The sequence below is a fragment of the Hyla sarda genome, chromosome 3, assembly GCF_029499605.1.
Source record: "Hyla sarda isolate aHylSar1 chromosome 3, aHylSar1.hap1, whole genome shotgun sequence".
Classification (NCBI taxonomy): domain Eukaryota; kingdom Metazoa; phylum Chordata; class Amphibia; order Anura; family Hylidae; genus Hyla; species Hyla sarda.
This window is the reverse complement of record NC_079191.1, coordinates 352156308-352300486: the sequence shown is the minus strand read 5'-3', so window position 1 is coordinate 352300486 and position 144179 is coordinate 352156308. Positions and strand designations below refer to the sequence as shown.

General features: G+C 43.0%; 2 protein-coding genes and 1 long non-coding RNA gene across 6 annotated transcripts; 2 read left to right on the top strand and 1 right to left on the bottom strand.

The window, feature by feature from the left end:
* The first annotated feature begins 46202 nt into the window (after positions 1-46202).
* Positions 46203-79053, top strand: ENTPD6 (ectonucleoside triphosphate diphosphohydrolase 6). Its single transcript, XM_056567579.1, has 14 exons — positions 46203-46403; positions 49282-49532; positions 55648-55724; positions 58413-58556; positions 62069-62144; positions 62273-62308; positions 63278-63366; positions 64569-64648; positions 67887-67951; positions 69885-69986; positions 71406-71546; positions 71659-71715; positions 73863-73975; positions 76314-79053. The coding sequence occupies exons 1-14, from the start codon at positions 46396-46398 to the stop codon at positions 76398-76400; spliced, it is 1326 nt and encodes a 441-aa protein (XP_056423554.1). The 5' UTR covers positions 46203-46395; the 3' UTR covers positions 76401-79053.
* Positions 79054-87562: 8509 nt separating this feature from the next.
* Positions 87563-99416, bottom strand: BANF2 (BANF family member 2). Of its 2 annotated transcripts, none has more exons than XM_056567577.1 (3): positions 99279-99416; positions 93083-93213; positions 87563-88475 (listed from the first exon to the last, which is right to left on the bottom strand). In XM_056567577.1, the coding sequence occupies exons 2-3, from the start codon at positions 93206-93208 to the stop codon at positions 88326-88328; spliced, it is 276 nt and encodes a 91-aa protein (XP_056423552.1). In that variant the 5' UTR covers positions 93209-93213; positions 99279-99416; the 3' UTR covers positions 87563-88325. The 2 variants fall into 2 exon arrangements, with proteins under 2 accessions (XP_056423552.1, XP_056423551.1); XM_056567576.1 differs by lacking the exon at positions 99279-99416 and adding an exon at positions 98806-98954.
* Positions 88396-123577, top strand: LOC130362684 (uncharacterized). 3 transcript variants are annotated; one of them, XR_008891524.1, is made up of 5 exons: positions 99358-99495; positions 117656-117788; positions 122196-122443; positions 122787-122961; positions 123042-123576. It is a non-coding gene; the product is annotated as an uncharacterized LOC130362684 (long non-coding RNA). The 3 variants fall into 3 exon arrangements; XR_008891523.1 differs by lacking the exon at positions 99358-99495 and adding an exon at positions 88396-88520 and having other exon boundaries at positions 122787-123577; XR_008891522.1 differs by having other exon boundaries at positions 122787-123576.
* The last annotated feature ends 20602 nt before the right edge of the window (positions 123578-144179 follow it).

Sequence of the window (144179 nt, the reverse complement as noted above, 5' to 3'; positions counted from 1 at the left end):
TGGACCCTGTATGGGTCAAAGCACAACAGTAGTGTAAACCTAGTCTAACCAAGATAGCGGGGGACCCCAGCGGGAGAACCCCCTCAATCAGACATCTTATCCCCTATCCTTTGGATAGGGGATAAGATGTCTGAGGGCTGGACTACCCCTTTAATCCTTTAATATTCCAAATGAAGGATAGAATAGCGGCACACTGGAGTGCTGCTATTCTGTCCTTCATTTGGGATGTTTGCAGGTTTGGTGGGGTCATGGTCAGACCCTTGGACGAGGCTGAGCACCCAGACTTTTGGACCTGGGGTCCTTCACAGTGCCGCTTACACTGTATTTTCTTATGAGATTTTATTAAAGGGGTCATCCACTGGAAAAAAAATAATTTAAATCGACTGGTGCCAGAAAGTTAAACAGATTTGTAAATTACTTCTAATAAAAAAAATGGAATCCTTACAGTACTTATCAGCTGCTGTATGCTCCACATGAAGTTCTTTTCTTTTTGAATTTCCTTTCTGCCTGATCACAGTGCTCTCTGCTGACACCTCTGTCCATTTTATTCACTGTCCAGAGCGGGATAAGCTTTCTATGGGGATTTGCTCCTACTCTGGACAGTTCATAAAATGGACAGAGGTGTCAGCAGAGAGCACTGTGGTCAGACAGAAAGGATATTCATAAAGAAAAGAACTTCCTGTGGATTATAAGAGCAGCTGATAAGTACTGGAAGGATTCAGATTTTTTAATAGAAGTAATATACAAATTTGTTTAACTTTCTGGCACCAGTTGATTTACAAAATTTTTTTTTCCAGTGGAGTACCCCTTTAATGTACTGTTGTCCATCCACACCCAGAACCATTAAGATGGTTGATGATTTCTGAAGACAGGTATAATTTCTGAATTATTCTTTACTTTTCAAAGTAATGTGGACGACATAGACCCAGTTATTAAAGAATATTTTGCATCTCAAAGAAGAAACTTCCTTTCAAATCAAAGCTTGGTTACATTATAAAGCCTTAGACTACAGATAAAAGGTGATACCAGAGGATTACTTTGTATATCCTTCTTCCCAGAATTCCCAGTGAAGCACCAATGGCCTATAAATCTCCACACACTTTTTCTGTGTTCTCCTTGTATGGCAACCCCCTTTATGATATCATAATGTGGTGTCCCGGTACCGTATTGCATACCGTACCTAGAGTAGAGGTCCCCAAAGTCAGAGTAACTATGTTCAGGTAGGGTTCCTCAGGTGGGACAGCCCCTAGTCGCCTCTCCTCAAGTCTATCTCTAATGATAATATATATGTATATATTTAATAATTATATATATTTTATAGTAATGTATAGTACTTACCTTTTTCGGCATCGCAGGACCTTCGGTCATGTGACCCTGCTAGTCACCTTTATGGTATGTTGGAGGACCTTAGGAAGTCCTTGGGTCACGTGTTACCCACAAATCTTTGTAATGGTGATTGACATCAGTACGGACCAATTAGTGCTAGTCCAGCCCCTGCCCATATAAGGGAGCTGCGTCCAATTATCGCTCTCTAGGGTTGCTGCTCTCGTGGATGCCGGACTAACAGGACGGTTCTGCACAACTTTCAAAGACACGCTAGGCCTCAAAAACTTGCCGGCCTTAGCTGAACCAAAACCGTGAGTTCAAATCTAAATCCCCGCTAATGCTAGCATGACTACTGGACCGCAACTAACCCCTAAATCCAGTGGAGCAACGCACAGTACTAAGAGACTCTAATTGCTAAAGTCCCAACCTTTGTCAATCTCCAAGGAAAGCTGTTGTTATGCTTAAAGACTTGCAGAAAACCTTCAGTAAAAGTTAATACCGTTTAAGAAAACTCTCCAGTTGTGGACAATCTATTCTTCTCCACTTGTCGCTCTTGGGAAGGGTGACGGTAGGACAAGCGTTAATGAGGAGCCCTCACCCTGGCGTCACGAATAGCAAGGGTTAACAAGCACCCTTTAATTACTGCACAGCTACACTCCCCATACCCTACATCCCCCAGACTATCACAATACCCTATTAGGAAATGCCATGATGTAACAGCCCCTTGAGATTTTCAATTGAACAATGCCATAATGATACCCGTCCTGTCTGTAGAAAGTGTTCCAAGAAGCTGGGAAGGGCGATCTACACACGGATAGAATGACAGCGAGCACTGTCCAGTGAATTAGAAAGCTTTGCAGATAAATGGTTTTGAGTGTTTGGATAATTAAAATGGATTTAAGCACTTTCTACTTCTTATCCCAAGCACATAAATTGTGAGTAGTTGTGGAATTAATGTTTCATTCTGCAACGTGTTGCACTTTGGCTCACGTTGAAAGGATGGGTAATGAAATTTAGTGCAGACATTTCAGTTAAGAAGTGGAGAAAATGCACTTTATGCCGAATGCTTAAGGACAGACTCGTGCTTGATTTTTAATTATCTTTGACTTTTGAAGGTTGGCAGCTGCTGAGCAGCTGCAGAGAATTCTGGGTCAAACTGGTAGATCCACTCCTACAGTGTACAGCAAGTACTGATAATCCTGCCATACCCTTTAATGGGCAGCTATTAGTGGGGTCTATAAAGTTATTTATGAGCTTATGAGGTGACATTATTAGGAGCTACAAACCTGATGCATACAGCTCCTCTTCTATTTTGTCCCCAAGATGATACTTTCTGTCCTATGCTTTGGCCATTTAAATGCAGAGAGCGCTCGCTTATCTAGATAAGGCTTGAAAAAGAGAGCGGGCTCTCTCGAAATGCGTCATCTGTTTTTACAACAAAAATATCCTTTTAAAATATTCCCCGGTGCTCGTGGTGGATTGTACTATAAGCGGTGTGCGTCTTCCAACTAACTGGGCTTTTTTCTCCGTTTCTCCAGCGGTAATCCATGTCTGCGGACACCTCTGTCTCAGGAACTGTCCAGAGTAGCAGCAAATGCCCACAGCAAACCTCTCCTGCTCTGGACAGTTCCTGAAACAGACAGAGATGTCAGCAGAGAGCACTGTTGTCAGACAGAAAAGAACAACTCAACTTCAGCAGCTGATAAGTACTGATAAGATTGAGATTTTTTTAATAGGAGTAATTTACAAATCTGTTACATTTTTTTGGAGCCAGTTGATATGAAAAAAAAAATAGTTTTTCCCCAGAATACCCCTTTAACCCTTCCAGTACTTATCAGTTGCTGAAGTTGAGTTGCCACCTCTGTCTGTGTCAGGGACTTTCCAGAGCAGGAGCAAATCCCCATAGCAAACCTCTCCTGCTCCGCATACATCTTTAATTGCCTGCATTAGGCTAAGTTTCTACTTATTTTATTTTATTTTTATTTTTTTTTTAAACGCCAAGAAAAACGCCAATTCTGCCACATGGTGTTTTTTTGGCCAAAAAACGCTGCAGCCAGATGTTAGCTGTAAATCAATGAGAAATCACAAAATTCTTTTTCCACTTGGCGCTTTTCAGTTTGGCGTTTTTGAAATCCTTTTGGCGTTTTTTCACTCTTTTTTGGCGTTTTTCAGCTCCTTGTCGGTTTTGCTAAATCGCTGCATGTTTAGCCAATGGCAAATTTTTCCCTGAAATCGTGGCATTTTTCTCCAATAGAAGTCTATGGGAGTAAAAAAATGGCAAGAAAAACGCCATGTGGGTTTTAACTTTGGCGTTTTTGCAGGCGGTTTTTATTCTCTTTTGGACTTTTGCGATCCAAAAAAGTGATGGAGATACCTTTTTTAATAAAATTTCATAGGGTACCATTAAAAAAATAATAATAAAAAAGATACAGTAGTGATGGAAAAAATTGTATCTGACGAAATTTATCTTTTTTATTACAACATTTTTATTAATTTTTAAACAGGGATCAATTTATGTGGGCGGGCAGAGCACTAAAAATATAGCCGACAATAATAAAAATGTAGTGTGTGTGTGTGTGTTTCACTTTTTATTCAATATTTTTTAGGTGGTACTACTACTCCCAGCATGGAACACACTGTTCCATGATGGGAGTAGTAGATCCTGTACTAATTGACAGATCCCCCCGAGTTCCGTTGCGATCCATCTGTATAATTTTTAGATGCGGCCGCTCTTCTGTGGTCCCCTGCACTGCCGTATATATACACCTATTCGTATTACCCCCAGAGTTGTGATTGGTCAAATGGTTCCAGCCAATCACAACTCTCTGCGGGAAATATGAGTAGGTGTATATATACGGCAGTGCAGGGGACCATAGAAGAACGCCGGCCCTATCTATACATTGTACAGGAGGATCACAGCGAGTGTCAGGAGTGACATCCACTGTGATCTTTCCTTAACTGCAGGTACTACAGCTCCCAACATGGAACAGAGCGCTGGAGGGTCTGGGTCGCGACCACGGGAATGGAAGTCCATGACGTCATGACTCCTCCCCCGTGTGACGTCACGCCCCATCCCCTCAATGCAAGTCTATGGGAGGGGGCGTGACGGCCGTCACGCCCCCTCCCATAGACTTGCATTGAGGGGATGGGGCGTGACATCACACGGGGGCAGAGTCATGAAGTCACGGACTTCCGTTCCCGTGGTAGCGACGCAGACCCTCCAGCGCTTCCGGACAAGAAACAGGTGGGTGCCGCATGCTATATTGCAGGGGTCCCCAGCAGCAGGACCCCCGCGATCAGACATCTTATCCCCTATCCTTTGGATAGGGGATAAGATGTCTAGGGATGGAGTACCCCTTTAAAGAGGTGGGCCATTGCTGGGTGCTTGACGCTCAAGCCCCTGGCCAAAATACTGGTAGTTCTAGTGCAGGCAGAAGCAAGATGGTGCGGACCATATATGATTAGGGGAAACAGCCAAACAAAGTAGCCCAACAACACAAATGAGATAAGCTAGTATGAAATATATAACTATTATTAGGGAGAGAAAAAAACAGGCTTCCTTGTCTGCAGTGGGGTATTATTTAGGAAGATATACTGCCTGTACATGCTATGTCATTCACTGTTCCTGGATCAGCAATCCATGTACAGATCCCTAAGGACAGAGATGAGCATAGCAAAATGTTATCTACAACAGCTGCTAATAGAATGCTCTCATGTAACATTCTGGATACTGAGAAAGTAGGAGCCAGCAATTAAGGGACATGGAAAAGTTGACAGGTATAGTTATACATATGCATATCGCACTTAATAGACACAATCAGTACCCTTGTTATAAATATTTTAAAAAAACACATTACTTTATACTGTAGGTAGACTATGCTGCCATGCAGTACATTTACTTACTAATTTGAAACTGTTCAAATTAACACTGTCACAAATTAGTACCTAAATAACTTATACATCGGAGGGAGCTAGCATCAACATCACAAATGTTTACTTCTGTCAAACGCATTGTAAAACGGATGGCTTATAATCGTATTAAATTGTGTGCTAAAAAAATAACATGGTATATATGTCTGAAAAGTGTATCTCTAAGATAGATGGTAGTACATTTTCACACATTTTTGTCCATTTAAAAAAACAAAATAAAAAAACATTTGTTTTAATGTTTCCCGATCTTTCACAGTCTTTCTAGGCAATTCTGAAGCTATTGTGCATGTGCAGGGGTAAAACCGTGTCCATTTAAATGGATGAAAATGTACAATGATACAATTCAATCCGAAAGCCAGTAACGGACGCTACAGTGTGCTTCCAGATGTGTCTGCCTGCTCGTAGCAGCAGTCCACCGCTATGAGAAGACACACAGCGATCTGCGAGTTGCCACACACATGTGCAGTGTTCTTGCAGAGTGTACTCCCTGAGGTAGGCCAAGAGCAGCCATGATGTGTGCGAGTACACTGCGCATGCACGCATACGGTGTCCATTTTTGGACGTCAGTTGTCAGCCGTAACTCCGACCCGCACCAGGCGCACCAATTTCCGTCAGGCGTCAGCTGCAACTCCCTTATCAAAAACTCCATCATCTCTCAGACTAAAAACCTTCCCACTGTGTAGCAGAGCCAAGTCAGTGTCGGCTGTGCTTATACAGGTTCTGCTGTACATGCTATTTAGTGTTGACTCTGCTATACAGACTCTGTAGAACGTAGTGTCTGTAGTACACGTGCAAGTTTCACAATTTTGACTCTGCTATACATGCTGTGCAGTGTCGGCTCTGCTATGCAGGAAGTTTCGTCTGAGGGAGAATCGTCTGAGGGATGACGGAGTTTTGGATGAGGGAGTTTCGGATGAGGGAGGAGGGAGTTGTGGCTGATGACTGACGGAGGATTGTGTGAGGGAGGAGGCGAGACGCTGTTTCGCCTGATGGGGGACGGAGTTGCGGCTGACGACTGACGGTGGTTGGCCCGAGGGAGGAGGCGGGACGATGTTTTGCCTGACGGGGGACAGAGTTACAGTTGATGACTGATGGTGATTGGTTCGAGGGAGGAGGCGGGATGCTGTTTTACCTGACGGGGGAAGGAATTATGGGTGAATACTGACAGCGATTGGTCCGAGGGAGGAGGTGGGAAGCGGTTTTGACTGACGCGGGAAGGAGTTACGACTGACGATGTCCTTAAATGGATGCTGTATGCTCGGGAACTCGCAGAACACTGTGCAATCCGCCGCTACAAGCAGGCACAGCTGGTGGCATACTGTAGGGTCTGTCATCACCCATTCCATGTGACCCTAATCTGTTTCTGAATCAGGACAAAAAAATCTGACAAAAATGTAAATGGAACAAACCAGGTGATCAGTGAAAAGAAGTCAATGGATATGTCTAGATATATGATCTATACAATTTTCTAGCAGAAAATCATATGAACTAGATGGATGTAACAATTATGATGTGAATGCTTCATAACAACAGGCAGAGTATAACTATTAATAGCACTATCATCAACATTATGATTATATTCATTTATGACTCTATTACTAAAGAAATAATGCTTTTAATCTGTGCAATAACATACTGCCACAATCCGGGACATATTTAAAACACTCATCTAGCAACAGCCAGGGTGCACTCATTGATAGTGTCATTATTATTATTAATATTATAATAAGGATTACATCTGTTTATAGCACCAACACATTCCACAGACATGTACAGAGCTTGTCATCACAGCGGTGCCTATCCCCATTGAGGCTCACATTCTAAATTCCAAATTAACTTATCTAATGCTTTTGGAGTGTGGGAGAACCCAGAGAAACCCACACAAACATGGGGAGAACCCAAGTCCCCTGTGCTGCCACAGCACTGCCACTGAACCAGCAGAAAGTATCCCCTAAACATAAGGCCACCAGAATCGGCTATATACATTACAGTGCCAGCCCCATCTTGTATACATCCCTGAAATACATTTATATTGACATCACCATTGGAGCAGCAACCAGTGGCCGCAGTTATGTGTCGTGTACTGAGGATGGGAACAGGACCCAGCAGTGTTTTTTTGGTAATGGAGCACCCCCTGAACTACTGCTAAGCAATAGATGGGCCTGACTGTTGGAAACCCCTCGATTACAGGAAAGGGGCTATTGTTTGGCAACTTGTAGGTAAGCAACTGCTGGCATACTGAAGTCAGATACCTTCATTTGCCACAGATGAAATATCATTTTAAAGAGGGTTTAAGAGACACCTTTTATTGTTGCAAAGGAGATGTACTGGTTCTCAAGGACATTAAGTGATAAAATAAATTATGATAAAATAAATACAACATGGGTGTAACCGTGTGTTATAATGTAAGACTATATAATATGAAATGTAAAATGTAAAAATGGATGTGAGAATGTATGAATATATGTATCAATAAATATAAGTGGAGCCTAAAACTCCCAAAAGTATGAAGATGGTCGTGACTGTGGGTTTTACAACAATATTTATTAACAATTAAAAAATACAATGTAACCAGAGTGGATGCCGGCAGTCCACCCTGGTAAGAGACTTATTATGGTAAAAAAAAACAAGTAAAAATAACTGTTTATACTAAAAAAAAAGTTATTATTTTTACTTGTTTTTTACCATAATAAGTCTCTTACCAGGGTGGTACTGCCGGCATCCACTCTGGTTACATTGTATTTTTTAATTGTTAATAAATATTGTTGTAAAACCCACAGTCACGACCATCTTCATACTTTTGGGAGTTTTAGGCTCCACTTATATTTATTGATACATATATTCATACATTCTCACATCCATTTTTACATTTTACATTTCATATTATATAGTCTTACATTATAACACACGGTTACACCCATGTTGTATTTATTTTATCATAATTTATTTTATCACTTAATGTCCTTGAGAACCAGTACATCTCCTTTGCATTCATTACTTTTGTCAATCACTGTGCTTGCCAAAACCCTGGTGTAGTCATCAGGGGTCTACACTGCACTGGATTTTCGGACACTTAGATTGAGCACACCCAATACCACTTTGTTCCTACCTTTTTATTATTATGTTATAAATAATTATGCATCTTTCTAATATATTTTATCCCTTGAGCCTTTTTTCTTCTCCTAAAAGTGTCAATGTTGCCCTTAGCATTCAATCATATTTCAGCTTTCTTTTTGAGGGATGATGAGATCCAGGAGAGGGTTAACCTGTGACACGGAAGGATAAGAGAGTTTGTAGAAGAAGAAAATGGTCCTCTGCTTTTACATAAGGCGGTAGTGGTGAGTGAGTTATATAAAAGGTAGGAGGGCAGTTCAAGGTAGACATTGTGTTGCATACTCTTCAAAGCAAAGGGGAGAAGTGAAATGGCTCATAGCTGGGCAAAGAGGATGGATCAAGGGAGTAGTCCAGTGGTGACCGAGTGGTGAACAACTTATCCCCTATCCTAAGGCGTGTGGACCTCCGCACAAAGCAGCAGCCAACACGCCCCCTCAATACAACTCTATGGCAGAGCCGAAGCTCTGCTTTCGGCAATCTCCGGCTCTGCCATAGAGATGTGTTGAGGGGGCGTGTCGGCCGCCGCTTCGTGCGGAGGTCGACACCCGCTATCTGGCCGGAGAGCCTGGCCCCCGTACAGAGAGATCGCAGGGGGCCCCAGCGGTCGGACCCCCCGCGATCTCAAACTTATCCCCTATCCTTGGTATAGGGGATACGTTTTTCACCACTGGACTACCCCTTTAAATATTGGTGCTATGGTTGCATGTTTATAATAAAGAAGGAAAAACTGCCATTGATTGAGATGATGGGGCTAAGATAAAAACAGTGGTAAGGATGGGGATAAGGTGGAAATGGAATGGGTCAAGTGAACAGGTGGTGAGGTGCATGGTGGTAAGTAGCTTTGAAAGCTTGTCTTCGGTAATGGTAAAAAAATGGGTTATGCGGTCTTAGGTACTGCAAGTTAAAGCTTTCTCTGATGTTGTCGATCTTGTGTTTAAAGGGGTACTCCGGTGGTTAACATTTTTGGCTATATTGCATCTTCTTTTAATGTTCATGTTTTTTGCAATTGACATGTATTATATGTTTGTGTAGCATGTGTCTTTTTTTCTTACCTGTTTGTGGGCCAGGAAGTTCTGTAGTTCTGTGTTGGATCTCTGACTGTTGTCCACCTGTTAGGATTAGGCTGTGGACAAGATGCCCTGGCTTTATTTTTCTCTGTTCTTTCAGAACTGCATGAGAGAGATAAGCCACGCCCCCTCACCTCCCCCTCCTGGAGGACGCAGGTGTGCATGAGAGAGAAGCCACGCCGCCTCATCTCCCCCTCCCGGAGAACGCAGGTGTGCATGAGAGAGAAGCCACGCCCCCTCATCTCCCCCTCCAGGAGGACGCAGGTGTGCATGAGAGAGAAGCCACGCCCCCTCATCTCCCCCTCCAGGAGGACGCAGGTGTGCATGAGAGAGAAGCCACGCCCCCTCATCTCCCCCTCCAGGAGGACGCAGGTGTGCATGAGAGAAAGAAGCCAGAGCTTGGGGAGATGAGAAGATGTACACAGCTCCTCATCTCCCCTCCCCCTGCTCTGTCTTCTGAGGACGCAGGTCTTCACTGAAAGAAGACAGAGAAGATAAGTGTTATGTGAAGGGGAGGATAACAAGGTGCACGGGCTGGGGATGTATAGACTGCAGGGGAAGAAATCTCAGACTGGGGATGATTTCTATGTGTGAAGGAGGGGGGGGGACTCCTCAATGACACATGCTGGGAGTTGTAGTCCCTTTTGTGTGTGTATGCCAGTGTATCACAACCAGGGCTGATTATAGCCGCCCCAAACCAGCAAGGCATGCTGGGATTTGTAGTTTTCAGCACAGCAATAAACAGGAAATGGAAGCAAAGATAGGAAAATAAAGTGGGGGATAAAAGACAACAAAGAACGGAAATAGAGTAGCCTAAACAACAAGAATAGAAATGAAACAAAACAAATAGGATAAGTCACAAACGGAAAAACACGTTGACCACCGGAGTACCCCTTTAAAGTATGTAACAAAGTCTTCAGCTGAGATGAGAGATGTGGGGTGGTAGCAGGTGACATAAAACGGAGTTAAAAGTGTTAAATAGTTGCCTAAGGTTGTGGGACAAGTAGTTAAAGGGGTACTCCGGTGGAAAAACATCTAAAAAATCAGCTGGTGCCAGAAAGTTAAACGGATTTGTAAATTACTTATATTCAAAAATCTTTATCCTTCCAGTATTTATCAGCTGCTTTATGCTCCAGAGGATGCAGAGGATGTTGAATTTTCTTTTCTGTCTGACCCCAGTGCTCTCTGCTGACACCTCTGTCCGTGTCAGCAGAGAGCACTGTGGTCAGACAGAAAACTCAACTTCCTGTGGAGCATACAGCAGCTGATAAGTAATGGAAGGATACATATTTTTTAATATAAGTAATTTATAAATCTAGTAAAGAACGGAGAGGCTCCTGCGGAAAGTTTCACAACAATGACCCGGGCAAACTCAAACTGACACCTGTACCTAAGGTGTCTGATAAAGAAGTACTAAACAATAAAGATATTTGAGGCTCAAGGTCTTTGGATAAGGAACACACTTGTTGGTTAAGATATATCAGATATTTATTAGTTTATATCAAAACTGATAATCCGGGATCACAGGGCCCTTGTAAATCCACGGAGTCAGATAGATTTAAATAAAAATATAAAATCATAAAATTCATAAATATAGAAATGAAAATATATATCTATAGATGTATAAGACCACTGGAAATGATAGCAGCTAATTCAAATCGGCACTCTGGATAATATTTGTATGTAGATAATGTCCATAAAAGTGCCAATGCAGTCCTAAAAGTATATCCCATTCTTTCACACTTATAATGTCCTTTTATAACAGTTGAGTGGCAGTTGAGTAATACTCAGGTGTCTGTGACCTCAGACTTAGATACTGCTCTGTATGTCATATAGAGCAATTCTAGGATACTGTATTCCGCAGCACTGGTTATTCGAATGCCGGCAGTAAATTCAAACTATGCTCATAGTATTAAAGTATTAAAATAAACTTTTGCTATATTTTAGATTAATGAATGTTGAATAACTTTCCATTAGCATGTTAATGAAAAATATGCTTCTTTCTATTGTATTTTTCCCGATCAGTCCTGTCAGCAAGCATTTCTGACTCATGCTGGAGTCCTAAACACTCAGAGCTGCCAGCCTGCTTTGTTCACAGCCAAACAGGCTGTGAATAAAGCAGGCTGGCAGCTCTGAGTGTTCTCCTTTGTGACTGGCAGCTCGTAGTGTTTAGGACTCCAGCATGAGTCTGAAATGCTTGCTGCCAGGACTGGTAGGGAGACCCCTAGTGGTCATTTCTTCAAAGTGGAAAATTAAATAGAAAGAAGCATATTTTTTAATAACATGCAATTGTAAAGTTATTCTGCATACATTAATCTATAATATATCAAAAGTTTTTTTGATGAGAGGTACCCTTTAAAGTAGGTTTAGCTCACCGGTCCGGATGCAATTTTTCGGAGGTATAGTGACCGCTCCCTGCTTGTCCTCAGCGATGTCAAGCAGCCGTCTGTCCCCGCTCTCTGGCCTGAGAGCGCACCGCTGGAGTCTCTGCCGACTCCTATTAGCGCGGTGTTAGCGGATGGTGGGCGATGTATACAGGGGCTGCAGCGCTTGCAAGGCAGGTATTCCAGGTGGCGTCCTCGTGCAAGTAGCGCGCGCTTCCGGTCTCTGACCGCGCGCTCAAGAAAAGTCCGTGTGATAGCTGGTAGTTACTGTGGACTGCAAATGGTAATAGTTCAGTGGTCTCATACGTCTCTTGGGGGGGTCGCCGGACGCGTTTCAGCACCCACTAGGTGCTTTCTTCAGCGGCTTAAATATAGAGACCGGGAGCGCGCGCTACCTGCACGAGGACGCCACCTGGAATACCTGCCTTGCAAGCGCTGCAGCCCCTGTATACATCGCCCACCATCCGCTAACACCGCGCTAATAGGAGTCGGCAGAGACTCCAGCGGTGCTCTCTCAGGCCAGAGAGCGGGGACAGATGGCTGCTTGACATCGCTGAGGACAAGCAAGGAGCGGTAACTATACCTCCGAAAAATTGCATCCGGACCGGTGAGCTAAACCTATTTTAATACTATGAGCATAGTTTGAATTTACTGCCGGCATTCGAATAACCAGTGCTGCGGAATACAGTATCCTAGAATTGCTCTATATGACATACAGAGCAGTATCTAAGTCTGAGGTCACAGACACCTGAGTATTACTCAACTGCCACTCAACTGTTATAAAAGGACATTATAAGTGTGAAAGAATGGGATATACTTTTAGGACTGCATTGGCACTTTTATGGACATTATCTACATACAAATATTATCCAGAGTGCCGATTTGAATTAGCTGCTATCATTTCCAGTGGTCTTATACATCTATAGATATATATTTTCATTTCTATATTTATGAATTTTATGATTTTATATTTTTATTTAAATCTATCTGACTCCGTGGATTTACAAGGGCCCTGTGATCCCGGATTATCAGTTTTGATATAAACTAATTAATAAATATCTGATATATCTTAACCAACAAGTGTGTTCCTTATCCAAAGACCTTGAGCCTCAAATATCTTTATTGTTTAGTACTAATTTACAAATCTGTTTAACTTTCTGGCACCAGTTGATTTGAAAAAAAATAAAAATAAATAGTTTTCCACCACTTTAAGTGGTCCATAAAGGTGATTAGAGGGCCTGCTAGTCGGTAGATGGCCATGTGGAGGTTGGAGGGGGAGAATACATCACATAGCACCTCTAGAAGTGTCCATAATGCAAATAGTAGAGATAAGGATGAGCAGCTGCAAGACTAGAGAACTGCGTGCAGGTAGGAGGGGAGCTCTCAACAGGTGCAGTCCGAGTATGTGAGCGCTTTGGGCGGAGCTAAGCCTGTACAGTCATGATAACAGGCAAATGTAGAGAAGAAAGATAGCAGACTGCACTCACCATGCGTGAGAAGGCTTTATTGTGGCACATACAACGTAACCGTTTTCAGCAGGCAGGTGAACAGAGGACAGGGGCGCAGGACAGATCCGTTTTGCGCGGCTGGGCGTGCTTCTACAAGCTGGAGTGTCAGTGTATGGTCCATGACTGTTCCTCTAGACACATTCCATCCTACAGGCATACACAGTTTTTATTTGCATTTTGTATGAATCCAACAGACATAAATTTAGCCATGTTGGCCCAGTTTCTGTAATGCTGAGCTATTCTCCATGAGAAGTATAACTTCTAGAACAAAATATCTTGATAAAAGTGTGTGCTCGCACAGGGCAAATACATGCAGTGGATTCACATGCTGAAAATCAGTAGTGTTGAGCGCGAATATTTGCAATTCAAATATTTATTGCGAATTTCGCATATTCACGATTATAGCACTATATAGTCGCAATTACGAATATTCTGAATTTTTTTCCCCCCACAAAACACATGACAGTGATCTCATCCCTCCCTGCTTCCAGCTTGTGGTCTAAAGGAAGCTCCTATACTATTTACTGTATTAGACTGGAGGGCGAATTTTTGCAAATATGAGAATATGCGAATATTCGCGAATATCCTCACATTCGCAAATATCGTCAATAAAGAATATTAGGAGATAGATAGATGGATAGATAGATAATATATATATATAGACTAGCTGAATACCCGGCGTTGCCCGGTTTTTCCTTTCTAATCCTTGTTGGGGAGGAAAATAAATCCTCATATATTATTGTCATATCCCAACCCCATATCCCGACCTCCTATCCTGACCTCCTATCCCGACCTCCTATCTCGACCTCCTGTCCCAATCTCCTATACCGTCCTCCTATCCCGACCTCCTATTCTGACCTTCTATCTCGACCTCCTATCCTGACCTCCTATGCCGACCTCCTATCCTGTCCTCCTATCCCGTCCTCCTATCCGGACCTCCTATCCCGAACTCCTATCCCGTCCTCCTATACTGTCGTCCTATCCAGTCCTCCTATCTCGACCTCCTATCCTGACCTCCTACCCCGTCCTCCTATCTCGAGCTCCTATCCCGACCTCCTTTCCCGTCCTCCTTTCCCATCCTCCTATCTCGACCTCCTATCTCGACCTCCTATCCCAACCTCCTATCCCGTCCTCCTATACCGTCCTCCTATCCCATCCTCCTATCCCGACCTCCTATCCAGTCCTCCTATCTTGACCTCCTATCCCGTCCTTCTATCCCGACCTCCTTTCCCGTCCTCATATCTCGACCTCCTATCTTGACCTCCTATCTTGACCTCCTATCCCGTCCTCCTATCTCGACCTCCTATCCCGTCCTCCTATCTCGACCTCCTATCCCAACCTCCTATCCTGTCCTCCTATCCCGTCCTCCTATCCCGACCTCCTACCCGACCTCATACCTCATCCTCCTATCCTGTCCTCCCATCCCGACCTCCTATCCCGACCTCCGATCCCGTCCTCATATCCCGACCTGTAATATGTGTACCAGTTATTGAAATATCTCCAGCCGTACTGAAGTTATGTGGGAACATACATTTCCCATTGATTTGCATGGGACTTTAAACAAAACCCCCGACCCTCACAAATGGGGTAGTTAAGGGTTACATTAATTATTCTATATTTTAAGTGGACATATAAGTAACATGTGACCAAGTATTATGGAAATATCTCCAGCCGTTTGGAAGTTATGCAGTAACATATATTTCCCATAGACTTGTATAGGACTTTAAACATAAACCCCGACCCTTGCAAATGGGGGTTGAGTAAGGGTTAAATTACCTATCCTATGTTTGTTGCTGACATATAAGTAACATGTGGCCAAGTTTCATGTTCATATCTTTAGCCGTTTGGACGTGATGCTGGAACATACATACATACACACACATACACACATACACATACACACATACACACACACATACACACATACACATACACACATACACACACACATACATACATACATACACACACACGTTGAGTTTTATATATATAGATAATATAGATAGATAGGTAGATAGTTATCCGCATGCGCATAACTATCTACCTATCTATCTATATTATCTATATATATTATCTATCTATCTATCTATCCATCTATCTCCTAATATTCTTTAGTGACGATATTTGCGAATATAAGGATATATATAACTGTGGATATATCGAATATAGGACGAATATTCGTCCATATATTCGCAAAATATTGCAAATTCGAATATGGCTTATGCCGCTCATCACTAAAAATCAGTAGCATTACAGTAGCAGAAAATTTATGCTGTGGAAACACTATGGATTTAGTGCGGATTTCCCCCTTTGACTTATATAGGGAAATCGTTTCAGATTTTGCACATGTGGAAAGGCAGATAATATTCTACTGCAGAAAACCTGCAGCAAATCAGCCCTGTGTGAACATCTGTTAATACAGTACACACCTAAGCATCATAAATCACCTATGGCATGATAGTACAGGACCGTAATGACTCCATGTGTTGTGTGTACACAAGCCCTTAGTATGAAATCATTCTTCAAAATGATCCCTTTGTTTTTACCTGTGGTATTAAATGATATATAGAGACATCAAACTGCATGAGGTATTTAGTATTACATAAAATTGTAGTTACATATTAGCTATAACATTTTAACAATTGTTATTTGGTTACGCTGACATCTATTACTCTACATCGACTTAATGTAACAAGCAAATAAATCATATAATGATGTGCTGTAAAACAATATTTCCTGTTTAGTTCTATGGAAGGATTAGATCTGATAAACTTGCAGACAGTGCCCCCTCCTGGACAGAGAAGGTTAATGCAACAGATTGGATTATGATTGCTATTGAAGATCTTACACCAGAGTTTACCAAACAGTGTGTCTCCAGCTGTTGCAAAACTACTACTCCCAGCATGCCCGGGCAGCCGAAGGCTGCCCGGGTGTGCTGGGAGTTGTAGTTTTGCAACAGCTGTAGACACACTGTTTGGAAACACTGTCTCACACCCTAGGTATCAGCCACAGGGCTGCATCATCATCTTCAGCATGGAACAATTTGTGATCATGATCATTAGAGATGAGCGAACTTACAGTAAATTCGATTTGTCACGAACTTCTCAGCAGTTGATGACTTATCCTGCATAAATTAGTTCAGCCTTCAGGTGCTCCGGTGGGCTGGAAAAGGTGGATACATTCCTAGGAAAGAGTCTCCTAGGACTGTATCCACCTTTTCCAGCCCACCCGAGCACCGGAAAGCTGAACTAATTTATGCAGGAAAAGTCATCAACTGCAGAGCCGAGAGGTTTGTGACGAATTGAATTTACTGCCTTGAAGAGTACCTGTCATATTCTACAAAAAAAAAAAAAAATGTTATGTGTTACTCAGGACCTTATCCTGATCACATATACAGTTGCAAGAAAAAGTATGTGAACCCTTTGGAATTATATGGATTTCTACACAAATTGGTCATAAAATGTGATCTGATCTTCATCTAAGTCACAACAATAGACAATCACAGTCTGCTTAAACTAATAACACACAAAGAATTAAATGATACCATGTTTTTATTGAACACACCATGTAAACATTCACAGTGCAGGTGGAAAAAGTATGTGAACCCCTAGACTAATGACATCTCCAAGAGCTAATTGGATTGAGGTGTCATCCAACTGGAGTCCAATCAATGAGATGAGATTGGAGGTGTTGGTTACAGCTGCCCTGCCCCATAAAAAAAAACTCCCACCAGTTCTGGGTTTGCTTTTCACAAGAAGCATTGAGTGATTTGAGTGATGCCTCGCACAAAAGAGTTCTCAGAAGACCTACGATTAAGAATTGTTGACTTGTATAAAGCTGGAAAGGGTTATAAAAGTATCTCCAAAAGCCTTGTTGTTCATCAGTCCATGGTAAGAAAAATTGTCTATAAATGGAGAAAGTTCAGCACTGCTGCTACTCTCCCTAGGAGTGGCCGTCCTGTAAAGATGACTGAAAAGCACAGTGCAGACTGCTCAATGAGGTGAAGAAGAATCCTAGAGTGTCTGCTAAAGACAAAGTCTCCAAAAGTCTCTGGCATATGCTAACATCCTTGTTAGTGAATCTACGATACATAAAACACTAAACAAGAATCGATTTAATGGGAGGAAACCACAGAGGAAGCCACTGCTGTCCAAAAAAAACATTGCTGCAAGTTTACAGTTTCACAAGAGCACCTGGATTTTCCACAGGAGTACTGGCAAAATATTCTGTGGACAGATTAAACCAGAATTGAGTTGTTTGGAAGAAACACACAACACTATGTGTGGTGAAAAAGAGGCACAGCACACCAACATCAAAACCTCATCCCAACTGTGACATATCATGGTTTGGGGCTGCTTTGCTGTGTCGGATTACTATCATCGAAGGAAAAATAAATTGAAGTTTATCAAGACATTTTGCAGGAGAACTTAAGGCCATCTGTCCACCAGCTGAATCTCAACAAAAGATGGGTGTTGCAACAGGATAATAACCCAAACATAGAAGTAAATCAACAACAGAATGGCTTACACAGAAGAAAATACGCCTTCTGGATTGGCCAAGTCAGAGTGCTGACCTCAACCCAATTGAGATGCTGTGGCATGACCTCAAGAAAGCAATTCACACCAGACATTTCAAGAATATTGCTGAACTGAAACTGTTCTGTAAAGAGGAATGGTCAAGAATTACTCCTGACCGTTGTGCCCATCTGATCTGTAACTACAGGAAATGTTTGGTTGAAGTTATTGCTGCCAAAAGGAGGTTCAACCAGTTATTAAATCCAAGGGTTCACATACTTTTTCCACCTGCACTGTGAATGTTTACATGGTGTGTTCAATAAAAACATGGTAACATTTAATTTTGTGTGTTATTAGTTTAAGCAGACTGTGATTGTCTATTGTGACTTAGATGAAGAGCTGATCACATTTTATGACCAATTTGTGCAGAAATCCATATAATTCCAAAGGGTTCACATACTTTTTCTTGCAACTGAATATATATAATTTGTATGTGTAGGAGAGGCATGAGCTGGCTACTACCTGCCGGGGTAGGAATGGAGTGGAGGATATTTGAACCAGGCAGCAGTGAGGGGAGTAAATCGGAGGTGCTCTGCTTGATAGTAGAGAACATAGAACTAAATCCACTTCACAAGTACAATAATAGGAATTGTTAGAAAGCGGCACTCACCAGATCGGAGGGGTAACATCTTTAATGCTTTATTAAAATCTTTAAAACATCGTGCAGTCTCGGCATGTCAGCAGGACGGAAGGTGAGGTTAAGAATAGCGGTAGCTACTTCGTGCCGTCTTGCGCTTCGTGAGGCTTATCCTGGAATGCCAGACTAGCGGATAGATATCCGCCTACCCGGCTTACGTCATACACATGAAGTAAGGTATGGATAAAAGAGGGAATGGAGCAAAGAGATAATGTTACTTAGGAAAAGAAAAATAATGATTAGAGGGGGGTGAAAAAGCAAAAAAACTAAAGGAAAAAGCAAACAAAACACTAAGGTAGTTTCTGTCATTCATTCCATGTGCGCCCATGGCACGGGTTCTCATGATCCATCTTGTTTCTTATCTGCGCAGGCTAGTGATCTTGTCGATTCCTGCTGGAGTACGATCGACCCTTTGAATGCCGAACACTCTTAGGCAGTCTGTGTTACCATTATGCATAGTCTGAACGTGCTCTATAAGACGCGGAGATCCGATATTTGTTTTGATGGAATGCAGGTGTTCTCTTGTAATTGCCGGATAGTAGAACCGATGTAGTACCTTTTACAGATACACATGATGCAATATACTACAAGTTTAGTTCTGCAATTAATAAAGTCTTTTATTATAACAGTCTCGCCTCCTATATTGAACTTATTCCCTACTTGTAGGTATGTGCAGTAGTTGCAAGTTCCACATTTGTGGTTTCCCTTTGGGGTGCAGCTGTTTAACCAGTTGGTTTGTTCATTGTTTTTAGGTAAGGCACTTCTGACCGGTATATTTTGCAGGTTCTTACTCCTTCTAAAGGAGAACAGTGGTTGGTTGCTTACTGCCTCTTTAAGAATAGGGTCACTGGATAGAATATGACAATATTCTTAATCGTAGACCTTACTACATGTGATTGATTATTGTATGTAAAAGAGAATACAAATCTTTTGGTGGTGTTTTTGTGCTTTTTGTGGTTTACCTCTTGTGAAAATGAAGAGTATGGGGCAACACCAGCATGTTAGTTGAAAAGATTTTATTTTTTTTACACTAACATGCAAGTGTAGACCCCAGCTTGACCATTTCATAAAAGGAGTAAAAGGAGAAAAAGGGTAAAAGGAGAAAAAGCCATCAAAATTTGTAACACAATTTCTCCCGAGTACGGAAATGCCCCTTATGTGGCACTATTGCCTTGAAATACGACAGGGCTCCGGAGTGAGAGCACCATGTGCATTTGAGGCCTAAATTAGGGAATACTGTACGGCAGTGTTTCCCAAACAGGGTGCCACCAGCTGTTGCAAAACTCCCAGCATGCCTGGACAGACAATATCTGTCCAACAATACTGGGAGTTGTTGTTTTGCTATTTTTTTTTGGGGGGGGGGGGGGGGGCAGTGTAAGGGTGCATGTATATGTAGTGTTTTATTTTTTATTTTGTGTTAGTGTAGTGTTTTTAGGGTACAGTCATACTGGCGCTGGGAGTTAGAACTGCAGCGGAAAATTTTCCGCAGCTCAAACTTGAAGCTGGAAACTCGCTGTAAACCCCCACCCGTATGAATGTACCCTGTATATTCACATGGGAGGGTGCACAGACCTCCAGCTGTTGTAAAACTACAACTCCCAGCATGCATTGACAGACCGTGGATGCTGGGAGTTGTAGTTTTGCAACCGCTGAAGGCACACAGGTTATGAAACACTGAGAGTTTGTTACTTAACCCCTTAAGGACCAGGCCATTTTACATCTTAGGACCAGAGGATTTTTTGAGCATCTGACCACTGTCACTTTAAACATTAATAACTCTGGGATGCTTTTACTTATCATTCTGATTCCGAGATTGTTTTTTCGTGACATATTCTACTTTATGTTATTGGTAAAATGTTGTTGATACTTGCATAGTTTCTTAGTGGAAAAATTCCAAAATTTGATGAAAAAATTGAAAATTTTGCATTTTTCTAACTTTGAAGCTCTCTGCTTGTAAGGAAAATGGATATTCCAAATAAAAAAAAAATGTATTCACATATACAATATATCTACTTTATGTTTGCATCATAAAATTGACATGTTTTTACATGGCTTCAAAGTTCAGCAGCAATTTTCCAATTTTTCACAACATTTTCAAACTCACAATTTTTCAGGGACCAGTTCAGGTTTGAAGTGGATTTGAAGGATCTTCATATTAGAAATACCCCACAAATGACCCCATTAGAAAAACTGCACCCTCCAAAGTATTCAAAATGACATTCAGTAAGTGTTTTAACCCTTTAGGTGTTTCACAGGAATAGCAGCAAAGTGAAGGAGAAAATTCACAATCTTCATTTTTTACACTTGCATGTTCTTGTAGACCCAATTTTTTTATTTTTACAAGGGGTAAAAGGATAAAATGTATACTTATATTTGTAGCCCAATTTCTCTCGAGTAAGCACATACCTCATATGTCTATGTAAAGTGTTCGGCGGGCGCAGTAGAGGGCTCAGAAGCGAAGGAGCGACAAGGGGATTTTGGAGAGTACGTTTTTCTGAAATGGTTTTTGGGGGGCATGTTGCATTTAGGAAGTCCCTATGGTGCCAGAACAGCACAAAATCCCCACATGGCATACCATTTTGGAAACTAGACCCCTTGGGGAAAGTAACAAGGGGTAAAGTGAACCTTAATACCCCACGGGTGTTTCACGACTTTTGCATATGTAAAACAAAATGTATTTTTTTTCACTAAAATGTGTGTTTCCCTGCAAATTTCACATTTTTGCAAGGGTTAATAGCAGAAAATACACCCAAAATTTGTAACCACATCTCTTCTGAGTATGGAGGTACCCCATAAGTGGACCTGAAGTGCACTACTGGCGAACTACAATGCTCAGAAGAGAAGGAGTCATATTTGGCTTTTGGAGAGCAAATTTTGGGGGGGGGGGCATGTCGCATTTAGGAAGCCCCTATGGTGCCAGGACAGCAAAATAACCCCCACATGGCATACCATTTTGGAAACTAGACCCCTTGAGGAACGTAACAAGGGGTACAGTGAGCATTTACCCCCCACTGGTGTCTGTCAGATCTTTGGAACAGTGGGCTGTACAAGATTTTTAATTTGCACAGCCCACTGTTCCAAAGATCTGTCAGACACCAGTGGGGTGTAAATTCTCACTGCACCCCTCATTACATTCCGAGTACCTCTTGATAAAGGGAAACCGAAACGATCGTAGGGGTCAGGGCTCTGCAGCTCAATATGGGTAAGGTCACTACATGCCCTTTATTTGATTAGTTTCTGTGTCTCTCTGCAGTCTGCATGTATCCATAGATAGTGCTTGAGTTACTATTATGTTGTCATATTATTATTGCGCAATACTATTATCTTTATACATTGTATGAATGTGCACACTTGTGTTGAAACATACTCTGGCACTTTTTTGCACAAATTTATATTTAGTAATACCCACAATTGTGGTCAGTGTATACTATAAATACCGTGTATAGAGCACTTTAGCAGTAATAATTTATGTGTAGTGCAGTTCTCTTAGAGACTGAGAAACCATACTGATTACTTTTTATACCATATTATATGCAAGCCTATTGTAGCTGGCAGTAGCCCTATTTTTTTGTACTGGATTCTAACCTTAATCCCATCTCCAATCATTGGCGTCTGTTTACATTGTTTTTTTAAATTGTTTCAATAAAATCATGATTTTAATTAAGGAGTTGTTTGAACTCGATTTTCTTTTTGTATACATGGTATTATGAGTTCTCTTGTATCTATGCAGGAATTAGTGTACCCCCGAGTATATGCCACAAAGGCAAGGGGTGATTACACACGATATATGCTAGAACCTGTATTAATATTCCGTGAGGCGTGTAGTTTCCAAAATGGGGTCACATGTGTTTTTTTTTTGGTTTTTTTTTGCGTTTGACAAAACCGCTGTAACAATTAGCCACTCCTGTGCAAATCACCTCAAATGTACAAGGTGCACTCTCCCTTCTGGGCCTTGTTGTGCACCGCCAGAGCACTTTGCGCCCACATATGGGGTATCTCCGTAGTCGGGAGAAATTGCATTAAAAATTTTGGGGGGCTTTTTTCCCTTTTACCTCTTGTCAAAATGAAAAGTATAGGGCAACACCAGCGTGTTAGTGTAAAAAATTTATTTTTTTACACTAACATGCTGTTGTAGACCCCAACTTTTCCTTTTCATAAGGGGTTAAAAGAGAAAAAGCCCCACAAAATTTGTAACACAATTTCTCCCGAGTACGGTGATACCCCATATGTGACCCTAAACTGTTGCTTTGAAATACGACAGGGCTCCGAAGTGAGAGCGCCATGTGCATTTGAGGCCTAAATTAGGGATTTGCATAGGGGTGGACATAGGGGTATTCTACGCCAGTGATTCCCAAACAGGGTGCCTCCAGCTGTTGCAAAACTCCCAGCATGCTTGGACAGTCAACGGCTGTCCGGCAATACTGGGAGTTGTTGTTTTGCAACAGCTGGAGGCTCCATTTTGTAAACAGTGGCGTACCAGACGTTTTTCATTTTTATTGGGGAGGGGAGGGGGGCTGTGTAGGGGTATGTGTATATGTAGTGTTTTTTACTTTTTATTTTATTTTGTTAGTGTAGTGTAGTGTTTTTAGGGTACAGTTACACAGGCGGGGGATTACAGCGAGTTTCCCGCTGCAAGTTTGAGCTGCCGCGCAAAATTTGCTGCATCGCAAACTTGCAGCCTGATACTTACTGTAAGCCCCTGCCCATGTGAATGTACCCTGTAAATTCACAGGGGGGGGGGGGAACCTCCAGCTGTTGCAAAACTACAACTCCCAGCATGCTTGGAGTTGTAGTTTTGCAACAGCTGGAGGCACACGGGTTGGGAAACACTGAGTTAGGAAACAGACAATGTTTCCCAACCAGTGTGCCTCCAGTTGTTGCAAAACCACTACTCCCAAACATTCTCAGGCATGCTGGAAGTAGTAGTTCGGTAACATCTTTAGAGCCAGATGTTGCCGAACTACAACTCCCAGCATGCTTGGAGTTGTAGTTTTGCAACATCTGGAGGACTACAGTTTGCAGACCACTAATACAGTGGTTCCCAATCTGTGCCCTTCCAGATGTTGCAAAACTACAACTCCCAGTATGCCAAAACTGTCCAGGCATGCTGGGAGTTGTAGTTCTGCAACATCTGAAGGGCCAGATGTTACAGAACTACAACTCCCAGCATGCCTGGACAGTAAGGGCATGCTGAGGATGTGTAGTTTTGCAACATCTGAAAGGGCACAGTGGTCTCCAAACTGTGGACCCCCAGATGTTGCAAAACTGCAACACCCAGCATGCCCAGACGCCAAGGGCTGGCTGGGCATGGTGGGAGTTGTAATATACAGGGTCCCATTACAGCAATGCATGTTGCTTTACGGCGACGTGCATTGCTGTAAAGGGCCCGACCGCGGCTGAAGATCCACTCACCTGTCGCCGCCGCCGTCTTCATCGCCAGGATCCGGGTCTTCAGGGACAAGGTAAGTACCGGGGCCGGGCCCCAGCACTCCCCCGTCCCCCGCCGCGTCCTCCGGTCTTCCTCCTGTCCTCTCCGGACTTCCAGGGACCGGGCAGGGCGGGAGAAAGTAACCGCCCCCCCTGCGATTGGTCGGTTAGCTAACCGACGGAACGCAGGGGATAGGAGGAGGTGGCAGGCTTGCCACCTCGCTCCTATACTTCAACATGGTCCTGGCTGTCTGTGACAGCCGGGATCATGCGAAATTACCCGGTGTTCGGGTCCCAGAGACCCGATCAGCCCAGTATCGCCGCAGATCGCAGGGGCGATTTCCTTCGTAATTTGCGAGGCGTTTGCCCTGGATGCCCGCTGAAGCATTTCAGCAGGCATCCGCTTCCGATCTCTGCCCGGCGAGCGGCAGGGACCGGAAATACAACAGGACGTTCTCTAACGTCCTTGGGCATTAAAGCCCAGGTAGCGGGGACGTTAGAGAACGTCCTATGTCCTAAAGAGGTTAAAGGACAACTGTAGTGCAAGACTTTTATATATTACTGTGCCTGTGCTGCAAAAATAAACAAAATAAACTTTAACATACCTTCCTTCGTGCCCCTGTCGGTCCGGTACCGGCCTCACGGTTCATCGGTGCGAACCTCATTCAACTTCCTGGGGACGGAGACGTCACAGAGCTGTTGGCGTATCACCGGCCGCCGCGATGTCCCGCCCCGGCCGGTGATAAGCAGCCGCAGCGATGTCCCGCCCCGGCCGGTGATAAGCTGAGCGCATTGTCATGTAAGAAGCTGGCCAGAGCTCCTGGCAAGGGTGATTGGTGCCAATAACCCTTTTTTCCAATTCTGACCCGATTGACCCAATATCGCCGCAAATCGATGGCATCGCCGGCAACCCGGTCCGGTCTGAGCCCGGCGAGCAGCGGGGACCGGAAGTCCCACAGGCCCTTGGTCCTTAAATGGTTAAAATAGGACGGTATACAGGCAAGGGTAGGACGTAGTTTCCAGTCAAGAAATTAAAAAAGCGGTTCAGCTGCAGAACCGATGCTCGCCACGATGGGGCATTCAGGTGCATCTTAGGTAGAAAATACCATGTAGGTTTTGTGGGATTTTTGGGTAGTAGCCATGCGACAGCTTAACATCAAAACCACATACACACACCTCAAATTCAACCCTACAACCAAAATCCTTTCAAAAATTCAAACATTCCTGAGAAGGAGTCTAGAAAGTGGCACCATCAGACAAAAGGAGGCAGAAAAGCTGCTACCCAAAAATCCCACAAAACCTACATGATATTTTCTACCTAAGACGCACAAAGATATGGTGCACCCACCGGGACACCCCATTGTGGCGGGCATCGGTTCTGCTACTGAACCGCTTTCTAAATTCCTCGACTGGAAACTACATCCTACGCTTGCCTGTATCCCATCTTATGTTAAGGACACCGATAAATTCTTGAATATATTGGAAACTCTCCCTTGGCAGAAAAACTACTCTCTGGCATCTGTCAATGTCGAGAGTTTGTGTACTAGATACCTCACGATAAATGTATGCAAGCCATGCGTACTTTCCTATCCTCCATTGAAATGTATGAATCCATGATAGAATTGATATGTGAAGCTCTTCTTCTGATTCTAAAAAACAATGCATTCCTCTTTGATGGTCAGTGGTTTAATCAAAGCACGGGGATGGCTATGGGTACAGCAGTGGCATGCACTTTCGCAAATATCTACTTGGTAGAACTTGAAACAGAAATTATTTTTCTGAGAAAAACCCTTAAATTATTCCTAAAAACATATGTACGCTATGTAGATGACATCCTCATAGTATGGTTGGGGGGGGGCACGAAAAACAACTTTGATCACTTCATCTCAGACCTTAACAACAATACTTTTAATATGTTTTTTACTAGTGTGTTCAGCTAAACAAAACTTGAGTTCCTTGACATTTTAGTCGAGATAAAAAATAACACTTTCACTACGCATCTAATTCTATTCTACACTATAAAAGCTCCCACCTTGAGCATATTAAAAAAGCTATTCCATATAGCCAATTTTTGAGGCTATGAAAAATCTATAGCAAAGTAGATAGCTTCGAATAGTTCAGACTATCCATAATGGTAACACAGACTGCCTTAGAGTGTTCGGCATTCAAAGGGTCGATCGTACTCCGGCAGGAATCGACAAGATCACTAGCCTGTGCAGATAAGAAGCAAGATGGATCATGAGAACCCGTGTCATGGGCGCACTTGGAATGAATGACAGAAACTACTTTAGTGTTTTTATTTGATCCAGACTTCTTTGTTTGCTTTTTCCTTTAGTTTTTTTTTTTTTTTTGCTTTTTCACCCCCCTCTAATCATTATTTTTCTTTTCCTAAGTAACATTATCTCTTTGCTCCATTCCATCTTTTATCCATACCTTACTTCATGTGTATGATGTAAGCCAGGTAGGCGGATATCTATCCCCTAGTCTGGCATTCCAGGAAGAGCCTCACTAAGCGCAAGACGGCACGAAGTAGCTACCGCTATTCTTAACATCACCTTCCTCCCTGCTGACATACCGAGACTGCACAATGTTTTAAAGATGTTAAAGGGGTACTCCTGTGGAAAACTATTTTTTTTTAAATCAACTGGTGCCAGAGTGTTAAACAGATTTGTAAATTACTTCTATTAAAAAAATCTTAATCCTTTCAGTACTTATGAGCTTCTGAAGTTAAGGTTGTTCTTTCTGTGTAAGTGCTCCCTGATGACACGTGTCTCGCGAACCACCCAGTTTAGAAGAAGTTTGCTATGGGGATTTGCTTCTAAACTGGGCAGTTCCCGAGACAGGTGTCATCAGAGAGCTCTTAGACAGAAAAGAACAACCTTAACTTCAGAAGCTCATAAGTACTGATAGGATTAAGATTTTTTAATAGAAGTAATTGTCACGATGCCGGCTGGCAGGTAGTGGACCCTCTGTGCCAGAGAGGGATTGGCGTGGACCGTGCTAGTGGACCGGTTCTAAGCCACTACTGGTTTTCACCAGAGCCCGCCGCAAAGCGGGATGGTCTTGCTGCGGCGGTAGTGACCAGGTCGTATCCACTAGCAACGGCTCACCTCTCTGGCTGCTGAAGATAGGCGCGGTACAAGGGAGTAGGCAGAAGCAAGGTCGGACGTAGCAGAAGGTCGGGGCAGGCAGCAAGGATCGTAGTCAGGGGCAACGGCAGAAGGTCTGGAAACACAGGCAAGGAACACACAAGGAACGCTTTCACTGGCACTAAGGCAACAAGATCCGGCAAGGGAGTGCAAGGGAAGTGAGGTAATATAGGGAAGTGCACAGGTGATTACCCTAATTGGAACCACTGCGCCAATCAGCGGCGCAGTGGCCCTTTAAATCGCAGAGACCCGGCGCGCGCGCGCCCTAGGGAGCGGGGCCGCGCGTGCCGGGACAGAACAGACGGGGAGCGAGTCAGGTAGGGGAGCCGGGGTGCGCATCGCGAGCGGGCGCTACCCGCATCGCGAATCGCATCCCGGCTGGCAGCGGGATCGCAGCGCCCCGGGTCAGAGGACGTGACCGGAGCGCTGCAGCGGAGAGAGTGAAGCGAGCGCTCCGGGGAGGAGCGGGGACCCGGAGCGCTCGGCGTAACAGTACCCCCCCCCTTGGGTCTCCCCCTCTTCTTGGAGCCTGAGAACCTGAGGAGCAGACTTTTGTCAAGGATGTTGTCCTCAGGTTCCCAGGATCTCTCTTCAGGACCACAACCCTCCCAGTCTACTAAAAAAAATTTTTTTCCTCTGACCTTTTTGGCAGCCAAAATTTCCTTGACCGAGAAGACGTCCGAGGAGCCGGAAACAGGAGTGGGAGGAACAGATTTGGGAGAAAAACGGTTGAGGATGAGTGGTTTGAGAAGAGAGACGTGAAAGGCATTAGGGATACGAAGAGAAGGAGGAAGAAGAAGTTTATAAGAGACAGGATTAATTTGACACAAAATTTTGAAAGGACCAAGATAGCGTGGTCCCAACTTGTAGCTAGGGACACGGAAGCAGACATATTTAGCGGAGAGCCATACCTTGTCTCCAGGGGAAAAAACGGGGGGAGCTCTTCTTTTCTTATCCGCGAACCTCTTCATGCGTGAAGAAGCCTGTAAGAGAGAATTTTGGGTCTCTCTCCATATAATGGAAAGGTCACGAGAAATTTCATCCACAGCGGGCAGACCAGAGGGCAAAGGGGTAGGGAGGGGGGGAAGAGGGTGACGGCCGTACACCACGAAAAATGGGGATTTGGAGGAAGATTCAGAGACCCTGAAGTTATACGAGAATTCGGCCCATGGAAGGAGATCTGCCCAGTCATCCTGGCGGGAGGAAACAAAATGTCGCAAATAATCACCCAAGATCTGGTTAATTCTTTCTACTTGTCCATTGGACTGGGGATGATATGCAGAGGAAAAATTTAATTTAATCTTGAGTTGTTTACAGAGAGCCCTCCAGAATTTAGACACGAATTGGACACCTCTATCCGAGACAATCTGCGTAGGCAACCCGTGAAGACGAAAAATGTGTACAAAAAATTGTTTAGCCAACTGAGGCGCAGAAGGAAGACCAGGAAGAGGGATGAAATGTGCCATTTTGGAGAATCGATCAACGACCACCCAAATAACAGTGTTGCCACGGGAAGGGGGTAAATCAGTAATAAAATCCATACCAATCAGAGACCAAGGCTGTTCGGGGACAGGCAGAGGATGAAGAAAACCAGCGGGCTTCTGGCGAGGAGTCTTATCCCGGGCACAGATAGTGCAGGCTCGCACAAAGTCCCCAACATCCGTCTCCAGAGTCGGCCACCAATAGAAGCGGGAGATGAGTTGCACAGATTTCTTGATGCCCGCATGACCTGCGAGATGGGAGGAGTGACCCCATTTGAGGATTCCGAGGCGTTGGCGTGGAGAAACAAAGGTCTTTCCTGGAGGAGTCTGCCTGATGGAGGCAGGAGAAGTGGAGATCAGGCAGTCAGGTGGAATGATGTGTTGCGGAGGGAGATCAACTTCTGAGGCATCCGAGGAACGAGAGAGAGCATCGGCCCTAATGTTCTTATCGGCAGGACGAAAGTGAATCTCAAAATTAAATCGGGCAAAGAACAGAGACCACCGGGCCTGGCGAGGATTCAGCCGTTGGGCAGACTGGAGGTAGGAGAGGTTCTTGTGGTCGGTGTAGATAATAACAGGAAATCTTGATCCCTCCAGCAGATGCCTCCATTCCTCAAGTGCTAATTTAATGGCTAGAAGCTCTCGATCCCCGATGGAGTAGTTCCTCTCCGCTGGAGAGAAGGTCCTAGAGAAAAAACCACAAGTGACAGCATGCCCGGAAGAATTTTTTTGTAGAAGAACAGCTCCAGCTCCCACTGAGGAGGCATCAACCTCCAATAGGAAGGGTTTGGAAGGGTCAGGTCTGGAGAGCACGGGAGCCGAAGAAAAGGCAGACTTGAGTCGTTTAAAGGAGTCTTCTGCTTGAGGAGGCCAGGACTTGGGATCAGCACTTTTTTTGGTTAAAGCCACGATAGGAGCCACAATGGTAGAAAAATGTGGAATAAATTGCCTGTAATAATTGGCGAACCCCAAAAAGCGTTGGATAGCACGGAGTCCGGAGGGGCGTGGCCAATCTAAGACGGCAGAGAGTTTGTCTGGATCCATCTGTAGTCCCTGGCCAGAGACCAAATATCCTAGAAAAGGAAGAGATTGGCATTCAAACAGACATTTCTCAATTTTGGCATAGAGTTGGTTGTCACGAAGTCTCTGAAGAACCATACGGACATGCTGGCGGTGTTCTTCTGGATTGGCAGAAAAAATTAGGATATCGTCCAGATATACAACAACACAGGAGTATAACAGATCACGAAAAATTTCATTGACAAAGTCTTGGAAGACGGCAGGGGCATTGCACAGTCCAAAGGGCATGACCAGATACTCAAAGTGTCCATCTCTGGTGTTAAATGCCGTTTTCCACTCGTCCCCCTCTCTGATGCGGATGAGGTTATAGGCGCCTCTTAAGTCCAATTTAGTGAAGATGTGGGCACCTTGGAGGCGATCAAAGAGTTCAGAGATGAGGGGTAAGGGGTAGCGGTTCTTAACCGTGATTTTATTAAGACCGCGGTAGTCAATGCAAGGACGTAGGGAGCCATCTTTTTTGGACACAAAGAAAAATCCGGCTCCGGCAGGAGAGGAGGATTTACGGATAAAGCCCTTTTTTAGATTCTCCTGGACGTATTCGGACATGGCAAGAGTCTCTGGGGCAGAGAGAGGATAAATTCTGCCCCGGGGTGGAGTAGTGCCCGGGAGGAGGTCGATAGGGCAATCATAAGGCCTGTGAGGAGGTAGAGTCTCAGCTTGTTTTTTGCAGAAAACATCCGCGAAGTCCATATAGGCCTTAGGGAGACCGGTTACTGGAGGAACCACAGAGTTACGGCAAGGGTTACTGGGAACCGGTTTTAGACAGTTCTTGGAACAAGAGGACCCCCAACTCTTGATCTCCCCAGTGGACCAATCCAGGGTTGGGGAATGAAGTTGAAGCCAGGGAAGTCCAAGGAGAATTTCTGAGGTGCAATTGGGGAGGACCAAAAGTTCAATCCTCTCATGATGAGATCCGATGCTCATAAGAAGGGGCTCCGTGCGGAAACGTATGGTACAGTCCAATCTTTCATTATTTACACAATTGATGTAGAGGGGTCTGGCGAGACTGGTCACCGGGATGTTGAACCTGTTGACGAGAGAGGCCAAAATAAAATTTCCTGCAGATCCAGAGTCCAAGAAGGCCACAGCAGGGAAGGAGAAGGCAGAGGCAGACATCCGCACAGGCACTGTAAGACGTGGAGAAGCAGAGTAGACATCAAGGACTGTCTCACCTTTGTGCGGAGTCAGCGTACGTCTTTCCAGGCGGGGAGGACGGATAGGACAATCCCTCAGGAAGTGTTCGGTACTAGCACAGTACAGGCAGAGGTTCTCCATACGGCGTCGTGTCCTCTCTTGAGGTGTCAGGCGAGACCGGTCGACCTGCATAGCCTCCACGGCGGAAGGCACAAGAACAGATTGCAGGGGACCAGAGGAGAGAGGAGCCGAGGAGGAGAAACGCCTCGTGCGAACAGAGTCCATATCTTGGCGGAGTTCCTGACGCCTTTCGGAAAAACGCATGTCAATGCGAGTGGCTAGGTGAATAAGTTCATGTAGATTAGCAGGAATTTCTCGTGCGGCCAGAACATCTTTAATGTTGCTGGATAGGCCTTTTTTGAAGGTCGCGCAGAGGGCCTCATTATTCCAGGACAATTCTGAAGCAAGTGTACGGAACTGTACGGCATAGTCGCCAACGGAAGAATTACCCTGGACCAGGTTCAACAGGGCAGTCTCAGCAGAAGAGGCTCGGGCAGGTTCCTCAAAGACACTTCGGATTTCCGAGAAGAAGGAGTGTACAGAGGCAGTGACGGGGTCATTGCGGTCCCAGAGCGGTGTGGCCCATGACAGGGCTTTTCCGGACAGAAGACTGACTACGAAAGCCACCTTAGACCTTTCAGTGGGAAACAGGTCCGACATCATCTCCAGATGCAGGGAACATTGGGAAAGAAAGCCACGGCAAAACTTAGAGTCCCCATCAAATTTATCCGGCAAGGATAAGCGTATCCCAGGAGCGGCCACTCGCTGCGGAGGAGGTGCAGGAGCTGGCGGAGGAGATGACTGCTGAAGCTGTGGTAGTAACTGTTGTAGCATAACGGTCAGTTGAGACAGCTGTTGGCCTTGTTGCGCTATCTGTTGTGACTGCTGGGCGACCACCGTGGTGAGGTCAGCGACAACTGGCAGAGGAACTTCAGCGGGATCCATGGCCGGATCTACTGTCACGATGCCGGCTGGCAGGTAGTGGACCCTCTGTGCCAGAGAGGGATTGGCGTGGACCGTGCTAGTGGACCGGTTCTAAGCCACTACTGGTTTTCACCAGAGCCCGCCGCAAAGCGGGATGGTCTTGCTGCGGCGGTAGTGACCAGGTCGTATCCACTAGCAACGGCTCACCTCTCTGGCTGCTGAAGATAGGCGCGGTACAAGGGAGTAGGCAGAAGCAAGGTCGGACGTAGCAGAAGGTCGGGGCAGGCAGCAAGGATCGTAGTCAGGGGCAACGGCAGAAGGTCTGGAAACACAGGCAAGGAACACACAAGGAACGCTTTCACTGGCACTAAGGCAACAAGATCCGGCAAGGGAGTGCAAGGGAAGTGAGGTAATATAGGGAAGTGCACAGGTGATTACCCTAATTGGAACCACTGCGCCAATCAGCGGCGCAGTGGCCCTTTAAATCGCAGAGACCCGGCGCGCGCGCGCCCTAGGGAGCGGGGCCGCGCGCGCCGGGACAGAACAGACGGGGAGCGAGTCAGGTAGGGGAGCCGGGGTGCGCATCGCGAGCGGGCGCTACCCGCATCGCGAATCGCATCCCGGCTGGCAGCGGGATCGCAGCGCCCCGGGTCAGAGGACGTGACCGGAGCGCTGCAGCGGAGAGAGTGAAGCGAGCGCTCCGGGGAGGAGCGGGGACCCGGAGCGCTCGGCGTAACAGTAATTTACAAATCTGTTTAACTTTCTGGAGCCAGTTGATATATAAAAAAAAGTTTTTTTCCTGGATAACCCCTTTAAATAATTGCCATTAAAACCTGAAAGTGTGAACACACTCTAAGGCTGCTACATTCTGTTACGCTGTTCATAAATCTCACAGTGCTGTACAGAGAACAAACTATGTAGTTGAATATAAGTGAACAGGTGCATTGGCGAATATTAAAATTCAGTTCAATCTAGCATATTGTTAAAGGGTACTCCGCCAAAAAACATTATCATAACATAAGATGTCTGATCCCATGGGGTCCCCACGATCTCAGGGCCGGCAGCTGCGGCGTCCGGAACATGGTGACGCCTCCTCCCTTAGACATAAAGGGAGGGGGCATGGCGGCTGTAGTCTCCAGTCATCCGGTGGGAGGTGGATTTTTCAAACCCATGCAAAAGTTGGACCGCTCCTCCCCTCCGCTCCCCGAAGGGAGCGGAGGGGAGGAGCGGTCCGACTTTTGCATGGGTTTGAAAAATCCACCTCCCACCGGCACGGAGCGGAGTTCGCTCCGTGCACGGAAGACTGAGGTGCCGCGACAGAGATCGCGGGGGTCCCCAGCGACGGGACCCCCGCAATCGGACATCTTGTCCCCTATCCTTTGTTTAGGCGATAAGATGTTTTTCCCCCTTTAAAGGCTAAGGATGCCTTTTTGGTACTGCATCATGTGGATACATACTGTATATTATTTGGATCCATCATTTCTGTAATTGTTTTTTATTATAAAAGTTAGTGTTAAATATACTTCAGTACACCGCAAAAGCTGCTCCATTCCATTCAGTCTCAACCGCAGTCTCCAGTCTTCTCATGACTTAGACATGAGTCTTCAAATGTGCCAGATTTATCACAGTGGCTCATAAATTGGGCGCATCTATTTACTATCTATTCTAAGCCTGCAATTCTCCTTTAGACTACAGTGTGGCATTATTTTGGTGCATTAGTGGCACATGGCATTGTCATTTAAACCACACCTTTATCCAGACAAGCCACACCCTCTATGTCATTTAAGGGGTACTTCGTTGCTTCAGCGTTCTGAAGATTTTGTTCAGAACGCTCGGAGCCAGACGCGGTGATCATGACATCACGACCACGCCCCCTCCATTCACGTCTATGTGAACATGAAATGGGGGGGCGTGGCCATGACGTCACAACCACTGCTGCCTAAACCCTGCAGCAGGACCCCCGCGATCAGACATCTTATTCCCTATCCTTTGGATAGGGAATAAGATGTCTTGCAGCGGAGTACCCCTTTAAAGGTGCACTTGCTTAGTTAATATGTCCCAGAAAATCCCTTTAATAATTTTCTGTGTGCAGCAGCATGTTGTCATATTCTTCCCTAAAGGCAAATTAATTTAAAAGAAAACACATGCCTTTATATGAGCTCGGAAACATAGCCATTGACTTCTACTGATTCTGTATTACAGTAGTGTGCATGAGGCCTTAATGTTGGAAAACCTATAGAAAATGTACCTTTTTATTAGAGTTAACAGCATTTTACATACAAAGAAAGTTTCATGTACTTCTATTAGACCGTAGGTGAATATGTTGATGGCCATAACATCATGCCAACCATGAAGAGCTGTCACAAACCACTTGAAAAGCAAATACTATTAGCATAGAGCATAAAGTTGTCAGGCTGCTAAATTGTTATGGCCAACATGAGCCTTAGCTTGTAATGCTTAAAGGGGTACTCTGCCCCTAGGCATCTTATCCCCTATTCAAAGGATAGGGGATAAGATGTCTGATTACGGGGGTCCCGCCACTGGGAAACCTGGCTATCTCCCTCCTGCACCCAGCGCTCGTTTAGAGCGTCGAGTGCAGCACAGTAGGCTCGAGACATCACGGTCACAGCCCGCTTGTGATGTCACGGCCACACCCCCTCAATGCAAGTCTATGGGAGGGGGCATGACAGCCATCACACCCCCTCCCATAGACTTGCATTGAGGGGGCAGGGCGTGACATCCCACAGGAGGCGGGGTCATGACATTACGATCCTCCGGCCCCGTGGTCATGAGGCTTCAGACTCGGAACCTCCAGCGCTGCATGCAGCTCACACAGGTGGGTGCTGCATAAGAGATTGCGGGGGGGGGGGGGCAGCAGTGGGACCCCTGCGATCAGACATCTTATGTCTTAGGGCCGGAGTAAGATGTCTTAGGGCCGGAGTACCCCTTTAATACACTGTATTGTAGGGATATCCTCCCTGGCAATAGAGGGGGGGATTTGTCAAAACCTGTCCCAAGGAAAAGTTACTGAGTTGCCCATAGCAACCACAATCAAGCTCAAACAAAATACCAATGAGGCCCAATAGGATAAAACGTAACTTTTACTACTACATTAAAAAATACATTTATATTACAAAAATACGTGATAATATTTACAGTAGATGAGGATGCAAGTGCATACAATATATAAGGATACAGAGTATATTCACTATGGATGAACATTTTTTACTCCATAGACACAAAAAGGGTAGGGAGCAGGGGTACAGGTGACCATCCCTACCAGTCTCCACCCATTGATAACAATCCCTACCTACACTATACTTACCCTACCTAGTTAAAAGTGTGGAGAGGTGTAGGAAAATTGGTAATATATAGTTGAATGGTCTACAAAATAATTCATATGGTTCAAAAGAACCGTTTTGCTAGACCTCTGACTCCTTCTTCCAACGCGTTTCTCTCATAATAGTATCTGAGTTCTTCAGGGATGGAGGAGATACACAAAAAGATACATATAGTACAATTAAGTGGAGTGGACAAATGAAAATGTGAACAAAGATATTGTACATTCGTAATTCAGATTTACGGTGAGTGATAGGTGAAGAATAACCAACAGATTAATACATTTACTGTAATGGGGTAAAGATGAATCCTTAGGATAAGTAGTAAATAGGTAGATGATGAAAAATCCATCCAATATTCATAACATGATCCAACATATAGGGTAGGCTGTATAATCAATTCACAGGTCCTTTTATTAATACCTTAATATATAGAAAATCAGGGAGGAGGCCTGATAAAATTATCATATATTTCACAATGAAAGCATAGAATTATCCACAGTCAGGAGGCTTCACTTCAACAGAATGTGTTCCTAGGCGGCTTTAACCCCTTAAGGACCGGGGGTTTTTCCGTTTTTGCATTTTCGTTTTTTGCTCCTTGCCTTTAAAAAATCATAACTCTTTCAATTTTGCACCTAAAAATCCATATGATTGCTTATTTTTTTGCGCCACCAATTCTAATTTGTAATGACGTCAGTCATTTTGCCCAAAAATCTACGGTGAAATGGAAAAAAAATCATTGTGCGACAAAATTGAAAAAAAAAAAACGCTGCTTGGTAAATTTTCGGGGCTTCCGTTTCTACGTAGTACATTTTTCGGTAAAAATGACACTTTATCTTTATTCTGTAGGTCCATACGATTAAAATGATACCCTACTTATATAGGTTTGATTTTGTCGCACTTCTGGAAAAAATCATAACTACATGCAGGAAAATTAATACGTTTAAAATTGTCATCTTCTGACCCCTATAACTTTTTTATTTTTCCGTGTATGGGGCGGTATGAGGACTCATTTTTTACGCCGTGATCTGAAGTTTTTAACGGTACCATTTTTGCATTGATAGGACTTATTGATCGCTTTTTATTCATTTTTAAATTATATAAAAAGTGACCAAAAATGCACTATTTTGGACTTTGGAATTTTTTTGCGCGCACGCCATTGACCGAACGGTTTAATTAATCATATATGGCTGTCCGGGCATGCTGGGAGTTGTAGTTTTGCAACAGCTGGAGGCACCCTGCTTTGGAAACACTGGTCTATGTAGAGGACAGGAGCTTCTTCAGGGTCCTGTACAGTACACAGTGTCCTTAAAATGTAATGGAGTCGCCCTCTGGTACAGGTAAAGTGTACAGAACATGTAATACTTCCCTGTACTGTAGGGGGCGTTACCAGACACCAGTCAGTGCATGCACTTCAGTAATACAGGGGTTTTACCAGTGAATGCCCATTCTGATTGGTCGGTTCTTCCAACCATTGACATATTTCACAGATCTGGTCTGTCTGTACATTGTATGTTGAATCTGGTTTCAACTTACGATGGTCCAGAAAAGACCATTGTATGTTGAAACTATTGTATGTTGAGGCCATTGTAAGTTGAGGGATCACTGTATGGCCATGTAGAATTGTATGGGTGACATTCCAGATCCATGAAAACTTAGATAATGGTGCCGAACATTTTCACCATGAACTGAAATTTCACATGTGTAATCCATATACATTTTATTGCCATGCACAATCTATATGGCACTGCTGCTCGCTCCAAAGGGGGCTTACGGTATATACTCCAACTGCGGGCCTCACTGTTGTTGTCTTTAGTCATGCCCTGTGAACCAGAAATGCAGCGCATAACTCTCTAAAGTCTTGGATGCCGCAGCACTAACTGCAATCTTATATTTATTAAAATAGTGGTCACAGATACAACTGGAAATGTCTGTTTCCAATGCCCTTGCATAACCCTTACCCCTCCCATCAAAAACAAAGCAATTAACTTTAATTATACACCATGAAATAAAAACAATACATATTAAAATCAAATGGACAAAGCCATAAATCGAGGGTGAAGTTCACACAATACTCACAGGAGTGAATTAAAGGAGTACTCCAGAATAGGAAAATTGTCCTCCATACTGCCAGCAGGAAAAAAATTAAGAGGTACATACCTTCCTTCGCTCCCCCGGTGCCTCCGGTAAACCACTCCGGTCTCCACCGCGATCCTCTTCTTGGTTGCCGGTGGTCGGCGAGTCATACAGCACTCAGCCAATCACCGGCCGCAGCGAAGTCCCAACTCGGCCGGCGATAGGCTGAGCGGCAGTGTGACGTTTTCCTCCCCGGCACCTGCTATGATAGTTTTACTCCTATAAGTATTATAAGTACTATAAGTGGGGATCAATAGTATTTTTCAAGGATCACTTTAAGGCAATTGTAGGGTCTCTGTTTACTTGGTGTACCAAACAATGGTGGAAAAGCAGGATTAAAGTTTTAGACCCATTTTAAACAGATTTGTGCCTTGCTCAACAAAAGGGCATGACTTAGCAGGGGGGGTATAGAAGCGGCATGCTACTTTAAAGTGAAGAAAGCCAACTAATAGTATACACATTGACTTAACAGTCTAAATATGTGCCAGATTTATGAAGCAGTTTGAGGCACTGTGATAAATGTGGCACATTTTAGACTGTCTAGTTTAAGTTTACAAAGTCTAACTTTTAGATAAAAATCTGTTTTAGATAAATCTGTGCATCCTACAAAAGGAACCCCAACTACTTTACAGGGAACCATGCACTAGATTTTACTGCTTGGCAACACGCTATATATGGTATAATCTTTATCCACACCATACCCGGGGGACGTGTTTGCCCCCCAAGGATTGTGAGGATATGAGCAGACAGAGCAGAACGGTGATGTGGCGCGTCAATCACGTTGAGGGGGCATCACTAAGGCTGGAGCGGACCTGTTAAGTATAGCCCAGCCCAGGGGACTACTTTCAGGGTGGCGGGGGTAACTTGCCAAACGTTGCCAAGCAATATATATGGTCAAATCTAGTACTTGGTTCCCTTTAAATGGGCACTGTCATTAAAACAAATTATAGCTATTGCACTCCTTATGGTAAATAAAAAAATCTTTCTAGTGGACTTTGTTTAAAAAAATGAAGTTTTCTATATTTTATTTGTGTTTAAAAAAAAAAAAAAAAAGCTGCCACTAGGTGTCTCCCTACTTGTCCAGATCACATTTTCCCCCATCTTTTGCACAGACTTTGAACTCCTGCTGGCCTGGCAGAAGTCCAAAAGACGGAAATGCTGAGGGGGAGGGGGGAGGGGGGGCAGCCTTATCCAATCATAGCTCGTCTCACATACTGAACTGCTATAAGCTGTATGTAGCTTATAGTGGGGGAGGAAGTTCTCCCCTGTATGGCTTCAAATTATGTCATGACTGCTGGGGAACGTCTCTTCCCAGTCTGTGAGACGGAGCAGAAAATACAGAGCAATGTCAAGGTAGAAAACTAACAAATAATAAAAATAGAGGCAGGGGGTGGTTTATCATGATGGGTACAGTGATCTGGAAGGATTACAAAATTTAACAAGATCATGAGAGGTACTCTTTAATATTTAACATAAGAAAAATGAATCATACAATGACAAATAACACATGTATACTAAGATCAATATTACCAATAGTACCAGTATACTAGGAGAAAATGTTATCCCCAAACAAATCATTATCATACTGTTAGTGACCACATCCATTATACAAAGACCAATGTTACCAATGATACCAGTATACTGATAAATACTACCACACTACAACCGCATATTACCACCACAATGCTAATTAGTAAAATCCATATTTCCGCCATACAGTGACCATATAGTGGTAGATATCAGCTGTCCACACGCTCTGAAGACCATATTAGTGATTACAGTTACATCTAGTGACTCACAGGTGACATCTTCTTTGTTTAACATTAACGTTTTCACTTCTTTCCCATCCGGCCATGGGCATCTTGAAGAAATTACTGCAAGACAAACATTTTGGGCTCCTTTTTCCAGCACAATCCTCCTCTCAATACAAACTCCCCATCTGTGTTTCTCACAATTCTTCTGTGATTATCGCCCCAATATTTATTTTTAACAGCGTACAAAATTACTCAGGTCAAGGGTTTTCCCAGGTTGCAGTGCAGCCAAGACATGACATCACTAGTCAAGTGTGCAAAGGGAGCCTGTCCTGCTTCAATGGGTGGAGCGACCGCTGAGTGGGAGAGAGCTCATTCTGCAACTAACTGTATTTTTGCAACAGCTGGAGGCACAGGTCTTTTGAATGGATGCAGCTCATTTGTGTTTCAATGGGTGGGGTGGCTGATGTGTGGAAGGGAGGGAAGTGACCTCACACTTACAAACAACTGGAAATACAGCAGGAAATTCCAGTTCACTAAATATAGCCACAGTGTTCTGGTAATCTCACAACATAACCATTTAGCCCCAAGACAAGCGCAGATCCTTCCTAAGCATGTCCATTACTGTCTGCCAGGTACATACTAAAATCACCTTATGGTGGAGAACCTCTTTAACCTGTTAACCCCTTAAGGCCTCAGGGTTTTTCCGTTTTTGCCCTTTCGTTTTTTTCCTCCTTACCTTTTAAAAATCATAACCCTTTCAATTTTCCACCTAAAAATCCATATTATGGCTTATTTTTTGCGTCGCCAATTCTACTTTGCAGTGACATTAGTCATTTTACCCAAAAATGCACGGCGAAACGGGAAAAAAAATCATTGTGCGACAAAATCGAAGAAAAAATGCCATTTTGTAACTTTTGGGGGCTTCCGTTTCTACGCAGTGCATATTTCTGTAAAAATTACACCTTATCATTATTCTGTAGGTCCATACGGTTAAAATGATACCCTACTTATATAGGTTTGACTTTGTCGCACTTCTGGAAAAAATCATAACTACATACAGGAAAATTTATACTTTTAAAAATGTCATCTTCTGACCCCTATAACTTTTTTATTTTTCCACGTACAGGGCGGTATGAGGACTCATTTTTTGCGCCGTGATCTGAAGTTTTTATCGGTATGATTTTTGTTTTGATCGGACTTTTTGATCACTTTTTATTCATTTTTTAATGGTATAAAAAGTGACCAAAAATGCGCTTTTTTTTACTTTGGAATTTTTTTTGCGCGTACGTCATTGACCGTACGGTTTAATTAATGATATATTTTTATAGTTCGGACATTTACGCACGCGGCGATACCACATGTTTATTTTTTTTTACACGGTTTTATTTTTTTTATGGGAAGGGGTTAAATTACCTTTATTAACACTTTTTTTTTACATTTTTTTTGCAGTGTTATAGGTCCCATAGGGACCTATAACACTGCACACACTGATCTCCTATGCTGATCACTGGCGTGTATTAACACGCCTGTGATCAGTGTTATCGGCGCTTGACTGCTCCTGCCTGGATCTCAGGCACGGAGCAGTCATTCGTCGATCGGACACCGAGGAGGCAGGTAAGGGCCCTCCCGGTGTCCTGTCAGCTGTTCGGGATGCCGCGATTTCACTGCGGCGGTCCCGAACAGCCTGACTGAGCAGCCGGGTCACTTTCGCTTTCACTTTAGAAGCGGCGGTCAGCTTTGACCGCCGCTTCTAAAGGGTTAATACCGCACATCGCCGCGATCGGCGATGTGTGGTATTAGCCGCGGGTCCCGGCCGTTGATGAGCGCCGGGACCGACGCGATATGATGCAGGATCGCGGCGCGATCCCGCTTCATATCGCGGGAGCGGGCGCAGGACGTAAATATACGTCCTGCGTCGTTAAGGGGTTAAGGACCAAGGATGTTCCGGTACGTCCTGAGTCCTTTCCGTTTCTATAATGCGGGGCCACGAAGTGGTGCCGCGCGCTATTAACCCTTTAGACACATCCAAAGTGAAAGTAAAACATTGCCAGTTAGCTCATGGGGCGGTTCGGGATGTCCGCGGCCAAATCGCGGCATCCCGAACAGCTGTTGGACACGAGGAGGGTCACCTACCTTGCCTCCTGGTGTCCGATCGCCGAATGACTGCTCAGTGTCTGAGATCCAGGCATGAGCAGTCAAGCGGCAGAATCATTGATCACTGGTTTCCTATGAGAAACCAGTGATCAATGATAAAGATCAGTGTGTGCAGTGTTATAGGTCCCTATGGGAGCTATAACACTGCAAAAAAAAGTGAAAAAAAAAAAGTGAATAAAGATCATTTAACACCTCCCCTAATAAAAGTTTGAATCACCCCCCCCTTTTCCCATTTTAAAAAAAAACTGTGTAAATAAAAATAAAAATAAACATATGTGGTATCGCCACGTGCGGAAATGTCCGAATTATAAAAAGTCCAAAATAGTGTATTTTTGGTCACTTTTTATATCATGAAAAAATGTATAAAAAGCCATCAACAAGTCCGATCAATACAAAAATGGTACCGCTAAAAACTTCAGATCACAGCGCAAAAATTGAGCCCTCATACCGCCCCATACACGGTAAAATAAAAAAGTTATAGGGGTCAGAAGATAACAATTTTAAACTTATTAATTTTCCTGCATGAAGTTATGATTTTTTTCAGAAGTACGACAAAATCAAACCTATATAAGTAGGGTATCATTTTAATCGTATGGACCTACAGAATAAATATCAGGTGTCATTTTTACTGAAAAATGTACTACGTAGAAACGGAAGCCCCCAAAAGTTACAAAATGGCGTTTGTTTTTTTCAATTTTGCCTCACAATTATTTTTTTTTCCGTTTCACTGTAGATTTTTGGGTAAAATGACTGCCGTCATTACAAAGTAGAATTGGTGTCGCAAAAAATAAGCCCTCATATGGATTTTTAGGTGCAAAATTGAAAGGGTTATGATTTTTTACTACTCCTTTAACTGCAAAGTTAAACGGGTACTCCAGTCCTAATACATCTTATCCCCTATCCAAAGGATAGGGGATAAGATGTCTGATCGCGGGGGTCCCGCCGATGGGGACCCCCACAATCTGTCATTGACTTGCATTGAGGGGACGGGGGCATGACGTCACACGGGGGCGGAGTTGTGACGTCACGATACTCCGACCCTGTGGTCGTCACGCTGCACACTCGGAGCCTCCAGCACTGCGGAGAGCTCACAAAGGTGGCTGCTGAATGACAGATTGTGGGGGTCCCCAGCTGCGGGACCCCCACGATCAGACGTCTTATCCTTTGAGTACTCATTTAAAATAAAAACAGGGGGAAAACAAACAAAATAAAACAAAAGAAACTTTTAGGGTGCGTTCACACGCACAGGGTCCTGCGCAGATTTGATGCGCAGGATTTGTAAATGCAGATTAGAAGCTGTGCTCAGTCATTTAGTTTACATTGAAATCTGCAGCAGAAAATGCTGTGCATCAAATCTGCGTACGTGTGAACGAACCCTTAGGGCGCATTCACATCACGATTTTACCATCCTACTTCTCACGATTTTTGACTTTGAAATCGTACAAATCTGCACGCCAAGTCGTATGCATTCATTAATGATAGACAACAAATGCCTCAGTTTTGATCTGCATCCGATTTTGCACAATTTAAGATTGGAGGTAAAATCGTGGTTGACCAGGATTTTTCGTCCAGATTCTAAATCTGATCAAAATCGTGTCCGATTTTTTTTATTATTGATGTCTATGTAAATCGCATGGAATCGTGTGACTGTGCGATTCTATCAGATTAATCGCACACGTTTTTTTTATTACACATGCACAGTAGACTTCAAAACACATACACAACTTTATTGCCATTGGCAATATTCATTTTAAAAACAGGATCAGATTTTTATTGAAAATCGGATGGAATTTTCATCTGTACGATTTTTGGATACGATTTTAAAATCGGATAGCAAGACATTTTTCCACAAGATTGTATACGATTTTTTGCAATCCGATCTCATCCGATTTTACGGTCAGATAATCGGATGGTTAAATTGTGATGTGAACCTAGCCTTAATGGGATGAAAAAAGGAAGAAATAAATACAATAAAATGTGATAGCCTGGGGGATGTAGGGTATGGGGAGTGTAGCTGTGCAGTGATTAAAGGGTGCTTGTTAACCCTTGCTATTCGTGACGCCAGGGTGAGGGCTCCTCAATAATGCTTGTCCTACCGCCACCCTTCCCAAGAGCGATAGGGAGGTAGATAATAATAGAATGTCCACAACCGGAGAGTTTTCTGAACCTGGTATAACTTTTACTGAAGATTTTCTGCGAGCTTCATAAACAACAGAACAATCTCTATGCATACAACTGCTTTCTTTGGAGATTGACAAAGGTTGGGACTTTAGCAATTTAGAGTCTTTAACCCCTTAAGGACTCAGCCCATTTTGGCCTTAAGGACTCAGACAATTTAATTTTTACGTTTTCATTTTTTCCTCCTCGCCTTCTAAAAATCATAACTCTTTTATATTTTCATCCACAGACTAGTATGAGGGCTTGTTTTTTGCGCGACCAGTTGTCCTTTGTAATGACATCACTCATTATATCATAAAATGTATGGCGCAACCAAAAAACACTATTTTTGTGGGGAAATTAAAACGAAAAACGCAATTTTGCTAATTTTGGAAGGTTTTGTTTTCACGCCGTACAATTTCTGGTAAAAATGACATGTGTTCTTTATACTGAGGGTCAATACGATTAAAATGATACCCATTATTATATACTTTTATATTATTGTTGCGCTTAAAAAAAATCACAAACTTTTTAACCAAATTAGTACGTTTATAATCCCTTTATTTTGATGACCTATAACTTTTTTATTTTTCCGTATAAGCGGCGGTATGGGGGCTCATTTTTTGCGCCATGATCTGTACTTTTTTTTGATACCACATTTGCATATAAAAAACCTTTAATACATTTTTTATAATTTTTTTTTTAATAAAATGTATTAAAAAAGTAGGAATTTTGGACTTTTTAAATTTTTTTTCGTTCACGCCATTCACCGTACGGGATCATTAACATTTTATTTTAATAGTTCGGACATTTACGCACGCGGCGATACCAAATATGTCTATAAAAAATGTTTTTTACGCTTTTTGGGGGTAAAATAGGAAAAAACGGACGTTTTACTTTTTTATTGGGGGAGGGGATTTTTCACTTTTTTTTTACTTTTACTTTTACATTTTTTTACATTTTTTTTTACACTTGAATAGTCCCCATAGGGGACTATTCATAGCAATACCATGATTGCTAATACTGATCTGTTCTATGTATAGGACATAGAACAGATCAGTATTATCGGTCATCTCCTGCTCTGGTCTGCTCGATCACAGACCAGAGCAGGAGACGCCGGGAGCCGCACGGAGGAAGGTGAGGGGACCTCCGTGCGGCGTCACGAATGATCGGATCCCCGCAGCAGCGCTGCGGGCGATCCGATCGTTCATTTTAATCGCGAACTGCCGCAGATGCCGGGATCTGTATTGATCCCGGCATCTGAGGGGTTAATGGCGGACGCCCGCGAGATCGCGGGCGTCGGCCATTGCCGGCGGGTCCCTGGCTGCGATCAGCAGCCGGGATCAGCCGCGCATGACACGGGCATCGCTCCGATGCCCGCGGTTATGCTTAGGACGTAAATGTACGTCCTGGTGCGTTAAGTACCACCTCACCAGGACGTACATTTACGTCCTGCGTCCTTAAGGGGTTAAAGGGGTAGTCCAGTGGTGAAAAACTTATCCCCTATCCTAAGGATAGGGGATAAGTTTGAGATCGCGGGGGGTCCGACCGCTGGGGCCCCCTGCGATCTCTCTGTACGGGGCCCCGGCTCTCCGCCGAGATAGCGGGTGTCGACCCCCGCACGAGGCGGCGGCCGACACGCCCCCTCAATACATCTCTATGGCAGAGCCGGAGATTGCCGAAGACAGCGCTTCGGCTCTGCCATAGAGTTGTATTGAGGGGGCGTGTCGGCCGCCGCCTCGTGCGGAGGTCAACACGCCCCCTTCCCGCGGGCTATCGGGGCTCCGTACAGGAGATCGCAGGGGGCCCCAGCGGTCGGACCCCCCGCGATCTGCAACTTATCCCCTATCCTTAGGATAGGGGATAAGTTGCTCACCACTGAATCACCACTGGACTACTCCTTTAAGTATTGTGTGCTGTTCCACTGGATTTAGGGGATTAGTTGCGGTCCAGTAGTCACGCTAGCTTTAGCGGGGGTAGTTTAGAACTCACGGTTTTAGTTCAGCTGAGGCCGGTAGGTTTTTTACGCCTAGCGTGTCTTTGCAAGTTGCGCAGATCCGTCCTGCTAGTCCGGCATCCACGAGAGCAGCAACCCAAGAGAGCGATAATTGGCTACAGCTCCCTTATATGGGCAGGGGCTGGACTAGTGCTAATTGGTCCATACTTGTGTCAATCACCATTACAAAGATTTGTGGGTAACACGTGACCCAAGGACCTCCAAAGGTCCTCCAACATACCATAGAGGATATTAACCTGGTCACATGACCGAAGGTCCTGCGACGCTAAACAAGGTAAGTACTTTACATTATATTAGATATACATTATTTGTTAAATATATATATATATATATATATATATATGTATCAACATTAGAGATTTAGAATTAAGGAGAGGCGACTAGGGGCTGTCCCAACTGAGGGATCCTACCTGAACGTAGTTACTCTGACTTTGGGGACCTCTACACTAGGTACGGTATGTAATACGGTACCGGGACACCACAAAAAGCTGGTTAATGAGACTGTCACTGTACAATCTGCCAGATGCCTCTGTCCATATCTAATGTGAACATACTTGGACACCCCCTGTAAAAATGAAAGTTCCCGTACAGTGTTGTTCAACTGCAACTACTGCAAAACTACAACTCCCATCATGCCCGGACAGCCTAAGGCTGTCCGGGCATGATGGGAATTGTAGTTTTTAAACAGCTGGAGCGCCACTGGTTGGGGAACACTGCTCTACGTCATATGTTGGCTCGATATTAATAATTCTTATAATAACAGTGAGCTCATTTCTAAAGAACACATCACTCCCCTCTGACAGAACTGCCTCTCTGTATCACAGTCTAGGAACGCACACAGTACACGTCACCGCTGACAGCAAGCCCCGCCCAGCTCCCCGAGTCTGATCAAGTGACCGACCTCCGCTATAACGTGTCAGCGCATGCGTTCTGGTCTCAATCCCACCTCTAGACGCGTCGGGATGACGTACAGCAGTGCCGGGCAGTGATGTGGAGCAGTGACAGGAGTAGTGCCGGCACTGAGCTTTCCTATGGCTGCTGACTATGTACAGGTGAGTGCGGACAGGAGAACTCTACCATAAACACTTGTTGTGACCTTTGTAAAGCTGACATTGTGGGAGTGTTTACCTACTGCTCCCTACCTCCCCCCACTGGTTGCTCCTGGCATTGTTGTATTTAGAGCGGTATGTAATTATTCTGCACCATGTCATTGTAGTTTGGTCACAGCTTTGGTGTAACCCTATAGATCAGGCATAGGCAACCTTCGGCACTGCAGATGTTTTGGACTACATCTCCCATGATGCTCTTACAGACAAAATACTGCCAAAGCATCATGGGAGATGTAGTCCAGAACATCTGCAGTGCCGAAGGTTGCCTATGCCTGCTATAGATAATTGCTGCGGTATGTCCATAGAGGTGTACAGTATTTGGTGTTCATCTGTATGGGCGCGCCATGGGAATACGTGTGTTTTATAGTGGGTACAGGTTGTACACAGGTTAAAGTGAAACGTTTTACAACTTTGGGGGTGGCAAAAAACAAAACGCTACATTTTCAAGTTTACACCAAAAAAAAATGCACAATGTACTCCAGTTTTAGATTTGTGAGCATTTGGTCGGATTTAGGGTGCATGCACACCATGTTTTTGTTATACTGTTCCCCTATACGATTTCAAGTTAAGAACTGTTTGGAACCGTATAGAAAACTGTATGCATTGTCTTTTAAAGGGGTTATCCAGAAAAAAACTTTTTAATATATATATATATATATATATATATATATATATATATATATAATCTCAACACGCTCCAGAAAGTTAAACAGATTTGTAAATTACTTCTATTAAAAAATCTTAATCCTTTCAATAATTATCAGTTGCTGAAGTTGAGTTGTTGTTGTTTTCTGTCTGGCAATAGTGCTCTCTGCTTGTCTCGGGAACTGAACAGAGTAGAAGAGGTTTGCTATGGGGATTTGCTTCTAAACTCAGCGGTTCCCGAGACAAGTGTCATCAGAGAGCACTTAGACAGAAAAGAACAACTCAACTTCAGAAGCTCATAAGTACTGAAAGGATAAAGACTTTTTAATAGAAGTCATTTACAAATCTGTTTAACTTTCTGGAGCCAGTTGAGAGAGAGAGAGAGATATATATATCTATCTCTAAGTTTTTCCCTGGATAACCCCTTTAGCATTGTAAACCATATGTCAAACGCATCATCCGGTTTAGTCCGTTTTGCATCTTATTCGTTTTTTTTTTTTTTTTTTTTTTTTTTTTTTTTTTTAACCCATACCCAAAACTGTAGTCTGCCACGTTTTTTTTGGTCCGGGTGAAAAACAGTTTTAAACCGTATGTGTTTTTTTTTTTGTTTTGTTATGTTTTTTACATGCGAGTCAATGGGAACCGTATGTGCGTACGGTTCCATACGGTTTTTGACTTTATTTTTATTTTTTTCCTTGGAATTTCAATCAAACAAGTGAAACTTTATTCAAAATGAAGTGAAAAGTTAAAAACCTATGTTTTTTTCTTAAAAAAACAGATGCAACCGGACATCATTTTTCAAACCGTATTCGGGTTGAAATTTGTACACATGTTTTGAGGAATCCGTTTTTCATCAAAAACCTGATACGAGAACTGTATTGCAAAAACGTGGTGTGCATGCACCCGAAGTCTGTATGACAGGATGTTCAGCTTTATGGTATTGGCGATACAGCGAATCTTGTATCGGGTTAGGATAATAATCACTACTTTTTGGCAACAAAAGAAAATTCCAAATATACAGGAAGCTGGCGAATTCTATTGTTGAGTAAACCTGAGTAATGTATATGCGCAAAAAAAACAACCCTCATAGCTACCTATAGGTTTGGGTCTTTATCGCAATTTGAACGTGTAATTCTGACTGAAATGTAAGAAAACAGATAGGTCTAGTGACCTGTATAAAATATTCCAGTCTCTTTTTTGGCTTTTAAATATGTCCCTTTTTGTGTTTCAATTTCTCACTAGTTTTCTGATCTCTTATTGCTTTCAGTAAATGGAGAAATTGAGTGTTTATAGAAAAACTCTCCAGTTCTCCGGATGCTTAGGTTTGTATAAGAGAAAACTCTTATACACTTAAAGGGATACTCCAAAGTAGTAGGGGATAGATACCTTAAAGGGGTACACTACCTCTAGACATCTTATCCCCTATCCAAAGGAGGGGGGGGGGGGGGTCTGGCCACTGGGAAACCCTGCGATCTCTGGCCTGGCACCCCCAGAGCTTTGAACATATATATATATATATATATATATATATATATATATATATATATATATATATATATATCAAAGAATAAGTCAGCCAGCACTTTAGTTGATACCAAACTATTATATGGACCTGGCCTACAGGTGCACGCTACTAGGCTAGATATACAGCAACAGAAGAATGCAGCAGCACACTGCCAGCACAAGGATATAGGTGAAACATGAACATGCAGATAAAACATGGAGAGCTATACAGCTATGGTGTAATAGATGCAAATGTGAAACTATGAAATAGTGAGGCACTTAGCTCGCAAATTTGTCTCCGCCGGCGGTCAAATAGCTTGGACTCCAACTAATGATGATTTTTATCGATTAGTTGTCTCAGCTCTACATACCTGTCTCCAAGCCGTGGTCCGGTTAACCTGTTAACTTCCTCCGTTTATGCGCCGGGCGGAGCTTCAGGAGTTCACCGTTGCTGTTTCCCTAAGACTGCTTGTCAGTGTTGACGTCATGAAGCTGCGCCCGAGCGGAGGAAGATGACAGGTATGTAGGGCTAAAACAACTAATCAATTGATCGTTGACTTATTGATAAAAATAATCGTTAGTTGCAACCGAGGTATTATTATTGTCCAGGTACCTGAACAGCCGGAGTGTTTTTTTGACTGTAAAATTCCTGAAAAATCTTTTCTTTTTCCAGTTCTGAATCAACAACCATGAAAATTTCCAAGATTCCTTTCCTCCTATTTGTTGCTTTCTGCGTCATGCTCTATGTCAGCTACCTCCGATGGAATCCTAATACAGAAGTGGAGAAGTCTTTGCCTAACCTGAAGACTGCAGATGGAAGCGGGAGAATAGCAGGTGCAAACGAAAACTTCTACGGTATTATGTTTGATGCTGGGAGCACCGGCACACGAGTGCATGTCTACAAGTTCAGCCAGACATCCTCTGGTAAGTAACAGTCTATTATTGAGCAGGGCTGTCTGCTTATTAACTAACAATTTCCACAACTTGCTTATGTGCTGATAGGGTGTTGGCAACATGCTGGTATTGGAAATAGTGCTATTGTCACTTGTATATGCATACTTCTCATTGGATGCTACACACTTTAGGTGGTATATTATGACATCATGTGCTGTTAACATTGTATAGTAATACAAGAATGTAGGTGCACTACTGTGGTAGATGTAATCAATGACATTGCCTATCCCTCAACACCGATGTTAAAATGGAGACTTTAGCCAGTATATCCTTATATGGACATACCTGAGCCCGTGCCACTTGAGAAACCTTGGCGTTGGTGTGCGGGCTCTGGTGTGTCCTTCATACAAGGATATACTGGCTAATGTCTCAATTTTAACATCAGTGTTGAGGGTTAGCCAATGTCACAATATACATCTACCACAGTAGTGCACCTAAATTCTTGTATTATTCTAATTGTTACACATCCACACTGTCTGTCTGTCTGGTGTAGGATCATAGTTACATAGTTAGTACGGTTGAAAAAAGACATACGTCCATCAAGTTCAACCAGGGAATTGAAGGGTAGGGGTGTGGCGCGATATTGGGGAAGGGATGAGATTTTATATTTCTTCATAAGCATTAATGTTATTTTGTTCCAGGAATGTATCTAATCCTGTTTTAAAACTGTTAATTGTTCCTGAGGTAGACTGTTCCATAAGTTCACAGTTCTCATGGTAAAGAAGGTGTGTCGCCCCTTGAGACTAAACTTTTTCTTCTCCAGACGGAGGGAGTGCCCCCTCGTCCTTTGGGGGGGTTTAACCTGGAACAGTTTTCTCCATATTTTTTGTATGGGCCATTTATATACTTATATAAGTTTATCATATCCCCCCTTAAACGTCTCTTCTCAAGACTAAACAATTGTAACTCCTTTAATCGCTCCTCATAGCTAAGATGTTCCATGCCCCATATTAGTTTAGTCGCGCGTCTCTGCACCCTTTCCAACTCCACAGTGTCCCTTTTATGAACAGGTGCCCAAAACTGAACAGCATATTCCAGGTGAGGCCGTACCAATGCTTTATAAAGGGGGAGTATTATGTCCCTGTCCCTTGAGTCCATGCCTCTTTTGATACATGACAATATCCTGCTGGCTTTGGAAGCAGCAGCCTGACATTGCATGCTATTCTGTAGTCTGTGATCTACAAGTACACCCAGATCCTTCTCTACCAGTGACTCTGCCAGTTTAATCCCCCCTAAGACATACGACGCATGCAGGTTATTAGTACCCAGATGCATAACTTTACATTTATCCACATTGAACCTCATTTGCCAAGTGGATGCCCAGACACTTAGTCTATCCAAGTCATCTTGTAACTTATGCACATCCTCTATAGACTGTACCGTGCTACAAAGCTTGGTGTCATCTGCAAAGATAGAAACAGAGCTGTTAATACCATCCTCTATATCATTGATAAATAAATTAAACAACAGCGGGCCCAGTACTGAACCTTGGGGTACACCACTAATAACCGGGGACCAATCAGAGTACGAATCATTGACCACCACTCTCTGGGTACGATCCATGAGCCAGTGTTCAATCCAGTTACAAACTAAAGTTTCCAAACCCAAAGACCTTAACTTACCTGTCAGACGTCTATGAGGGACAGTATCAAACGCTTTAGCAAAATCCAGAAACACTATATCCACAGCCATTCCTCTGTCAAGGCTTCTACTCACCTCTTCATAAAAGCAAATTAGATTGGTTTGACAACTTCTATCCTTAGTAAACCCATGCTGGCTATGACTTATAATACTATTAACCCCTATGTATTCCTGTATGTAATCCCTTATAAGTCCTTCAAACAATTTACCCACAATGCACGTTAGACTTACCGGTCTATAATTGCCTGGCGAAGACCTAGAGCCCTTCTTGAAGATTGGTACCACATTAGCCTTGCGCCAGTCCCTTGGCACAATACCAGACACCAGAGAATCTCTAAATATCATGAACAGGGGTACAGATATTACTGAACTTACCTCTCTAAGAACTCTTGGGTGTAGTCCATCCGGCCCTGGAGATTTGCTTACATTTATATCACTTAACTTACCTTGTACCATCTCTACATTAAGCCAGTTCAGTACATTACATGATGTGTTACCAGCACTGACCTGGCCAATGTCAGCTCCTTTTTCCATAGTATATACAGAACTAAAGAACCCATTCAGTAGCTCTGCCTTCTCTTGATCGCCCGTGACAACCTCCCCATTATCATTATTAAGGGGTCCTATATGCTCTGTCCTTGGGTTTTTTGTATTTATATATCTAAAAAAATATTTAGGATTAGTTTTGCTTTCTTTGGCCACCTGTCTCTCATTTAGAATTTTTGCTGTTTTTATTACATTTTTACAGATTTTATTAAGCTCTTTGTACTGTTTAAATGTTATAGCTGACCCATCAGATTTGTATTTTTTGAAGGCTATTTTTTTGTTGTTTATTGGTCTTTTAACATCATTTGTCAGCCATGTAGGATTTAGTATTAATCGTTTATATTTGTTCCCCTTTGGTATATATTTAGCTGTATAGTTATTTAGAGTTGATTTAAAGATGTCCCATTTACCTTCTGTATCAGTATTTGACAACACCTTCCCCCAGTCTATGTCCTGTAGTGCAGATCTCAGCCCAGGGAATTTTGCCTTTTTAAAGTTATATGTTTTTGCCTTCCCCGCCTGTCTTTGTTTTCTACATTTTAAGTCAAAAGTAACTATATTGTGGTCGCTATTACCAAGGTTTTCCCGCACAGTTACATTACCAACCAGCTCTGCATTGTTGGAAATGATCAGATCCAACAAGGCATCACTTCTTGTTGGGTCCTCCACAAACTGGCCCATAAAATTATCCTGCAATAAATTTAGGAATTGTCGCCCCTTTGTAGTTTTAGCCAACCCCGGACCCCAATCTATATCTGGATAGTTAAAATCTCCCATTATTACCACTGTACCTGCCCGGGCGGCCCTCTCTTTTTTTTTTTTTTTTTTTTTTTTTATGCAGCCGACCTTCTATCTCTTCAGTGATATTAGGGGGTCTGTAGATTACACCAAATATTATTTTTTTCAGTATTTCCCTCCTTTTGTAATTCTACCCACAGTGATTCCACATCCTCAGAATAATCACTCAGGATTCTATTGTGGCACTTGTAGTCCACTGCAGGCATCCTCCATTGTATGCATTTCTATGCTGGGGATTGCCCCTAGCAACGGACTACAAGGGCACAACTGCATTTGGGGTTGAGCACCTCCAGCCATTTGAGACCACGTTTTTTGTTGTTGTTTAACATTGTATAGTACTAATACAATCTATCCAAATGTTTGTTTTTCATCTTTAGCCTCGGACTAAGTAAATGATAAGTTCCCTGATGAACATGGGGATTTCATTGGAAACATGTTGGAGTATAATAACTATAAGGATCTAGTAGTTATGATGTTTTAACATTTTGTAATGGTTTAGGATATGTTGCAGTGTTGTTGCCTAGGCATGCTGTTTTGAGATGGATAGCGATAGAGATATGTGTATTAGGGATCGACCGATTATCGGTTTGGCCCATATTCACGATTTTGGACGTTATCGTTTTTGGCAATTACCTTGCAAAAATGCCCGGCCAGAGACCGCCGCTGCCCCATTGCCTCCCCCACCCCCAATTTTATAATGACCTGTTCCTGGGGTCCGCGCTACTTCTGGCTCCTGCGTTACACTGTGCGCTGCGCAATGACGAGTGACGTCCTCAACGCAACGTCACCGTCAGTACGCACAGTGACAGCTCAGGACGCCGCTAGAGCCAGAAGTAACGTGGACCCCGGGAACAGGTAATTATAAAACCAGGGATGGGGGAGGCAATGGGGCAGTGGCGGTTGTTGCACTAAGGACCGGCACGGGGAGAGAAGCGGGCAGCGGCGGTCTCTGGCCAGAGGATAGGCAGGGGGGGGCAGCGGCGGTGGTGGTTGGACTCAGGAGGACCCCAGGACAGGCAGGGGGAGAGAAGCTGGTGGTGGCGGCAGTCTCTGGCCCTGCAAAAGTCGCTACAGTTCATTGATTTAAAGTGCCCGCTTTAAATCATTGATCTGCAGCGGCCTCTTCGGGGGGGGGGGTGAAATAGCCGATAATTTAGACCGATATTCCAGTATAAGTTATCGGCTATCGGCCTGAAAGTTCACAGATTATCAGTATCTGCCCTAAAAAATCAATATCGGTCGATCCCTAGTGTGTAAGTATACATTTTTTTTTTTTTCCCTCTCTCCAGTATTGAGGTGGCGCAGCAGACTGCGTTATTTCATACACACATTTGTTCTATATATATACCATGCAATAGAAGTTCCTTTCTTATACTGAAATACTATAGGAAATCTTAACATTACAGTGTGAAAGTCACATTATTGTAGCATTTATTGAGTCCTCATCGTGTATGATTCATGCCAGGAGTACAGAATCGTGATAGTGACATGTGCAGGAACAATAAACCAGTCATTATTCATGTTGGAGTAAATGCTATAATTAGAATGAAGCTTGTAAATAGGAATTTAGGAAACCGGACATATATCTGCACACTGAATCATAGGACAAGTTTACAAGGTTGTGTAGAAGACACATGTTCTGCTGACGTCGGTTGCCAGATCAGGATGTTTCCTTTAACAGATATGGAAATCAGGGTTTCGATTTTTATATTTAGATTTTCTTGATGTATCGTTGGTGACAGATCATTTAACATTGTTGAATAGGTTGTCATTGGAATTCTTATTGTCATCTATTTTCATTCTGCTATTGTAAAATTAAAGTAACACTGGTGCATGACAACTTATCCCCTATCCAAAGGATAAGAGTCTGACTCCCTCATAGAAATATAGATATGGGGGAGGGGGGGGGTTGTATCGGCCAATGTCTTGTGCGGGAGTTGGCACGCTCTGTCCCTGAGGAGAGCCGGGGTGCAGTGTAGGAAATTAAGGGGGGTCCCAGTGTTCAGAGACATCTCAACCCCCACCCCACCTGGGATCATGCACCACAGTTCTCTTGGATAGGGGGATAAGATGTATTATGATCGCAGGGGTCCTGCAGTTGGAACCCCCCCCCCCCCCCCCGATCTCTGTGCAGCCTCTGGCATTCTGTGCCGTGCACTGCCTCCGAGACTGGGACATGACGTCACGCCCCTAGTGATGCCATGCCCCTCCATTCATGTCTATGGGAGGGGGCGTGACAGCCGAGATCACGGGGGTCCCCAGCGGTGGGACCCCTGCGATCATACATCTTTAACTGTGGGGAAGACTTATTGTTGTCTTTAGAAGGTGTTTTTTCCTATTACTTGTGACATATTTATCATATTATTGCGTTGATAAATTAAACCTTGGTCAAACATTCACACTTGATAAATACGTGACCACTGCAAGTTGAAAAATAAAATTGACTTTAGTAAGACTGTTTGTAGCATTTAATGTGACATTTAGAAGCCAAAAAATAGCTGTTTACACAATGATAAATCTCCCCCTGCATCCTGAATTCATGTGGAACTCTGTAAGACAGTGTTCTCCAACCAGGCTGCCTCTGCAAAACTACAACTCCCAGCAAGCCCGGACAGCCTTTGGCTGGAGGCAAACAGCTGGAGGCACACTGGCTGGAAAACACTGTAAGGGATGTGATCAGCCAATGATTACTTCCCAACATTACTTAATAAGCTTATTGCAAGATGTAAACTTTTATGTTCTGGATAGTTGACTTTTATCTGAAGGGTGAACAGAGCGGCCGTGTCCATTCATGGCTGCTGCTCCATTCTAATAACCCCTTCAGGATGGGGCTTTTTTCGGGAGCTCAGATGAGCTTGCCCCCTACCGACTATTTTTTAGTGGGCTCACCATAAACATTAGATTAAGTACCAAGAAATTTCCATAATTTGTTAAAATAATCTGTCTATAGCTTCTTTAGTTTTCAAATGAGTATTTGATTCTTTTTATCCCACTCATTCTGTTCTATATTAAGTTGCAACAGTATACCGTACTTCTTTCTATTTTATCAGCAGTATGATTTGTCAAAATAGTGTGTTCTGAGGATTTTGTCTCTTCTCAGGAGCGCCCCGCCTGGAACATGAACTATTCAAGGCTATAAAACCCGGACTGTCTGCATACGCAGATGAGCCACATAAGGCAAGTACAGTACACTGCATGGTGCTGATCTCAGAGGACTTCACAGATCTTTTTCACAGCTCTTGTTTGCTAACAATCCATGTTTTACTTCATACATAAAATTCAGACACCAGTGTATATAAGACGCCCTTTCTTTCATCTGTCAATTTTCTGTCTACATATTTTAGTGACAATCAGTGATCTCACAATCTAAAGATTAAAAAATTTAATGATAGTTTGGGATATTTAAAATTTGTGAAATGATTTACTATTATGAATTATTTATCATTGTTGTTCAAAGTAAATATACAAAGGGGGGGGGGGAATAAATAAATATATTATTTATTTAAATTTTAATTATTTTAATTATTATTTTTATTTTAATATATATATTTATTATTATTATGCGAACTTACTGTAAATTCTATTCGTCACAAACTTCTCGGCTCGGCAGTTGATGACTTATCCTGCGTAAATTAGTTCAGCTTTCAGGTGCTCCGGTGGTCTGGAAAAGGTGGATACAGTCCTAGGAAAGACTCTCCTAGGACTGTATCCACCTTTTCCGGAGCACCTGAAGGCTGAACTAATTTATGCAGGAAAAGTCATCACCTGCCGAGCCAAGAAGTTCGTAACAAATCGAATTTACTGCAAGTTCGCTCATCTCTATTATTATTATTATTATTATTATTATTATTATTATTATTATTATTATTATTATTATTATTATTATTATCTCTATTTAATTTTTATTTAAAAAAAAAACAGATATCCTTAGCAAATCCAGAATATATTCCTATAGGGGAACAAAAGTGAAAATGTCGGGAGCTATTTTTGTTGTTGAAGGCAGGAGGATCCCTATAATGCGGCTGTGATCTGACACTACCCTATAGCTGGGTCTAGTTAGAGCCAAAACAAATATTAGACTATTCATCACCTTACTAATTCCTGTGAAGTACTTGTTATGTCATGGGAATTCTACACCATTACCTTCTACCCATGTCCAGAACTGAAATTGTTTGCATAGGTGTTATGTGATATATCTACAAATAGCTCACAGACACTGTTTTACTAACCCAAGCAGTGCTGGGTTTCCATAAGGTTCCAAAGCCATCACAGGCTCCTGTTATTAGTATTATAGTGAGGGATAACTTTATACAGGGATAAATACCGCTCCGGCCCCAGCCTAGTGACTCGCACGGACGTCCCTGTGCGTCGTCATCAAGGCAACGTCACTAGGCCGGGGACGGGCCCGGAGAGGAGGAGAGGGCCTCCCTGTGAAAATGGACAGGCCGGAACGACTAACCCTCCCCACCGGACGGTGCCTGCAGCATAGATGGCCTGGACCAGCTCACCCTTCCTTCCCACCGAGGGGAGGTGAGTAGAAAACTAAAGGGGGGGGGGGGGGGGTCTGGATGATGACGAAGGCCGCAGTGGTCTTCAACCTGCGGACCTCCAGATGTTTCAAAACTACAACTCCCAGCATGCCCGGACAGGCGATGGCTGTCCGGGCATGCTGGGAGTTGTAGTTTTGCAACATCTGGAGTCCACAGGTTGAAGACCACTGAGAAGGGATTGACAGGCGGAGAGTTCACTCGAGTATAAGCCGAGGGGGCATTTTCAGCACAAAAAAATCATACTGAAAAACTCTGATTAAATACCGTATATACTCGAGTATAAGCAAATAGAACTTGTGAACAAAAGTATCCCTTATTTTATTTTTATTTTTTTAACTACTCCTTTTTTTTAATAATGTATATAAGCTATGGAGCTGAAAGAATTGAACACATCGGAGCCAGAATTAAAAAAAAAACTTTGACTTTAGTAGAGCTCAAAAAACCACATGTAAATAGTGATTATTTATTTAATTACATTTTTTATTTTATTTCACGTGAAAGACCAATGCACATTTCTAAATCTAAGTGTCCTTCCAATTCTGTTCTCTGCCCTGATCTTAAAGCGTACCCGTCAGATCCAACCAAAATTTTTTTTTTTTTTTTTTTATATATATATCACTCAGTACCTAATCCCGGCCATGTACATATAATTTTTGTCTAGCACCATTTATTTATTTTATTTATTTTTTATTACACTAGTCTGAATTCCTCTCAAAGGGAGGGGGTGTGGCCTCACTGTGCAGGTCTCCGCCCCCTCCCTCAGTATGCTGTCTGCTCACATCTCCCCTAGCATTAGCAAAACTACAACTCCCAGCTTGTCCTCACTGACAGTAGGGGGACACAGGCTGACAGTGGGAGGATTTTTCCCTGCGCTCACAGTTGTCAATCCAAGGAAGTGTGTCCATGACATAGGTGATGACACATGGACACAGCAGGACTAGTATGTGTCCAAACAGGCAGGGGGGGCAGTTGTTTGACTGGCTTTTTCAGTATGAAATACTGAAAAATGTCAAATGAAAGCAATTGCAAAACCTATGTATCATGTATCTGACAGTGCCCATTTAAAGGGGTACTCTGCTGCTCAGTGTTTCGAACAAACTGTTCCGAACGCTGGCCCCGGGAGCTTGTGACGTCACACTCCACCCCCTCAATGCAAGTCTATGGGTGGGGGGGTGACAGCAGGCAGGTATATAGGAGTAGAAGCAAAGTAGAGTTGTCAGAGTATTGTGATGTTCAAAACCTTTCTTAGGTGAATTACATGCATCTATTCTTTTTTATTTTTAATTAGTTTTTCTCTTTTCCTTTTCATGCTCAGTGTTCTGCAGGAATACAAGAGCTGCTAGATATTGCAATTGAAGAAATACCTGAACACCTCAGGAGCTCTACTCCTCTTATCCTCAAAGCTACAGCTGGATTACGCCTCTTACCAGAAGAGAAAGCGCAGAGGCTACTTGACACGGTAATAGCGTTTATGTAAAGGTTCAATAAAACGGATGTGCGCTTCAGAAAATCCATTCTCAAATACCCTCTTGGGACTTGGCGTGATGAGAGGGAAGTCGTCATGCATAACCTTTCATCACTTAGCTGGAGCAGCTAAAACAATCTCTCTCTGTCCTAACACAATTCTATAGAGTAAGAGACACAAAGTACATTTGTATACGATGAACAAATAACAATGCAATGACAGTAGGATAATAATGACATGACAATGAATGCATTGATTGTAGTCAGAGGCTTAGCTGATGGGCTCCAACAATATTTGGAGAATCTATTTCAGAGGTTGCGCCATATAAATATTAACTCATTTTGACCACAAACCTTTTTATACTCTACAGGGGAAGTGCATTAAAATATGTGTAGAGAAAAAGGAAGAATTTTACCTTTGGAACCATTCAGACTCGAGCTTATTTTTCAGTGGCCTTTAAAAAGAAATAAATAAATGAAAGAAGCGATCGCCACTCTTCCTCAAGTTTTGAGAAGTCTCCGCCTATATGTCCAAAAGCATGTACCCCTCCCTCTTAATAAGTTGTCTCTGCCAAACTCTCTGCGTACTCATGCATAAAATGATAGATGCATCACCCGCACTAACCTGTTTATACAAAGTAGCAATGTGGGAGATTTTAATTCTAATTCAGTTTAGCTTTTCCAATTTCATTATGCTGTCCTGGAGAGGATATAAAAAATATTTACTCATATGCAAATCATCTTGGAGAACTGAGGGTGTTCCCAGCCCCTTGGTGCCGATACGTGCAGCAAGCTTGTTAAAGTAGCACATGCACGCTCGTAGTCTGAGGCCGTATGTAATGAGGCGGACCCAACCCGTATCAGCAAAGTACTGGAGGAAAGAAAATGTGTATTTATGAAGGAGGTATAGCACAGGGCTGGAGTGTGCAGAACAGTGCACCAAGAGCATGATTTGCATTTTAGAAGTTTTCTATAGATCTCTGTAACAGTGCAACAGATTCAAAAAAGGTAAACTGCTTTAGAATCTGCATCACTTCACTATTACCCTGTATAAACAGGTGAGTGGGGGGGGGGGGGGGGGATTCATCTGTTAGTTTCCTTTTAACATGGCACTGTCATAGGGTTCCACATGTCTGTCCATGACATTACTGATCTCCCAGCTAACTATAAGTGCTATTATTGAGAAGCCAAACTAGCAGCATAGCCACAAATCCATAGACCAGACAGACTTACAGAGATGTTTTAGACTATTTTGATTCTTCCATCATTTTGGCAGCAGGGTAGGGAAGGCCCTTTCCTGTTCCAACATGACTTCGCCCCAGTCAAGGTCCACAGACCTGAAAGTTTTGTATAGAACAACTCAAGTGTTCTGGCCTCTGAAGACATTTAGGATGAACCAGAATGGTGACTGAGCCAAGCCCTCTTGTCTTACATCAGTGTCTAACCTTACCCGAATGGACACACTCAGGCACAATACAAAATCTTGTAGAAAAGTGGAAGCTGTTATAACTGCAAAGGAGAGACCAACTCTATATTAACCCCTTAAGGACTCAGCCCATTTTGGCCTTAAGGACTCAGACAATTTAATTTTTACGTTTTCATTTTTTCCTCCTCGCCTTCTAAAAATCATAACTCTTTTATATTTTCATCCACAGACTAGTATGAGGGCTTGTTTTTTGCGCGACCAGTTGTCCTTTGTAATGACATCACTCATTATACCATAAAATGTATGGCGCAACCAAAAAACACTATTTTTGTGGGGAACTTAAAACGAAAAACGCAATTTTGCTAATTTTGGAAGGTTTTCACGCCGTACAATTTATGGTAAAAATGACATGTGTTCTTTATTCTGAGGGTCAATACGATTAAAATGATACCCATTATTATATACTTTTATATTATTGTTGCGCTTAAAAAAAAATCACAAACTTTTTAACCAAATTAGTACGTTTATAATCCCTTTATTTTGATGACCTCTAACTTTTTTATTTTTCCGTATAAGCGGCGGTATGGGGGCTCATTTTTTGCGCCATGATCTGTACTTTTTTTTTGATACCACATTTGCATATAAAAAACTTTTAATACACTTTTTATAATTTTTTTTTTTTAATAAAATGTATTAAAAAAGTAGGAATTTTGGACTTTTTTTTATTTTTTTTCGTTCACGCCGTTCACCGTACGGGATCATTAACATTTTATTTTAATAGTTCGGACATTTACGCACGCGGCGATACCAAATATGTCTATAAAAAATGTTTTTTACGCTTTTTGGGGGTAAAATAGGAAAAAACGGACGTTTTACTTTTTTATTGGGGGAGGGGATTTTTCACTTTTTTTTTACTTTTAAATTTTTTTACATTTTTTTTTACACTTGAATAGTCCCCATATGGGACTATTCATAGCAATACCATGATTGCTAATACTGATCTGTTCTATGTATAGGACATAGAACAGATCAGTATTATCGGTTATCTCCTGCTCTGGTCTGCTCGATCACAGACCAGAGCAGGAGACGCCGGGAGCCGCACGGAGGAAGGTGAGGGGACCTCCGTGCGGCGTTATGAATGATCGGATCCCTGCAGCAGCGCTGCGGGCGATCCGATCGTTCATTTAAATCGCGAACTCCCGCAGATGCCGGGATCTGTATTGATCCCGGCACCTGAGGGGTTAATGGCGGACGCCCGCGAGATCGCGGGCGTCGGCCATTGCCGGCGGGTCCCTGGCTGCGATCAGCAGCCGGGATCAGCCGCGCATGACACGGGCATCGCTCCGATGCCCGCGGTTATGCTTAGGACGTAAATGTACGTCCTGGTGCGTTAAGTACCACCTCACCAGGACGTACATTTACGTCCTGCGTCCTTAAGGGGTTAAAGGGGTACTCCGGTGGAAACTTTTTTTTTTTTTTTTTTTTTTTTTTTAAATCAACTGGTGCCAGAAAGTCAAACAGATTTGTAAATGACTTCTATTAAAAAATCTTAATCCTTCCAGTACTTATTAGCTGCTGAATACTACAGAGGAAATTCTTTGCTTTTTGGAACACAGAGCTCTCTGCTGACATCTCTGTCCATTTTAAGAACTGTCCCGAGTAGGAGAATATCCCCCATAGCAAACATGTGCTGCTCTGGACAGTTCCTCAAATGAACAGAGATGTCAGCACGGTGTTCCAAAAAGAGAAGTATTTCCTCTGTAGTATAGAGACCCTAAAAAGTACTGGAAGGATTGAGATTCTTTTTTTTTTTTTTTTTTTTTTTTTTTTTATTTTAATTTAAACTGTGTAACTTTCTGGCACCAGTTGAGTTTTTTCCACGGGAGTACCCCTTTTAATGTCATGGATATGTAATGGGATGTCCATAATGATGGTCTGGTCTCTACATACTTTTGTCCATGTATTGTATGTCTTATTTTACAGTTAAATAGAACAGTTATAAGGTACCGTATGTCATATACATTATGAGAATACAATCTTGATAAAAAAAATTTATTTTTTTTCCTCCCTGTATATTTTAGATAAAGGACATTTTTCAGTCTTCTCCGTTCCTTGTTGGAAAAGAAAGTGTCTCAATTATGGATGGTACAGATGAAGGTGAGCAGGATAACCTTTTCTATTTACCCGTGAACACCCGCATTTACAAAGTCAGAAGTAAATATGAACGGATGTCCCCCAAAATGCATAATATCCTGGTAAAGTGCATGTAAATTTTTATTTTTCAGGAATATTTGCTTGGATCACTGTTAACTTTCTAACAGGTAAGCATTGTAAGCTGCCTTTTTATTGGAAGCCTTTATCTGACATCCATTATAAAGAAACCAATGTTTCTTACCTGAATATACAGGCTGATGACCCTCGTACTAACAATGTATCTCGTACCCCATTGCAGAGATATGCAGCAAAAATGTATTTATACAAATGATCAGAAACTAACAATGGGTGCGTTCCCACTGCTCTTTTAGCAATCATAACGCTGTCATCTTCCTTCAGGCCTGTCCGCCGGCCCCTTCATCACTATTCACTGCTCCCGCTGCAGCTTTAGCAATGACTTGGCTGCTGAGACACATGTCAGTAGCAGGAGCTGTGAATATTGATGAAGGGACGGGCAGAACTGCGGGGAGATGATGGAGTTAGGATTGCTAAAAGGCCGGTGGGAACGCCCCCATTGTTAGCTTGTCAAAATTTGCATAAATACATTTTTCTGCATATCTCTGCAACAGCTGCACTGAATGGGTGTTAGAGAAACATTGTTTGTTAGAAAGAGGGCCACTTGCATTACAAGCCTGTATATTCCTGTTAGTGCGGGTATCTCCTATCAGTTTCCCTTTTTAAAGGAGTTTTGTACTATTTAAAAATAAAAGTGCCAAAATGCTGAAATCGGTAAAATGTACCCCTTTTTAATATGCATTGGAGATTTTTCAAACTTTCTACAGAGGAACAGTGGAGCAGTCACCCATAGTAACTAATCAGATTGCTCCCTTTTTTTTTTTTTTTTTTTTTTTTTTTTTTTATATAAATTAGTCTGAAAAATTTAGAAGCTAAACTCTGGTTGCTATGGGCAACTGCTCCACTGTTCCGCTGCACAAGGTTTTATAAATCTCCCCCATTTTATGTACATTAAGTGGCACAAGATTAAGGTTTAAGAAATTGTGGTTTATTGCTTCATGAGAGCTAATAACGTAAGTTGTGTGCCTCTTATGTGTTCTACTTCTGCTTTATGCTAATAGGAAATTTAACAAAGACATCTGCAAAGTTGGCTGGAATGTTGGATCTTGGTGGTGGATCAACACAAATTACCTTTTATCCATATGAGAAGGTATGTCTGTTAATAGTATTCTGAGGCCAAGCAAAATTATATGGTTTTATTAATGACCAATTCATAGAATAGGAAAGTCTGGCCACTATATAGCATTTTAAAGGAGTACTCCGCCACTAGACACCTTATCCCCTATCCACAGGGCGATCTCCTGCCCAGAACCCCAATAATCCGCATGCACAGAGCAATCTCCGCTCTCTGCCGGATTACTGGTGACTTCAATCAAACACGTGTGTAGGGCAAACAAATGCTGGTCGCACGCCATATGTAATCTTGAGAGTGGAGTAAAAGATTAAATCATAACTCACGGTTTCTTATGAAAGAGGAAAAATAAATCCGGAAGAATTTTCCAAAGAAACCGTGAGTTATGATTTAATCTTTTACTCCACTCAAGATTACATATGGCGTGCGACCAGCATTTGTTTGCCCTACACACGTGTTTGACTGAAGTTGCTGCAGGAGTATATATGGAGCTCTAAAGTGTAGCGGCTATCTTGTCAAAAAGTTATTTATATTTGGAACTCAATTGTGCTGTAATAACTGAACAGGATTACTGGTGACCACATCCTGAAGCTGTGGCCGACACACCGCCTCCATATATCTCTATGGGAGATTCATCTCTCCCATAGACATGAATGGAGGGGGCACGACAGCCGCTCCGAAGCCTAGCACAGCTGCGTTCTGAACATAAATGTACAGAATGTCCGGGGGCACTTACAGGTTCCAATATTGGGCTATAGGTAGCTTTTTAGGATGTTGGTCACATGTGACATATGTACCCAAAACGAGCAAGTTCCTTCTCTGTGTGAATGTGTGTGTGTGTGGATGGATAGATAGATAAAATATATATATATATATATATATATATATATATATATATATATATATATATATATTTTAATTAGTGTGTGTAATAAATATAAATATATATATAAATATTTATGTGTGTGTGTGTGTATATGTGTGTGTATATATATATATATATATATATATATATATATATATACAGGAATCTCAAGAATATACCACTGTATCACTAAGATCAGAACATTGTATGATTCCATGGCAAAAAAAAAACAGCTACGTGAACACATAAGTTAAAAAAAGATAGGTCTCTTGAAAAGTGATTGTAAGAAAAAATGTTTGGTCCTTAAGGGGTTAAATTGACTTAATCCAATAACATTGTATTCTTTCACATACAGACCACGTTTACCAGTGCACCAGCTGGATATATCACCAACTTTCAGCTGTTTAACCGCACATTCCACCTCTATTCACACAGGTGAGTTATAACCCGAGCTGTTGTAGTATTTCCAAAAAGTGGCTTCAGATGTAAAGATTTTTTTATGGTTTTTACATGTGGATTTGTGCAGGTAAAATCCACTGCAGATTGCTTTACTAGGCAAGGGGATGAGCTATGTAAAATCTCATGTGCTGACATTTTCTGTGTGGGGGAAAAAGCAAGCATGCTCCCTCCAAAGTTCAAGTCCACATATCACTACTTTTCTGTACAGTTACATGCTGAAGCTCCCATTGAAGTCAGAGGCTTTAGAGCTGTCCCCTTCCCAGAACTTCCTGGGGCTATGAGCCACTGTGTAGCAATGCAGATGGACACGGCTTATGCTGGCGTACACGGGCCCTAATCATTGCAGGTTATCTCTATGGCAGTGGTCTCCAACCTGCGGACCTCCAGATGTTGCAAAACTACAACTCCCAGCATGCCCGGACAGCCGTTGGCTGTCCGGGCATGCTGGGAGTTGTAGTTTTGCAACATCTGGAGGTCCGCAGGTTGGAGACCACTGCTCTATGGTATAGAGAGAACAAGTTTCTAATGTCTGCAACCCAAGGAAAAAGGAATCAATTACCGTATTTTTTGCCCTATAGGACGCTCCGGCATATAAGACGCACCCAATTTTAAATGAGGAAAATCTAGAATACAATGTAAAGTATAGGTAAAAGTGATCTTCAACCAGCCGTTGGCTGTCTGGGCATGCTGGGAGTTGTAGTTTTGCAACATCTGGAGGTCCGCAGGTTGAAGACCACTGGTATAGGAGGTAGTACTCACGTGTCCCCGCCGCTCTGGATCCATCACCGCTGCCCTGGATGTCGCCCTCCATCGCTGTCTCCACGTCCCTGGGCTGTCCCTGTCACTCCGGAACGTCTCTGCTGCCTGGTATCCTCGCTCTCCGTCGCCGCCATCACGTCGCTACGCATGCCGCTACGCACGCCGCTCCTATCGGATGACTGGGTGGCGTGCGCGACGACGTGATGACGACGAAGGAGAGCGCCGGCCATGCAGGGGATCCCGGCACGGAGCAGACACCGAGGAGGCAGGTAAGGTCCCTCCCGGTGTCCTGTAAGATGTTAGGGATGCCGCGATTTCACCGCAGCGGTCCCGAACAGCCCGACTGAACAGCCGGTTTAGTGTCCCTTTCCCTTCAGACGCGCGGTCAGCTTTGATCGCCGCGTCTGAAGGGTTAATACAGGGCATCACCGCGATCGGTGATGTCCTGTATTAGCCGCGGGGTCCGGCCGTTGATGGCCGCAGGGACCGCCGCGATAGGGGTGTAGTCACCGTATAAGACGCACCGACTTTCCCCCCCCCCCCCCGTTTTGGGGAAGAAAAAGTGCATCTTATACGGCGAAAAATACGGTAAGTTTTACTAACCTTTGTGATTCAGTGTTTCTTATGGGATGTACACGTGGCGTGTAGGTATCCTGGTCACAACCCCTGGCAAAAGATGAAGGATTTAGCCAGGGTTGCTGGGGCCCAAGGTAACTCTTTTTGCACAGGAGCCCCATGGTTTCCAGCTATGCCCCTGATCTACACTGTTTGCCAGCTGCTTGTCTCCCTCTGTCTTCATCCTGGTAATGGGACAGTAAAGGGATACAGGTGTAAGTGGAACAATGGCCCTGACTTACCAAAATTGTCTAATTCTTAGACCATATAATCTTAGGCAAGACAATGCAAAAAGTCGCCAAATGTATTACTTTATATCAGACTGTTTGATAAATCTGTTTCCACAGTCTAGTCTAGGGTTTTCCCAACCAGGGTGCCTACAGCTGTTGCAAAATTACAATTCCCAGTATGCCCAGACAGCAAAAGGCCAACGAATGATAGAAGCAAAGGGCCACAAAAGGGATCCGGCAATTGTTTGTGCAGTGCTGTCTGCGAGGTAGTGGAGCCCTGAAATCTATTAGATCAGCTCATGTCTAGAGCGGGCTTCAGCCCTTATAATAGGGCACCAAGTAAGGCTAGCTTTTAGTAGACTTAAAGGGGGGGAGATTTATCAAATAAGGAAAGGAAAAGTTCCCCATAGCAACCAATCAGATTCCTTCTTTCATTTTGCTGAGGCCTTGTTAAAAATGAAACAAGCGAGCTGATTGGTTGTTATGGGCAACTTTTCCTCTGCGCATGTTTTGATAAATCTCCCCCAAACTGCTTCACTCTTGTGCCAGAAATCGGGCACACTTTTGGTGCACTATTTTGCATCTTAAAGGGGTTATTCAGGAAAAAACTTTTTTATATAAATCAACTGGCTCCAGAGAGTTAAACAGATTTGTAAATTACTTCTATTAAAAAATCTTAATCCTTTCAGTACTTATGAGCTTCTGAAGTTAAGGTTGTTCTTTTCTGTCTGTCTAAGTGCTCTCTGATGACACCTGTCTCGGGAACCGCCCAGTTTACAAGAGGTTTGCTATGGGGATTTGCTTCTAAACTGGGCGGTTCCTGAGACAGGTGTCATCAGAGAGCACATAGACAGACAGAAAAGAACAACCTTAACTTCAGAAGCTCATAAGTACTGAAAGGATTAAGATTTTTTAATAGAAGTAATTTACAAATCTGTTTAACTTTCTGGAGCCAGTTGATTTATATAAAAAAGTTTTTTCCTGAATAACCCCTTTTTAAGATGCAAAATAGTGCACCAAAAGTGTGCCCGATTTCTGGCACAAGAGTGAAGCAGTTTGGGGGAGATTTATCAAAACATGCGCAGAGGAAAAGTCTCTGTCTCTCTCTCTGTCTCTCTCTCTCTGTCTCTCTCTCTCTGTCTCTCTCTCTCTGTCTCTCTCTCTCTCTCTGTCTCTCTCTCTCTGTCTCTGTCTCTGTCTCTCTCTCTGTGTCTCTGTCTCTCTCTCTGTGTCTCTGTCTCTCTCTCTGTGTCTCTGTCTCTCTCTCTGTGTCTCTGTCTCTCTCTCTGTGTCTCTGTCTCTCTCTCTGTGTCTCTGTCTCTCTCTCTGTGTATGTATGTATCATAATTCTGGCAAATTTGTAATAGCTAATCTGGGCCAGTGTGTGGTGTTATATTGCTGCCACACTTCACGCTCACTTACCGTATTTTAGGGACTCCTCTTATATTAACAACTGTGTGACAGTAGTATTGTGAAACAAAACAATTTTTTTATTTATTTTTTTATAACCAATGCTGTATCTAAATATCCATTTTAACTGAGATTTGCGTGCATTTTTGTAAATGTTATACTTGGTCTGAACTGTTTTTGGTTCATCTTTTTGTCTGCAGTTACCTTGGACTTGGATTAATGTCAGCCAGACTGCAAATCATGGGAGGCGTGGAAGGAAAACCATGTAAGGCTTTTGTTGCAGAATTGTGTCTGTGGATTATTTTTTTAAAATGCATGGATGGCCTATGTGTGGTAATAGGTACTTGGCTTCAAAGAAACCCGGCTCACGGCGCTGATCGACCAGGCAGGAAGATATGCTTAAAAGAGGATTTATCGCTGTCAGGGGGTACAGCCAATATCCCAGTAAGGGGCCCAGACCTCAGTGGTCTTCTGCTTCTGTACATCTGCCGACCACATCATTCACCCCCCTCCTTCGATGATTCCCCCCCCCCCCCCGTGCCACTTTATTCCCCCTGTGCCAAATCATCCCCCTTTATTACCCCCTGAGCCACTTCATAAAGAGGGGGGGGGGGGTTAATGAATTTCTCACTGGTGCAGGTGGTCTAGTGCTGATTAGCGATGAGCGAATTTACAGTAAATTCGATTTGTTACGAACTTCTCGGCTTGGCAGTTGATGACTTATCCTGCATAAATTAGTTCAGCTTTCCGGTGCTCCGGTGGGCTGGAAAAGGTGGATACAGTCCTAGGAAAGAGTCTCCTAGGGCTGTATCCACCTTTTCCAGCCCACCGGAGCACCTGAACTAATTTATGCAGGATAAGTTATCAACTGCCGAGCTGAGAAGTTTGTGACGAATCGAATTTACTGTAAATTCGCTGATCTTTGGCCTGTGTGGACTAGGAGGCATATCCAATCCATGTGAGAAGTAACTGACGATGCATGCTGTGACTGATTATGCAAAATTACTCGCACATCCCATTTCTGGGTAGACAAAAAATTCTGCCTCACTGGCCTGGTGGCAACCCCATATGCAGCATTTTGTGAGATGAGTTGGCAAGTACTACTTTTCAATAGATTCTCCCAAGTGCTGCCCCCCCCCCCCCATAAGATTCCCCCAATAGTTAAAAAAGGTACCAAACCCAGAAGGAGCACAATCCTAGCCACAAGTAGATTGTGTTCTAGTGACTTAAAGAGGTTATCCAGTATATAACAAAACGTATCCCCTCTCCGCAGGGCCAGAGATACATCGTTCGGGAATCTTCAGTTCTCCCATAGAGATGCATGGAGGAGGGGGTGTTGGCTACCACTTCATGCAGTGGTCGACCCACCTTCATTCAAGCTGAGCGTCAGGGAATCGGGCGGAAGATTATGGGGTGTCTACCGCTGGGGTGTCCGTCCTGCGCATAGGGGATACGTTTTGGTATACTGGAGAACTCCTTTTATAAGGTTATTTGCCAGATGTGTTTGCCAGACAAAATAACTGAACATAACTGATGCTAATGGATGACCAATGTCTGTTATTTTTAACCGGCATTGTGCCAAAATAAGGGACATGTTCCATCCGTTATCACCCATTATTTCATCTGTTATAGTCCGTTATTTTAGGTCCTTTATTTATTTTATTTCCATGTTCTGAGCATGCGCAGTACAAATAACGGATCATAATGGACGTTAAAAAAAACTGGCACTAACAGATGTCAATTGTGAACATCCGTCACCCATAGGCTTCAATGTTAAAATTTTAACGGCCGTTATTCCACCGTTATGTTTGATGGGACAAAAAATTTGTGCATCCACCATCTTTTGTGCCGTCAAAAACAACATCCGTTAGTCATAACGAGACATAACTGGTGCTGCAGGATGGTCAAAAAAATTACATTGACATGAATGTGATTTTTTTGACAGTATTGGGGACTTTCAGATGGGAGTTCATGCCGGGAACTTTTGCAGGGTGACAACGGTAGTGTGAAAGGGGCCCAACTTTGGGATAACTACAAGCCTCCCCATTTCTATTACATGGTAGTCTATGGAGATGCAGAGCTACTATACAGTGGAAAGATCACTTAAAACATTTGCTGTATAAGACCGTTATGGTTGGAAAGCGCAAAACTTAAGATAGAGAGATATATAATATATTTTTTATTATTCTTTTGTGCAGTGCCACCAGATGACGAGTTGGTAACACCTTGTATAACACCAGGATTTGTCACTGATTTTAAACATGCGGGAATAACTTACAAAGTTAAGGGACAGAGTGATGGTGAGTATATTTTAATTTCATTTTAGTAGTGTGGTAAGTTTTTATAGGCACTGTTCAGCCATAACATTAAAACCAAGTGAAGTGAATAACATTAAATATTCTTCTATGACTTGAGATAGAGAGAATGAAAACAATATATATATATATTCTCTAATTTATAAAAAAAAAAAAAAAAAAATTCTATCAATCAAGTGAACAGTCAGTTCTTAGTGCAAAAGTAGGAAAAACCAGGCAAGCCTTATTGTGATGACCGGCTCATGGTATCTCAAAAAGCTGCAATGAATCATTTCTCTTCATAAAGAAAAACATAACAATGTTCCAATTGAAATAATGTAAAATGGCCACTAAGAAATGGTAGACTTGAAGCAACTTCTTTATGATTCCACATCCTAGTGAAGTGGAGTCACAGACTATGAATATGTAAATTCAGTCTGAAGCCCCGCCCCCTGTGCGCAATTCACTGAATTTAGCAGAGGATCTTCTGGGGGGACATATCTCAGGATCAACTGGACATATTTAAGTAAGTGATCCCTCGATGGACTCCTGTTTACCCACTTAATGTGGGTGTACAGGCTGACAGTTTTCCTTGAACAACACCTTTATGTACAGTATGTTTTGAGAAGGGAATCAGAGGACCAGTGGTGCCACAACTCAGTGTCTACACACAGGGGGCATGTTTCTTATTATTCAAAAAAAAAAATTCTGTTTTGTGTGATCTTAGAGAGTAAATAAATGGTTAATTGTGGGACAACCCATTTTTAACAGGTTATTCAGCGGCAGTTTTTTTATTTATTTATTTATTTATTTATTTCCCAACAAAATGCCTATTCTGTCAGCTATTTAAAAAAGAAATAAATAACCCCTCCAGTGTTCCCCGGACCTCAATCGCTCCCCTTAGTGCCTAGTATCCTGCTCTTAGTTTACAGTGCAATCCTCTTCTTGGTTCCTGTGGTCACTTTGTCGTAATTGAGGTATTGAGCCATGGCACCAGCCTTTTTCCTAGTGCTGAGGCTAAATAAGTCAAATTGCTGCTGAGGCAGGACAACAGTCTGGCAGGTGAATCGCTGAGCTGCAGTGTGACAAATAGACCAGAAAGAGGATTGTGTCGGAGGCTGGGACCGGGTGCACCAGGGGAGGTTTGTTTTGTATTTTATTTTTTGATACCTGGCAGAATGGGCATGTTGTGGGGGGGGGGGGGGGGGGATCCTTCCTCCGCATAACCCTTTTTAAATTACCCACTCAATTCTTAAAACTGTATGATGCTGAAAAGTGTAAAAAAATAAAAATAAATTTAGGACAAAGTATGTAAGATTTTGAGTGGCATTCATGTATTTTCTGGCTTTGTGTTTTTTGTTATATTTAGTGTGTGGTTGATCCTTCACTTACCTTTTTAGTCTCTTGTTTCTTGTTTTTGTACAGTGAAATCTTTATATGAATCGTGCTATAAAAGTGTAGCACAGAAGCTAGCTGGCAAAGTAAACCTTGCTAAAGAAGTGGAGAATCTCTACTTTTATGCTTTTTCCTATTACTTTGACCGAGCTGAGGACACACAGTTAATAGGTATGCAACTTTGCTGACTTTTACTAAATATGTACACACTTTCCCCTTTTTTTATTTTTTTCAATGTAACCAATAATGTGTGCAAATTTTTTTTTTACTTTTGTCTGTATAGACCCAAATGTTGGTGGCTTTTTAAAAGTGAGCGATTTTGAGATGGCGGCCATGAAAGGTGAGTCATCAATCGTGGGCTGTTTGCTTTTTCTAAAATGCTTATGTCATGAAGACCCTTATTTCCCATATGGACATTGTAGCAAAGGGTTAATATTTTATAACTTTTTTTTTTTTTTTTTTTTGTGAGCTTTGTTCATATCTGTTATTGGCACTACAACGTTCAATACAAAAAGGTACCTTAATGTATACCGTGGCATGCCCATGGGTTAGATGATAGACAAAACCTAGTCTTCTTATGCTTGGTCTGATTCCCACTGGTATGTTTTATTTTTGGGACAGAATTGTGAGGTAAATAGTATGTTCTATGCCACAAATAAAACGTGTACCAGCAAAAAACAGACCTGGTCTATTGAAACTTAGTTTATTCCCTGGCAATGCCGTGCCGATTAGGAGAAGTGAACAAGGCCTTCAGGAGTTTCGTCTTCAGCTATTCCTAATTTTTAGCAAACAGAGGGATTTACATAATACAATCTTGTTTCCCAGTTCTGTCAGCAGTGTACAGGCACAGCTATTTTATATATATATATATATATATATATATATATATATATATGTGTGTATGTGTATATATATATATATGTATATATGTGTGTGTGTGTATATGTGTATATGTGTATGTATATATGTATGTATATGTATATATATATAGATATATATATATATATATATATATATATATATATATATATAATTATTATTATTTATAAAAAAAATTCTGTAAAAGAGAAGTATTGTCATGCTGGCTATGTACACATTTCTACAGCTTCTGTCCCCATTTACAAGATACAAACCCTGTAAGCTGGCTGTGTCACGATTGTGCACTGTGGCACGTGTATATATTGGCAAGCTGTCAAGATGGGGTACTAACTTGTATGTACATGAACCCTTTTCATTTCAACAGCCCAAATGCAGTTAGCTAGCAACTATGTTTGGGTCTTTTCCCAATCTTATACCTCTTTTGATTTGGGCTCAAAAGCATGTTGGGGAAGACTTATCAAAACCTGTCCAGAGGAAAAGTTGCCCATAGCATCCAATCAGATCGCTTCTTTCATTTTTCAGAAGCCTTTTCAAAAATAAAAGGTGATCTGATTGGTTGCTATGGGCAACTTTTCCTCTGGACAAGTTTTGATAAATCTTCCCCGTTGTGCTGTTAAAAATGACCTGATTGTAGTGTGCACATATACATAGGTAAACTGTGAATATGGGATGCCGGCATATATGTGGTAAATAAATGGTAAATCATAATCTGAACTCCCTCCTGCCTGTGGGGAGGAATTCGGGTTATCGAAGTGTAAAAAATGTTTAGATCTACAATCTCAGGGGAAATATTTAGTGACACTTAGTTTCTTTACCTGGAACGTAGTAGCACTATGTATTAAAACATAATATAATATATGAATTAATAAAAGGGGTTTTCCAGGAAAAAACTTTTTTTATATATCAACTGGTTCCAGAAAGTTTAACAGATTTGTAATTTACTTCTATTAAAAAATCTTAATCCTTTCAGTACTTATGAGCTTCTGAAGTTAAGGTTGTTCTTTTCTGTCTAAGTGCTCTCTGATGACACCTGTCTCGGGAACCGCCCTGTTTAGAAGAGGTTTACTATGGGGATTTGCTTCTAAACAGGGTGGTTCCCGAGACAGGTGTCATCAGAGAGCACTTAGACAGAAAAGAACAACCTTAAGTGCTCTCTGATGACACCTGTCTCGGGAACCACCCTGTTTAGAAGCAAATCCCCATAGTAAACCTCTTCTAAACAGGGCGGTTCCCGAGACAGGTGTCATCAGAGAGCACTTAGACAGAAAAGAACAACCTTAACTTCAGAAGCTCATAAGTACTGAAAGGATTAAGATTTTTTTAATAGAAGTAATTTACAAATCTGTTTATCTTTCTGGAGCCAGTTGATATATAAAAAAAATTTTTTTTTCCCTGGATAACCCCTTTAAGTAAATAGAAGTCAGAATGACTCTGACCCAAATGTTGCTCTCTTGTATTCTGACTTATGAATATGCGTTGCTACAGGGACTTCAATTAGTTTTTTGGCACTGTATAGAATTGCCTCTTTATCCTTTTGTTCAGTTATAGATATTTACCTATAATAATAATACAGTTTACACCTGCTTTTTTTTCCCATATTACAATTAGAATGTGCAAGAATACAAAAGGCAGAAGGCAGAAAACCTTACCTCTGCATGGACCTTACATATATTACCCACCTTCTTCAGGATCTTGGTTTTTCAAAAGACAAACCCTTGAAGGTAACACTTTTTGCTGAGGTCTAATATAATTAATTTAATTTTTACAATATTTTTAAAGTTGTTTCCGTGAAGACTACTCCGGTCTGTGACCGATTAGGTCATGGAGAACATTTAGAGGCACCTCTCAGGAAGGTTCTCTGACACAGTAGAGAGAGCAATCCCAAATTAAGAAACGGAATTCAGTCTGCACTGCTTCCATTCACACAATGTGTTAATAGCCATACAACAGTAACCACCTCTTTGTCCACAATAAAGCGCTACTCATAGGTCAGTGGTCTTCAACCTGCGGACCTCCAGATGTTTCAAAACTACAACTCCCAGCATGCCCGGACAGCCATCGGCTGTCCGGGCATGCTGGGGGTTGTAGTTTTGCAACATCTGAAGGTCCGCAGGTTGAAGACCACTGTCATAGGTGGTGCTCTAGTGATTTTAACCACAGTCGGGTCGCTACTATAAAGAACATAGATGGCCAAATAAAGAGCCGAATTCTTTTATTAAACAGCATGAGTCCAAAATAAAGATGGCAGACTGGAGGTCATGAGTAAGCACCCTGTGTGGTGTGAAATGGTCTGTTTTTAATAAAAAGAAAATGTGTTTAGCTACTTGGTGAGTGCCAGCATCGTTCTTTACAGTAGTGATTTGATAGGAAAGAGAGCCACTCTATAAGAGGAACTCCCATTTCGGTGAACTTTTGCTTTCCTTGGCTATCCTTGGCTTCCGCCACCCAAAGTAGTTTGCCAGTTAAATATGGGTCTCATTTATATAACATTAGTTGTGCTGTTGGATTTTTCTGTCTTCCTTTTTTCTTTACCACCTTTTTCATGCCCTTTTCCTGTAGAAGTACAGGTGAAACTCGAAAAATGAGTATCGTGCAAAAGTCCATTGTATTTCATTAATGCAACTTAAAAGGAAAGGAAGCATGAAGTGCTCCAAAATCTCCTGGTAGACAGACTCTGGACTTAAAGGGGTATTCCAGGAAAAAACTATTTTTTATTTTTATTTTTTTATATCAACTGGCTCCAGAAAGTTAAACAGATTTGTAAATTACTTCTATTAAAAAAATCTTAATCCTTTCAGTACTTATGATCTTCTGAAGTTAAGGTTGTTCTTTTCTGTCTAAATCCTCTGCCTGTCTCGGGAAACGCCCAGTTTAGAAGCAAATCCCCATAGCAAACCTCTTCTAAACTGGGCGTTTCCCGAGACAAGTGTCATCAGAGAGGATTTAGACAGAAAAGAACAACCTTAACTTCAGAAGCTCATAAGTACTGAAAGGATATAGATTTTTTAATAGAAGTAATTTACAAATCTGTTTAACTTTCTGGAGCCAGTTGATATGTTTTTTCCTGGAATACCCCTTTAAAGGGGTATTCCAGGAATTTTTTTATTTGACTATGCTACAGGGGCTGTAAAGTTAGTGTAGTTCATATTATAGTGTCTGTACCTGTGTGTGTGTGTGTGTGTGTGTGTGTGTGTGTGTGTGTGTGTGTGTGTGACGGTTTTCTCACAATTCTGTGATTTTTCACCCCAATATTTATTTTTATCAGCATACAAAATTACTGTTGCCCAGATTTTTCCCAGGTTGCAATGCGGTCGAGACCTGACTCACTAGTCAGCTGATGACAGGGAGCTTGTATGCTTCAATGGGTGGAGGGATCAATCTGCGACTAATGTCACAGCTGTAGGCACCCTGATTGAAAACCACAGGTCTTTGAATGGATGCAGTTCATTTATGTTTGTGTGTGGGGTGGCTGATGTATTGGAGGGAGGAAAATGGAATTATGGGACTTGTAGGCAAAGAAGAAAACTCAAACAGGAAATACCAGTTCACAAAAAGCTAGCCACAGTGTTCTGGTAATCTCGCAACATAGCCATTTAGCCCCAAGACAAGCGCAGATCCTTCCTAAGCATGTCCATTACTGCCTGCCAGGTACGTACTAAAATCACCTTATGGTGGAGAACCCCTTTAATGAAGCACAGTGGACAAACACCAGCAGGTGACATGGCTCCCCAAATCATAGTAATTGTTGGGGCTTTGTGGTTTTCATGAGCTGTAAGCGATAATCGTCACAATTATGACAAATCACAGCTTGAACTATCTTGCTTTGCATGTAATGAGTCTCTCCCATATATTAGTTTCACCTCTTAAGTTTCATTATTGAAATAAATGAATTTTGCACGATATTTTTATTTTTTTATTTTTGCCTATAGTCTAGGAGGACTTAAAGTTTCAAGGAGGTGCTTACATGTTAGGGGTTTATTGTTCAGGGGATAAATGTACTAAATCATTTGTAAGTTTAGCTATATGACATGAATTTTTAAAATATTTTTGTGTCCACAGCTTGTTAAGAAGATCAATGATGTAGAAACTAGCTGGGCGCTCGGTGCTACATTTTATTACATGGATGTGATGAAGAACAGCATCTAGAACAACTGGATTAATGTGATAAACTATGGGGAAGGGGCACAATACTTGAACACTTTCTGATGTTTTCAGACACCTTGCCATAATATGTGCCATAAAACCCAGTGCTGGGGTTGATGATTTTATTTTGACTAATGTTGATTGAAAACTTACAGGCTTTGGATACTTTTGTACTGATTATTTTTTATTTTTTTTAATTGTTCAAAAATGAAGGAACTTTGTAAATAGTCGTTACTACATATTTCTTACCATTTAGCTGCTCATAAGAAAAATACAAGATATATCTGGCTTTTTGCTCTCTCTCTGTTAAAGAGAATAGCAGGAGAGGAGGTTAAAAACTGGCTCAGATAGTAGACTGGGGGAGTAAATGGTTTTTGGGGGATTTAAAAAAAAAAAAAAAAAAAAAAAAAAAAAAAAAATTTTTTTTTTTTTTTTGCCCCGTGATCAATACAAAGCAAGAATAAAAAAATGCTTTGCAAAGGTGTCCATAGCCTTTAAGGCCTCTAGATTTTTACTGAGATTTACTTAATGTGATAAGTCCTGTTCTAACTTGATTTTTGTTATTTTCTCAAACACAGTTCTACTCCTCTAATTGCACTGTTAAGAGTTTAAAAGGGTTGTCTGACCCCACAAAATTCAAAATTCTTGTCAATGGAATCAGGCTGGCATAAAAAGGAAAAAAAGTTGTACTCATTTGCCCTTATCCCTTGCCATGTCCCTCTTGACAGTGCCTGGTGCCAGCTAGGCAGTGATTCCTGCATTTGTTTTACGTGGCGGCTCACCACTATAGGATGGATGTAGCAGGGCATCTGTCCTTGGAGTATAACTTTTTTTCCTCATTTTTATGCCAGCCTAAGCCCATGGACAACTTGTGGAGCCATACAACCCCTTTCATTCTGTTAAAAGTGGCCAGGCTGGGATAAAAGAAACATTAAAAAAAAAAAAAAAAAAAAAGTCCTCTTCCAGTGCTCCAATAATATGTGGTCCTTGCCGCTCACTACTTTTTTTTTATTTTTTTATTTTTTATTTTTTTCTGGTCTGTGTTAATACAAGGAAGTGTCCGCTGAGCCAGCCACAGCAGTAACCAAGCTCAGCCAGTCATTGCCTGGGTGGGCACTTCCTTGTGTTGAGACAGAAATCAAAATATAGAGCAGCGGGTACTGGGCACAGTCTGAAGCGCAATGGCGAGGGATTGAAAAGGTAATTACAGCTTTTCACTTTGTTCTCCTAGTCTGGACACTTAGAATTAAAACATCGTACATACCCCTTAATATTATTCGGGGATACTTTAGAATTCGCTACGGTTTGTCATACTGGCCATGACGTCCTTAAGATTGTAAGGACATTAGTGTGAACAGAGCCAAATCCGTCCTTTTACATCAGTTCCGATTTGCAGTAAACAGGGAAGAATATACTTGATCTACAGAGAGAAATGTTGTGTGTCCAACCACTGCGGAAGATTCTAGGGTGCTCGTTTCTTAAATGAAGAAACGCAGGTACTTGGGATCTTGTGTTGGTCATTTTGTCCATTTCAGTTGTCTATGTTTTGAATTCTTTGATAATGCAGCAGATATTAAGGAATCCTTTAGAGAACACACATACCCCAGTTAAATCCATTCAATTGCAAAGCATGACTTTACCAAAGATTTGGAAAATGTACCATGCACGGACTATGGACAGTTTACATTGTGACCACCCAAAGCTTTAATGACATTCAGAAATCTGATGGGGCAAAAGAAAAACTATTAAAGTGGTTATATGGCACTCATTTTTTTTATTTTTAATCCTGCCATGTCTGCCGGCATTTGGGATACTAGTCCTCCAGTATCTCTTCCCCCCCCCCCCCCCCCCCCAACCAGTGCTCTTCACGCCGCAGTTGTCACTTAAACCCACCTTTTCATTGCATAAGTCTATGGAGTAAAAAAGGTCTGACGGAGCAGCCAGCCGGGGAGTGAAGAGTGCTGACACATACTTCACGGTGAGACCCCGTGCAACCTAAACTTTTGAAATGTCGAGGCAACAAATGTTGATTCAAACAACTTAATTCGCACCCTCCTTTTACAATAGACTTTCTTAAATTGCAGAATAAAATGGAGTATGTTTATCTACTAAAAAAGCCCCAATCCTTAAAAAAGATCAGTCTATATATGGTCCCTGTTCAGGTCAATAGGCACCATATCCAGCTTAAAATAAATGGCCCCCCCTTGTGTTTGTTGCAAGTAGCAATATGGGAGAGAGCATAGTAATGTTCTGATTCAAAGAAACCAAGCACAGCCTTAGTGGTGGTACAAAAAGATTGTAGGTCACAGAGAGTGATTGGGTAATGTACTTTTGATACTAATAAAGTAATCCCCATCCACTTTTAATAGCTCTTGTTAAAATGGGTTAAAGCCCAGCAATGATTGTCACTGACCTCCTCCTACCTCCCAGGGCTTCTACTGCATCTCTGGATTCCTTGCTGACAGTCACAGTTTTGCTTTCTCATGGGCAGGTTTATCATGAATACCTTCACTGTCCTTTCTAATGGGTACAATGTTTTCCAGCACACTCGTGAAAGAGATTGTAAAAGTCTATTTAACTTATTAACCTGTTATTACAAGCATATTTTTTTTGTAGATATGTAAATGTGCTATTTAATAAAGATGTAGTTTTATAATCCCAAGAGTTGTGTTTTTCTTTTAAAAACTTTTTAACCTATTCCAAAAAATTTTTATTTTATTCTTTCCTTCACAGAGCCATAACTCTTGACTGTACGAGGGCTTGTATTTTGCGAATAAAGTTGTACTTTTAAGTATAGATATTTTCTACATTTTATTATTTGAAAAGTGGAGTTGTCAGGAATTTATTTTTTTTTTTTCTTAAATTTAGGACTAAAAATAAATGCATTTGCAGTCCTTTTTTGTTTCTTTGGAAATTTCATTATAACACACAGCAAATGAGTGAAAGGATGAAGACTGTCATAGGCGTGCAGTCACGACCATAACATCCAGCATGCCCTAACAACATTTGTCAAGTAAACAATTATAAGCAAGTCTATTCCTATTATTTCTGAATTGGGAATTGTAAATTTAATTGTTGACTAGTCTTGCACATTAGAGGAATTTTAGCCCATTCCTCTGTACAAAACCTCTTCAACTCTGTTGTGTTGGTGAGTTTTCTCACTACAAATAAAGAAATAGCAATGCCTACTAAAACGGATTACTCCATTATTCACCACAAAGGCAGTCTTAGTATATTAAAATCACTAATCTTTATTTAATCCATTTAAAACCCCCATGGAATACGTATAAACAACAAAATCTATAGATTAATTACATCAGCCATTAATCCAACCTCTGGGACAGGTGAGACACAAAAGGTCACCAGGGATATCAACGCTCGAATTGCTGCAGGTAACTGAACCTCTATAAATCCAATAATGTATTCAGATGCTGTGCTGTACTTACTGACGACGTCTTCTGTCTTCCAATGTTTTGTTTCACATTAAAAATACACAAAACAAATTATGATACTTGGGACAAAAAAAAACCTCAGTCTCAGCCCTAGGTTATCCCAGGCCCAAACCATTGGGGAGATTTATCAAAACCTGTGGTTTGAGTTTTTATTCTGGATTGCATTGTTTTTCCTTTCTCCAAACATAATTCTTCTCATTTAAACCAAAAAGCTCTATTTTTCCATCTCATCCATTCACAAAACATTGTTCCAATAGCCTTCTGACTTATCCAGGTGATCTCTAGCAAACTACAGATGGGCATCAATGTTGTTTTTGGGGAAAAAAATTATAAAAAAATAGGAACAAAATATTGAAAACATGAACAAATGACGTCCCAGATGTGCTCAATAGGAGAAAAGTACGGAGTTGCTGCAGGCCATGGTGGCACATTTAGGCCACGCACATGCAGCCTTGCATTGTCACGTTGGCCCCTAGAACACTATAGAGAAATGACTGTAACACTATTACTACTGTACATTATGCCATCCCACACTCTAATCCTGGGAGTAGAAACAGTGTAAATTTCTTTTATAAAGGCTTCTTCATGACATTGCCCATGTGATCTCCAGACAAATCTGCTATCCTAAGATTAGCCTCTATTGTTTGACTTGCTCTACACCATGACATATATTAAGAGTGGTATACCAAAAGGAAAGCTAGCCACTATAGATAGATGCACACCACAATAATAATGTATAAATCTTTATTAAATCACACAACAAAAGCACAGGCAGATCATTTCCACCCCCCCCCCTCGGGAATGATCAATAAGCATACGATAAGGGCCCCGGATTAGAAAAGCCAGAGTGGGGGAAACCCACCTGCATCAGTAAGGCTGGAAAATGAATATGAAGTTATGCCATGACTCAAACAAGAATCCCAAATGTGGCTATCACCACCAGCTGATACGGTACCGCCAAACAAATGAGATGCATGTACCAGGTGCTACCTCACCAACAAAGGGGGGGTACACAGCAGCTCAGTTGAGGCAGCCTCTGGTATACATTCATATCATTTGTTAGGCGGTACCGTATCAGCTGGTGGTGATAGGGGGGGGGGGGGGGGGTTTATAATCCTCCACCATGGTTTTTAAGTGGTTTTAAATGTCTGTGCTTTTTTTGTTGTTGTGTGATTTAATAAAGATTTATACATTATTATTGTGGTATGCATCTATCTATAGTGGCTAGCTTTCCTTTTGGTATACAGTTTTTGTTGTAGCCACTGATAACACCCTATCTTTCATTTTATATGGTGGTGCCCGTCTTTATGCATGTTGTATATTTTAAGAGTGGTGGCATAAGGGTCAATGGAACACCTGTAGCTGGATGTCTGGCTCGCATGCCAATGTTGTGCAAGTGCCTTCTAAGCGGTTGCGAGGCAGTGTTTGCACACTAGGCTTGTGTTTCACTATTTTCACTCCCAGTACAGAATGGATCCCTACACAACATACAAGGCTATCCATCCATGCAGAGGTTTGCCTCTGTGCACCTCTTTCTGTCATTCCAGTCTTTCAACCACTGGGACACACAACAAAGAACAATACTGACATCAGGGGAGATTTATCAAAACCTGTCCAGAGAAAAGTTGACCAGTTGCCCATAGCAACCAATCAGATTGCTTCTTTCATTTTTTTAAAAGCCTCTGAAAAATGAAAGAAGCAATCTGGTTGGTTGCTATGGGCAACTCAGCAATTTTTCCTCTGGACAGGTTTTGATAAATCTCCCCAATCATGTATAGCAATCTAAGTGATAAATAAAGGATGAACACATAGCACAGTCATACTGTGGTGACTTGATCCGATTCCGAAGGTCTTTTGATCTGGCTTTTATACCACAGGTTGGAGTTAGTTGCTTGAAAAGTTAATCATTTGGAGATCTTGGCAACACCAGCTACTTTTTTTTTAATTTTCATAACCTTAGGGCTTGACCTTTCATGGTGCAGCAATTTCCATGTTGGTGAGTGTATTTATGCTTTATGAGGTTATTTGGAATGTGAAAACCCCACTGTGGCTCATTTTTGTATTACCAAGTAAGGAAAGATTTAGAGCATCACAGAGGGCAATTCAACCCTGCCCTATGGGGAAGATTTATTAAATCATGTCCAGAGGAAAAGTTGACCATAGCAACCAATCCGCTTGCTTCTTTCATTTTTAACAAGGACTCTGCAAAATGAAAGAAGCAATCTGATTGGTTGCAATGGGCAACTTTTCCTTTGCACAGGTTTCTATAAATCTCCCCCTATATGTCTCTATGCGACAATTGTATTAAGGTTCTTGCAACTTTTAATACAATTGTTGCATGGCCCATCACTGTTCTGCGACATTTATTCAGGGAAGTTCAGTTGGCATTCATTAGTCTGTGAGAAATGGAAGTACAGAAAAGGTGGGGGTTCTGTATCCCAAGCGCTACTGTTAAATGAAACAGATATCCCAAAAGGTACACAGGATGCTTTTTATTCGTACATAAAAGGTACAACTGGACAACGCATTTTGGCGTGCTCCTTCTTCAGGTCCACAATATACTGGCAGCATACCTCACAGGGTGCCACAAATTTTATATTGAGGACCTGAAGAAGGCGTGAGAGCACGCCGAAACGCGTTGTCCAGTTGTACCTTTTATGTACGAATAAAAAGCATCCTGTGTACCTTTTGGCCTATCGGTTTCATTTAACAGTAGCGCTTGGGATACAGAACCCCTGCCTTTTCTGTACTTTCCTGTCTATATAGACTTTCTGTTGCCCTGCCCTGGGCACAACGGACAAGGGGGTACCAAGCAGCAAGCTGTAACAGTCCACACCACTCCAGAGTCGTGCCATATACGCCGCACTGCTTCTAGAGGTCAGTACCACTGCACAGGTGTGGTGGTGGGTTTCCTTCGTCTCTCTTCTTCCTTATCAAGAAGTATACAACCTACTACGCCAGAGAGCGTCCCGTATCTTTTTCCTTTTTCCTCCCTTTCCATTAGTCTGTGAGCCAATTGATAAATTTGGCACATGCCCACCGCTTTCCACTCAACTTTTGTTTTCTCTAAACTGAACAAAAAAAGCGAGTTCAAGTTTTGATAAATGCCCCTCTAGGGGGGAGATTTATCAATATGTGTCTGTGTGCAGCCGTGCTGTGTATTTTGGCTTAACATACGCCAAATGTATCAAAACAGCACAAGGCTTTGATAAATTTATCACAAATGAAAAATCACCTCAGAACTTGCTGTAAGATGACATTTTTCTAAGGCAAGTCAGAGATGGTATGAATTTGCGGTTTTTGTGCCTTTTAAAAAAAAGACGCAGTCTTGTCCACTGCCTAGGCAAGAATGAAGAACTGCATGTCAGTCGCTTTTGCCAAAGTTGTCTATTTTGAAATTGTGCAAAGCATTTGCGCAAAAACTGCACAGAAATTGTGTCAAATTTCAGCCAATAAAATGGCAGGAAGGCAATGATAAATTTCCCCCTATATGTAGATATTTTGGATACTTTTCCCACTGTGCCTCACGTGATTAGAAATTACATTATAAGTGATACTAAGTACTGATCCACTTCATTACCCCTGAAGAAGCTACCAGAGTGACAATAGGCATGGGGCTTGTAGAGGGTAGAAGTGGTAGGCATATATACAGTCTTCCCCCTTTTCAAAGTCTATTGTTTTAATTGTTGTTTTACTTGGTTTAGTTATTTCACAGATTGCTTAGCTGTTTGACAGTTTGTTGTTTTACTGTACTACTTGTTATATACAGTTAACTTGAAAAATTTGAATATTGTGCAAAAGTCCATTGTACTTCATTAATGCAACTTAACCACTTAAGGACTTGGGGTACCTGTACGCCCTGAGTCCACTCCCTTTCTATAAGGCCGGGCCAGGGCATGGCCCCGTGTCATAGCGGGTTGGGCCCAGCCTCTTAACAACAGCCGGGACCCATGACTAATAGCTATTAACCCTTTAGACGCAGAGTTCAAAGTTGATTGCCGCGTCTAAAGTGAAAGTAAACCAGTCCCGGCTAGCTCAGTCGGCTGTTCGGGACTGCCGCACCATCCCGAACAGCTTGTAGGACACCAGGAGGATCCCTACCTGCCTCCTGTGTGTCCGATCGCCGAATGGCTGCTCAGTACCTGTGATCCAGGCATGAGCAGTCAAGCGGCAATAGCATTGACCAGTGTTATCCTATGGGATAACAATGATCAATGTAAAAGATCAGCGTGTGCAGTGTAATAGCCCCCTATGGGCTATAACATTGTAAAAAAAAAAAAAAAGTTAAAGATCATTTAACCCCTTCCCTAATAAGTTTGAATCACCCCCCCCCCCCTTTTCCCATAAAAAAAACTAAATAAAAAAAAAACATGTATCGCCGTCTGCAGAAATTATAATAAAAATATATTGTTCATTAAACCACAAGTTCAATGGCGTACGCGCCAAAAAAAATTCCAAAGTCCAAAATAGCAGGGTTTTTTTGGTCACCGTTTCACCGCAGATTTTGGGGTAAAATGACTGATGTCATTACAAAGTAGAATAGGTGGCGCAAAAATAAGCCATCATATGGATTTTTAGATGGAAAAAGAATAGCTTTTTTTTTTTTAAAGGAAAGGAGGAAAAAACAAAAGTGGAAAAACCCTGAGGAAAGGAAAGGAAGCATGAAGTGCTCCAAAATCTCCTGGTAGACGATGGGTCGACCCTGGATTTAATGACGCACAGTGGGCCAACACCAGCAGACATGGCTCCCCAAATCATAGTAAATGGGGGGGTGGTGGTTTTGGAGTTTACATGAGCTGTAAGCCATAATCATCACAATTATGACAAATCACGGTTTGAACGATCTTGCTTTGCATGTAATGAGTCTCTCATATTAGTTTCACCTTTTAAGTTGCATTACTGAAATAAATGAACTTTGCGCAATATTCAAATTTTTCAAGTTTCACCTGTACAATGCAGATTCCGCAGATGAAAAAATTTAAAGGCATGTCTTTAAATTTAAGGAAAACTGTCACTTTGATCACCAACATTAAATCCAATGCTCAGGGTTATAGTGTGGGTTACCAGGAGTCCCAAGAGGTATCACTTACCAAATTCCATTCAGTGGCTCCTGTGATATTGCCCAACGAAAGTCCCGTGCTCAATTCGGTTACCTGTGTGCAGGAAGCGGGACCACGGTGGCTGTCCCGTCCCCTGCTTCTTTCTGCCTCTATTAGCATATCCAAATTCTGCGCTGCGCTCTGAGGCAGAAGCACAGTTAGTTTACAGACAGCTCTCATGTCCTAGTGACACGAGAGCTCTTCTTGCCAGAGCGCTCTGCTACGGTGCCGGAGCACAGAGCTCACGTGACATGCGACTCACGTCACTAGTATGCGAGTGCTGTTTGTAAACTAACTCCGCTTGTGCTTCTGCCTCAGAGCACAGTGCAGAATTTGAAAATGCTAATAGAGGCAGAAAGAAGCATGGGGCAGACAGCCATCGGGGCCTCGCCTCATGCGCGTAGGTAACCGAACTGAGCACGGGACATTCGTCGGGCAATATCACAAGAGCCACTGGATGGAATTTAGTAAGTGACACCTCTTTGTATTTCATTCAGAGCTCCATTGAAGTGAACTTTGAGCAGATTCTGTGTTTTGAAAACCCAGAAATGTAACAAACCTGTAGAAAATCCACACTTTCCACCTTGTAAACATAGCCCTAGGATCTGCCCATTGAAGAGTCAGTGAAATAAGGTCATGAAGGCTTGTTCGCTAAGGGGCTGTATAGTCAAGAGTAGCTTGTCTATTGCACAGCAGGCCAGAGGCTGGAGGCCAAATGAGTGACCCAGGGCCTCTGGAAATACTACACAGTAGGTTACCTGGCATACTTTTTGGGGAACTAAGATGAGAATTATCAAACCATCAAGAGAATTGTGGTGATACACAGAGAGCAGATAGTGATGTGCTGTGGGAAATGAATGCAGAGGGGTGGGCTCAGGTAATATGCAAGGTGGGCTGGATGGTGCTAGAGTCAACCCAGGGCAGGCTATAACTGAATCAAACAGGGGTTGTAGGGGGACATCAGCTTTTCATTTATAATCTCTGTACTTTGGTCAGGTTGAGGGAAAGCTGAACTGAGTAATCTTCCTGCCCCAAAGGCTAGAAAAACACCCCCAACAACATTATGATACCACCATGCATCACTGTAGGGATGGGATTGGGCAAGTTATTAACAGTGCCTGGTTTCCTCCAGACCTGACAATTGAGGCCCAAATTTTTTTTTGCAAAAAGCATGCAGGCTTTCATGTGTCTCTTACTGAGAGACGACTTTTTGGTCACTCTGCCACAAAGCCCAGATTGTGGAGGCTGCAGTGATGGTTGACCTCCTGGAAGTTTATCCCACCTGCACACAGAAGCTTTAGGCTATGTTCACACCTTGGAAAATCTATGCAGAATTCCACTGCAGCATAGTCCTGTTGAATTCAATTGGATTCTGCTGCACTTTGCACATGGCGGAATTTCCATGCCAGATGTTTCCGGCACAGAAATTCAGAATTCCACATCCACAGAAAGAATGAACCTGTTCTGAATGCACAGTGCGAGCGGTCCTAGCGCCGGCATATTGTGCCTGTGCCCACAGTCTCCGGAATGTCCAAACAAACATTTTTCCCGAATGGACATTCCAAAGTGTGAACATTGCCTTAGAGCTCTGCCAGAGTGACCACCAGTTCTTGGTCATCTCTCTTACATGGCTCTGATATACATTGTCAGCTGTAAGTCCTGATATAGACAGGGTTGTGTCTTTCCAAATCTTGTCCAATCACTTGCATTTACTGCAGGTGACTCCAATCAAGGTGTAGAAACATCTCAGATGATCGAGAGAAATGGGAGGAACCAGAGCTACATTCCTTGTGTTAACACAGAAACTATGATTGTCAAGTGGACAGCTGGACCAAAGATGTAATATATCAAAGCATTCTCCGCCAATTATATCAAATACTGTTATGAGGATGGCATAAATTGAAATAAAACTTAGCTTTTATTAAATACTGATTAAAAGCAATAACAGGACTCACAGTAATATTAGTGCTGAGTGCAAGGTGTATAGTGTATACAACCACCAAAAACTCAGATTTGAATATTATACCCTGAGCAGGTGACCAGTTAAGTATAAGGGAGGTCCAGGTATTGCAGTAAGGTAGTGGGGAGGGAAGAAACATAAGGGGGAAGAGTGCTAACCATCCCTACACTATTCCCTATAATGCCCTTCTTGGCTAGTGTTGCCTTGCCCTGAAAAGGGCGGCCCCACACTAGAAATTGTCCCTATTGTCACCTGTCTCTACATAAAACTTCCTACGCGTTTCAACCACCTTTAACAGTGGTATTATCAGGGGAAATAACATGGGTATAAGTATCATAATAAATGTACACATAAAACACATACTTAATCACCTAGTTTAAAGAGGTGGACCTCCCTTATACTTAATTGGTCACCTGCTCAGGGTATACTATTCAAATGTGAGTTTTTGGTGGTGGTATACACTATACACCTTGCACTCAGCACTATTACTGTGAGTCCTTTTATTGCTTTTAATCAGTATTTAAGCGCTATATTAAGCGCTGCGGAATCTGTAGGCGCTATATAAAATTATTTATTATTAGTAGTAGTAGTATTTAATAAAAGCTACATTTCATGTGGCATAGAGGAAATACTTATGTCCAATGTAAAATATTTTTTATTTTGGAATGATAAATAAGAGGCGTCTCTAGGTTTTACAACATCACACACTCCAATGGAAATTTCAGAAAGTAGTAGTATATTGCACATCTCTCACCATAATCTAGTACCATAGTATAAGCCACATAACAGTGGGAAGATTGATCGTGTGATAGGATGCATGCATTTACAAGTTGGGGAAAAGTTGGTGAAAAGCTACATTTAAGAGTCCCTGTCTCGTATACATACATAACTATTGACATGTCAGAGACATGTCAAAAGTTTTGATCAGTGGAATTGCAGTGCCAAGACCCTCAATGATCATTGAAATGAGCAGGGAGAAGTTTGTGGCTTGGTGCTTCACTCCCTGCAGTCTCTGTCCAGATCGCAGCAAACCAAGAAATGAAATGCACATTTAGTAAACACCCTTAGATTTTGATGCTGCTATTTGTGTTGAAATTCTGGTGAATTGTGTTAAAGTGTATATTCACATGAGATAAGAAGGTGCTGTTTCAGCTGCCATTTACTTCGATAGTGATTAATCACAGCACTGAAAAAAGGGACATGCTTCAGATTTGGTTTTGTAGGTTCCTACTGTTGTTTTGCTCATCAATGTAGCAAAGTCTTTTTATGTGCCTAAAAATAGAATAGAAGATTCACATCTTTGGATGAGATCGCTTTTTATCTTTACTTTTATTTTTTAGAAAACTTCATGAAACGCTATTAAATTGCTGGTAAAAACTTCAACACAAACTAAAGACAAAAAGTGCATACAAGAAAGTCACAGGAAAGAGGAACACCACTCCTTCAGACAGGAAGAACACAGCTCTGCTTGCCGAGAATTGGCCCCGCAGGAATCCTTTAGCCATTCTTTAAAGAGGTCATCTGCATCTTTCTTTAAGATAAGAAATTGTCCCAGAAGCAAATAGGCCTGCAATATAAAAATACACATCTTAATGCTGCATTCTCCAGTAAGGTGAGCAAGCCACCGTATTTTTATAGCAACGTAATATATACTGGATGTGATATAACTTTAGTGCTGACTTTATAGCACATGTATAGTCAAGACTAGAGATGAGCGAACTTACAGTAAATTCGATTCGTCACGAACTTCTCGGCTCGGCAGTTGATGATTTTCCTGCATAAATTAGTTCAGCTTACAGGTGCTCCCGTGGGCTGGAAAAGGTGGATACATTCCTAGGAGACTCTTTCCTAGGAATGTATCCCCCTTTTCCAGCCCACCGGAGCACCTGAAAGCTGAACTAATTTATGCAGGAAAAGTATCAACTGCCGAGCCGAGAAGTTCGTGACGAATCAAATTTACTGTAAGTTCGCTCATCTCTAGTTAAGACAGTAAACACAAAAGGCAAGGTCAAGTCTGGACAACCTTTTCCCATATCAGTGATTTCACTAGAACAGCGGTCTTCAACCTGAGGACCTCCAGATGTTGCAAAACTACAACTCCCAGCATGCCCGGACAGCCGTTGGCTGTCCGGGCATGCGGGGAGTTGTAGTTTTGCAACATCTGGAGGTCCGCAGGTTGAAGACCACTGCCCTAGAAGATGAGCTTTGTCAGAAGACCAGCACCCACTGATGGGACCCCCGTGATCAGCGGGTGCTACCAGGGAAGAAATACATCAGTGGTTCTGGGTCCTACAGAAGGCTAATGGGAAATCCCTAACAAAGCATCCTTATTTTATTATACTTCTCCCCATGTACATTAGAATAAAGGGGTTTGATCACAAAGTAAAAATAGCTAAAATATGTATATATTCTTTAACTTCATTACGTTGCCAACTCACAACCATCTCTGAAGACCTCATTCATGTCACAAGAACCTGCACAGAATGATTTAACTTCAATCAGATGTATAAAATATATATATATATATAGCACAAATATAAGGCCCCATTCACAGAGTCCTGCATATGTCACAGGTATATGTCTGAAAGCAGTCAAAATGGTTTGTTGACATATACTGCATCCTGTGGGCCCACTATCTACAGTGAACCAAATTCTGTCTACTAGCAGCTATGTCCGGTCCATTTCCTGAACATATATATACATGATCTGTTCTGCTTCTGAGCCCTAATGGGAGACCTTATATATTGGGGAAATGGACCATAGTCCCTATTAGACTAAAAGGCTAGGGTTACACAACGGCATTTCCGTGCCAGATTCCGCATTGGAATTTGGTACAGAGATTCCACTGCAGCAGAGTCCCGTTGAATTCAAAGGGATTCTGCTGCACTGTGCACTGTGCAGATGTTTCCGGCACGGTAATTCCATTTTCTGTGTTCGCAGAATGAATGAATACGTTTATTCTTTCTGCAGACTCCGCACGGAATGCAAAGCTGTCTTTGAAGCAGCTCATTCCTGTGCCGTTTGCAGAATGTCTGCAGAGATTCTCCGTGTGGACAGTCTAACTTGTGAATATAGCCTAACTGGTCCAGGTAAGTCAATGGGCACAACAGGAACACCTTTTTATTTAATTACCTGGTGACTTATGCCTGTGACATGTTCACAAAACGTGGGGTGAAAAGCTCCTATGTTTCATGTAAATGTTCAGACTGTCTTGTACTCATTGTATGCCTCAGATTTCGTACTTCATTACAGAGATAGGGCACAGACCAGGCTATTTTCTACAGAATTCATCAAGTGGTTACCCATCAGGGCATTAACTCACATTTTTGTAGATTCATCATTTAATTATTTTTGTTTCTTTGTGAACTTAAGAAAAATATGTACTGAATATGAAATGTCTCACTTATCAATTTCTGCAAGAATCTTGGGGAAAAAAATGTGGCATGCTACAACACACAAGCAGGAGAAGTTCACTTAAAGGGGTACTCCGGTGGAAAACATTTTTTACAATCAACTGGTCCCACAAAGTTAAATAGATTTGTAAATTACTTCTATTTAAAAATATTAACTCTTCATGTACTACTTAGCTGCTGTATACTACAGAGGAAGTTGCATTTCTTTCTGGAATTCTTTGCAGTCTGACCACAGTGCTCTCTGCTGACACCTCTGTCCATGTCAGAAACTGTCCAGAGTAGAAGCAAATCCCCATAGCAAGCCTCTCTGCCTGCTTTGGACAATTCCTGATACAGACAGAGGTGTCAGCAGAGAGCACTGTGTTCAGACAGAAAAGAACTACAGAAAAAAAATACAACTTCCCCTGTAGAATACAGCAGCTGATAAGTGCTGGAAGGATTAAGATTTTTAAATACTGTAGAAGTAATTTACAAATCTGTTTAATTTTGTGGGACCAGTTGATTTATAGAGTACTGGCCGTCGCGCCCCATTCCCATAGATTTTCGTTGAGGGGGAGGGCGTGAACACGGAAGCCCGCACACACATAGTTCGGAACAATAACTTCCGGACACTGGAAAGCGGAGCTCTGACAGCAAGGTAACGGAGTACCCCTTTAAAGAAGCTTGGGAGTTGGTGTATTGAGAGAAATAAGGGGAATTTTTATCCTAGTTGGTATTTTGAGTTTTTGGAGGAATGGTAAAAATCAAACCAGGGTTGGCACATCAATAACCCCTTTCTCAGCTTAGAAATTATTCAATAGGAGTTGAATAATTGTTATTTGGTGTCTCTTAGATACCCATCGATCAAAAGGCGTTTAAGGCTTCTTTCACACTACCATCATGAATAAAAAAATAAAAAAATGGACAAAATAACTGACCATAACGGATGCTAATGAATGACCAATGTTCGTTATTTTAACTGGCATTCTGTCAAAATAACGGAAGTATTCATCCGTTATCACCCATTATTTCAACAGTTATAGTCCGTTAGTTGATTTCCATGTTCTGAGCATGCACAGTATAAATAACGGATAATAACAGATGTTAAAATAATGGGCACTAATGGATGTCAATTGTGAACATCCGTCACCCATAGACTTCAATGTTAAAATTTTAACGCCCGTCTTTCCACTGGTATTTGACAAAACTAAAATAAGTGCATGCAGTTTCTTTTGTGCCGTCAAAAAATAAATAAAATTTTTAAAAAAAGGACGTTAGTCATAATAGGACATAACTGGTGCTGCAGGATGGTCAAAAAATCCACCTGCCTAACGGTAATGTGAAAGGGGCCCAAGATATTTTTATTATTGTATGTTAAAAGAAAGATACATTTCACGTTCAGTAATAAATTGTTTGTACAGCACCATGCTTTTGGCTGACTAGCATCTTGTCTTATAAACAGGGTTAAGTTATCCAGGACTGTAAGGAGAAAAAAAAAAGTAGAGAGGTGCATGGTTAAGAGTAGAGATCATCTCCTACTGTGGGGTGGAAAAGGCAATGAGCCAGGGAGTGAAGCACTTAACTATACACTTCTTCCCCTGTTCTTATCTGAGAAACACGTTGATAGGTTTTGTGTTTGTTTGTTTTTTCACAGGGAAACAAAGATTTTATTTGCAGAAATTTCTGCAACAAATCTGCTGGGTGTCAATTCACACTAATAGAGACTGTTTTATTGGTACAGATAACTCTTCTATTTGTAGTATGTATTACCTTATCAAAGACTGGAGTAAGGCTGGGTTCACACATTTGTTTTTTCCCCGTATACACATTTTCAATTTTAAAACCGTACGGAACCGTGTGCATTGACTCTCCATTGAAAACCTTATACCAAACGATGGATCCGGTTGTGTCCCTTTTGCATCTTGTAGGTTTTGTCCAGTTTTTTTCCATATCCAAACATGGGGAATCGTACAAAACTGTATGTGCATACGGTTCCATCCGGTTTGCACCATACGGTTTTTGACTTTGCACATGCGCAGTGCACAACAAAAGTTTTTTTTTCTTGGAATTTCAATCAAACAAGTGAAAATGTATTCAGAATGGAGTGAAAAATTAAAAACATATACATTTTTTTTCTTAAAACAGATGCAACCGGACATCAATTTTTCAAACTGTATATGGGTTAAAATGTGTACACAAGTTATGATACAGTTTAGTCCAGTTTTGAGGAATCAGTTTTTCAACAAAAACCTGATAATGTAATTGTATTGCAGTTTGATCCCAGCCTAAGCTGATGTTCAGATGTCCATCCCACGGGTATCATACTTTCTATGCTACTAAGTATATTTTGACATTCTGTCTCTTGTGTACTGCATATTATCTACTATGGTTTGCATTCCCAGGTGCCACACAGCATTGATTGATTGTCTATTCTGAGATCACACCGATTTTTAGGCATGTCCATTACTAGCTTACTGGTCCACTGTGTAGCTATATACACCCGGTAGTTTTCTCCTGTCTGTTATCACTACGATTAAGGTTTATTGATGAACCGAAACACGTCAGCGTTTCATTTGGCTTTTATCCTGCACTTTTTCTTTGGATATTTTTTAATGGACTCATTAAATTTTATTAGTGTTATGGGAGCTGGGATCCCCCTCTTGTTTTCACTCTATCTACCTGGGGATCCGGCCCCAATACTTCCAGGATCATTCCTCCATCGTGTGAATCAAAGGACTACGTATATGGTGAGCTGACGGGTTTCATTCTATTGCTGTATTACCTTATCAAAGCCTTGATCTTCTAATTTACCACCAAGAACTTCTCCAATACCGGCCAAGGCTGTAATCGGCTTATCGCCCATGGGTTCAGAGACAAAGTCTCGATGCTTCTGTGATGTGTGAGACATCTTTTCTGCAAAAAGGACCAAGAGCAACAAACATTACCTAAAGCTAAAATTACCACATTAAGACATGCTAGTGGTGGACGGGAGAAGCTTTCCTTTTCTGGAGTTTTACAAGGTTAGAGTTCACATGGACTATAGAACTGCTGCACAGAGCTTTATTACAGATATTTGGAGCCACCATTCTCCACCCTCTATATATACAGTGACCCCTCGACATACGATGGCCCCGACATACGATCATTTCAACATGCAATGGCCTCTCAGAGGCAGCATCATCATACGATGCTTTTGTATGTCGGGGCCATCGCATAAACGGCTATCCAGCAGCGCAGACTGCTTCAGCTGCCACCGGATAGCCGTTTACGGTGCCCCATGTGGTCCGCTGACGATCACTTACCTGTCCTCGGGGCTCCGGCGTGTCCTCTTCGGGATCCCCTGCATCGTCGGCGCTCTCCATCATAGTCATCACGTCGCTGCACACGCCGTCCCGTCATCCAATAGGAGCGGTGTGCGTAGTGACGTGATGGCAGCGACGGAGAGCGAGGATGCCGGGGAAGCAGAGGCCTTGCCGGAGCGTCGGCGACACCTCAAGGACGCAGCAACAGCGATGGACGGCGACATCCCTGGCAGCGGTGACGAGCAGTGACGGTCCGGAGCGGCGGGGACAGGTAAGTACAGCCATTGGCTGTCCGGGCATGCTGGGTGTTGTAGTTTTGCAACATCTGGAGGTGCGCAGGTTGTAGACCACTGTCCTATACTTTACATTGCACGGATCCCTCAACATGCGATGGTTTCATTCAACGATGGTCCGTTTGGAACTGATTATCATCGTATGTTGAGGGACCACTGTACAGAAAACGGCTTTTGGCATAGCTGCTCCAGGGCTCCAAAGCATAGGCAGTAGAGATGAGCGAACTTACAGTAAATTCGATTCGTCACAAACTTCTCGGCTCGGCAGTTGATAACTTTTCCTGCATAAATTAGTTCAGCTTTCCGGTGCTCCGGTGGGCTGGAAAAGGTGGATACATTCCTAGGAGACTCTCTCCTAGGACTGTATCCACCTTTTCCAGCCCACAAGAGCACCGGAAAGCTGAACTAATTTATGCAGGAAAAGTCATCAACTGCCGAGCTGAGACTTTCGTGACGAATCGAATTTACTGTAAGTTCGCTCATCTCTAATAGGCAGGATAAGAGGAACTTTTCATCCTGCCCTGTTTAACCCAATAATTGCCATGGCCCATTACCAGTTATGATTCCCTGCTCTGATCTGACCACCAGGTGGCTTCCCCAGTGACTCAGTCGGACGCTGGAGAAACACTCTGAACAGGCAGCCTAGGGGTCTTCTGTAATTTCCCATGGGAGACTGCAGAGAGCCTGCTGTGCACAATAGGTAGAGGGAAAGTGGTGTAGTTGCCCATAGCAACCAGATTTCTTCTTTGATTTTTAAAACATCCTCTGAAAACTTAAAAATGCAATCTGATTGGTTGCTATGGGCAACTGCACAGGTTTTGATAACTCTCCCCCAGGAAGTGTAGCCCTAGCAGCCTGTGTTCAAGAGACATAGAATATAATGAATTAGCATACAGGATTATGCCATTATAAATATTAATGACATTCAATACTGTGACTATAAAAGTCCAAACAGTTTTCCTATGATTAATATTAAAGAAGTTCTCAGGGATATGAAAACGTATCCCCTATCCTAAGGATAGGAAATAAATTTCAGATCGTAAGAGATCCAACCGCTAGGGCCCCCCATGATCTCCCGTATGGGCTCCGGCAGACAGAGGCAAGGGGGCGTGTCCAACCGCTGCATGACGCAACGCCTGACACGCCCCCTCAATACATCTCTATGTAAGAGCCAGATCTGCATTCAGCAGTCTCCAGCTCTGCTATAGAGATGTACTGAGGGGGCGTGTCGGCCGCTGTGTCATGTGGTGGTCGACACGCGCTATTTTGTCAAAGATATGAGTAATGCTCATCTCAAGATAAATTATTTAGTGCGAAATGTACATGGTATAATAAAAAAAAATTGAGTATCCATGAAAAATAAAAGTTTAGATGCTTCTATGATTTTTTGGCACTGTGATTTAAACCAGTGTATAACACTATATATTACTTAGAACCTGATGTTCAGTTATCTGATTTTTGGATAAAATTCAGGGTGGCACACCCGATGGCCTGATTGTGAGTTAAAGGAGAAATCTGCTATAAAAAATAAAAAAAAATTATATATATATATATATATAGAATAAATGGATAGGGAATAAAAAGATATACGGTATATATATATATTTTTTTTATTCGCTATCCACAGGATAGGGAATAAGTAGCCCACGATCACTGGGACAGGACCCGGCGCTCAGTGAGAGCGTGTGCTGCAGGCAGGACACAATTCGTTCCTATGGAGCGTCAAGACCCAAGTATAGCTCTTGGGAATCATCGGCACTCACATAGGAGTGAATGGAGGGCGTGGCGCCTACCAGTGGACTCCTCGGTGAGATCATCCTGCCCTATTGAGAAGCCTATCCAGGGCTGTATTTACGGCTCATACTGCCCTAGGCATTCAGGCTGAATCAGAATGATTCCACAAGCATCTACATTTTTTCATGCAGATCTGTCACAAACAAGCAGCAAAAAAAATAAAAAAAAGTCAGTGTTACATGCAGGGTTTATCTAAACCTGTGCAGAGAAGATTGGAGCAATCCCATTGCAACCAGATTTCGGCTTATTTTACACAGGCCATTTTATTAACCCCTTAACGACGCAGGACGTATATTTACGTCCTGCGCCGGCTCCCGCGATATGAAGCGGGATCGCGCCGCGATCCTGCATCATATCGCGTCGGTCCCGGCGCTCATCAACGGCCGGGACCCGCGGCTAATACCACACCGCCGATCGCGGCGATGTGCGGTATTAACCCTTTAGAAGCGGCGGTCAAAGCTGACCGCCGCTTCTAAAGTGAAACTGAAAGTGACCCGGCTGCTCCCGAACAGCTGATCGGACACCGGGAGAGCTCTTACCTGCCTCCTCGGTGTCCGATCGACGAATGACTGTTCCGTGCCTGAGATCCAGGCAGGAGCAGTCAAGCGCCGATAATGCTGATCACAGGCGTGTTAATACACGCCTGTGATCAGCATAGGAGATCAGTGTGTGCAGTGTTATAGGTCCCTATGGGAACTGCAAAAAAAAAAAATGTAAAAAAAAAAAGTGTTAATAAAGGTCATTTAACCCCTTCCCTAATAAAAGTTTGAATCACCCCCCTTTTCCCATAAAAAAAATAAAACAGGGTAAAAAAAAATAAATGAACATATGTGGTATCACCGCGTGCGTAAATGTCCGAACTATAAAAATATATCATTAATTAAACCGCACGGTCAATGGCGTACGGGCAAAAAAATTCCAAAGTCCAAAAAAGCGTATTTTGGTCACTTTTTATACCATTAAAAAATGAATAAAAAGTGATCAAAAAGTCCGATCAAAACAAAAATCATACCGTTAAAAACTTCAGATCACGGTGCAAAAAATGAGCCCTCATACCGCTCTGTACGTGGAAAAATAAAAAAGTTATAGGGGTCAGAAGATGACATTTTTAAACGTATAAATTTTCCTGCACGTAGTTATGATTTTTTCCAGAAGTACGACAAAATCAAACCTATACAAGTAGGGTATCATTTTAACCGTATGGACCTACAGAATAATGATAAGGTGTAATTTTTACCAAAATATGCACTGCGTAGAAACGGAAGCCCCCAAAAGTTACAAAATGTTTTTTTTTTTTTCGATTTTGTCGCACAATGATTTTTTTTTCCGTTTCGCCGTGCATTTTTGGGTAAAATGACTAATGTCACTGCAAAGTAGAATTGGTGACGCAAAAAATAAGCCATAATATGGATTTTTAGGTGGAAAATTGAAAGGGTTATGATTTTTAAAAGGTAAGGAGGAAAAAACGAAAGTGCAAAAACGGAAAAATCGTGAGTCCTTAAGGGGTTAAAGGGGTACTCCCCAGGAATTTTTTTTTTTTTTAAATCAACTGGTGCCAGAAAGTTAAACAGATTTGTAAATTACTTATATTAAAAAAAATCTTAATCCTTACAGTACTTTTTAGGGGCTGTATACTACAGAGGAAATGCTTTTCTTTTTGGATTTCTCTTATGTCACGACCACAGTGTTCCATTTTAGGAACTGTCCAGAGCAGCATGTTTGCTATGGGGATTTTCTCCTGCTCTGCACAGTTCCTAAAATGGACAGCAGAGAGCACCGTGGTCGTGACATAAGAGAAATCCAAAAAGAAAAGCATTTCCTCTGTAGTATACAGCCCCTAAAAAGTACTGGAAGGATTAAGATTTTTGTTAATAGAAGCAATTTACAAATCTGTTTAACTTTCTGGCACCAGTGGATCTGAAAAAAAAAAATATATAAAAATAAAAAAAGTTTTCCATGGGAGTACCCCTTTAAAACTAAAGCAGCACTCTGGTTGCTACAGGCAACTGCCCCACATTTCCTTTGTACAGGTTTTGATTAATCTCCCCAAAAGTAGGGCTGGGCGGTATACTGGTTCATACCGAATACCAAAATTTTTGTGCTGCACGATATGAATTTTAACCCATACCGCAATACCGGTTTGGCCCCTCCCCCTCGGGAATGAATTATCAGCCCAGCGCTGTGCCCACATCGGGGAACTAATCATATGTTACCCGCCAGCGCTGTTCTGCCCCCCCCCCCCCCCCCCCCAATTAATTATTAGCCCAGCACTGCGCTGTCCCCATCGGGGTAAATACTCACATTTCACCCGCAAGCGCTGCCCTCCTCGTACTCCTGTTTGTTGCGGCCGCCGGCGCTGACCCTCTATACAGCCGTTGGCTGTCCGGGCATGCTGGGAGTTGTAGTTTTGCAACATCTGGAGGTCCGCAGGTTGAAGACCACTGCTCTATACTGTATCCCTATGCCCAGGCTGCAAATGGTAAACAAAATAAACTTTAACACACCTTCCCCGTCGGTTCAGACCAGCATCCTGGGGACGGGAACGTTAGAGAGCCGTCAGCCATGACAGTGGGCTCAGCCTATCACCGGCCGAGGAGGAACATCGCTGCGGCCGGTGATAGGCTGACGTCTCTCCGACGTTCACGTCCCCAGGAAGAGCGTAAGGCCGAAGTAGGAACGTGCATTAAAGTTTATTTTTGTTTACCTTTTGCAGCCCGTGCAGAGGGATACAGCGTACAGTATAGAGTGTCAGCACCGGCGGCCGCAACAATCAGGAGGGCGTGGAGAGCAGCGCTTGTGGGTGACGTGAGTATTTACCCCGATGGGGACGGGACAGCACAGCACTGTGGGAGGGGGAATACCGTTATTTACCGTGGAACCGCCATAAGTAAAAAAAAAAAAAAAATACTGTGATCCACATATTTGGCCATACCGCCCAGCCCTACCCAAAAGTGGATAAATCAGTCGTAGATCCACAACATAATGGGCTCTGTGGATCTGCAGGTACATCTTGCAGCAGTTCAGACCCATAAGGGAAAATGTATGTTTTTTTTTTCTCTCAATGTCACAACATGGCGGTAATAGCTATGAGAAGTACTTCTATTTTTCTTACTTACTGAAGTGCAGCCCTAGGACAATTACAGACCAGGTCCAGTTGTAGGAGGGCATTAATGCAAGGTGCCTGTACACTAACTAGTGTGCTGTAGAGCCAAGTTGTAGCAAAACTACAACTCCCAGCATGCCCAGACAGCCGAAGGCTGTCTGGGCATGCTGGGAGTTGTAGTTTTGCTACAACTTGAGGCACACTGATTGGAAAACACAGCTTTATGCACTACTACTATTTAATAGTATATAATCCATATATGTAGCAGGTGCAGGATACAACAGCCTTAGCTAGATACCCCATTTGACAATATATTAACATGCACGTGATACTTTTGCTTTCCAGCCTGCCGCAAAAAAAAATAAAAAACAGTTCACAACGTCAAGGTGTGCGCAGCAAATGAAAAATCTCCTGTACAGACACTGTCCGACAGGGGGCAGTGTAATCTCCCCAGTTATAAAACAATAGCTAGGAGCCGTGTCATACCGAGTACGGACTGACGGGGATGCAGCGAGAAAACCGAGCAGGGGCTACACCAGGAGTTCAATGGACACAAGGAGCTCTACGCCACGCCTCCTCCTTCTGTTATTTAAGCTCCGCCTCGTGACGTCAGGAAAGGGGGGAACCAATGGGAAACAACCTTTAAAATGATGCGGGAAATCCAGGTGTTCCCCGCTGACAGGAAGTATGAGGAGTATTATAGGTGGGTGACAGATCGAAGACCTGGGAACTTCTCAATCCTGTGTAGAGCAATAGTGGTGTGGTTGCCCATAGCAACCAATGAGATGATGTCTTTTTCATTTTTTTTTTTTTTTAAAAAAGGGTCTCAATCTGGTTGGTTGCTATGGGCAACTGCACCGTTCGTCCCCTACACAGGTTTTGAGAAATCTTCCCCCATAATAAGAGCGTATAAATGGGCAACAGAGTCACCTTACATATTGTCCGTGCATTGGGAGAACTTGTGCCTCTATATAGACATTATATGGGGGGAAAGTTATCAAAAATCTGTGTAGAGGAAAAGTGGTGCAGTTGCCCATAGCAACCAATTAGATGGCTTCTTTTATTTTTTATTAGGCCTCTGGAAAATGAAAGAAGCGATCTGATTGGTTGCTATGGGCAACTGCACCACTTTTCCTTTGCACAGGTTGGGTAAGGCTGGGTTCACACCACGTTTGTTCAAGTACGGTTCCCGTATACGTTTTTATTACTGAAAACGTATGGATTCGTATTGAAAACCATATATATAGACAAATAATTGAGAATCGGCTGCACCCGGATACATCCGGTTGAGAACAGTTTGCTTGCAATACGTTTTTTTCCGGTACTCAAAACCATGGTTGACCACGGTTTTGTCTCCGGTTTAAAAACCGTACTGCAACTGCATACGTTGTTTTTTTTTAACATGGACGTCAATGGGAAACACAAGTATACGGTTTTTACTTTGAACATGCGCATTTGCATCCTAAAGTCCCCACCCAAGACCCCTCCCATTGAAAATGGAAAAAAAATTCAAAAACGCATGATTTTTTAAAATTAAAAACGGACGGAACTGTATGCAATTTTTAAATATACGGTTTAAAAACGCATACGGTTTACTTTTTCCCATACTGTTCCATCCGTTTTTTTTTTTTTAAGAAAAACTGATTGAAAACAGTATGGCAAAAACGTGATGTGAACCTAGCCAAATATGGTAAACAAATTAAAAAAAATATGAATTTTGGGTAGCACAGAGAACGGAAAATGTGTTACAAACTCATAAGAAGGTGTGTTCCAAATGGAAAGAATAAAGCTCCAAAATTATATAAATTTCTTCTTTTCTTCCCCCCCTTCTCCAGCCGGGGGGGGGGGGTGAGGTATATTTTATTTAATTGTGTGTTATTTAATTATATGCAATTGTATAACTGGACAATATGTTTGTGTCAGTGTCTTTTCTTTTATATATGAATGGAAAAAAAAAATTAAAGGGGTACTCCGGTGTAAAACATTTTTTATTTTTTAAATCAACTGGTAGCGGAAAGTTAAACAGATTTGTAAATTGCTTCTATTAAAAAATCTTAATCCTTCAAGTACTTATTAGCTGCTGAATACTACAGAAGAAATTATTTTCTATTTGGAACACAGAGCTCTCTGCTGAATCACGAGCACAGTGCTCTCTGCTGACATCTCTGTCCATTTTAACCTCTTAAGGACGTAGGGCATACCTGTACGCCCTACACCCGATCCCGGTTTTTAAATCGGGGTCACGCCGTGACCCCGCATCATCCGGGTCGGTGCCGGCAGCTAATGATAGCCGGGACCCTGGGCTAATAGCGTTCGGCACCGATCGTTGTGCCGCACGCTATTAGCCCTTTAGACGCGGCGATCAAAGTTGATCGCCGCATCTAAAATGAAAGTGAAAGCTTCCCGGCAGCTCAGTCGGGCTGATCGGGACTATCACGATAAAATCGCGATGTCCCGATCAGCTAGCACGCGAGCGGAGGCCCCGTTACCTTGCTCTGTTGCGTCCGATCGGCGATTGATTGCTCTAAGCCTGAGATACAGGCTTGAGCAATCGACCGCCTATAACACTGATCCATGCAAAGCTATGGCTTTGCAGGGATCAGTGTAAAAGATCAGTGTGTGCAGTGTTATAGCCCCCTATGGGAGCTATAGCACTGCAAAAAAAATGGAAAAAAAAACTTAATAAAGGTTATTTAACCCCTTCCCTAATAAAAGTTTGAATCCCCCCCCCTTTTCCCATAAAAAAAATACCAGTGTAAATAAAAATAAACATATTTGGTATCGCCGCGTGCGGAAATGTCCGAATATAAATATATATAATTAATTAAACCGCACGGTCAATGGCGTACGCGCAAAAATTTCCAAAGTCCAAAGTAGCGTATTTTTGGTCACTTTTTTTATATAATGAAAAAATGAATAAAAAGCGATAAAAAAAAAGTCCATTCAAAACAAAAATGGTACCGATAAAAACTTAAGATTACGGCGCAAAAAAATTATCCCTCATACCGGCCCGTACGCAGAAAAATAAAAAAGTTGTAGGGGTCATAAGAAGAGAATTTTTAACATATAAATTTTCCTGCATGTAGTTATGATTTTTTTCAGAAGTGCGACAAAATCAAACCTATATAAGTAGGGTATCAATTTAACCGTATGGACCTACAGAATAAAGATAAGGGGTCATTTTTACTGAAAAATGCACTGCGTAGAAACGGAAGCCCCCAAAAGTTACAAAATGGCGTTTTTTCTTCAATTTTGTCGCACAATGAATTATTTTTCCGTTTCGCTGTGTATTTTTTGGTAAAATGACTAATGTCACTGCAAAGTAGGAATTTAATAGAATTTTATGTGCAAAATTGAAAGCGTTATGATTTTTAGAAGGTGATGAGGAAAAAATGAAACGCCGGTCCTTATCCCTTAAGGACCGGCGTTTTTCCGTTTTTGCTCTTTCGTTTTTTCCTCCTTACCTTTAAAAAATCATAACTCTTTAAATTTTGCACCTAAAAATCTGTATTATGGCTTATTTTTTGCGCCACCAATTCTACTTTGTAATGATATCAGTCCTTTTACCCAAAAATCTACAGCGAAACGGGGAAAAAATCATTGTGCGACAAAATTGAAAAAATACAGCCATTTTGTAACTTTTGGGGGCTTCCGTTTCTACGTAGTACATTTTTCGGTAAAATTGACACCTTATCTTTATTCTGTAGGTCCATACGATTAAAATGATACCCTAGTTGTATAGGTTTGATTTTGTATTACTTCAGAAAAAAATCATAACTACATGCAGGAAAATTTATACGCTTAAAATTGTCATCTTCTGACCCCTATAACTTTTTTATTTTTCCGTGTTCAGGGCGCTATGAGGGTAAATTTTTTGCGCCATGATCTGAAGTTTTTGTCGGTACCATTTTTGCATTGATAGGACTTTTTGATTTCTTTTTATTCATCTTTTCATGATATAAAAAGTGACCAAAAATACGCTATTTTGGACTTTGGAATTTTTTTGCACGTACGCCATTGACTGTGCGGTTTAATTAGCGGTATATATTTTATAATTTGGACATTTCCGCACGCGGCGATACCACATACGTTTATTTTTATTTACACTGGTTTTTTTTATTATTGGAAATGCCGGGTGATTCTAACTTTTATTAGGGGAAGGGATAATTGAAAGGGTTAATGATTTTTTTACACTTTTCTTTTGCAATATTATAGCTCCTATAGGGGGGGCTATAACATTGCATTTACTGATCTTTAACACTGTTCAATGCATCTCCATAGAGATGCAATGATCAGTGTTTTCGGCGATTGATTGCTCAAGCCTGGATCTCAGGCTTGAAGCATTCAATCGGCGATCGGACTGCAGAAAGGAAGGTAAGAGACCTTCCTCCTGTAGTACAGCTGTTCGGGATGCCGCAATTTCACCGCGGCGATCCCGAACAGCTCCCTGAGCTAACCGGCACTTTTACTTTCACTTATAGCCGCATGGCTCAGCTTTCAGCGCGCGGCTAAAGGGTTAATAGCGGGTTAATAGCTTCACTATGACGCCGGGCCCGCCGTGATATGATGCGGGGTCACCGTGGGACCCCGCGTTATATCACAGGAGCGGGACCAAGGACGTACGCATACGTCCTTGGTCCTTAAGGGGTTAAGAACTGTCCAGAGTAGGAGAAAATCCCCATAGGAAACATATGCTGCTCTGGAAAGTTTCTAAAATGGACAGAGATGTCAGCAGAGAGCACTGTAATCGTGATGTCAGCAGAGAACTCTGTGTTCCAAAAAGAAAAGAATTTCCTCTGTAGTATTCATCAGCTAATAAGTACTGAAAGGATTAAGATGTTTTAATAGAAGTAATTTACAAATCTGTTTAACTTTCTGGCACCAGTTGATAAAAAAAAAAAAAAAAAGAAGTTTTCCAACGGAGTACCCCTTTAAATAATGTTAGTGAAAATCCTTCTATCACATTTGTATACTGCAAGTTGTGGACAAAGAAAGCTTCCAATATACGAATAAAAGGACATTCCCATGTTATGATGGTGTTCTGCCTAAACCTTTATTGAGTAACATATACTATTATATAATGGTACGTATAAACCAGTGTTTCCCAACCAGGGTGCCTCCAGCTGTTGCAAAACTACAACTCCCAGCTTGCCCGGACAGCCTTTGGCTGTCCGGGCAAGCTGGGAGTTGTAGTTTTGCAACAGCTGGAGGCACCCCGGCTGGGAAACACTGGTATAAACACAGCTATCTATGGTTTGGGGGGACGGGAGGGGGGGGGGGGGAGGGTATTGTTCAATATGCAGGATCCAAGAACGCAGCATCCTGTCTTACAAAGAATTTGCTTTCATACTAAATGTAGCACAAAAACGCAATGTGAATAGGGATAGGATAATTTACCAACCTGATTGACTTTAGGCACTGTCCTGGTCATCCTGGCCCTCTCTCAATTACTGTAGTATAGATGTGTGCAATGTCTAAGGGGTTGTTCACATGGGCAAAAATGTTGTCAAAACTACGCCAAGAACTATGTCAAAAACCGCATTAAAAAAAAAAACATTATTTTTCCTCTGAATACCAAGGGAAATGTTCAAAAAAATTCAACTGAATAAAAAGAAGAGATATCACATTTCCTTGCAGGTTCTGCATGGACGTTCCCATGTAAATAATAGGAGCTTTAAAGCGTTACTGTAATTTATAAAGACATTGGACATAATATGCAGGCGTGTGAAAAGTTTTTGATTGCAAGTGTCAGGCTCCACCATAGAATTCAACCTTCTGCGTGTGCTGAGGACATAGTTATCAGGAGCAAGGAAAATAAAAAAAAAAATAAAATAAAATAAAAACTTTTCAGAGGGACTAAAATGGGAGCACAATCTCCTTGTCCTTCATGACAATCCACTTGTCCTAGTACACAAAATAATTTCAACCAAGATAGTATTTAAATTAGTTCTATTAACCATTTTTTAACTTTTGGGACATCCGTTTCTACACAGTGCACTTTTTAGTTAAAACGAAACTTTATCTTTATTCTGTAGGTCCATACGGTTACAATGATATCCCAATTTGTATTGTTTTTTTTAAAATTTTACTACTTTACAAAATGTATAACTTTTTGTAGGAAAATATGTATTAAAGTGCTTAACATTGTCCTTTTCTGATCCCTAGAACTTTATTTTTCCGTATACGGTGATGTATAAGGGTATAAGATTAGTTGAGGGCTGCTGAAGGCTCGAGTATGGCGAAGGCTCGAGTCAGGAACCCATACACCCTTAACGCCAGTGAGAGAGAGTGGCACCTGGCTCTGCTTGCCCAATGCAGGGCTAAATGCCTTTAAGAATTCACTTGCCCGGAGCTCGGAACTGCATGCCCAGGGCGTCGGGCGATAGGATTTCCATGCTCCTGTATGTAGTGTTTAAAGTAGCACTTGTCTGTCCAATTTCTGCAGTTTTGGCAAAACTAAAATAGAGAATTTGTGGTAGCCTGGGGATGTAGGGTATATGGGGTGTAGCTGTGCGGTAACTAAAGGGTGCTTGTTTAACCCTTATCACTCGTGACACCAGGGTGTGGGCTCCTCTGTATATGCTTGTCCTATCGCCACTCATCCCAAGAACGATAGGGAGGTATAATAAATCATTGTCCACAACCGGAGGTTTTCATAAAACTGTCGGAACCTTTACTGCAGCTTTTGTGCAACATTAAACAGGAACAGTCTTTGTACAAGAGTCTATTACGATCCTGACAGTTGGTTGGGACCTCGTGAGTTCTGAGCTTAGAAAAGGATTAAATGCTGTTCCGCTGGATTTAGGGGATTGAGTTTAGGTCCATCAGTCACACTAGCTTTAGCGGGGATTGATATGGTAACTCACGATTAGATTCAGGCTGAGGCTGGCAGGCTTCAGGCCTAAGCTTGTCTTTGTAAGTAACACGGAACTCCTCTCTCTCTGATTGTCCGGCACCCAAGAGAGCGATCATTGGTTGCAGCTCCCTTATATGGGCAGGGGCTGGCCTTAAGCTCACTGGTCCATACCATCTGTCATTCACTTTACAGGGAATTATGGTCTAACCATGTGACTACACATGAGACCTCCAAAGGTCCTTCAACACACCTTACTAGAATTAACATGAGTCATGTGACCTAAGGTACTGCGACACTATATAGCTAATTAAATATACAATTATTTATACATATAAACATCACAGAATTGCATAAGAAAGAGGCGACTAGGGGCTATCCCACCAGGAGGATGCTACTGGAACGAAGTAACTCTGACTTTGGGGGCCACTACACAAGGTACAGTATACAATACGGTACCGGGACACCACAAACACCCTTACTTAAGATAAGTCGGCCTCGACGTCTGTCCCCTAAGGCAGAGGGACGAAGTGCAACATTGTTTTCGTTTTTTTACAGTCCTGGGCATAGTCTTTCAAATGTCCATTATTCAGGCTGTATAAACACATGTAAGGAGAGTTCTTGCAAGCTCTGATACATTTTTGGTTAGTCACTATATATTAGTTTTTTCTTTCTTTTTCTTAACAAACTTTATATATACTTAGATGTACATGCATGCAGTGGCGTACCATGGGGGGGGGGGGGGGGGCGGCCTGCCCCGGGTGCCACTCACAAGGGGGGTGCCAGGGGCGGACTGACCCGTCGCTGCCGCAGCTACTCGTCCCAGATCCCCAGCAGACAGCGGTGCCTTCTCCTGTATGTGCGATACACGCACATACAGGAGAAGGCGTCCCCTCTGTGTGAGCCACATCTGCAGCTTACACAGAGGAGACGTGACCTCCGCCCCCACGCAGCAATCAGTACAGCTGCCGGTGACGTCACTCATCGTCGCCTGTACTGTGGAGGGGAGAAGACGCGGGCCCCTGCTGCTGAGTAGATCGCTGCGTGGGATATCAGGTGAGCATCCTTTTTTTTATTTCCCCCCCCCCTCAACTCTGCATATACCTATGGGGGAGGGGGATACTCTGCACATAACTATGGGGGAGGGGGGTTACTCTGCATATACCTATGGGGAAGAGGGGGTAGGGGGTTACTCTGCATATACCTATGGGGAAGAGGGGGGGTGTTACTCTGCATATCTCTATGGGAAAGAGGGGGGGTGTTACTCTGCATATACCTATGGGGGGGAGGGGGGTTACTCTGCATATACCTATGGGGAACAAGGGGGAGGGGGGGTTACTTTGCATATACCTATGGGGAACAGGAGGAAGGGGGGGGGTTACTCTGCATATACCTATGGGGAACAGGGGGGAGGGGGGGTGTGTTACTCTGCATATACCTATGGGAAAGAGGGGGGAGGGGGGTTACTCTGCATATACCTATGGGGAACAGGGGGGAGGGGGCGTGTTACTCTGCATATACCTATGGGGAACAGGGGGAGGGGGGTGTTACTCTGCATATATCTATGGGGAACAGGGGGGTTACTTTGCATATACCTATGGGGAACAGGGGGGAGGGGGGTGTAACTCTGCATATACCTATGGGGAACAGGGGGAGGGGGTTGTTACTCTGCATATACCTATGGGGAACAGGGGGGAGGGGGGGTTACTTTGCATATACCTATGGGGAACAGGGGGGAGGGGGGTGTTACTCTGCATATACCTATGGGGAAGAGGGGGGGTTACTCTGCATATACCTATGGGGAAGAGGGGGGTGTAACTCTGCATTTACCTATGGTGAAGAGGGCGGGGGTGTAACTCTGCATATACCTATAGGAATGAGGGGGGATGTAACTGCATATACCTATGGGAAAGAGGGGGGGGTAACTGCATTTACCTATGGGGGGAGGGGGGTTACTCTGCATATACCTATGGGGAAAAGGGGGGGGATTACTCTGCATATACCTATGGGGAAGGGGGGAGTGTAACACTGCATATACTTATGGGAAAGAGGGGGGTGTAACTGCATATACCTATGGCAAAGAGGGGGGTGTAACTACATATACCTATGGGAAAGAGGGGGAGGAGGGTTACTCTGCATATACCTATGGGGAAGAGGGGGGGTGTAACTGCATTTACCTATGAGGAAGAGGGGGGGGGGTTACTCTGCATGTACCTATGGGGAAGAGGGGGGTTTACTCTGCATATACCTATGGGGAAAGGGGGGGAGGGGTAACACTGCTTATGCCTATGGAGAAGAGGGGGGGATGTAACTCTACATATACCTATGGGAAAGAGGGGGGGATGTAACTGCATATCCCTATGGGAAAGAGGGGGGGTAACTGCATATACCTATGGGAAAAAGGGGGATGTAACTACATATACCTATGGCAAAGAGGGGGGGGTTACTCTGCATATACCTATGGGGAAGAGGGGGGTGTAACTCTGCATATACCTACAGGAATGAGGGGGGATGTAACTGCATATACCTATGGGAAAGAGGGGGGGTAACTGCATATACCTATGGGAAAGAGGGGGGTGTAACTGCATTTACCTATGGGAAAGAGGGGATGATGTATCTGCCTATACCTATGGGAAAGAGGGGGGGCCGTAACTCTGCCTATACCTATGGGGAAAGGGGGGGGGGGGTACCTCTGCCTATACCAATGGTGAAGATGGGGGGGTGGTAACTCTGCCTGTACGTATGGGGAAAGGAGGAGGGGGGTGTAATTTTGCCTATACGTACGGGGAAAGGGGTGGGGGGACTCTGCTGCCTATATCTAAAGAGAAAGGGGGATTAACTCTGTTCCTATACCTATTGGGAAGGGGGTTTAACTCTGTTGCCTATACCTATGGGGAAGGGTGGGGGGCTAACTCTGCTGCGTATACTTTTGGGGGAGGGGGGTTAACTCTGCTGCCTGTACCTACAGGGAACTACCTAGCTAGCCCCCCACCTACCTAACATGTCACCTACCTACATATCTGGCTTCCTGATCTACCTACCTAGTTACCTATTTACCTGGCTACCTAGCTACATGCCCTTTTACTGTGCAGGACACCAAGGAGGGGATTATTACAGTTTGTGGGTTTTTAGATGGAAAGATTGTAGAGGAGCGGAGAGCACTGGAAAAATGCAGAGTCTGACATGTTTTTCCTGCAGATGTTAAGAGATCCACATGGCGGTCTTATCTGGACGGAGAAGAAAAGGAAAGAGGACGCCACTGATCAGAAAAGACATAATTGTGAGTCCCAAAATGTAACCGTAATCGCTTATATGGTATACACATCCTGTGTACAGCTGATATCTACCACCATATGGTCCTGTATATAATCACTTATATTGTATACAGATCCTTTATAGTATAGTATAGTGGCCCTTGCTTTTTTTTGGTCCGAGGGCCCCGAGTGTTGTCAGTCTGCCCCTGGGGGGAGGGGGTAATTAAAGGGGGGAAGGGTGCGGGTGTAATTAAGGGGGGGTGGGGGTGTAATTAAAGGGGGGGTGCGGATGGGGGTGCCAAAAAAAGGGTCCGCCCCTGCATACATGAGTACTGATAAACTCACGAACAGGATTGCATTGTTCATGAATTTAGTAACAGGATGACATTATAAGCATTAGATACATCCTAAACACTTTTACTTACTGTATTTTCTATTGACTGAGTAGAAACATTATATAACATTTTATAAATCTCACTTGACATTGTTATTACCATATTTGTTACCTGTCTAGTACACTGAAGTTATATTGGCTTGCCTGTGGCTGTCTACAAATAACTAGCTACTAGGGTCCATTGGCTACACGCACATATCCCTAGAACTCAACAGATAGACCTTATCTAGGTTACCTTTTCAATACGTGTATATACTTAGGCGCCTTCTGGCCAGGAAGAGCATCCTGAACACGTAAAGAGAACAAAGTTAGTGTACACAACAGTGGCAGGAATTGAATAATGACATAGGCTACAATCCCTTAAAGTTTTGTTTTTTTTGGTTACTTAGAATGTGAGATATATTTTTGTTTTGTTAAGTGTACTAAATTATAGTGAGGTAGTTACACTAGAGTGATTATTTGATGTTCTAGGTGTACATGAATTATGTGAAAAGTCAGTCTTGATATCTTAAGGGTAGGTTACCCTGAGTAGACCTTTGAGAACGTTGCAACACCATCTCTGGACTGTTCGGAACCTCATCGATCAACAACTCTCTGACAACTTCAGTCCCTGAGGGACCAGCTTGAGGGCTGAAAGCAGGAGTGAGATCCCTTTCTGGACTGAGAGAACCCATTGGAATAGGCATAGACGGCTCTAAGTTGCTTGGAGCTGTCAGTGGAGATGGACTAAAGCTGGGCGAGGAGACTAAAGATGGCTGGACAGGGGTTGGCCATGGTACACCACAGAACATTGCAGGCTGATGAGGGGAGAACATTGGAACGTCCATTGATGGATGAATTCCTTCTCCTGGAACATATTCTCTCACTGACCTTGCAGTTGGGGGAGCAGGAGGAGGTGGCTGTGGTAATTCTTCTTTTAGACATAGTTTAATCTTGTTTCTATGGACCACCTGGGGTTCAAATCCCTCCTTTTGGATCTCGTAGACATCCGTATCAGGATACGGCACTGCAGTAATAGTGTTGGGCTCTGTCTCCCAGAGGGAATCTAGCTTATGTGACCTGGGGAATTTTCTGAGCCACACTCTGGCTCCAAGCTGCAATGGTTTGGCTGAAGCATGCCGATTGTAATCTCTTTGCTGTCGGTCCTGAGCTTCACCCATCTTCTTTTCCAAAATCTCTTTAGCCTCTTGTCACGTACCGGCAGGGCTGGTAGTGGATCCTCTGAACCAGAGAGGCGATGAGGCGGGTTGTACCAGAGGACCGGTTCTAAGTGGTTACTGTTTTTCACCAGAGCCCACCGCAAGGCGGGATGGACTTGCTGCGGCGGTAACCACCAGGTCGCATCCTCCAGTAGCAACTCGACCTCTCTGGTGGCTGATATGGGGTGGTACACCGGGAGCAGGCAAGAGTGCAGTCGGACGTAGCAGAGGTCAGGGCAGGCAGCAAGGGTACACAGGCGAGTATACGGTAGCAATGGGTACGGCAACTGGCAAGGCAATAATCACTGTAGGGAACGCTTTCTCAGAGGCACAAGGCACAAAGATCAGGCAAGGGCAGGAAGGGGCAGGTGCCTTTTATTGGGAAATCCCAATAGGAGGTGTGGAACCAGCGCACCAATTACCGGTGCGCTGGCCCTTTAAATTTACTGAAGCCGGCGCACGCGCGCCCTAGAGAGCGGGGCCGCGTGCGCCGGGACCCAGGAGCGCAGCACGGGGAGCAGGTGAGATGAACGGGGACGCGGCGCGTGAGCGGGGACCAGCCGCCATGCTAGCTGCATCCCTGCCACAGTGAGACCAGCGCTCCCGGTCAGTGTGTTTGACCGGGAGACGCCGGGACCCCAGCACGGAGAACACAGGCAGCGGGTGCTCCGGTCTGAAGGTGGAGACCGGAGCGCTCACTGTGACACCTCTTCAATCCTCCTTTGGTGCTCAGTGACCCAATCTTGTGAGGTCTGAGGGGTGTTATTAAAAGGGGCTTGTAATCCAAAAGCCCTATCCTTTGGCAGCTGACCATGTCGCCCCATCATGAGGAAAAATGGAGTGTACCCTGTGGAGCAGTGGATAGTGTTATTGTAGATTTCCAGCAGCTCAGGCAGGAGTCGGGGCCACTCTTCATGTCTAGAAACAGACGCTGCTCTCAGCATATGAATGAACACCTGATCTAATATAGCATGTAGCCCAATCCAGGAGGCAGATAACCGGGGAGCTGCCAGGAGTTGGCCCGTGCCAGAACGTAGCTTGGAAGAATCCCACGAAAGCAGGTGCAAAAATATGCTCCTGAAGACGCTCGCCTGTACTGGTGCGGTTCTTAGTAAAACACTGCACCAAGGGAGAATTGACCAATGCGGACAATAAAAATAATAAATAAAAGAGTTTATTCGGTAAAAGAACTAGGACTACGCATTTCAAGGGGTGGGACTCCCTCTTCCTCAGGTCCAATGATTGGTCAGTGTTACATAGCATCATTTTATACATAAACAGCCTGCGAAAATAAGCGGCTAGGCATTAGATAACAGTAAAAAGCGCAAATTCAAACACAAATACTAAAAACATGTAAACGTGCAAAATCACAATAAGTAAAGACCACATGTGTACAAAAACAAATTGATTTATAGTATAACAATAGTTTAGGCATAAAGCTGGGGGCAATGGGTTTACATAGTATTGTATTTGTCTGGATTTATATTCGCTGTCTTCTGAATAAATTCGAGCGGCGGCTTACAGGGATTGCTTGCTAGTTCTATGTAAGGCTCACAGCAGTAATCTCTTGGGCTGGAGTAGTATGGGAGACCACAAGTTTGCTAAACAGCAGCTTGCAAATAGCATGTCTGAAAGGTCACCAAGGGGTTCACAATTGATCTCTTCTGAAAAGTATCCTTTTGAGTTGAGTGTGATCATATTCTAGAAATAAAGCAGCAGGGCCAGTTCTATGTAGACAATTGCATGGTAATAGATATCTATCTATAGAGACAGAGACAGAGAGACTGACTTATCAACGCCCAGCCTAAACCCTTGGACCTAGAAAGCTGAATTTTTTTCACAGGTGTTGTTTTTAAGACGTAGAAGAGGAATAAGAAAGACATTTTTCGAAATTCAACCCTTAAGGGGGTGAAAAAGGGGTTGAAAGTTTATAAGGAAGTCCGTCATTTTTGAAGCTAGAAGCTGTATGTGTGTATGTTCCAGCATCACGTCCAAACGGCTAAAGATATTAACATGAATCTTGGCACACATGTTATTTATATGTCAACAACAAACATAGGATAGGTAATTTAACCCTTACTCACCCCCATTTGCCAGGGTCGGGGTTTTTGTTTAACCCCTTAAGGACCCATGACGTACCGATACATCATGAGTTCGTTCTATAACGCTGTGCCACGGCGTGGTCGGGCCCGGCCATTATTAATGGCCAGGACCCGTGGCTAATAGCGCGCGGCACTGATCGCGGTACCACGCGCTATTAACCACGGGTCCCGGCTGTCTGACCGCTGAATGACTGCTCAGTGCCTGAGATCCAGGCATGATCAGTCAAGCGGCAGAATCATCGATCAGTGGTTTCCTGTGAGAAACCACTGATCAATGTAAAAGATCAGTGTGTGCAGTGTTATATCCTCCTATGGGAGCTATAACACTGCAAAAAAAAAAGTGAAAAAAAAGTGAATAAAGATCATTTAACACCTTCCCTAATAAAAGTTTGAATCACCCCCCTTTTTCCATAAAAAAAAACTGTGTAAATAAAAATAAACATATGTGGTATCGCCGCGTGCGGAAATGTCCAAATTATAAAAATATATTGTTAATTAAACCGCACGGTCAATGGCATATGTGCAAAAAAATTCCAAAGTCCAAAATAGTGCATTTTTGGTCACTTTTTATATCATGAAAAAATGAATAAAAAGTGATCAATAAGTCCTATCAATGCAAAAATGGTACCGCTAAAAACTTCAGATCATGACGCAAAAAATGAGCCCCATACGCGGAAAAATTAAAAAGTTATGGGGGCCAGAAGAGGACAATTTTAAACGTATTAATTTTCTTGCATGTAGTTATGATTTTTTTCAGAAGTTAGACAAAATCAAACCTACATAAGTAGGGTGTCATTTTAATTGTATGGACCTACAGAATAAAGATAAGGTGTCATGTTTACCAAAAAATGTTCTGTGTAGAAACGGGAGCCCCCAAAATTTACAAAATGGTGTTTTTTTTTCTATTTTGTCTCAAAATGATTTTTTTTTTCGTTTCACCATACATTTTTGGGTAAAATGTCTGTCATCATTACAAAGTAGAATTGGTGGCGCAAAAAATAAGCCATGATATGGATTTTTAGATGCAAAATTGAAAGAGTTATGATTTTTAAAGGTAAGGAGGAAAAAACAAAAATGCAAAAAAGGAAAATCCCCAGGTCCTCAAGGGGTTAAAGTCCCATTCAAATCAATAGGAAATGTATTTTCCCACATAACTTCCGTACGGCTGTAGATATTTCAATACTTGGTACACATATTACAGGTCGGGATATGAGGTCGAGATAGGAGGACGGGAAAGGAGGAAGGGATAGGAGGTCGAGATAGAAGGTCGAGATAGGAGGTCGGGATAGGAGGTCGAGATAGGAGATCGGAATAGGAGGTCGAGATAGGAGGTCGGGATAGGAGGACGGGATATCAGGACTGCATAGGAGGTTGGGATAGGTGGTCGGGATAGAAGGGCGAGATAGGAGGGCGAAATAGGAGAACGGGAAAGGAGGTCGGGATAAGAGGATGGGATAGGAGGTCGAGATAGGAGGTTGAGATAGGAGGACGGGATAGGAGGTCAGGATAGGAGGACAGGATAGGAGGACGGGATAGGAGGTCTAGATTGGAGGTTGAGATAGGAGGACGGGATAGGAGGACGAGATAGGAGGACGGGATAGGAAGTCGGGATAAGAGGACGGGATAAGAGGACGGGATAGGAGGTCGGGATATGGGGTTAGGATATGACAACAATATATGAGGACGGGATATGAAGTCAAAAGCTTTCTTCTTTGTTGATTTTCCTCCCCAACAAGGATTAGGAAGGAAAAACTGGGCAACGCCGGGTACTCAGCTAGAGTATATATATATATGTATATATATATATATATATATATATATACATATATATATATAATTAAATATCGCTCATAGAGGGAATGTGAGAGGATAACTAAATATAGATCTTCGATGATAGGTATATGATAATATATGAAATGGTAGCCGCATATGAGAGTGTAGATCCAGAACATTTCTTTTCTGGATAGGGTCTCGATCCAGAACATTCCCCCACATGTTAACAATAGATTCGAGACCCTATCCAGAAAAGAGATGTTCGGGATCTATGCGGCTACCATTACATATATTATTATATACCTATCGTCGAAGATCTATATGGGTAACTAATCAACTCTTTCTCTGGGCAGGTTTGGATAAATCTCTTTATAGTGTTTCATTAATATGTCCGCCCTGGTAATATACATCAGGCCTAGTATGTTTGTTCCTGTGTTAGGTTAGCTGGAGACCAAACAGCCAGGGTATATATATATATATATCACTGTATGTTATGTTCACAATTTCGCAATTCCAAACAAATTCCATGCAGCAAAGCTTGCTAAACAGGATTGCAAAATTCTTACTTAATTTCTTTGTTCTCTAAACACAGAATTCTGTTGAAATTAAAGCCCCATTTTGTTCAGTGGGATTTGTGAATTAGCGATAGGGATGTCCCGATACCATTTTTTTAAGACCAAGTACAAGTACCGATGCTTTAAGTCTAGTACTCGCCGATACCAAGTACGAGTACTTTTATTTTAAAGGGAATCTGACACCAGGGTGATGCGGTCTCTGGCGCTGCTTACTGTGCTGATATGTGGGTTCCTTGTTGTGTACAATGGAGGCGGCTTCTGTAGTATTAGCCAAGATTTCTCTCTTCTCCATTGGACCAATGTCTCCGGAGCGATTGCGCTGATGTTCACATGGTGAGCAGCAGTAGAAACCGGGTCACCTGCACTATCTACCTAGAAATTGAAGTTAGTGTAGGTGACTCTGCTGTAAGATTACCTTTAATAGTAGGGAGTATCCCCTTGTAGGTAGTATAGATAGCTGCAGACATTAGACAGCAGCGCCCTCCTTGTAGCCAGAAGGTAGTATCCCCTTGTAGGTAGTATAGATAGTTGCAGATATTAGACAGCAGGACCCCCTTTGTAGCCAGCAGGCCCCCACCTGTAGCCAGCAGTCCCCCTTTGTAGCCAGCAGTCCCCCTTTGTAGCCAGCAGGACCCCCACCTGTAGACAGCAGGACCCCCACCTGTAGACAGAAGCCCCCCTTTGTAGCCAGCAGGACCCCCCTGTTGACAGCAGTCCCCCTTTGTAGCCAGCAGGACCCCCCTGTAGATAGCAGTTCCCCTTTGTAGCCAGCAGGACCCCCCCTATAGACAGCAGCCCCCCTTTGTAGTTGCTCACTGTCCGGTGTCGCCACCGCAGCCCTGTTCTCATCACTGCCGCTGCCCTGTTCTCATCACTGCCGCTGCCCTGTTCTGCCATCCGCATAATGGCGTCTTATGGAGGAGCATGTGACATACACGTCACTCTGCTTCCTCCTTAGCGTTACGCTGGGCGCAGTGGAGTGACGTGTATGTCACATGCTCCTCCATAAAAAGCCATAATGCGGACGGCAGAACGGGGCAGTGGCAGTGATGAGAATGGGGCTGCGGCAGTGATGTGAACCGGAGGACAGGGCAGCGAAGCACTACACCAGGTATCGGATTTGGTATCGGGGACATTAGACGAGTCCCCCATACCATGCAGATACCTGGTATCGACCCCGATACCGATACTAGTTTCGGTATCGAGATATCCCTAATTTGTGGAATGCAGAATTTTCACGATAGTTAGTGGGACAGCGGAATCCTATTGAAGTAAATGGGCTGTGAATTAAATTCCTCCATGTAAACATTGCCTATGAATCATGGCAGCTGCTATGGTGCTCTGAGATGAGGGCTCACTCAGTTACCAGAAGAACATACTACCTTCTTGTAGGGAATAACAAGTTGGTGTCTTTCTGCAATTTTGCACCACTTTGTGTGGTCTCTTATATATATATAGTGTTATTATGTATATGTGTACACGTATACAGCTCCTGGACTAAACTCTTTAGGGGGAAATTATGAAACCAGTACACCTGTTTTGGCAAAAAGTTCCAGATTTTTGAGCACATCCCTGTTTTGTGCTGAAATGTATCTGCCTATTGACGCTGCCCACACCGCTTTTAAATATATGAGTGGGGCTGATAAGTAAGGAATACGTGCCCCCCATGCCTGCCAGATTAACTGCAACTTATACCAGAGAACGTACATTATAGCTGAAATCTAATAGCTGTGTTTAGCACAGACAGCCAAAGATAGGTCATATGTATCAACAAGTGTGTACCGGTCATACATCTGGCGTGTCTTACACCAGCATGCCTTTATTTAAAGGGTACCTGTCAAAAAAAAAATCCTGACTATGTTCATGTAATTTTTATGCCTCTATCACCTATATTTCTTATAAAAATACCTCTTTTCATTAGTTCACAGTGCAAGAAATCCTCTCTGGGGAAGGGGGCGTGCCCCTCCCTTGTGGCGGTGGGAGGTGATTGGTGTGTATGCTCCTGCAGCCTTGTCATATTTGTCCATGACTCATGGACAAGCCTGATGCTGCTGCTGGACTGGTTAGTGTCCCAGTAGGTATGGGTACCCGTAGTCGTGGGACTTTCAGGTTCGTTTTCTTTATTAAATATTAAACTTTTTATTAAATATTAAAAATTTCTAAACAACTATATTGCAGAAACTACTATATTAAGAAAAACGCGCCGATCTGAGTAAATCCCCCTCCCCCCCCAATGTGCCATGCTCCCCCTCATTTGTTTTGCCTAGTATAACCCTTTTGAAAGTAGTAAGAATCTATTGAACAGCAACTTAAATCCTCGGTCACTGCTCCATTCACTTATGATGGAGATATTGGAGTTCAACTCATAGTTTTGGGGCCTACTAGGCTTGTAGGGCTCATGGCGAGTGGGTGAATAGGCTCTACATTTGTCAGGATGGCAGAGAAGGCTTCGACAAAGGGTCTACACTAACTCTGTCACCAAGTGTCATTGCACAGGTACATAGCTCCGACCCTTCATGTGTAATGCTTCTCCCCCCTTTGTTATGCAAAGTATAAAAGTAGGAAATAAATACAAGGCTTATTGTTACAGGCATTCCTATGGTGACGTGACTGCAAAAAACAGCCAGTGATAATGATATCAGGGGTCCCAGTTATTTAGAGGGAGCTACTGTCTGTTATATTACCAGCTCATAATTTATGTGTTTGTCACCAGGAAGCTGCGACTCTGGTGCGGAATGTGATGTCTGCTGAGTAGCTGCTGCCACAGAAGGAGGAGGACGATAATAAAGCGTTGTACCCAGCTTATGACCGTACTAAGCATGGACAGCTGTGCTTCCCTCACCTAGGTAAGAGAACCATAACAATAATTGCTTGAATGGCAATTACAGAAAGCAAGCTTAGCATTGCCTAGACTAGATACAACTGTAGCAGACCCTCAGCTGTGGGGATTTTTAGCCTGCTTTTTCTTTAAATGTACCAATGCCTGACACATCTGAACAATACTGATAATGGTGGTAGGGTGGTTGTAATGCAATGATGTGCAATCTCTTCCTGTGATGAAACTACTATTTTCAGCATGTCTTAAGCACCTGCAAAACACAGAGGGTTAATACATCATATGATAAGGTTGTGTGACGTCTTCTGTGACGGTTAGATGCAGTAGTCCAACCATAGCTTCTCCTCCTCACATATGATGTCAGTCACTGTGTGCCACAGAATGTGCCCCTAGAACAGTGCCAGCCCAGTGCACCCTGCTGTGCCAGTCTGTAACAGAGAGGCAAGATGAGCAATTCATGTAATGACCCTTATCTTGGTGGCCGGTTCTATCAGTCCTTGTAATCCGAGACTGCCCTTACGTGCGCAAACCACACATGATGCCCATTGCAGAGCACTGCTGATCAGTTGCCTGCTACAGCCATATATACACTGCTCAAAAAAATAGCGGAAACACTAAGATAACACATACTAGATCTGAATGAAATAATCGTATGAAATACTTTCGTCTTTACATACTTGAATGTGCGGACAACAAAATCACACAGAAATTATCAATGGAAATCAAATTTATCAACCCGTGGAGGTCTGGATATGGAGTCACACTTAAAATCAAAGTGGAAAACCACATTACAGTGACCCCCCCCCCGACCTACGATGGTCCGATATACGATAATTTTAACATGCGATGGCCTCTCAGAGGCCATCGCATGTTGAAGGCAGCATCAACATACGATGCTTTTGTATGCCGGGGCCATTGTATAAACGGCTATCTGGCAGCGCTGACTGCTTCAGCTGCTGCTGGAAAGCCGTTTACAGTGCCCCGTGTGGTCCGCTGATGGTCTCCTACCTGTTCTCGGGGCTCCGGAGCTCCTCTTTGGGATTCCCTGTAACGCCGGCTCTCTCTACAGTCGTCATCACGTCGCCGTGCACGCCGTCCCGTCATGCAATTGGAGTGGCATGCTAGTGACGTGATGACGGCGACGTGGGAGCGACGATCCCGGGCAACAGAGACGTTCCGGAGCGGCGGGGACATCACGGTGACGCGGCGACAGCGATGGAGCGCAACATCCAGGGCAGCGGTGACGGTCCGGAGCGGCGGGGACAGGCGGGGACTTCCTATTCTTTACATTGCATGGATCCCTTAACATACGATGGTTTCAACAAACGATGGTTCATTTGGAACGGATTACCATCGTATGTTGAGGGACCACTGTACAGGCTGATCCAACTCTGATGTAATGTCCTTAAAACAAGTCAAAATTAGGCTCAGTAGTAGGGATGTCCTCCCAGACCTGGAATAAAGCATCCGCCAACTCCTGGACAGTCTGTGGTGCAACGTGGCGTTGGTAGATGGAACGAGACATGATGTCCCATATGTGCCCAATCAGATTCAGGTCTGGGGAACGGGCGGGCCAGTCCATAGCATCAATGCCTTCCTATTGCAGGAACTGCTGACACACTCCAGCCACATGAGGTCTAGCATTGTCTTGCATTAGGAGGAACCCAGGGCCAACCGCACCAGCATATGGTCTCACAAGGGGTCTGAGAATCTCAGTACCTAATGGCAGTCAGGCTACCTCTGGCAAGCACAGGGAGGGCTGTGCGGCCCCCCAAAGAAATGCCTCCCCACATCATTACTGACCCACCGCCAAACCGGTCATGCTGGAGGAGTTGCGGGCAGCAGAACGTTCTCCATGGCGTCTCCAGACTCTGTCATGTCTGTCACATGTGCTCAGTGTAAACCTGTTTTCATCTGTGAAGAGCACAGGGCACCAGTGGCAAATTTGCCAATCTTGGTGTTCTCTGGCAAATTTTAAACATCCTGCACGGTGTTGGGCTGTAAGCACAACCCCCACCTGTGAACGTCGGGCTCTCATACCACCCTCATGGAGTCTGTTTCTGACCATTTAAGTGGACACATGCACATGTACTGGCCTGTCTCCTGGAAGCGCCTTCATGCTCTGGACACTACGCTGACAGACACAGCAAACCTTCTTGCCACAGCTCGCATTGATGTGCCATCCTGGATGAGCTGCACTACCTGAACCAGTTGTGTGGGTTGTAGACTCTGTCTCATGCTACCACTAGAGTGAAATCACCGCCAGCATTCATAAGTGACCAAAACATCATCCAGGAAGCATAAGAGCTGAGAAGTGGTCTGCGGTCACCACCTGCAGAACCACTCCTTTATTGGGGGTGTCTTGCTAATTGCCTATAATTTCCACCTGTTGTCTGTTCCATTTGCACAACAGCATGTGAAATTGATTGTCAATCAGTGTTGCTTCCTAAGTGGACAGTGTGATTTCACAGAAGTGTGATTGACTTGGAGTTACATTGTGTTGTTTAAGTGTTCCCTTTATTTTTTTGAGCAGTGTACTTACCTGTGGCTGCTTGTCTACAAGGAGGGGGCATCTTCCATTGTATGCCAATTTAAAGGAAGTTTTTTTTTTTTATGTTAAATTGCACCCATAGGTTCCCCCAATCATCACAATTAAGCAGTTGTTGTGGGTCAGCAGAAAAACAATTGTGAAGGTGAACTTGTACCAGATTCCCTTCTTCATCTACACCCCTCAGTGGGGATCTCCTTGCATTCTCTGAAACAAGAAACATTCTGCTTCTAATGGTGTGTCCCGGTACCGCATTGCATCTGTTACCTAGTGTAGAGGTCCCCAAAGTCAGAGTAACTACGTTCAGGTAGGGTTCCTCAGGTGGGACAGCCCCTAGTCGCCTCTCCTTAAGTTTAACTTTAATAGTAATAAATGTATATATTTAATAATTATAGCTATATTGTATAGGAATGTATAGTACTTACCTTGTTCGGTGTCGCAGGACCTTCGGTCATGTGACCAGGTTAGAAACCTCTATGGTATGTTGCAGGACCTTAGGAGGTCCTTGGGTCACGTGTTACCCACAAATCTCTGTAATGGTGATTGACATCCGTTTGGACCAATTAGCGTTAGTCCAGCCCCTGCCCATATAAGGGAGCTGCGTCCAATTATCGCTCTCTTGGGTTGCTGCTCTCGTGGATGCCGGACTAACAGGACGGTGTGCTACGCAACTTTTAAAGACACGCTAGGCCTCAAAACCTACGGCCTCAGCAGAACCTAAATCATGAGTCTGAACCTCATTCTTGCTAATGCTAGCGTGATTACTGGACCGCAACTAATTCCCCTAAATCCAGTGGAACAGCGCAATAGCCTAAGCGACTCTTAAGGTTAAAGTCCCAATCGTTGTCAATCTCCAAAGGAAGCTGTTGCGTATAAGAGACTGTTGTATTGATAAAGTGTACAGAAAATCTTCAGTAAAAGTTACGCTGTTTGCAGAAGCTTTCCGGTTGTGGACAATCCATTATTACTATCTACCTAGAACCCATTATCATCCACCTCCCTATCGTTCCTGGGAAGGGCGGCGGTAGAAAAAGCTTTATTGAGGATCCCCCACCCTGGCGTCACAAATAGCAAGGGTTAATAAACACCCTTTAATACCCGCACAGCTACACTCCCCATACCCTACACCCCTTAAGCTTACCACACTAACATGGGGCAAAATTCATAGCTACACAGAGCAAGATAGAGGTAAGGCAGAAATATCCTCCTAGTGCAGCTAAAGGGAGCTATTACCTGACACTTTTGCACTTGATATGTTAGTGCCCTAATATACCTCCCAAGGCTCTGCTACATCAGGTTTGGTGCCTACATCTGGTTGATATGCCAGAAGAAGAGCTTCCACCATTTATATTCATCTGACAGATGCCAACAGTGTCAATTTACATCTGGGCTCATATATATACCTCAGTGATGTGAACAGAGCCAAAGAGTCTTCCTGGACTTTTCTCAGTGTTGACTGGATGTTTGAGGGCAGCATGTCACCATCTAGAGGCAAATGGAGATCACAGCAGATGGAAATATGTAAATATGAAAATATTTTCTTATCCCAGTTTCATGAATAAAAATTTTAAAGTTTCTATGTATAATTTACGATCTATAAAAAAATGTAAGCTCCAACATTACCTCTATAGGCATCATAAACTTATACATAAAGATGGTATTTTATTGAGTGGCCTTCACAGAAAAAATTTAACATTACATTCTGACCCTTGAAATTGTTAATGCATTTACACAAGGGCAGGACAGGTGTGCCAGGGCAGAATCCTTTCTTCCATATTAGTTCTGACTAATCTGAGCAGGAGACCCCACCTCAGCACTTAATTTTTATAATGATTGAATTGTTACCTAGAATATCTTCTGTGTCTGAAGGTTACACCTGGGGTCCAACCAACTTCATTGTGGATGATGTGGGAGCTCCAGATGGACTCCACCTTGGCACTGAGATGGTGGATGACTATATTCCTTCTATAAAGTGTGGCCACTACCTCCATAACGGAGTCTACAGTGTCATGGTGACTTACAGCTCAGATGATGGCATCAACTGCAGCACTCCAAGGAACATCTCCCATGAAATTGGCACCGAAATGTTTGCCCTCCATCCTGGATCTGGAATTCAGGTAAGAAGGGGGGCCATGGAGAACTGAAGCTGTGAGTTAGTAAAGCTGGTCATACACATAAGAGAGCTGTTGGCTAAATGCTAGTAAGTTGACAAATATCTCTCCCTTTCCAAACATACACATGCATATTCGGCTCATGTGAGCAGGCATGTATTTTCAAAGAAAAGAGTAGGGTAATCGGCACTATTTTTGTGCAGGCACCATAGCTTCAGGAATATGATTTTAGGTAGTTATTTGTCTTGAAGAATAATATCTGTAGATCTGAATCTGGTAGAAATTCTTCTTATTTTTTCTGTTGTTGGATTTGTTTTGCCTTATCTAAGAATTCTTTTGTTCTTCACAGAAAAGTTTAATTTAACGAAGGAGGGCCTCATAGTCTACAGTCTCGGGATACTGGAAGATGATAGGATGTTCTTATTTCAAGGAGTGACCATGGAACAGCTAGCTGGAAATAGAGAATAAATCTGGAGGAGCTTCCATTCAAACAGTAGTGACTGGGAAATTCCTGGGAGTGTCAGGTCAGTGGCTTTGACACATTCGCTGTGTCACTCATTGCCCACGCTGCTTTCCCTGACCATGTTCCCCTTTACTCCATCAGAGCCCTATGAACTCCCAAATGGCACCATGGTCATTAACTCCTGGATCCAATACTTCTATTACTGCCGCTGCTGCATTGTAGCCTTCTCTTACCACAGCTATGACATGCTTCCTTTGGAAAGATGGCAGCTGGTGTTTTAAACAAAGGCGACCTCACTTACTTTGTCAACCCAGCTAACCAGGTTTACAGTAAGTAGTCAATGACTTCACTATACATTGGAGCTTCAATTCTGAGGACCCCTGTGAACAGAATTACATTGACATCTGGCCAGGACCTAGCCGCTACTTCAGCCTCACCATCCTGAACCATAAAATAAAGGATTAAAAGAACATATATCATCTAAGAGAAGGCAAAATATGACATCCCAGTGTCCTTTGCTGTAGGGAAAGTCAACCTGTTTGGAAACAGCTGACCCCATGAAAGAGAAAAATAGACTCTTAAGACTTTCTCTATGTACACTTCAAGTCTTCTCCCACATGATCTCCCTTCAAGATATCATATTAAAGTGATTGTCTACTTTAACTAACCGCTATCTTTATGGTTTGTTATCACACATGCTTATTCATATGGGCTGTTATAGAGGGTCTAACTTTCAGCCAGAGCTTTGACATGACCACCGGAGGACCACTGAGGAGCTCTTCCTTAAATGCACATTCATTATGGGCACTGAGTAAGTAGATCTCTGAGCAGTTCATTGGTTAGGAGCCAACTAGAGAAGCCTTTAGTGGGAAGAACCCTTGTGCAGGTTATACAATGGTCTCCTGTATATTAAATCTGCCCCCATTTTGAGTAATTTTTTGTAATGGTATTCTAGTTGGCTGCTATGTAATGAATAAAGACACATACAGAGCCCTAGATCTCTAATATACAGATTACGATTGCTTAACCAGTGAGTGTGAGCTAAAAGTTGGAAAATGTCTGTAAATAAGGATATTGAGGGTAGAAGGGTTACTAATGCACTGAGTTTGCAAGAATACCTTGTACAGGATGAACAATATGGGTTTATTGCCTATAACTTGTTGCTGCAGTTGAATATTGTATACTTCTGCTTCTCTGGATTTGTTTACAAATGATAGTGTAGAAGAAAATCTGCAGACTTCTAAGGCTTTTAAGTCTGTCTAGGGAACTTTTATTAGCAATGCTTGAATCAGTATTCTATTGTATAGCATTGATCACTGAGATCTGCACTCTGCTAGTAGAGTCTGTAGAGTCTGCCTGAGGCACGAAGGCCAAACAAAGGCTGCCATTTAAACCTAAATATACCCTGCATATATGTTGTGGGGATGTCAGTCGGGCAGCAGAGCTATCATTTAGGCTCTGAAGTGTCAGAATTGATACTGGCACTTTAGGGGTTAAATACCAAACGTCAGCTTGATCGCCAATGTCAGTCATTGACTGTTGATGCAGGCTGCTATCAGCAACCATTACAGTCTATGAAGTGAGCACAGCTCCTATGTAAATGGTGCGTTAAGGCACAGACAACCCTACTTTACCTTTGGTCCTGTTCTGAAGATCCAGGCTATTTACAGAGCTACCTCTGTGCCCTTCTGCTCCCATATGTCCACCCACCTCATCAATTTTGATAGACACTTAGCTCATATGACCGCAAGGTGGACAGGCATATGAGACCAGAAGGGGACGGAGGCAACAAAGCTGTGCATAACGACTACGCCTCCACTGAACAGCAGATATTAGCAATGGTGCCTGTACACAGGCTGGATCTCCAGAGCCACCGAATGGGTGAGTTATACCTCTTTTTATTAAGGTTTACCCGCACTTTAATTATGTTTATTGGTTTTAGTGCAGGTGAACAAGGTTTTAGCTAACAGTGATAATAAAATAAATTATATTATTAACTATAAACCCCATAAGGACACAGCCCATTTTGGCCTTTATGACATAGACAATTTCATTTCTGCATTTTTCCTTTATTCCTCACTACATGCCTTCTAAGAGACTCTTATTTTTCCATTTACAGAACCATATGAGAGCCAATTTTTTGTGCGACTAATTTTACTTTATAATGACAAATTTTATTTCATCGTAAAATATACAGCAAAACCATAAAATTACTATTTGTGTGAAATTAAAGAGTACCTGTTACGAAACAGTGTTTTCTAAACTAGCTCAGACGATAGTCCCTAACTACTCCTAACACCCCTCCTACCCTTTTAAAAAGCTCTGTTTCTTACCTGTTATCTTGCTCACATAGTGCAAGACCCGGGCTGGAGAAAGTGTGCGTTCCCCAGTAGGCGCGACATCACTGAAGACTGCTAGGGGACCACTTCCACCCTCAGGCTGTACCGGCTGCAGCAGGAGAGTTAGGACTCATGCCAGGCGAGCATGAGTCCAAACTCTATAAGAGACTTGCGAATGGGACATGTAGGGAGACCCCTAATGGTCATTTTTTCAAAATGGAAATACACATAGAAATAAGAAGGTTGTTTGGAATACAGTAATATACAAAATATCAAAAGTTTTTAACGCTTTACACTTTATGGTAAAACTGACATGTTCTCTCTATTCTGTAGGTCAATACAATTAAAATGATGCCCATGGTTACATGCTCTTCTATTATGTGTTTAAAATTGCCTTACTATGACCCCATATAACAGTGGTTCTTAACCTTGTTGGAGGAACTGAACCCCACCAGTTTCATATGCGCATTCACCAAACCCCTCTTAACCTTTTAAAGGGGTACTCCGCCCCTAGACATCTTATCCCCTATCCAAAGGATAGGGGATAAGATGTCAGATCGCCGCGGTCCCGCTGCTGGGGATGTAACAATGATGTAACAATGATGCCATGATGTAACAATGCTCCGGCCCCTGTACTGCCCGTCATTACGTGCAGAGCGAACTTGCTCTGTGCAGTAATGACAGTGGGGTGCCGCAGCGGCAATTCCGGGGGTCCCCAGCAGCGGGACCGCGGCGGTCTGACATCTTGTCCCCTATCTTTTGGATAGGGGATAAGATGTCTAGGGGCTGAGTACCCCTTTAACCCCTTAAGGACGCAGGGTTTTTCAGTTTTTGCACTTTCGTTTTTTCCTCCTTAACTTTTAAAAATCATAACCCTTTCAATTTTCCACCTAAAATCCATATTATGGCTTATTTTTTGCATCACCAATTCTACTTTGCAGGGACATTAGTCATTTTACCCAAAAATTCACGTTGAAACGGGAAAAAAAATCATTGTGAGACAAAATCGAAGAAAAAATGCCATTTTGTAAATTTTGGGGGCTTCCGTTTCTATGCAGTGCATATTTCAGTAAAAATTACACCTTATCATTATTCTGTAGGTCCGTACGGTTAAAATGATATCCTACTTATATAGGTTTGATTTTGTCTTACTTCTGGAAAAAATCATAACTACATGCAGGAAAATTTATACGTTTAAAAATATGTCCTCTTCTGACCCCTATAACTTTTTTATTTTTCCACGTACAGGGCGGTATGAGGACTCATTTTTTGCGCCGTGATCTGAAGTTTTTATCGGTTCTATTTTTGTTTTGATTGGACCTTTTGATCACTTTTTATTAATTTTTTAATGGTATAAAAAGTGACCAAAAATATGCTTTTTTGGAATTTGGATTTTTTTTTACGTGTACGCCATTGACCGTGCAGTTTAATTAATTATATATTTTTATAGTTCGGACATATACACACGTGGCGATACCACATATGTTTATTTTTATTTACACTGTTTTATTTTTTTATGGGAAAAGGGGGGTGATTCAAACTTTTATTAGGGAAGGGGTTAAATGACTTTTATTAACACTTTTTTTTTAAATTTTTTTTTTTTGCAGTGTTATAGGTCCCATAGGGACCTATAACACTGCACACATTGATCTCTCATGCTGATCACTGGCGTATATTAACACGCCTGTGATCAGTGTTATCGGCGCTTGACTGCTCCTGCCTGGATCTCAGGCACGGAGCAGTTATTCGTCGATCGGACACCGAGGAGGCAGGTAAGGGCCCTCCCAATGTCCTGTAAGCTGTTCGGGACGCCGCGATTTCACCGCGGCGGTCCCGACCAGCCCGACTGAGCAGCCGGGTCACTTTCACTTCAGACGCGGCGGTCAGCTTTGAAGGGTTAATACAGGGCATCACCGCGATCGGTGATGTCCTGTATTAGCCGTGGGTCCCGGCCGTTGATAGCCGCCGGGACCGACCCCATATGCCGCGCGGACACCGCGTGACGTCCTTTGTCGTTAAGGGGTTAAGGACCCATGACGTAACGTTACGTCATGAGTCCGCTCCCGATCTATAACGAGGCCGGGACCTGTTGCTAATAGCGCGTGGCACTTATCGCAGTGTGGTGTGCTATTAACCCTTTAGACGCGGGGTTCAAAGCTGAACGCCGCGTCTAAAGTGAAAGTAAAACCATGCCGGTTAGCTCAGGGAGCTCGTTCGGGATTGCCGCGGTGTAATCGCGGCATCCCGAACAGCTGCAGGACACGAGGAGGGTCTCCTACCTTTCCTCCTGGTGTCCGATCGCCGAATGACTGCTCAGTGCCTGAGATCCAGGCATGAGCAGTCAAGCGTCAGAATCATCGATCACTGGTTTCCTATGAGAAACCAGTGATCAGCATAGGAGATCAGTGTTTGCAGTGTTCCTATGAGAAACCAGTGATCAGCATAGGAGATCAGTGTGTGCAGTGTTATAGGCCCCTATGGGAGCTATAACACTGCAAAAAAAAGTGAAAAAAAAAGTGAATAAACATCATTTAACCCCTCCCCTATTAAAAGTTGGAATCACCCCCTTTTCCCATTTAAAAAAAAAAAAAACAGTGTAAATAAAAATAAACATATGTGGTATCCCCGGGTGCGTAAATGTCAGAACTATAAAAATATATCGTTAATTAAACCGCACGGACAATGGCGTATGTGCAAAAAAAATTCCAAAGTCCAAAATAGTGTATTTTTGGTCGCTGTTTATATCATGCAAAAATTAATAAAAAGCGATCAATAAGTCTGATCAATACAAAAATGGTACCGCAAAAAACTTCAGATCACAGCGCAAGAAATGAGCCCTACCACCCCATACGCGGTAAAAATAAAAAAGTTGTAGGGGACAGAAGATGACAATTTTAAACGTATACATTTTCCTGCATGTAGTTATTTTTCCAGAAGTCCGACAAAATCCAACCTATATAAGTAGGGTATAATTTTAACCGTATGGACCTACAGAATAATAAGATGTAATTTTTACCGAAAAATGTACTGTGTAGAAACGGAAGCCCCCAAAATTTACAAAATGGCGTTTTTTTTTCTTCAATTTTGCTCACAATGATTTTTTTTCCCGTTTCACTGTAGATTTTTGGGTAAAATGACTGATATCATTACAAAATAGAATTGGTGGAGCAAAAAATAAGCCATCATATGGATTTTTAGGTGCAAAATTGAAAGAGTTATGATTTTGTAAAGGTAAGGAGCAAAAAACGAAAATGCAAAAACGGAAAAACCCCGGGTCCTTAACCCCTTAAGGACACATGACGTTCTCATACGTCTCCATTTCCGAGTCCTTAAGGACACATGACGTATGAGAACTTCATGTGTTTTACCGGCCCCCCGCAACCATCTGGAGCGGAGCCGGTGCCCGATGCCTGCTGAAATCGTTCAGCAGGAATCGGGGCATATCGCCCAGGGGGGTCACAATTCAGTCCAGCGATCTGTGGCGGATTCCGGGTCAATCGGGTCTCCAGTGACCTGTTGACCCGGAATTACTGGCTGATCGGGGCCGTCAGAGACGGCCCCGAACAGCCAGACCCAGCAGGGGTGAGGTGGCACTGGTGCCACCTCACGATCGCCCTGATTCGTCGGCCGGATTACCGGCCGACCAATCAGGGCGCCTGCTGCGGGTGTCACTCACGCAACCTGCTCCGCCCCTCTTCCGGAGGACGTGAGCGGGTGCGGGACGTGCACCCCGGGTGCTGGGGACCCCGATCCCCGGCGTCAATGTTGGGATTGGGGCCCCAGGAGCAGCGGCGGCGGCGGCGACGACGACGAGGGACTGACCTGTGCGGCGAGGATCGTTGGAGGTGAGTGACAGCCTCCTGCTGTTGCTTAGCAACAGCTCCCAGCATGCAAAAAGGGCATGCTGGGAGCTGTAGTTATGCAACAGCAGGAGGCAGACCACCACAACTCCCAGCATTCCCTTATGGGCATGCTGGGACTTGTAGTTTTGCAACAGCTGGAGGCACATTCTTTCTATGGAAAAGTGTACCTTCAGCTGTTGTATAACTACAACTCCCAGCTTGCACAATCAGCTAAAGTGCATGCTGGGAGTTGTAGTGGTGCATCTGCTGGTTGCATAACTACAACTCCCAGCATGCCCGTTGGCTGTCGGTGACTGCTGAGAGTTGTAGTTTTGCGACAGCTGAAGGCACACTGAGTTAAGTAGCAAACCAGTGTGTCTCCAGCTGTTGCATAACTACAATCCCCAGCATCCCCAGCCAAAGTAGTATGCCTCCAGCTGTTGCATAACTACAACACCCAGCATGCCCTTCCGCTGTCCGTACATGCTGGGGGTTGTAGCTTTTGCAACAGCTGAAGGCACACTGGTTGCAAAACACTGAGTTTGTTACCAAACTCGGTGTTTCACAACCAGTGTGCCTCCAGCTGTTGCAAAACTACAACTCCCAGCATGCACTGATAGACCGTACATGCTGGGAGTTGTAGTTTTGCAACAGCTGGATGTTCCCCCCTCCCCAATGTGAATGTACAGGGTACACTCACATGGGCGGAGGATTACAGTAAGTATCCGGCTGCAAGTTTGAGGTGCGGCAAAATTTCTGCCGCAGCTCAAACTGCCAGCGAGAAACTACTGTGAACCCCCCGCCCGTGCGACTGTACCCTATAAACACTACACTACACTAACACACAATAAAATAAAAAGTAAAAAACACTACATATACACATACCCCTACACAGCCCCCCTCCCCTCCCCAATAAAAATGAAAAATGTCTGGTACGCCACTGTTTCCAAAACGGAGCCTCCAGCTGTTGCAAAACAACTACTCCCAGTATTGCCAGATAGCCATTGACTGTCTAGGCATGCTGGGAGTTTTACAACAGCTGGAGGCACCCTGTTTGGGAATCACTGGTGTAGAATACCCCTATGTCCACCCCTATGCAAGTCCCTAATTTAGGCCTCAAATGCGCATGGCGCTCTCACTTTGGAGCCCTGTCGTATTTCAAGGCAACAGTTTAGGGCCACATATGGGGTCTCGCCGTACTCGGGAGAAATTGCCTAAAAATTTTGGGGGGTATTTTCTGCTATCACCCTTTTAAAAAATGTAAAATTTTTGGGAAAACAAGCATTTTAGGTAAAAAAATATATATATTTTACATATGCAAAAGTCGTGAAACACCTGTAGGGTATTAAGGTTCAAATTACCCCTTGTTACGTTCCCCGAGGGGTCTAGTTTCCAAAATGGTATGCCATGTGTTTTTTTTTGCTGTTCTGGCACCATAGGGGCTTCCTAAATGCGGCATGCCCCCAGAGCAAAATTTGCTTTCAAAAAGCCAGATGTGACTCCTTCTCTTCTGAGACCTGTAGTGCGCCAGCAGAGCACTTTTCACCCCCATATGGGGTGTTTTCTGAATCGGGAGAAATTGGGCTTCAAATTTTGGGGGGTATTTTCCGCTATTACCCTTTTTAAAAATGTAAAATTTTTGGGAAACCAAGCATTTTAGGTAAAAAATATATATATTTTTTTTACATATGCAAAAGTCGTGAATCACCTGTAGGGTATTAAGGTTCACTTTACCCCTTGTTACGTTCCCCGAGGGGTCTAGTTTCCAAAATGGTATGCCATGTGTTTTTTTTTTTTGCTGTCCTGGCACCATAGGGGCTTCCTAAATGCGGCATACCCCCCAAAAACCATTTGTCGCTCCTTCCCCTCTGAGCCCTCTACTGCGCCCGCCGAACAATTTACATAGACATATGAGGTATGTGCTTACTCGAGAGAAATTGGGTTTCAAATACAAGTAAAAATTTTCTCCTTTTTACCCCTTGCAAAAATTCAAAAATTGGGTCTACAAGAACATGCGAGTGTAAAAAATTAAGATTTTGAATTTTCTCCTTCACTTTGCTGCTATTCCTGTGAAACACCTAAAGGGTTAAAGGGTTTTGAATACTTTGGGGGGTGTAGTTTTTATAATGGGGTCTTTTATGGGGTATTTCTAATATGAAGACCCTTCAAATCCACTTCAAAACTGAACTGGTCCCTGAAAAATAGTGAGTTCGAAAATTTTGTGAAAAATTTCAAAATTGCTGCTGAACTTTGAAGCTTCCAAAAGTAAAAACTCATAAATTTTATGATGCAAACATAAAGTAGACATATTGTATATGTGAACCCAAAAAATATATATTTTGAATATCCATTTTCCTTACAAGCAGAGAGCTTCAAAGTTAGAAAAATTTTTTTCATCAAATTTGGGGATTTTTCACCAAGAAAGGATGCAAGTTACCATAAAATTTTACCACTAAGTTAAAGTAGAATATGTCACGAAAAAACAATCTCGGAATCAGAATGATAACTAAAAGCATTCCAGAGTTATTAATGTTTAAAGTGACAGTGGTCAGAATTGCAAAAAACGCTCCGGTCCTTAAGGTATAAAATGGCCTGGTCCTTAAGGGGTTAAGGGGTTAGTTGGAAAAATAAAATATGATTTTTTCAAATTTAAAACATAGGAGGTATATATTTAAGTATATATTTATACATAGGTGCACAAAATGAACAAAACCATTAAGAACAAAGAACAAAACATGAAAACATGATTTTCACACAAAAACAAAAACATAATGAATATTTACTACAAATCAGTGTGACTTCTGCTGTTGTCTTTCAGAGACCAGTTCAGAAATGCGCGGCTTTGCCTTGGCAAGTGCCACTCTCATGTCATTTTCGCAACAATGGCAGTGTTCCCCCACATTAGGCAGGCAGTGTTCCCCTACATTAGGCAGGCAGTGTTCCCCCCAGATTAGGCAGGCAGTGTTCCCCCCAGATTAGGCAGGCAGTGTTCCCCCCAGATTAGGCAGGCAGTGTTCCCCCCCACATTAGGCAGGCAGTGTTCCCCCCACATTAGGCAGGCAGTGTTCCCCCCCCCACATTAGGCGGGCAGTGTTCCCCCCACATTAGGCAGACAGTGTCCCCCCCCCCATATGAGGCAGGCAGTGTTCCCCCCCACATTAGGCAGGCAGTGTCCCCCCCCCACATTAGGCAGGCAGTGCCCCCCCCCCCCCCCACATTAGGCAGGCATTGTTCCCTCCCACATTAGGCAGGCAGCGTCCCCCCCCCCTCCCCCCCCCCCCCCCACATTAGGCAGGCCAGTGGTCTTCAACCTGCGGACCTTGAGGTGTTGCAAAACTACAACCCCCAGCATGCCCGGACAGCCATTTGCTGGGAGTTTTAGTTTTGCAACATCTGGAGGTCCACAGGTTGAAGACCACTGATGTAGGCAGTGTTCCCCCACAGACATACAGCCTCCAGCCATATACAATGTATGGCTGGAGGCTGTATGCCTGTGTACTGCCCACTTCAGTGCTCCGAAGATGACGTGCTGCTGGTCACTTACCAAGCTGGCCAGCGCGCGTCTTCCTCCTTCTCTATCCTCCGGCCCTCGGCGCCTTCGTTTCCATGGGCGCACGCACAGGATGTCAGTGACGTCTCGGCATGCGCTATGTCCCGGCGGCCCTGCGTTTTTAAACTTAACCCGGGGGCCGCAGGGAGTTAATAGTGATGGGGGGAATTGCCCGTTGCTACAGGATGGGCAAACACCGGCAATTGCTTGGTTTGCCTGTCCTGTTGCGACCTCCCCCGCCTCCCCCGGGACTGACTCACCAAACCCCTGGGGTTCGATCGAACCCAGGTTAAGAACCACTGCATTATTTAGATAGCGTACAACTAGAGGTAGAGATAGGTATACTGGCTGGATTTGTATGGCCAGTAAACCATGCCCATTTGTCCAATTACGATATAGGGATAGAGACTAGGGCAATTGGAAATATTAAATATGCTGTCAAAATATTCTATTTAAAATTTTAAATGTCCATACACAAATAAGTAAAAGGCATATATAGCATAAATCCTAGACGGTGGGCTAAATACTCACAGATTACAAAAAAGGGGAGAGATTATAAATCCACTGGGTTTCGTTTTGTAAGAGGCGGTGATCTAGCCCACCGCCCCTTATATTGGCGTGTACAACCTCCAGCACCTGAAAGGAGATTGCCTTAGGTAAAGATGCATGTACAGATCTCATGTGGTTTGGGAGGGATTTGTCTCTCTGGTGGTTAATGTCACCTATATGTTCTAAAATGCGGCAATGCAATTCTCTCTTAGTTTTGCCCACGTACAGCAAGGGGCATGGACAGTGGCATACATATATCACATTTGTGGTTATGCAGTTCGCAAAATCCCGACAGATGTATCTGTGTCCATCATGTGGACTTTGCAGATATTTTGTCACCTTAATGTATTCTCAACCCTTGCATGTACCGCACCGATATGTTCCCATAATTTAGCAATTAAGCCAGATGCCTCTAGTTGGTGGTGGTGTAAAGTGGCTGTGTATAAGTCTATCGCCTAGGTTACGACCACTTCGATAGGTGATCTGGGGGCGTTCACCAACCAGATCAAATATTGACGGGTCCGATTTTAAAATAGGTCAAAATTGGGTGAGGATTTTATGTATAGGCGTCGCCGCTGTGTCATATGTCCCAATTATTCGGAGACAGTTAGCTTCTATTTTGGCCCTAGGGGTAAGCAAAGTAGTCAGATCCCGTTTCTTGGCGTCGTTTTAGGCATTGGTAAGGATTTGGTTGGGGTACCCTCTCTCTCTCAGCTTATTAGATTCTGCTCTGAAGGATGCATAGTTGGAGCAGTTTCTCCTAATGCGTAAATACTGAGCCTTGGGAATTCCATGCTTTAAGGGTGCTGGGTGATGACTGTCCCATTTTAGAAAATGATTCCCTGCTGTCGGCTTTCTATAGACACATGTGTCTATTCGTCCAAGGGGTTTCTGCTCAGAACAACATCGAGAAAACACAGAGTGTCCTTGTGAATCTCGTATGTAAAGTGGAGGCCAAGCTGTATGAAGGTAATAAAGTCCTCCTTTTGCCCTGACCAGATTATGATGACATCGTCAATATACCTTCTCCAGAAGGATATTGACAGCTGGTATTTATCATATGTGTCACCAAAGACTACAGATCTCTCCCACCAGCCCAGATAGATGTTAGCATAGGTGGGCACTGCCGGACTGCCCATTGCAGTCCCTCTGAGCTGGTGGAAGATCTTTGTGCTGAAAATAAAGAAGCTTCTGGTCAGGACAAAATTAAGTAGCTGTAGAACAAATTTGTTGTGTTCTTTAAGATAAATACTACAGCTGGAGAGAAAAAATGTAACAGCTTCCATACCAAGTTCGTGTGGTATGGAGCTGTACAAGGCCTCCACATCAATAGAGCAGAGCCAAGAATCTCTGTCCAGAGACACATCCTCCAATTTGAGTAGCAGATCGGTTGTATCCCTAATGTAAGAAGGGAGTGACAGCACAAAGGGACATAGTATTTGCTCAAGGTATACTCCCGCATTTTGAGTGAGATTATTAATGCCCAAAACTATTGGACGGCATTTAAAAGGAGATAACCCTTTATTTATTTTGTAGCTAAAGTAGGATGCACAGGATAGATAAAGTTACATTCTTTTTCGTCAATGGGATTGGAGTGTAACGCACCGTCAACAATGCTTTTAAGTTCTCTTTGGAATATAGGTGTAGGGTCCCTATCCAAAACGCGATAGCCGGTGTTATCTTTAAGTGTGTTCATGCACATGGTGACATAATCCCCCTGATCCATAATGACCAAGTTTCCTTTGTCACAGGACTTGATCACTATGGTCTTGTCTTCCCCCAGTACTCTGAGGGACTGTAGTTCCTCTTTTGTTAGATTAGTGACCCGGTGATGGTTCATTTTCACCGTGTCCTCTATAGCTTGGATGACCACTCTTAAAAATGTGCTAATACTATCCTCATCGTTAATTGGGGGCATTTTAGTGCTACGAAGATGACATGTTGAAAATAGACCTTTCCCTCGTTCTCTCTCATTGTCATCCAAGAGAGAGACAAGCAACTGTGCATCAGAAAATTCATCTGGGGACAAACCATGTTCCATACCAAGTCTTAAATCACGCATTTTGAAAATTTTCTTCTATCGCAAGGATCTGGCAAATAGATGGAGATCAGGCACCCATCCAAAAGAATCAGGCCGATTTGTGGGTATGAAGGATACGCCTTTATTGAGAAGAGAGAGTTCGGATTCAGAGAAAATTCTCTTAGAGAGATTGATAATTTGTTTACCCTCCGGTTGAGATGTTATAGAGAAATCTCTGGGTAGGGATGCTAACCCTGATTCTGGGATAGCATTGTACCTCTCTCCAAAAAAGAGATTCTCCCTATGAGCCAGAAAGAAGAGTCCTTCACAAAGTCCTTATTCTGGTAGACTCAGGCTATCCATGTGTGGTGTCCCTGTACCGTATTGTATACGTTACCTGTACAGAGGTCCCCATGCCCAGAGTCCCTAGGACGTCGGGGTCCCTCTGTTGTAGATCTCCCCTTGTCACCTCACATTTAGTCTATAGCTATATAGTCGTTCTATTCAATATTAATATAAGTATAAGGATATATATGTAAATATTTAGTTATCTACCTGTTCGGAGTGTAACAGGACCTGCAGGTCACGTGGTCAGGTTGAAACTCTATGGTTTTGCTACAGGACTTTTGGAGGTTCCTGTGACGTGTTCACCCACAATGCACTGTAATGGTGAGTGACAGTCGTTACGGACCAATCCAAAACGGCCGGCCCCTGCCCATATAAGGGACCCGCGCCATCTTGATCCCTCTCTTGGGTTGCTGACTCTGGAAGAGGTAGGACCTCCGAAGCTTACAAGACGATTTACTAGGCCAAAGCCTTGCGGCCTAGGCCTCTAACCTAGCGGATATACTAAGCAATTCTCCGCTACTCATCGCAAGATCACTGGACCTAATTACTCCCCTTAATCCAGCGGATCTCTGCTATACGATCCTTCAGAAGCTAAATTGGGCTTACCTGATCCCAACCGACTGTCAATTGGGCAAGGAACTCTGGGAAGGCGGGAACAACGGTAGGCGGGATGACCCTTCATCACATGCAGGATGCAGCCTATAAGCAGCCAGTCACCCCTGTGATGTCACAGCCCTATATAATCAGCAGCCATATTCCGGCTAGTTTCTTCATTCATTACACTGCAGAGAGATAGGACAGACTGCCTGTGTGTGTTACACAGAAAAGCTTTTTCCAGCAGCGTTTCAGCTCCTAATCACATCAGCATTCTGGTGGACAGAGAGCAGTGCTTTTTTTCACTGAAATAAATTTTTACTGCAGCCATTAACCTCCCAGTCACTTTCTACAGCATTGCATTACAGAGAGGGGCAGAGAGCTGTGTGTTGCCTCATACATTTCAACAAGCTGCCTCAGCTTGATAAACTTTAGCATAGGATGGAGGAATAGTTTTTCAGCGCAATTCTGTGTCTTTGTTCCACAACAAATGGACTGCTGGTTATACTAGTCTGTAGATAGTATAATACCCAGAAGTCCATTCCTAATAGTCTGTGAGAGAGTGCAATTTTGCAGAACTGTTGTGTACTGCTGGTGTTGTGCAAAAATAGCAAATTTTTCTGCCCTCATAAGTGCATACCACATACCTACATATGTGTACTATTTTGTACCTGTTAATCTGTCAAGGGCCTAGATACTGTGAAAGTCCAGGCAAAAGTACTCACCGGCTGGTGTTTTACTCCAATACTTTTTTAAGGGTACTGTAGTGCATTTTTCTGCCCTCATATGTGCATACCACATACCTACATCTAAGTAGTGTACTATTTTATACCTGTTAATCTGTCAAGGGCCGAGATACTGTGAAAGGACAGCCAATAGTACACACCTGCTGCTGTTTTAGACAAATACTGTTTTAACCCGATAACGACCTCGGACGAGTATAGACGTCCAGGCTGGCGGGCGTTCTCGCACCTGGACGTCTATACTCATCCATTATTCTCGTGGGTGCTGCCCAGTGCACCCACGAGATCGCGGCAGGGACTCGGCTGTATCACACAGCCGGGACCCTGCTGCACTGCCAGGACCGAAGTAAACTTCACTCCCGACAGTTTAACCCTTACAGCCGCTGTCAGAAGTGACCGCGCGCTGTAAGGAGTTCTGACAGAGGGAGGGGGCTCCCTCTGTCTCTCTTGCAGCACCCCGGAGCATCGTGGGGTGCTGCTGCATACTTGGGCAGCCGGGGGTCCTACAAAGACCCCCAGATCTGCCCTGGGTATTGCCTGAAAGGACGTGCCAGAGGCACGTCCTAATATGCTGCCTGCTAGTGAAAACTGGCAGGCAGCATATAACTGCAATGCTTTGGAAAACTAAGTATTCCAAAGCATTAAAAAGTGTAAAAATAAATAAATAAAATAAAATAAAAGTGTAAAAATAAATAAAAATGTAATAAAAGTGTAAAAAAAAAATATATTAAAAATACATTTATTAAATGAATCTAATAAAAAAAATGCATAATGTGTAGGATCGCATTGGCGGACATCCGCAGCATGTAATATGCTGCGGATGTCCACCATGTGATCCTACACATTATGCAGCAGTCACGGTAATGAGCTCCCTGCTGCGGCTGGGTAGCTTTGTGTGTCCACTCACAGCGGCGGATTTCCCGCCAGCAGTCATGAGCGGACACACTGAGCTACCCAGCCGCAGCAGTGATGGATATATTCGCCATGAGCGGGTGCTTATTCCCACAACATGGCGGATATATCCATCAGGAGCCTTAACTGTCACAGACAGACGCGTCCCGGCAGTTTTAACCCTTACAGCCGCGGTCGGAAGTGACCGCGGGCTGTAAGTGTTATGACAGAGGGAGGGGGCTCCCTCTGTCTCCACTGCAGCACCCCGCATCGCGATCGCGGGGTGCTGTGTGTGGCCGCGGCTGGCTGGGACCTGCCGCACTGCTGGGAGTGAAGTTCACTTCACTTCCGACAGTTTAACCCTTACAGCCGCGGTCAGAAGTGACCGCGCGCTGTAAGGAGTTCTGACAGAGGGAGGGGGCTCCCTCTGTCTCTCCTGCAGCACCCCGGAGCATCGTGGGGTGCTGCTGCATACCTGGGCAGCCGGGGGTCCTACAAAGACCCCCAGGTCTGCCCTGGGTATTGTCTGAAAGGATGTGCCAGAGGCACGTCCGAATATGCTGCCTGCTAGTGAAAACTGGCAGGCAGCATATAACTGCAATGCTTTGGAATACTAAGTATTCCAAAGCATTAAAAAGTGTAAAAATAAATAAATAAAATAAAAGTGTAAAAATAAATAAAAATGTAATAAAAGTGTAAAAAAAAATATATTAAAAATACATTTATTAAATGAATCTAATAAAAAAAATGCATAATGTGTAGGATCGGATTGGCGGACATCCGCAGCATGTAATATGCTGCGGATGTCCACCATGTGATTCTACACATTATGCAGCAGTCACGGTAATGAGCTCCCTGCTGCGGCTGGGTAGCTTTGTGCGTCCACTCATAGCGGCGGATTTCCCGCCAGCAGTCATGAGCGGACACACTGAGCTACCCAGCCGCAGCAGTGATGGATATATTCGCCATGAGCGGGTGCTTATTCCCACAACATGGCGGATAAATCCATCAGGAGCCTTAGCTGTCACAGACAGACGCGTTATACTGCCAGACGACCAAGGACCAATCAGAGAGGTCCCTGGTCCAGCCAATAACTTGTAGGGGTGCGGTATATAAATGGGGTCACTTGTGGGGGTGGGGGTACTGTTCAGCCCTGAAAGCTAAATGGCGCTCCTCTGCTTCTGAGTCCTACCACGCGGCCAAGGAACCATATATGGCAAAAGCGGGGGTATTTCCGAACATGGGACAAGCGGCTAAATAAAATATAGGGTGCATTTCTTTCAATATCAGAAGTGATGTACAAAAAATATGCCCCCCAAATGATGCATTTGTGAAAAATTGCTAATTTCGAATTTTTAACACTGACTTTGTAATAATTCCTGCCAAAAAACTATGGTGTTAAAATACTCACTGTACCACCTAGCGAATACCTTGAGGGGTCTAGTTTTTAAAACGGGGTCATTTGGGGGGGGGGGGGTGTTCCTATGTTCTACTACCTTTTAATTTCTGCAAACCTTGCATAGCACACAAAAAAAGATGTACTTTTCAAATTTTAAAAATTTTAAAAATTTCAAGTTAAATTGTTAGGCTTCTAACTAATTTAAAATGTTAATTAAAAACAAAAAAATGACGTCAAAATAAAGTAGACATCTGAAAGTATAACTTTCATAAACTATTTGGTCAGTAAGTATAAATATATGCAACCTAATAGTGTTAAAATAGCAAAAAATCGTAATTTTTTGTAAAAATTTCATGATTTTTTGCATTGTAAAAAAAAACTACAAATGATATCGGCTTACTTTTACTATGTACATGAAGGACAACTTGTGACAAAAAAACAGTGTCAGAATTATCGTGATTGGCAAAACGTTACCAGAGTTATTCTCTAATAAAGACAGACATCCCCGATTTGAAAAAACAGGCCTGGTCTTTCAGAGGCGTACAGGTTTATTTGTATTGGTCCTTAAGGGGTTAAGCATAGTGAAGCATATTGTATGTTAGGCAGAGAAGTGCCGGACGTGCACAGAGAAGTGGCAGAGGCCTAAATTCATCAGGCGCAAGCAGAGGTCGTAGCAGAGTAGGGTCGTGTGGCAGCCAGAGTCGCAGCGAGAGGTCTGAGCTCCCTGTGTCAGCTAGCAGTCGTGTCCCGACCAGCAACCCAATATCCATGATTGATCGGTTCCCTCGGTCATCCACTTCATCCCAAGTAACATCCGACACCCCCTAGTCAACAGTCGGTGGGTTCCTCAGACTCAAACCTCAGTTGTCGTGGCCCTCATGCTGCTGCTGCCACCTCCAGGCTCTGTCATTGTGCCGCCATATGGTCTCCTCATGCTGATACTGCAACCTCCAGGCTCTCTCATTGTGTTTCTCTATGGTCTCCTCATGCTGATGCTACCACCTCCAGGCTCTCTCATTGTTCTGCCATGAACACTGCAAAACATAATTAATGTTCCGGTCCCCAGTTTCAGAAATTCCTCTGCATTAGACCACAAGTATGTATTGAGGATATGCATTAGCTAAAACGTCACTTTTCTTAGGATAAAATATATGGACCCATATTTTTTTTTTAATCTAACAAAAGGAAAGGTGTGCAAAAAACACCATGTGCCACCAACACCACCAAGTATTTATGCAATGCAAAGACCTCTAAAAGGTGGAAGGGAACAACGTATTGTCCATTGTAACAGGTGGGGGTAAAAACATCCCCTGTAAGGCCCTACTCTCGCACTATTAATTCCCTTCTTGGCAAGTGTTACTTGTCCTAAAAAGGGCGGCCCCACAAAGGAACCTCTCCTTATTTCCACCTAAAAACCATGGGAAATAGCAGTGTTTTTAAGTGGAAATAGGGAGAGGTTCCTGTGTGGGGCCGCCCTTTTTAGGGGGAGTAACACTTGCCAATAAGGGAATTAAAAGTGCGAGAGTAGGTCCTTACAGGGAAAGTTTTTACCCCCACCTGTTACAATGGTCCATATGTTCTTCCCTTCCACCATTTAGAGGTCTTTGCATCGCCTAAATACTTGGTGGTGTTGGTGGCACATGGTGTTTTTTGCACACCTTTCCTTTTGTTAGGATTAAAAAAACAATTTTGGGTCCATACATTTTATCCTAAGAACAATGTTAAAAGTTAAGATTTACATAATGCATAACCTCAATACTTACTTGTGCACACCAACACTTTGACAAAAAAAAGACCGTTTTCTTCTGCTTACCTAACTCAGCTACTATTCCGATCCTTCCACCTGCCTGATGCCACACATCTGATGCCAAGTTGTCCTTCTTTCACCCACCTTCATCACCGGGTACTGGTATTAACATCCACCACCCCATTCTACCAAAGTGCACAGCAGCGCAGACCTGTGGAGCTGTAACTATGGTCAGGGACAATACATGACCTTTACGGCCCACTGGGTGAATTTGGTTCCTGCACAGCCACAACAGCAACTTGGACAGGTCACGCCGCTTCCTCCTCCACGCTCTCAGGCTGTTGGTCCTGCAACAGTGTGCGACTCCACCTACTCATCCTCCACCGTGTCCCATAGTCACCCCAAGGTGAACTCGTCTGTCTACGAAAAATGTGGAGAGACTGACCTTTGTGAAGATGAATCAGGCATGGATCAGCAAGGATTTCCACCCACCAATGCCTGATGCATCAGAGTAGATTGACCATGCTGCCACACCAACACTTCACAAATATGGATAGTGCCAAGCAGATTTAAAGCGTACCCGTCAGATCCAACAAAAAAACATTTTTTTATATATATCACTCAGTACCTAATCCTGACCATGTACATCTAATTTTTATGTGTCTAGCACCTTTATTACATTTTTTTTATTACACTTTTAATTTAGCTCACTAGTCTGAATTCCTCTCAAAGGGAGAGGGCGTGGCCTCACTGTGCAGGTCTCCGCCCCCTCCCTCAGTATGCTGTCTGTTCACATCTCCCCTAGCATTAGCAAAACTACAACTCCCAGCTTGTCCTCACTGACAGTAACAGGACACAAGCTCACAGTGGGAGGATTTTTCCTCCAGCTGTGAGTCCTGCCCTCACAGATGTCAATCAAGGAAGTATGTCCATGACATAGGTGATGACGCATGGACACAGCAGGACTAGTATGTGTTCAAGCAGGCAGGGGGGCAGTTGTTTGACTGGCTTTTTCACTATGAAATGCTGAAAATTTTCTAATGAAAGCAATTGCAAAACCTATTGGCTTTGCATGCTTTACAACATATCAAAAGTTTTTGTATCTGACCATTTAAGGAGCTGCTCCCCAGTTACAAACATTCCTCTGCATTAGACCTTTTTTCACCCACCTTTGTCACCGGGTACTGGTATTGCCACCCACTGCACCACTCTGTCACCGGGTCACCTCCAGGCTGTATCATTCTGCCACCATATGGTCTCCTCATGCTTCCGCCAACTCCAGGCTGTGCCATTCAGCCACTATATGGTCTCCTCTTGCTTTCGCCAACTCAAGGCTGTGCTATTCAGCCACTATATGTTCTACTCATGCTGCCGCCAACTCCAGGCTGTGCCATTCAGCCACTATATGGTTTACTGATGCTGCTGGGCCTGGGACATTACCTAAAAATGTTTATGGTAACACTAGCTACCATAAATCTTCTGTGATGACTGCTTCTGCCAGAACCCATAAGTTAATGATTTCTAGCCCTGTTGTTTGTTTTGGTTGCTGGGATGATGCCTCTGTGCTCCTGGGTGTGGTTAATTTTGCTGAGCCAATTAGAGTCCTCCTGGTTGCAGCTCAGGCATATATAAGGAAGCCCTTTTCAGTCATTCTCTGCTTGTGATAGTTCTTAGTAACTTACCTAGCTATCTCTGTGCTAATTCTGTTTATTCTGGTTTTGTTACTGTTGGCTTGTGACATCCCTTTGATACTCTGTTACTGTACTTCGTGCTCTCCAGGTTTAGCCCTCTGACTACGTATTTTTGCGTGTGCGTGTTTAAGTTTGTTTTCTGTTAGTCGTGTACCTCCTGTCTTTCCCAACCTTTTGTCAGTTTTATAGTTTATTGTTTTTACTTTTTGACTGTCCCTCACTTTTTTAGGAAGGGACTGTCACCGTGGTTACGGACCTGTCGTCTAGGGCAGGTACGTAAGTAGGCAGGGACAGGGGAGTGGGCGAGAATAGTGTGCACTCCTTCCCTGTCCAGATGTGACATCTTCAATTTAAATTTTAAAATTCATCTATTAATCTTAGGTTCTCCTCATGCTGCCGCCAACTCCAGGCTCTGTCATTCAGCCACTATATGATCTCCTCTTGCTGCTGCCAATTCCAGGCTGTGTCCTTCTGCCAGATTATGGTCTCCTCATGCTGCTGCCTCCTCTATGCTCTATCATTGTGCTGCCATGTGACTCCTTGTTAGATTGGGTTTTGTGGTCATACAGTATTAGTTCAAAGTAAACACCGGGACATTAAACTTGAGAATCTAATATAAATCTTAAATTTAAATAAATCGATGTAATCTTTTCAAGACTGAGGCCCTAAGGTCGTCGACATCATATTACCTGTGGAATTATCACAAGAATCCAATGAATCAGCTTGGAGCGATAACAATGAACCATAACTGATGAAATGAAACATTCACACTTTCACAGTCAGGGATGGGCATTGAGTGCCAGGGGCTGGATCAGGTGATATCTCGCCTGGTGGAGGACCGCCAGCTCGATTTTAAGATACAAGAACAAGTTTTTTCACTGCAGCCATTTGTAGCTTCATGCGCCCACTTACCCAATGGCACAGAAGCTGAATGTGCTCCTGTCCAAGTTGCTATTACTGCAGTCCCTTCATTTTCAAGTGGACACTCAGAGTATGGGGGTGTACTGAGAGGCAGGGGCTGGAACAGGTGGTAGCTCGCTTCAGGGCGGACCACCTGCTCGATGCTCACCAGAATGGGTAATCAAAAAATGTAAACAATTAAAATAAAATGACTTAAAAAATTTGCCACATCCAGACGCTTGTGGTACTGCCGCTTGCGGCAGTGGTACTAATAGCGATGCCTATAATCTGCATGTCATACTGAATAACAGTGTTATTTCACTAACTCAGCACACTCCCTATGTGTGTTAGAACAAAACAAAGTGTTCTACACCCCTATTTAGGCTCTCTGTAGACCAGAAATAGCCATTTTTTATAACGATTTGCCACAAATAAATTCGGACCCCAAAAAGTTTTTGCGAAAATTCGGCGAATCGGCCAAATCTAATTTTTCAATAGTTCGCTCATCTCTACACGTGTTACATTTTGGCCACGGAAATCAAGTACAGGAGCAGGGACTCCAAATTTCATACATTTGGTAGTACATTTATCTCTATTGGTAAACCTCAAGTTCAGCTGTTGCAAAGCTACAACTCCCAACATGCCTGGACAGCCTTGGACATGCTT

Excerpts from the sequence above, each read along its gene's own strand:
- ENTPD6 (XM_056567579.1), top strand. Across the intron at positions 58,557-62,068 it reads CGCAGAGGCTACTTGACACG|ATAAAGGACATTTTTCAGTC; the intron begins GTAATAGCGTTT and ends TGTATATTTTAG. Across the intron at positions 71,547-71,658 it reads TGAGGACACACAGTTAATAG|ACCCAAATGTTGGTGGCTTT; the intron begins GTATGCAACTTT and ends TTGTCTGTATAG.
- BANF2 (XM_056567576.1), bottom strand. The coding sequence starts at position 98,857 with ATGCCCTCCTACAACTGGACCTGGTCTGTAATTGTCCTAGGGCTGCAC. Across the intron at positions 93,214-98,805 it reads TGTCCTAGGGCTGCACTTCA|AAAAGATGTCTCACACATCA; the intron begins GTAAGTAAGAAA and ends TCCTTTTTGCAG. Across the intron at positions 88,476-93,082 it reads AAGATCAAGGCTTTGATAAG|GCCTATTTGCTTCTGGGACA; the intron begins GTAATACAGCAA and ends TTTATATTGCAG.